Source organism: Saccopteryx leptura, chromosome 10 (genome assembly GCF_036850995.1).
Source record: "Saccopteryx leptura isolate mSacLep1 chromosome 10, mSacLep1_pri_phased_curated, whole genome shotgun sequence".
In the NCBI taxonomy this organism is placed as follows: Eukaryota; Metazoa; Chordata; class Mammalia; order Chiroptera; family Emballonuridae; genus Saccopteryx; species Saccopteryx leptura.
The window spans coordinates 37,772,529-37,915,812 of NC_089512.1; the positions used below are offsets into that span (position 1 = coordinate 37,772,529).

Sequence of the window (143,284 nt, forward strand, 5' to 3'; positions counted from 1 at the left end):
CCTTCAGATCAGGCTGGTCTCCATTGTGAGGCTACGGTGAGGATCACCCTAGAGGGCTTTGGGCCAAGGAATTTATGAAGATACGGCATTCACTTCTCACTGCATTTTCCCTCCTAGGCCGAGAATGTTCAAGGAAGGATGGGGTAAGAAGATTCCTATAGACCCTTCCTTTCCTGGCAAGTTCAGCCCTGAGGGACAGGGAGAGGAGTGGATTGAAGGGGTAGACTTTCTAGGACTGGCCAGGAAGAATGGCATAGGTGATGTGTGCACAGGGAGATGATTCTAACCCTGGGATCTGGCCTCTACAGGGTCTCCAGGCTCGGGGGAGAAGCAAGGGAGGGAGCCTCAGTCTGAAAAAGAACCAAAGACTGGCAACGGCAGGACCCACGGCCTACAGATGGCTCTGGGAGCCAGCTCCAAGACGGTTGATGCTGACTTTCCAGCCAGCCAGCAGGATGAGTGCTTGAAGTCAGACATAAATGATTTAAATAGCTAGCTGTGAGCCCTCCCTGGCCAGTTGGCTCAGTGATAGAGTGTCAGTCTGACGTGTGGATGTCCCAGGTTTGATTCCTGGCCAGGGCACACAGGACAAGCGCCCATCTGCTTCTCCTCCCCTTCTCCTCTTGCTTCTCTATCTCTCTTCTCCTCCCGCAGCCATGGCTTGACTGGAGCGAGTTGGCCCCAGGCACTGAAGACGGCTCCATAGCCTCCGCCTCAGGCGCTAAAAAAAAATGGCTCCAGTTGCAACAGAGCAAGGGCCCCAGATGGGCAGAGCATCGCTCCCTAGTGGGTTTGCCGAATGGATCCTGGTTGGGGCACATGCGGGAGTCTGTCTCTGCCTTTCCTCCTCTCACTAAATAAAAATAAAAATAAAAAATGGTGGTACATTATGAACTCCCAAACTTGGAGAGTGAGGATTTCACTCTCAGTACTGATAAGGAACGAAGATAAATGTGAGCTCTTGGACTGTTTTACAGGCCCGCTGGCTCCCGACTGCAGCCACCCGGAAGATCAGATTTGTAGATACCCCTTTACCTTGTCGTCCTTCACTCATATTTGAGCTCACCAAAGCCCTATCAGGTCTGTAAATTTCTCAGTGGCCGAAGCACAGGTGGGCCTCACCAAGGCTGTGCTGCACTGTTGACCCATCAGACAGAGTTTGACAACTACCCACATCAGCCTCACGAGGGTCCAGTTAAAAGTGCCACTCTTGGGTCCCCTTGAGAGCCCCAAAGACAGACTCTGAGGATGAGTGGAGGGGGTTGGGAATCTGCATTTCAACAATATCCTCTAGGAGAGTCTAACACCTGGGTTTTGTTTTGTTTTGTTTTGTTTTTGTACTTTTCTGAAGCTGGAAACAGGGAGAGACAGTCAGACAGACTCCCGCATGCGCCCGACCAGGATCCACCCGGCACGCCCACCAGGGGCGACGCTCTGCCCACCAGGGGGCGATGCTCTGCCCCTCCGGGGCGTCACTCTGCCGCGACCAGAGCCACTCTAGCACCTGGGGCAGAGGCCAAGGAGCCATCCCCAGCGCCCGGGCCATCTTTGCTCCAATGGAGCCCTGGCTGCAGGAGGGGAAGAGAGAGACAGAGAGGAAGGAGGGGGTGGGGGTGGAGAAGCAAATGGGCGCTTCTCCTATGTGCCCTGGCCGGGAATCGAACCCGGGTCCCCCACACGCCAGGCCGACGCTCTACCGCTGAGCCAACCGGCCAGGGCTCTAACACCTGGTCTTAAGCTTTGGTTAAGCTTTGTTGCAGAAGTGAAAATGAAGGTGACACCATTATACTCCCTGTGGCAGTTGGGAAGAAAGATTTGCTGTGGGAGTGATAGTGTCAGCTGCGACCAAGTGGTCAATGACAATTATTACATTAATCCAGTTTTGTTTTATGAACTTAGTTATTGGTGATGAACCCCAATTCTGGATATAAACTCAAGAACTGGGATCAGGCCTCCTGAGAGCCCAGCACTCTGGGCCTTTGACAGTTACCTGCAGAACTTCACCAGAGGAACAAGCAGCACCTGCTGTCTGCTTCCTTCCAGGCTGATGGGCTGAGAGTTGCATTATTTCTGATCCCCATGACCATGGGGCCTCGAGGGTTGCCCATGGGCACCTCCTCTGGCCAGAGGGTGCAGGTTCTGCCTGATCTTTGACAGAGACACATGACAGTACAGATTTATGACCAACTTACATCAATAGCGAAATTATATTAATAGCAATATCATAATAGAATTAAGGCTTGCAAGGGCAGTCAACTGTCCAGAATCTGAAGGCTGGCAATCACTGTTTGTGAGCTTAGCTGAAGGCAGTACCTTCAGAATTTGGTTAAACTGCAGCAAGAAAGATCAGGGTTAGTTGCAATGAATCATTTTCCAAGAAGGACCATTTTAAAGGCAGAAACTGGCCCCTGAGGTTGCATGGAGACTCCCTTCCTGAGTGAGGTCTTTGGAAATAAGGCTGGTGGCTTTGGAAATAAGGCTGCTGTAACAGTGCCTTTCACAGAGTTCAGTCTCATGGCAGTTTGGCTATTGACATAAATTTTTGGCCTTTCCAGAGGTGGCTTCTGAGGTCTCTAGTGGAGTCGTCCAAGAAGAGTGGCACTTAAGATCCACATGTGGCAATGACCAGTGCCCAGTTGCTCCAGGGTACACGGTACAGCCAGGCCTTTGTCTGGAAAAGGACCAGTTGCAGGGTCAGTCTGTGGGTGGGGCCTTGCACAAAATCCAATAAATATATTTGTTGAAGAAAGGCCTCCTTGGTTGATTCTAACTCCCAACCTCTACCACACAGTGGCCGAGTCTCTGAGCTCAGGCCCCTAGAGGGCGCCACCTCTGGAGGCTGTGAGGAGAGGCTGAGAAAATACTGATGAATGCAAGGTGTTTGAAACCCTGAAAATCAACCTTGCCAGCCTCCATCTGGTGGGCAGCAGCTCACCATCCAGCTTGGCAGCATTTGACCTTCCTTTGGCTTTGTCACTTGCTTTGCTGACATCCTGGGCTGTTTCTCTTTATTCTGTGGCATCTGAAGTCCAGACAGAGCAGCCCATGTGAAGCCTCTTCATCTGCTCCCAGGAAAACCTGGAGAGGGTCTTCCCAGCACTCGGAGATGAGTCTTGTCCCGCATTGTGGGGATGGGAGGTGGGCACCATGCTCACTTCACAGCCTTCCTCTGGTCTTCACCAGGGTGTGGCCTTCTTAATTTGAAATACACCCCCAGAAAGATGGAGACGAACATGCGCAGACCCATGTACAGAAAGGTCTAGAATGAATGTGAACAGTATTTGGACGACTCATCCTCGGAGAATCTCGGTCCCTGCTCCAGTGCCTAAGTGTGGGTAACTGGAGGGGGCCAGCTGGCAATATTTTCCAACATGGCAGCTTCCAAAATGGCCTCTTGTGGCAAGAAGCAAGGATCTGAGAGGAAGGGAGCCAGACCCCTTGGCTTCTGTGCTGATGCTGCAGCCCTTGGTCCACGCAGCCCACTCCCTTCTCTCTGGACAGACACCCTCTCTCTCTCCACTTAGGAACCTACCCACAGGACTGGTCAGGGCAGGGCCTGCCTCCAGGGCTTCCTCACCAGAGGCCCAGCACCAAGGAGAGCCTGGGCACGTGGGTCCCTCCCAAGGAGCCGGTGAGGCTCCAAGCCTGCAGCTCTGGGCCCACCCAGCGGAGCCCAGCGGCCTGAAGGAACTCTGAGGGGGGGCCTTTCAGTGGAGGCAGGGGAGACAAAGGGTGACTGGGGCTGTTTTCTTATTTTAAAAACAAAAAGAAAATGACATATTAACATTAGTAAATACAGGTAGGTGTGGAAGGGCAGGTCCACACTCTGGAGCCGGGAGGCGCCAGGCCACACCAGGGTCAGGGGTCAGATGAGGCCGGCAGCCTTTTCCTGCACATTGTACTCCTTGTTCTTCTTCACCCGCCAGCTGATGAAGACGAGCAGCAGCGTGCCCAGCACTTTGTAGCCCACCTGCAGGCCCAGGTACCTGTGGGCAGGAGGACACAGGACTGGTGAGGGGCTGGTGGCGGGGGGGGGGGGGGGGGGATGGTGTCTGTAGCCCACGTCCCGGGGCCACCAGGAAGAGCAGCGTCATTCTCACAGTGGTCTCGGGCAGTGGTCCCCAACCCCCGGGCCGCGGACTGGTACCGGTCCGCAGAGAAAGAATAAATAACTTACATTATTTCCGTTTTATTTATATTTAAGTCTGAACGATGTTTTATTTTTTAAAAATGACCAGATTCACTCTGTTATATCCATCTAAGACTCACTCTTGACGCTTGTCTCGGTCACGTGATACATTTATCTGTCCTACCCTAAAGGCTGGTCCGTGAAAATATTTTGACATTAAACCGGTCCGTGGCCCAAAAAAGGTTGGGGACCACTGGCCTAGGGATGTGTTGAAATCGGGTAAGGTAAGGATCTGCCAGCACCCAGGCAGGTACCATTTTCCTCATTCCTTTGACCCATAGGGTGCTAGCATACTGGGAGTAGGCAGAGACTAGGAACGGCAATACCAATCCAGGGGTCCTCATCTTCACACTGCCACCCCCTAGAGGGCCAAAGGCAGTACTGCAGCCGCAGCCAGCCCTGAGGATCCTGTCCCCCCAGCAAGCCAGAAGAAGAGGGACGCCTTCTCGCTGCCCCCCAGGCCCAGCCCTCTCCGGCCTTCTGTGCCACTTCGACACCATTCCCAGACCCACCCGTCCCCCTCAAGCCCACTCTCCCCACTGTGTGATGATGGCAGCAGGGGAGGTGGCTGGAAGGGGTGCAGACCTCGGTGGCGCCATAGCTGGGCTCAGTCCCATTGCCTCCTCTAGGAGCCGGGATGGGGCCCCTCCTCCTGAGCAGCTGGGAGGCTGACGTGGCACCATCATTCCGCAGCCACAGTCTCTTCCTTGGACTCCAACCATCCCTTTTGCCTTTGACACACTTCTTTCTGCTGCTGTTCCTCCCAAAGGGCTGTGGGGACCGCAGACTGGGGGCCGCCTCAGAGCAGCCCCTGGCTCTTGTTACTCGAATGGCTCTCTGCGAGCCCCGAGATGCCCTGCTCCCTGTCTATGGCATCACCCTTCTGGTCTCCCTCGGAAGCCTGACAACCTCCACAACCGCCACCAGAACAGGTGGTTGCCCTTTGCTGCGCCTGGAGCCTGGCCTCCTTGACACACGGTGTGCTGGCCCTCACCTGTTTCGGAGTGCATCGTTGTTGTAGTAGGCACAGGCCCCTCGCCGCCCCGAGCACTGCAGGTTCCACCGGATACAAGAGTAGTCGATGGTGAGGCCGTAGAGGGCTGGAGATGGCAGCCAGGCTGGCACCAGTGGGAAGAGAGTTCAGAGAGCTCAGGTCACATGAGCTGCAGGCAGAGGCACCCGGTAGGGTGGGGAGCCAGTCCCCCAACGCCCTTGAGTGTCACCGGTGTGAAAACAGCTCTGCCCCACCCCTGGGAATCACAGTGACTTTGGGAAGCAGAATAGCTTTCTGTGAAGCCTGAATTCCTCTTTCACTAGAGCTTAGAAGAGAAAAGGGACCTGAACCATCCTTTCAGGTCAGAGTAAGTCACAAGGTCACCCTCATTCAGCTCACAGACAAAATAGTTCCCACATTGGGATTGGTCCCAAGTGCAGATAAGCTGACCTCCACCATGTGGCAGGGGGCTCTGGAGGGCATTGGCTCCTCAGGTTCTCATAGCAGCTGGAGGTGGGTGGCTGCCCTCATTTTAACAGAGAGGGCAGTGGGCTTGGTGAGTTCACCATCACAGAGGTAAGAAGAGTCAGGCTGGACTTTGGGCTTTATTACGGAGGTTCTTCCGTTAAGCTTCGACAACGTGCCTAGAAGAACCCCACCACCCTGGCTACTCAGAGCCTCTGTCCCAGGCCCCCTGAACTTCCTCCCAGCTGAGTGGTGAGACCTGGCCCAGCAGGGGCTGTGCCTCTACTGTTAGGGACAGTTCTAGGCAGGCCCCAGACTGGGGAGGGTCCCGTCTGAGATCACACCCAGGCCAGGCCAGCCCACGCTCAGAACCCTTGTGCTGAGAACAGCCTCGCAGACTCTTCTGTTCAGGGCCCTGTGAAACGCTGCCGTCTGCTGCTTGTGGCTCCACCCATAAGTGGGAACCTTCCAGAATCAGCCTCTGCTCAGGAGAATGAGACTGAAACTGGCCACAAGGACTGACTGACTTCCAACATGGTCCCTAAACAGAAATGAAGTAAAAAAAAATTTCAACCAAGTCCCAGTGGGTAATTTTAAAAGCCATTTTTTTTAAATCTCAGAGTGGAATTGCATTCTTGGGTGATGCATGGAATCTCCCCAGCCCCGGGTTTTCTAACGTGGTCCCACAGTGGGTTGTCTGAGCTCAGGAGCAAACAAAGGCAGTGGGAGGGCGGTCTTTCCAGGGGCCGGAAGAGGCAGGGCAGGCTCTTCAAGCCCATCCCGCTGTTGGTTGCTGGGTGGAATGCAAGGTTTCCTTCCCAGTGGCGGTTTCCAAGGAAGTTGTAAATGAGTATAAATGAGAACAAGGAGCTGGATGACCAAGGCACCTCTGCCACCAGAACAGGGTACATCCCGCTGCCCTGTGCCCTCTGTGTTTGTCACACTGGGTCTGAAGGGGCTACCGGCACGAGAAGAGCAAGTGGCCCAAAGCCAAGGGATGTCACTGAAGCCAGTTCATTCCTCATCATCTGAACACCTCACCCAGCCTCAGATGGTGAGGGCCCCCTGCAAATGCTCCCACTCAGCAGGCCCAGGGGGTCACACCCCCAACAAACCCCAGGATGGTAACGGAAGACCCTGCAGGGCCAAGTGCAGACCTGGCTCCTGGACAGTAATGCACGGTGGGCTCTGTAGGAGGTCAGCGTTCAAGGTCAGAAAGTATGCCTCGATAGTAACAGAAGTCCCCCCACGGCTCTGTCACACCACCCACTACGTCCTTAAACATGTCTTCAGTTGAATCCAGTCCCTTGACTTTGTTTACTTGTCACTGCCTTGTGTTTGTCGAGTGCCAGGACATGTTAAGGGACAGTTCAGTGTTAGGAGTCTGGGACTGAGCCCTCAATGTGCCGGTACACACCACACACATCCCTACCCCCAGTCCATACACTGGGGAGGGCTGGTGTGCCCTGCTCTCTGAAGACAGCTGGCCCTCCCGTGGGCACTACTGCTCACGCATGCGCAGCTCCATTTCTCCGCAGGCTCTGTGCTGCTGGAGGGCAGGCGGGGTTTGCTGGCACAGGGCTCCCCGTGCACAGAGGCTCATTTGCTGAAGGGCAGCAGGTGGACTGAATTTTGTAAAAGGGGAGGGAAGCCAGGGCTGGGCCCGGGCCGCCTTTCTGGCTGGGGCAGAAATGCAAGGTTTTGCTTTGACGGCGAGTTCTCTCAGAGAGATTAGGAAACACCTGCCTTTGATCCTCTATTAAGTATTCTCAGTTGTGTCCACTTTTTACTTTCCTTACATAATTTGGTTTGGAATTAACGCCATAGATGAAGTCTTTATTAGCCACAAGTAATGAGGAAACTGCCCAGATGGGGTTCCAGCATTTGGGGTTGTGCTGATTATGCACAGCTGATCTCTACAAACAGAGACGACAGAGGACTTCTCCATCCCCACCTTGCACCCCATTGCCCTCGGATGCCCTGGGGCCCCTCCTCAGGAAGAGGCTCGCAGACACTTACCCAGCAGGCGCATTAGCAAGAACTGGACGCCAATGGCAAAGGACTTCTCCTCCTGGTTCACCACGCTGGAAAGGAGAACTGGAAATGAGTGCTGGGGGGACTCCGGGCTGTGCCCCCCTCAGGTGGGCCAGCCTCAGTCACAGCCTGCCTTCACGCAGCCTGGCCAGCCACCTAGCCGCAGGCTGGGCTCACTGGTTGTTTGTATCAGTAGTTCTCACAGCTTGATGGCTGGACCAGCAGCATCAGCATTCCCTAGGAACTTATTGGAAATGCAGATCCCCAGGCCCCACCCCAGACCTAAGAATCAGATACCCTGGAGGCGAGGCCCGGCCACCTGTGTTGTGAGAGGCCCTCCAGGAGACAGCGATACACACTCTGCACACTCAAGATTGAGAACCACTGGTCTCTGATTTTGGGGGCTACCCTGAGCCCCCTTTAAGAGGCGATGGGCAGAAGAGGCCAGAAGCAGAGGGGAGGCTGAGGATATTTTCACAGCAGCAGGTCTGGACAACATGCTTCATAGCACTGAAAGGCAGCCCTGCCGCAAAGTACAGTTAAAGCCCCAGGGCTGTTGGCTTCTGTGTGCGACTAAAACAATCCTTTACCTACGGACAGCTCCCTGGGTGTGTGGCCAGGGCAGCCCCGAAGGCCTGTGCTAGGGCTAATGCTCTGCTCTGGCTGTCTTGAAATTCTTATAGTTTTGGAACTGGGAGCCTCTCATTTTCATTTTGCACTGGGCTCTGCCAATGATGCAGCCAGTCCTGCCCCTACTCCTTCCTGCAAGAGGGGGAGGCGTCTGGCTGAGGAAGGAGATTCAGAGAGAGAGGAGGTGGTATCTGGAGGCGGTGTCTCCAGGCACTGCTACCCTAGAGGGCATGGGAGGCCTCCCAGCGCCCCAGGGATGGGTGATGGTGGGGCCTCCTGCTGGCCAGCTCCTGGCTCCCCAACCCAAACACGGGGGGGGGGGGGTGAGCACACACCCTCCTCGGTGGGGGCTTGTGGGGAAGAGCATTGGGGGCTGAGGGGACAGCAAGGAAGGGAACTGGAAGTAAATGAGAATGGGACCTTCTTTCAGCATCTGTGAAGGGTGGCCTGGTGAGGCCAACGCTCACCGGGCTGTAGCAGGGGGAAGAGCACCCACTGGGACCCCCCAGCCCCCATCAGCGGAAAGGGTCTTCCATCTCAATCTAACGTCTGCTCCCTTCGAGCCTACAGATGCCTGCAATGGCCCGATCCATCATGCACGCCTTGGGCCCTGTCCCCAGGCAGACTCCCTGAGATTCTCAACTAAATGGGACTTGGCCTCTGATGGGGGTCTTAAGCCTTTTCTAGTCTCTGCCCCCCTTCGACCCTGAATTATGCTGGCTTTCTGGCCACTCCCCCTCCTTCCACCTTTTCAGTGAAACTTCACTCCCACCTGTATCCCCACGCCCAGCTGGGGCGGCCTACACAGTCATCTTTAGGCCCCGCCTTCTTCACATGACAAAGCATCCACTCTTTCCACTTTCCCATGGGATTCAGCTTTAATCCACTTGGGGGCCCTGGTGCCTCTTCTCCAGTTTCACACCAGCCCCTGACCAGACTTGGAAGGGAGAGTTTCTTCTGGAAAAGCCCATCCTGTGGTTAAAACAATACCTTTCCTCCTTTACTTCCCCATCCCTGGGCTTTGATAAAAGTCCTCTGGGATGTGACCTGACAGGGTTTGTCTCCCGACTCCCATGACGCTTCCTTATCCTGTTCCTTCTCCTCATCATGGCTAGCCCAGATCTTTGTCAGGGCTAGAGTGTCTGCCATGGTCCACCTGACTTGGGGTGCAAGGAGAGAACACCCATCCAGGGCCCTAAGGGAAAGCCTTGGTCTTCAGAATGCACAGGATGTGGAGTAGCAAAGGGGTGATGGCGGCGTTGGGAGAGCACTAGCCATGGGCTCTGGCATCCCTGCGTGTTCCTGAGGAGCATGCTAGCAGTTCGGGGTCCTGGCTGTCCTTTTCCTGGACCAGTTCTCGGGGCTGTGGTTGCAACGAGCAACCTTGAAGCACGAGATAGAATCTTCCCCCAGACTAAGAGCAGGCTTGGTCTACAGAAGCGGTGGCTTTCCCAAGCTCTGTGTTCCTCAGCCAGGACCTAAACCCACTGCATTGAAACGGGCACCCAGGCACCTCCCTGTCACTCCCTAGGACTTGAGGGGCAAGGATAGATGGTGCAACATGAGGTCCACACTGCTTGTTGTGCTATGGGTAACAAAGTCCTGTGCCTTTGACCCGGGAGTCTCCTATCTTCTGACGGCATTCTTGAAACAGCAGCGGAAACAGGGGCTTGGTACTTTGCAAGCTAACTTGTAAAGAGGGTAAAATCCCAGACCCTTAGGATTGGCTGCTTCTGCTTCTGCTTCTTCCCGACCTCCTAGACTTCTGGGGAAAACAGATCATTGGCACCTAGCTGTTTACTATTATTATTATCATCATTATCATCATCACCATCATCATCATCATTATTGAGTTAATAGTTATAATTAACCGATATGTAGAGCATCTTATATTTACAAAGCTACCATATAATCCTGACATCAATCCTTTGAGGTCAATTTCATTAAACTCCTTTCATAAATGAGGAAACTGAGACTCAACGAGGTTGGCAACACCCAAGGACATTCAACCAGTGTATGGAAGAGCTGGGCCATTGACCCTGGAGCCTGGCATGCAAATCCTGTGTTTCCCCCTCTCTGCTTGGGAGGCAGGTGAGGACAGGAGGGAGGGAGGGAGGCAGGCAAGGGTGGGTTATATGAACTTGATTGAAATGTTTTCTCCCTGTCAAGGCCTCATGGACATTTAGGTGCCACTGTAGGGAGACACATCTGCCTCGGCCAGCCTCTCTCTTCTTCTTCTTCTTTTTTTTTTTTTGTGTGTGTGCCGTGACTCGGATCCGAACCACCAGCCTCTCTCTTCTGACCTGAGAATTGAGTCCCGGCCCCTAGCACATTAGACCTTTCTCATTTTCATCCTTTCCCGTAGCTCTCGTTCTGTCTCTGGAACTTTCCTGATTTTCCATCCCTGATTTCATGCATCCAACTGAATTCTCCCTTCTCTCAGTTCGTTTAGGATTTAAAAATAAGTGATTTTTAAATCTACAGGCATTGCCACAGTTAAGCCAGGCGGCCTGGATTTAGCACGTGGCTCAGTGTTCCCGGCTCTGCCCGCCTGAGCTAGTGGTCTCCCATGAGGCAGAGTAGGGGCGCTCACAGGGCGGCCATGGAAGGGGGCCATGCAGCGAGGAGCTCTGCACAGAGCCGGGCAGGGGTGGGGCCCAGGCACTGTTGCAAGAGTGTCATCTCCCCATTTCACCCAAAGAACATTGTACACTGAGTTCAAAGGACTCTGAGGACCAGGAAAGGGAGGAGAGGCGACAGGCGGGCAGCTGGGCACAAAGCAAAGGCACACGAGGGGAAGGAGAGGCGCACTCACCGCAGAACCATCATGTAGAGGGGGTTGTGGGAGATGCAGGCGATGAGGGCCACGAAGGAGATGAGGAAGATGGCCGGGAGCAGCAAGTGGGCACAGGGGACGGAGCACGACCCTGTCTTTGCTGAAGCAGATCCCTTGGTCACACAGCTGCAGTTCAAATAGATCTTGAAAAGGGGAGAGAGGAGAGAGGGGGAAGATGTGCCTTCATTACTTTGCCTGCACACGCATCAGACGCCTGCGCCAGCTCTAGCTAGAGGATCCCTCAGGTTTCGACCCCTCTGCCCTCTAGGTCCGCTGGAGAGCTGGGTGAGGCTGGATTCAGAGGCTGGAGAGGTCAGCTGAAGGTTCCTAGGTGCCTCATAGATCCCACTTCTGACCACTGTTCGGGCAGTAGGAACCACCTTCACCAAAACAGTTGTCCAGCACGGGCTGGACTCCTCCAGCCGTGACACCACATCAGTATATGCAGGATTCCACGGTCAGGCAGGGCCCACCCAGCTCGGGACCAGGGCACCCCATGCCCGGCCGCTGTGGTTTTGTGGGTTGTTGTTTTTGCTGTTTGCGTGTTTAGTGCAGGGAGGGTAAGGAAGGTATAAATAGGAGAATACAATGAAGAAAGCACAACAGAATCCACTCAGCTCTTCCTCTGTCAGGCCTCTGCCAGAGGAACTCTTCCTGCCTTTCAAGGCTTCTAGAAAGGGAGGTCCCGGCTCAAGTCTAGACACCCCCGAGGCTCAGCATTATTGTACATTCAGCCACTGCCTGTGTTAGGTGCTTTTCATCTCCACTGCGACCACTGAAGTGTCAAAGCAGTTATAAAGCCAGTCCCCAGGATTGGGACTGATGAGCTAGTCCTCTTTCCTCTGCCAGGCAGCAAGAACTATGCACCTTCTTTATTTCGGTTGCTAGGAAGCTCAGAAATAAGTTACATATGATATGGCTGCTACCTCCAGAGATTTTTTTTTAAATCTTATAATTGACTATTTTTTTCTCAATATTATGCAAATGGATGATGAGTTGTACTGTTGTTGGAAACTTGTCAGGATTATTTCTGAAAGTAGATGAGTCAGAGGTAAGTAAATATAGATAAGAAAACCACAGAGGCCACCACAGACTCTCCCGGCTAGATGACAACTGAGAGAACATCTCACCCCAGCCCCCTTGTCCTCCCTCTGCCTGAGGCTCACGTTCCTCTGCCCGCAGAGGTGGCCGTGGAAGCAGCCTTCCCTCACCCTTGGAGAGGCGGGTGGTAAGTAGGGGCTAGTCTGCTGATGACGTCCATATCGGCTTAAGAGAAAATAAGGTGCATTCTGCTCCTTAGGGGACTTGCACAGACTTCCCACTGCTCTCAGGAAAAAGAACACCCGTCTCCTAACCCTGGCCTGCCCGATGTTGGCCCCTGCCTACTCCCTGGCCCAGCTCTCAGCACCAGCCTTGGCCTTCTCTCTTTTCTTCTAAGCCCAGCTCATTTATTCTCGCAGGCGTCCCCAAACTATGGCCCGCGGGCCGCAATGCGGCCCCCTGAGGCCATTTATCCAGCCCCCACTGCACTTCTGGAAGGGGCACCTCTTTCATTGGTGGTCAGTGAGAGGACCACTGTATTTGGCAGCCCTCCAATGGTCTGAGGGACAGTGAACTGGCCCCCTGTGTAAAAAGTTCGGAGACCCCTGCAAGGCTTTGCACTTGCTGTTCCTTTAGTGGGAATGTTTCACTCCAGGTCTTCATAGGCTTTTCTTCTGGTGGCTCAGTTATTATGTCACCTCCTCAGGGAGGCCCCCAGGCATACACTGCCCATCAACTCTCTCCATGGCATGGGTTATTCCCTAAAATCATCTTGTGCACTTATTTGATAGAATGCAAACCCCATAAGAGCAGGAACCTTGTCTGATGTTTGGCTTCACTACTAAATCCTCAGCATGTGTGGCGGTGCTGGGTGTCCATTATTTGCTGAATGATTGAACAAATGACTCCAGTTCATTGGCTGCTGGTTGGTCCTAGGCCAGGTGCCAGAGGGCTGACAGGACCTCACCGAGTGAACTACTGAATGTGGGCTGCACGAGGGGAAGGCTGATGGCCAGGAGATACATGACCTGGCACAGCTGTGCCCCCAGACTGAGGCAGGACTCTAGACTCAGATCTGCCCCCTAAATAACTGCACGACTTCACGCCAGTCGTGTGGCCACACCTGGGAGCCGAGGGGGTGACCCTAATGCCCTTGCTCGCCACTTCCAGCTCTACCCTTCCAGCTCCACATCCCGGAGGACCCTCTGCCCTGGACTTATCTGGGTTTGTCCATGTGGCTTTTGAACACGGCCAGGATGCAGGACTCAAAGATACCAGTAGGACTCACTAGGATGAGACTAGAAGGCCCCGCTGAAGGAGTGCTTTGGCTGGTTTTTGCTCCAAGCCTCAGGAACGTGCATTTGTTGAATATCGGCCAATCTTTAATTGAAGTTGGGCTGTAGGCACCTGGTCATGACCTCAGGGAAAGGGAGGTAGAGAGAGGGTGGGTGTGGCCCCGAGGCCAGGAAGGGGGAAATGAAGATGGTGTGGGTTGAACCCTGTGCATCCTGGAACTAGAAGCGGTCTTTCAGGGCACACACTGAGCACAAGGACCCCGGGGGGCTCCTCCTGCCCTTACCCGTTGCTTGGAGGCTACCGAGCTGACGTTGAGGTGGCTGCAGCCTGCGTGGCACGGGGAGAGGTACTCTACCCCGTTTTCTCCACAGACCGGGTGGAAGATGGAATCCGGGCACGAGCAGTCCCTGCGGCAGGCAAGAGGCTGCAGATGTATAGAACTTGATGTGCTGCCAGAAAAACAGGAAACAGGGACTCAAACAAAGCAAGACCAGAGAAAAAATCTCTCCCCTCCAGCCCCGTGCGAGTTCCCGCCTGGTCGGTGTGCCTGTGCGTCGGCCCTGGGACCTGAACTATGTCTATGGGGCCGACAGTCAGTTGGCCGCTGGTTGGTGCCACTGTTTCTTCTGACACTAAGAGCCCAAACCCACCAGCTGCTAGTCGGAAAAGCTTGGCTGGCAAACCCTACACTGCAGAAGTCATCAAGACAAACAACCAACCAGGGCTCTGATGAGAGAGATGGTGACGCTAAACAAAAGTCCCAGGCGCTGTTTCCCTTCCCTTCCCCGCCACCCAGGCTCAGGCTGAGGAACAAGCTGGCGCCCCTTGAAGCAATCTGGGGTCTAGATGGTTCCTTTCCTCCAGGTTTCTGTAGACATCGCCAGGTCCCTCCATCCCCCTGAGCTTCAACCAAGGAGATTTCACTGGCTGATCTCACCCCCGCCCCCCATTCCTCATATCTGATATTCATGATTTTCTTCCGGGATGGTTCGGATAGGGCTGATGAGCCACAGACCAGAGCTCTTTGCTAACATAATTATGCTAATAATAGTTGCCATTAAGGGGCATCTCTCGTGTGCCAGGCACTGTGCCCAGGTGCTTTTTATGCACAGTCATCACAAGAACTCTATAATTATTATGCTCCTTTTATACGTAAGAACACTGAAGATTAGATAAGTTATGTAACTTTCCCCAACGCAGAAGGGCAGTGACAGAATTGGAACCCAGTCTGATGACAAAGTCCTAGTTTGTGCTCAACTCTGAGTGAAAGCCATCAAAAGGCCCAGGGCCTTCTCAGCTTCTTTCGGTCCATAGCCAGGCTACAGAAGACCAGTTCCAACCAGGGATTTCCCATCCTGAGCAGCCCTCCCTTCCCACACACCCCTTCCCTCCTTCCCACACCAAAGACAGAAGAGGCGATTTTAAAGAGAAAAACGAAGAAAACACCAAGGCTGAAAGGTACAGCATCTCCAAGTGTTGTCATCTCATTAGGCAAAATGTAAAAGGAGAGGTGGCTGAAAGGCAGCACCCAGAAAAACCATCCATGCTCCCTGCTCAGCACCCTCCTTTCAAAGGCCTCTGAAGCTCTTCCTGAACAGGAAGCCAGACTTAAACCCAGGACCGTGCTGCTTTATGCAAACCGACAGGTGTCCTTTGCCTGCCCTCTTCCTCCCCTGCTCTCATTTGTGAAGTCTGCCATCACTGTCATTGTTCTCTCCCAGATCTTTCATGTCCCCTTCTCTCATCTTTCTTCGGCGGCTCAATGAGACTTTGTAATTCTAGCTGGCACGGAGTTGATGCTAAACATAGCTTATTTCCTGGTTCCTGAGGCTCATAGCCCTACAGATTCATCCTGAAACCAAACTAATTAGTTTCTGGTGCTTTAAAAAAAAGGCTTTTTTTTCCCCATTGATTTTGAGAGAGAAAGAGAGAGAGAGAGAGAGAAGAAGAAGAGGAGGAGAAGGGAGAGAGAGAAGCATCAACTTGTTCCACTTAGTTGTTCCATCTAGTTGTGCACTCACTGACTGCTTCTTGTATATGCCCTGACTGGGCATTGAACCCATGACTTCAGTGCACCAGGACGATGCTTTATCCACTGAGTCAGGGCCTTTCGGGTGCTTTTTAAAAACAAAACAAAACACAGGACCTTAACCCTAATTGCAGGTGGCCCATTAGAGCCCTCTGATTCCTTATACTTCAGCATTTTATTCAAGACCTGATTTCCTCTGTATCCACATAGGAGATAAGATCAAAAAGTGAAAAGAGGAGAAGAGAGTTGAGGAAGCAGAAAGGAAGAGGTATGGCAAATCCAGGCTCTGGCCTGAGCCAAGGCTATCTTCTCACCCCTCATTCCCATTACCTAGGTGGATAGACCTCAGCCACGACCGGGGTGGCGCACCCCATGAAGAAGAGAGGGGCACACAGGATAATGGAGATGGTCATGATGATGGCAGCCACACGGGGAATGGTTTGCAGAGAGAAAACAAAACGCTTCATGAGGATTCCTCCAAACAGCATCCCCAAGGCTGCAGCAGGGAGGTTCACAGCCCCTGGGGAGAGAGAGAAGCTGGTCCGCGGGCACTGGCCTGGGTGTGTGTGGGCACAGACTCCAAGCAGGACCGCGAAGGGGGCACACCCCTTCCTGAAGGAACATCGGATGTGTTCCATTACCGTAGTAATACCTGACATTAATTGAGCGTTTACTGTTTGCCAGGAGCATCTACAGCAGCATCTTGACCTAGAGGATTACCCTGCCTGTGCAAAGAGGAGAGAAAGAAGCGGGCCTCTGCAGCCAGAGGGATGTGGGCTGAGTGTGCACTCGGTCAGCACCTTTCATGACCTGACCCCTCACTGAAGTGTCACTGTGAGCTAACGGGGTTAGCAAGGCTCTGGTGGTGCCTCCTGCCTGCAAGTCAGAGGCCCAAGGCTATAGAGATAAGGTCACAGCTGAGGGCCACACAGGAGGCTGGGGTTCACACTCTGCCCACCTTGCCCTGTGTGTATATGGTCAAGCTCACCTGTGGATTAGGGCCCAGTAATTCACTTGGATACTTGGTGGGATCACATCAGCGCTTCTCAATCTCATTGGTAAAACAAAAACAACAACAACAACAAAAAACAATACTGGGCCCCACCCAGAGACTCTGAGTTCACGGATGGAAGGCAGAGCCCGGGCATCTGTATTCTTTAAAGCTCTCCCGGGGAGCCTAGAGAGCTGAGAACCATTGGGTCACATACTCCCCACTGAAGCAAATGTATTCAAGTCCTTGAGAAGAAGGAACAAAACCAGGAGCATTTTACTCAAACCCCCAGATTGATGCCCTGTCTTTCTTCTTCTGCCCCTGAGGGTATCAGGGCCTTTGGGAGGCTGTCAGAACATTTGGGAGGCTTCCAACCCCTCAGATGGGGAAGGCGGCAGCCCCCAGCCTTGGCCCACTCTTGCTTGGAATGAGCAGGGTCCCAGAAATCTGTTAAAAGCATTCTAGATTGCCAACCACAAAAACTGTCCTTAAAATTCCTTCTCCCGGGGAAGCCTCCCTCTGGCTCCAGGCTGCATCCGGTCTGGCGGGACTCACCGATGAGGAAGTTGGCATAGGCCGCAGAGGCACCATACTGCTTCTCCAGGAACTTGTTGAGGAATGTGGAGAGGCCAGCGATGACGGAGGAGAAGGTGCACTGAGCCAGGACCACCAGCATGAACAGCGGGTTCATTAGGAGCCGCAGGAAGATGCGCGGAAACCCTGCAAACAGACTCACGTCAGGGGCCAGATCTCTGCAGGCTGCGGTGTGAGCCCGGCCATTGCCCTCCCTCCTCCTTCCAGACAGCACTCCTCTCTTCCTCAGGGCAGTGTCTGAGGTACCATGGAGTTGAGTGGCTCACCCAGGGGCACGCAGCCTCTCAGACCCCCACTCAACCTGCTCATGGGCTAAATAAAATGAGAATGAGTCTGAAAGAAAGCAGGTGGTGGGTGGATAGAAATAAGGCTAACAGTGGGGACGGTCACCTCCCGTAACTGTCACCGCCACGTGAAGGGAGGAGAGCAAAGAGCATGGGGTGCGGCGGGCTCTGCTTGAGTCTGTGTCGCCTGGCAGAACCCCTCCTGTGAGATGGGCCCCCGGATGCCCTCGCCCAGGCCAGCCCACCCAGGGCTTCGCTGGGTCAGTTACGTTTAATGAAATCCATCAGGGAGCCTCTTGGCTTGACCTCCTCCATCTTCCTCGCCTCGTCCGCCATGGCTGGAGACCTCTGAAGGCAGCAAAGCAGATGAGTGTTAATGGCCCAGGCTCCCTGCAGGCACCCTTCCTGGGCCCTTGACCCCTCTGGTCTCAGTGGCTCTGGGCAGGGCAGCAGTGAGCTGCACCAGGTGTGAGTGGGAGGGTGTCTAGAGAACGCTCTCTTGAAGGAAATGCCGCCTGCATGCCAGTGTGCCCAGGGTTTTGGCTGCTGACCAGAATGCATCCATGCCAACGCCTCCCAAGACACCTCTGGGCATATCCTTTTATATCTAACTTTCCCACGACTGATGCCAAATGTGTCTGACTGGATCCTCCCTGTCCTCAGATTCCAGGGGCTGTTGGCTTCTGAGACACTAGTCTAGAATGACCTGTTTCCAGCTCTCCTTTTCTATCTCCTCTACAGAGTCCCTTCTTCCCTTCCGGGCCCAAAGTTGAGTTCTGCTCAAAGGGGAAAGTCCTGCTCAAACTTTCTGTGCCTACTATCTCAGTGGACTCACTTACCTCTTCTGAGCTCGTCAGACATTGCTCTGCCCCACCGCGTGGATGCAAGGCCCCTGGACTCTGGCAGTTAGGACCCTCCCAGGGAAACTCATCACCAGGCACAGGTGCTGTCATTCAGTGAGTGCTTACTCCATGGGAGGCACTGTGCCCAGCGTTCTGCAGGCACTGTCTCACTCCTCACAGCCTCCTCCTGAGACATCTACTCTATCTCCAGTATTTTAAAGGAAGGAAAACTTAGCAACAAGGAAACTTTCTTAAGATCAGTCATCTAGTTTATAAATAGCAGAGCTGCATTCAAAGTCAGGCTTGCTTGACCTCCAAGCCACCGTGATGGGCTGCCAACCTCTGAAACTTTCCTCCTAGACAAGCCCAGGTCCTCTACCCCTGCCCCTCCTCCCAAGGCTGGGCCAACATCTCATCCACCTCATTGCCAGTCGACTCTGTGTCTGGCTTAAAACCTTAGCACTAACTGTGGCCCCTGTTTGCCTCCAGTCAGAGGCGGATCAAGGTCGGTTGAGGCCCCCGGCACAGAAGAAAATATTGAGCCCCTTACATTAGAAAAACGTGTAAAGTTGGGGTTTTGCAGAGCTCTTCAGAAGTCGGGGCTAAGGGCGAACACCTGGTGTGCCCACCATTAAATCCACTTCTGCTTCTGGTCTAGGTCACTGCTGAGTCCTTCTCAGCACCACCTCCAAGATCATCCATCCCTGCCCTGGCCTCAGGTGTCATGGCCCTCCCCTATATGCCCTCCACTGTCACAGCCCTCCTCTGCATATCTTCTGCTGCATGTGCTCTGCTGTCACAGCCCTCCGCTGCATGCGCTCTGCTGTCACAGCCCTCCTCTGCATATCTTCTGCTGCATGCCCTCAGTTGTCACAGCCCTCCGCTGCATGCCTTCCGCTGCATGCCCTCAGCTGTCACGACCCTCTGCTGCATGCCCTCAGCTGTCACGACCCTCCGCTGCATGCCCTCAGCTGTCACGACCCTCTGCTGCATGCCCTCAGCTGTCACGACCCTCCGCTGCATGCCTTCCGCTGCATGCCCTCAGCTGTCACGACCCTCTGCTGCATGCCCTCAGCTGTCACGACCCTCCGCTGCATGCCCTCAGCTGTCACGACCCTCTGCTGCATGCCCTCCGCTGCATGCCCTATTTTCATACAGACCTCTTCTGACTTCCAGTCTTCCTTCCTTCCTTCCTGACTCCCAACCTCAGCCTAGCTGCCATGTTGCCACCTGATTGGTAACCCCATCACTGCAGCACCCTAGGACTTCATGAGATCAGACCAGGTTTGAGACCTGTCAACCTAACATCAAAGTCCCCCCTCAGATTCCCATCCTTGTTTCCATTCACACCCTTCCCTGATGTCTCTCCCCAACAGACATAACTAAAAGCTGCGTGGAAGTTCAACCCGCTTACACTGCGCTCCCTCTCAGCTCACCCGCACACGCTTTGGCACGAGGGCTCCCTCCTTACTCAGTCCTTCAAGCTAGACAGGACGGGCCCTATGAAATGCAAAAGTGAGCTGCGCCAGATCACATATTCAGTGTTTATGGGCTCTTCACGCTTTACCCCCCTTTAGATGAGCTCAGTGTTTCCTGAACTACATCCCTGAGGCCACGCTACCATGGGAAGGGCACACTGATGAGATATCAACTTTTGGAAATTCACCGGCACTCTCACTTTTCAAAGCCTCTGAGAAGTCCTGCATCATGAGACTTATTTAGAGTTCACCTATTTAGAATTTACTTAATGTACTGCAGTTCTCAGCTCTGTTCATTTTGCACTTTCACCTCCCTTTCTTAAACTTGTATTGGTAGACTTACGGACTCTCCAAACCTTACCTGCACTCTTCTGGGCATTGTGCGAGGAAAGAAGAAGAAAGGGAAGGAGGTGAGAACCAAGAAGGCCGAGGAAATGAGCAGGCCCAGCCACCAGGCTCCGATCCAGCGAGGGTCTCCAGGGCTCAAGTTAACTAAGGCTGAAGAGGAAGCAAAGGACACAAGTGTCTGTTGGATGGATGCATGATCTCACCTCACTGGGAAGAGACCCTCTAGAACCTTGGTCAAGACGACATTCCTTATCCTGGCCATTCTAGTCTTCCCAGAAAACAGAGGCCACTGCACATGAAGCAGAGCATCAGAGAATCCCAGGTTGAAGGGATCAGAACCTTGGCCTCATCTTATTTTATTCCCAAATTCTTGGCAGTTCCGCAGCCCAGACGTGAGCCTACGTGTCTATGTCTATTCTCCTGCTGGGTTCTCCCAGCAAGTCTATGAGGTAGAAGTTATAGCCCAGGGGTCGGGAACCTATGGCTCGCGAGCCAGATGTGGCTCTTTTGATGGCTGTATCTGGCTCGCAGACAAATCTTTTTTTTTTCTTTTTCTTTTTTTTGTATTTTTCTGAAGTTGGAAACGGGGAAGCAGTCAGACAGACTCCCACATGTGCCCGACCGGGATCCACCCGGCATACCCACCAGGGGGCAATACTCTGCCCATCTAGGCCGTTGCTCTGTTGCAACCAGAGCCATTCTAGCGCCTGAGGCAGAGGCCACAGAGCCATCCTCAGCGCCCAGGCCAACTTTGCTCCAATGGAGCCTTGGCTGCAGGAGGGGAAGAGAGAGACAGAGAGGAAGGAGAGGGGGAGGGGTGGAGAAGCAGATGGGCGCTTCTCCTGTGTGCCCTGGCCGGGAGTCGAACCCTCCTGAACGCCAGGCTGACGCTGTACCACTGAGCCAACCGGCCAGGGCTGACAAATCTTTAATAAAAATAATAATAATAACGTTAAAAATATAAAACATTCTCATATATTACAATCCATTAATTTCCTACCGCTCATGTTTATGGTTGCTGGTGGCTGGAGCCAATCACAGCTGTCCTCCGGGACAACACCAAATTTTTATTGGATAATGCCTAACATACACGGGTCGTTGTATGGCTCTCACGGAATTCCATTTTAAAATATGTGGTGTTCATGGCTCTCTCAGCCAAAAAGGTTCCCGACCCCTGCTATAGCCACTCACTTTCCCAGCTCAGGAAAATGAGGCTCCGAGAGGTTAGCCTTGCCCTTGTCCACGGTCAACATTATTGATCAATTTCAAACCTATGTTTTCCTGGTGTCCAAACCAAGCTCTTAACCACTGAATGCTACTGCTGCCCAACTTTACTGATCCCTAAGAAAGGAAGCCTCAATAATCCTAAGGAACCCGAGGAAACAGCCATCCACAGAGTGGGCTGCCTGGACCCAGGAGATGCTTTCTTCTGGCAAGTCCCCTGTCCACATCTAGGGGTCTGTCATTGTGTTGTAAGGAAACCACCTAGACATGGAGGGGAGGAGAAGGGGCAGAATGGCCCTCGGCCAAACAATGACCGGCATCCCTGGGCACTGTCTCTGGGGGACCCGGAGCCTAGTAGAAAATCTTTTGGTCAACCAAGAGCCAGGAACGACTGCAGGGAGTGCCAGCAAAAGGGCAAAGATGGCTTGACTCTGAAGCAGGAAGTCCTGCCTATTTACGTTTTTGTTTGAAGTACAGGCAGAGGACACCACACAGATGATATCATGGTCTGACGGTCCCAGAGACAGGAGTCTGTGGGCTCTGGCAGCGTGGTCAGGTTGAACACCTGCCCATAGTCTTTGTGAGATGGGCAGGCTCTGCTCTGTGTGCCGGGCACAGGAAGGGGAGTTATTGCTGAGGGTCTGGCTCACACCTGCCTTCCAGCCATATCTCTGGCTGGTGGAAATAATCTTTTTTTTTTTTTAATTTTTATTTATTTATTTATTCATTTTAGAGAGGAGAGAGAGTGAGTGAGAGAGAGGGGGGGGGCAGGAAGCATCAACTCCCATATGTGCCTTGACCAGACAAGTGCAGGGTTTTGAACTGGTGACCTCAGCATTCCAGGTCGACACTTTATCCACTGCGCCACCACAGGTCAGGAGGAAATGATCTTTAATACCACCACCAAGACAGGTAATTGTGGTGGCATTGCCAAGGCAACGCCTAGGTCTCAAGGTTTCCCAGCAGTTAACCCAAGTTGCAAACTTCTTGGAGGGCAGAAAGTACTTTTTTTTTAACAGTGCACCCCCCTCCTTCCCAGCATCCAGTATAGGTGACAGTGAGGGGAGGCCCACACCATCTGCTCCTGGCTGTCTGAGGGACAGCAGGAGCGAGCGCGGGAGTGAACATTTGCAGTTGAAGCTTCATTCTCTGCCCTGACTGGCTGGGGGCTGCGGAGGGGGTAGGCTGGTTTGTGAAACTGGCAAGGGTATGGGCATCATCACACACACTCACCTGTGTCCACCCTGCCATAGTCCACAAAGATCTGCAGCATGACAGAGCCCAGCAGGTACCCAAAAGCCGGTCCAAATACGGATATGGCAAACAAGATGGCTGAAAAGGAGAGAGGGGAAAGAAGGCTGAGGGGGATTGAGAGGGCGGGGCAGCCCCAGGCTCCTTCCCTCACTGAAGGATTCCTGAGATGCCACCCCATCTGTTCCCTGCCCTGACAAGCCCACACCTATGCCATTCCTGCGGACAATGCCAGAACCACTCAAGAGCCTAAGACGTGCAGAGCCAACGCTGTTTCTCCTCTAGCTGCCAGAGAGATCCAACTGCCAAGAGGAAAACAGCCTCCCTGGCACTTAAAGATGCCAACCCAGGGCAGTGCTGGTGGGCAAAGCTTTCTGCCGGGGCAATGTTGGAGGCCTTGGCGGGAGCTTGTGAGGCCACAAAGCCATGGGGCGTGGTCTCTTTAGTCTGGGGTATAGGCCCTGAAGATGCGCAGTGTGGTTTGTGCTAAGGGGAGGGTTGGAGCAGTAGAGAGCTATCGACCTGTCCATCAGCCTGCCTTCCAGCCGTATCTCTGGCTCAGAAAAACGTGTGTGCCCAGCCTGGGCCTGGACGGACGCGCTGGGAAGCGCCAGTAGTTACTGCTGGTCAAGGAGCTTCCCTGTGCCCAGCACGGGGCTAAATGGTCACTTATATGACCTCATGCAATCCCACAGCTGCCTAGTGCACAGTCCTACTCGGCAGGTGAGGACCTGGGGCCCTGGGGCTCAGCTACTGGCCCAGACCCCACAGCTGGTAACAGAACTGCCGTTCATCCAGGTCTGTCTGACCCCCAAACCTCTGCACTCATTTGCTACGTTGTGGGGCAAGGAGGGTTAAGACCTCGATTCAGCCCCTTAGGGCCTAAGCAAGTGCCATATCAGGATCGACCCCTCCCCGCAGCCCTCTTCAAGCCTGCGACTCACAGATGTACAGGGGCGAGTTGGTGGGCTCCGAGAAGTCGTCTACGTAGGAGATCCCAAACGGCTGGATGGGCACCGTCCCAATGCCTGCCAGCAGCTGGGCGACCACCATGAGGCCCCACATGCTGCCGGTCTCCTTCCGGGTGTCCTGGGCAGCACTGTGGCACTTGCTGGGGGGCAGGTCCCGCCAGTGCTTCTGACAGAGCTCGGCTTGGAAGAGGCTGCTGTTCCCTGCAATGACAGTGCATGCCGGTCACCACCGCCCCGGTCTCCTGGTTCCACCGGCTGGCCCCAGAACCTGGCCTTTCCCCGAGGCCTTTTGGGAGGAACCCCAGAAATAAAGGTGAGAAAGTGGGCTCCCTGTTCCAGGCGCAGCCCTTCATGGGTGAAAGAGGACTCTCTCTCATGCGTATCCATTCTTTCTCCTCTGTGGGTCCAGGCAGGGAGCTGAGCATGGAGGAGCTCAATACATTGCTCCCTGGAGGAAAGGGCCACCCAGCTGGAAAAGGGGGATCCAAGATAAAACCCAGGCTAGTCAGGCTTCCTACCCGGTGCCCAGCCTCGGGCTCAGGACCACAGCGACGTGGTTCTCTAAGCACTGCTCTAAGCATTCTGTCCCCCAGACCGCAGTGTCAACTGGCCTGGGACGTGTCCTCACTCCTGGATGAACACTGCATCACACTGAGGAGTCACTGCCAAAGGCATTTAAGGTCCTTGAAACCTGGGCAGCTCCCAAGAATCACAGAACTTTTGAGACCCTTTGGTTCAAACCCTCCTACTGCCGATGGAGAACAGGCCGCACCTCTAGGGGCCAGGCTGCACCCTGAGAGCCTCTGTGAGGGTCCTGGAGGCCCGTGGGCACTGGGCAGCCTGCGGTGGTGGGGACACGGCCAGGCTGTTTTTAATTTGGCCCACACTGAAGAGTCAGCATTGTCAGCTCTCCAAGGTCTGGAAGATCCGTGAGGGCTCCGTTCCACAAGCTGCCTTTGCCTCCTGCCTTGTCCAGGCCAGTGGAAACCACTGGCCTTACTGATCTTACTCTGTGGGTGTTTCCATTCAGCACTAACGGGTTTCAGTTTAATTCTCATCTGTGGTGCTCCCAGAGAGGGCACAGCCCTGAGCTAGGTGGGCCTCAAAATCCCGCAGAGAGGAAAACTGAGGGCTGTGGCCTAGATCTACCCCTCCCCCTGGGCTCTGCCCCATGCTGTTGAGCTTGGTGCTGCCCTGGACCGTGGGACTGGGGATGGTCAGCCTTCCTCCTGGTCCTCTCCTCTCCCCCAGAGGCACATGCTTCATCCAGCCTGGCCCCACCATTGCCTGTCCTTTCTACTGGTGTTTGTCACCGGAAAAAATGCTGGCTTAGGGGGCTACCCCATCAACTAGAAAGGCCTGTCCCAGGAAAAGCAAAGGGGGACAAAACATCTCTCTAATCAGGGTCATCCACCTGACACCAGCTGTGTGCAGAGGACGGAGCACCGGGAGAGGGGCCACCCCTGGGCTTTGGTTAGTGGCCCTCGGTAGCTTCTTCTTCTCACCCCATGCCCACCATCCCACCTTTCAATGCAGAGTTCCGATAGAGAGTGGGCCCACCTCATGGGGAAATAGGAGGCGGCCTCTTAGAATTAGAGTAGAGATGTAGCTTTCTTAACATAAAAAGATACTATAGCATCCTTGTAGGCTCAAAAAATAACTAGTGGTTTGGAGAAGAGTATGATCCCTAATTTAGAAAACTTATGTGGACTAACTGAATATGCAAAGAAAAACTTGAGAAGACTGTGGCTGGCTTTGGATGATGGGACTGTGGTGGCCTCTGTGTGTGTGTGTGTGTGTGTGTGTGTGTGTGTGTGTGTGTATTTGCTTCTGTATTTCCTAAGTTTTCTATAATGAACACATGATCCTTTTAAAATAAAGCAGTAGAAGCTTTTAAATTAAACAAATTTTAATTAATAAATATAGCCAAAATTTAACAATATCTCTCCCATTTCTCATGTCTTTGTTCTGTAACCATTGCCCTTCTTTCTGGCCTAGGCCTTAGACCAGGGCTCTGCTCCCCCTGCCCCCACCTCCTCTCCCCTGTGGGGTGCTGAGCCTTCCCTCCACTTGCAGACTGTACTGTAGAGACCCAGCTCCAGCGCCAGGAGTTTTAAACATCTGTTTATTGCACAGGCCGACTCTGCCAAGGCGGTGATGTATACTGTCCACTGTCTCCTGCTGACAGTGGCTCCTGGTCTACCTAAGGGGCTGGTTTAAGGCAAAGCTGGCATTCGAACCCGCATGCGTCTGACTCAAACTCCACACTGAAGCCAAATCTGAAATGGTGGCTTTGAAAAGCCACCACCCACATTGTGCAGGGATGCAGGAGCTGCGCTGGGGAGATGTCCCTTTCTCTACCTCCCTCCAACACATGGGTTCTCTGACCTCCGAGGGCGGCTGGGACCTCACACTTACTTCCGCCCCAGTCGAGGTGTCCTGGAAAGGGGACTAGCTGCTGGGAGTTGGGATGAAATCTGACACGATGGGATGAAACAAATATACAGTTAAGAAATTGGTTTTGGTGAAATGAGCCAGACACAGAAAGACAAATACTGTGTGATCTCACTTCCATGTGATTCCAAAGTAGTTGAACTCATTAGAAGCAGAGAGTGGGATGGTGGCTGCCAGGGGCTGAGGGGAGGGAAAAGGGGAGGTGATGACCGAAGAGTATAGAGTTTGAGATTTGCAAGGTAAGTAAGTCCTGGAGATCTGCTCTCCTAGAGCATAGCACCGCATTGTATACTTAACATTTACTAAGCGGCAGGTATATGCTAAGTATTCTTTATCCTCCCCCCACCCTCCTACACACAATGTAAAAGGGTGTAGAAGGAAACTTTAGGAGTTGATAGATATGACTATGGCCTTGATGGTGGTGATGGTTTCAGGGTATATTCTTATTCCCAAACACACGGAATTGTATACATTAAACATATACAGCTTTTTCAATGCCAATCATACCCCAATAAAGTAGTTTAAAAAGAAAAAGAAAGGGCCCTGGCTGGTTGGCCCAGGGACAGAGCGTCGGACCAGCGTGTATAAGTTCTGGGTTCGATTCCTGGTCAGGGCACATAGGAGAAGTGACCATCTGCTTCTTCACCCCTCCCCCTATCTCTCTCTCTCTCTCTCTTTCTCCCCGCCCCCCCCCCCCCAGCCATGGCTTGAATGGTTTGAGCAAAATTTGCCCCAGGTGCTGAGGATGACTCCATGGCCTTGCCTCAGGAGCTAAAATAGCTTGATTGCTGAGCAACAGAGCAGCAGCCCTGACAGGCAGAGAGAGCACTGCCTGGTAGAGGGCTTGCCAGGTGGATCCTGGTCGAGGCACATGCAGGAGTCTGCTTTTCTGCCTCCCTGCTTCTCACTTAAATAAATAAACAAACAAACAAATGGAAAAGAAAGAAGTTAGTATTAACCCCAGGTAGCTGTGTGAACTTGAGTGAGTTGCTAAACAATTCCAGCCTCAGTTTCCCTTGAGGCAGAGACCTTAGGTGTCTGGACAGGGAAACTCCCTATGAGCCATTCAAGAGCTAGAAGTCTGTGGTGTCAGAAAGGTGTGGGGACATGAAACATTGGACCCCGCCACTCAGTCAGCAGGTCTGGTGGCTGTGCCTGCCCTCTTGAAGGAAGGCTGGTGTGGCTCAGGAACACTGCAAGGGTCTGGGCCTTAGAGCAGTGACTTTAGTCACTGTAAGATGTGCCCGATGAGAGCAAAACCATGTGGCCTATGTAGCCCACTCCTCACCATACTAAGGAATCCTTTCACCAACACCCAGAAACAGGGGTACGGTGCTGCAGATTCACACTGCGCCCCACAGGGAGGCCCAGGTGGCCATGGGCAGGCAAGGCCAGCAGATGTTGGAAGGGCTGGATTGGGACCTTAGGTCCTGGTTTCTACTCCTGAATTCATGACTCCCTATGCCAGTGACCTTAACTTTGAGAGACCTCATAGGAGCCTATGGAAGGGCAGGCACTGCAGAGAGTGGGAGGGTCTTGGAAGGCCCAGCAGGCAGAGTGTCAGGCTCACTGCTCACTCCCTGCCTTCAGTGTGGCAGCCACACAGGACACCTCAGGTGGATGAGCATTCACATGTCAAGGGCTGCACTAGCCTTTAGAAAAAGTGATGGTCAAGTACTGAGACCCTATGCCCTTCTCAAGACCAAACAGGCATGTTCAGGAATGAGTGCAGGGTAGGCTGGTGGGCCTGGCCCGACCGGGAAATACCCCTGACCCACAAGCACGAAACTGCCACCTGGCCAGACGCCGCTGTGCAGTCACTGAGACAAAGCGGCATACATACTTCTCTGCGCACGTCCCTGGGCCACTGTGTCTGAGCTGATGCATTTCTAAAGGGCCCACAAATATAAGGAATGCTGCCACGTCTTCAAATGGCATTGCTTTTCAGAAGACTCAAATTTTGAGTATATTTTATACAAGAAAGTGAGAAAAGTTTGAAGTTCCCTAAAACTGTGGGCACCTCCAAATGTGCTGGGCTGAGCCCCCCACCTCCTCTGTCTAGGTGTGTGACAGCACTTCCCTCCTGCGTGTTATCTTACAGGTTGTGAACTGGCAGGGCTGAGTCTACGACAGGTGCAAGAGTGGCTTAAAGATCGCCTGAAGGCGAATGACCATGCTGGGAAAGTGGTACAAAGAACGGCCCGCTCCCAGCTCAGCCACTGAAGGAGCACACCCAGCCCACCAGCAGCAGGGTGCATGCTGCCTGTTTCACAGGAGGGAAGCCTGGACGATGAGTTCTGAAAAGACACCTGGACCAAATTTCATTCATTTTTGGTTGTTCAGTTATTTGGCCTATATCAGGGGTCGGGAACCTTTTTCGCTGACAGAGCCATGAACGCCACATATTTTAAAATGTAATTCCATACTACTCAGCCATAAGAAATGATGACATTGGATCATTTACAGCAAAATGGTGGGATCTTGATAACATTATATGAAGTGAAATAAGTAAATCAGAAAAAACCAGGAACTGCATTATTCCATACGTAGATGGGACATAAAAGTGAGACTAAGAGACATTGATAAGAGTGTGGTGGTTACGGGGGGAGGGGGGAGAGGGAGAGGGAAAGGGGGAGGGGGAGGGGCACAAAGAAAACTAGATAGAAGGTGACAGAGGACAATCTGACTTTGGGTGATGGGTATGCAACATAATTAAACGACAAAATAACCTGGACATGTTATCTTTGAATATATGTATCCTGATTTATTGATGTCGCCCCATTAAAAAAAATATTAAAAAAAAAATGTAATTCCATGAGAGCCATACAACGATCCATGTACATTACACATTATCCAATAAAAATTTGGTGTTGTCCTGGAGGACAGCTGTGATTGGCTCCAGCCACCCGCAACCATGAACATGAGCGGTAGGAAATAAATGGATTGTAATACATGAGAATGTTTTATATTTTTAACATTATTTTTTTTATTAAAGATTTGTCTGTGAGCCAAATGCAGCCATCAAAAGAGCCACATCTGGCTTGCGAGCCATAGGTTCCCAACCCCTGGCCTATATATTTGACTGTGGGCAGGCACTCTGCTGGGGTAGAAGACACGGAGATGATTGAGACAGGCACAGGCGCTGACCTTACAAACCTTCAGTCTACTGTGGTACACAGGCCATAGAAGAAGCAACCACAGTATTGCCTGGTCCAGTCCAAACCACAATGAGATATCACTTCACACTCATCAGAATAGTTATCAAAAAATACAAAACAAGTATTGGGTAAGATCTAGAGAAATCAGAGCCCTTGTGCATTGCTGGTAGGAATGTAAAATGTTGCAGCCACTGTGGAAAACAGTAAGGCAGTTCCTCAAAAAGATATTAGAATTACCATATGATTCAACATTTACATCTCTGGGCACATGGCCAAAAGCAGGGACTTGAACAGATGTTTGTACTCACTCCAGTGTTCACAGCAGCATTATTCACAATAGCCAGAAGGTAGAAAAAACCCAAATGTCCATCAACGGATGAATGACTAAACAAAATGTGATATATATTGATACATATAGTGACATATTATTGAGCCTTAAAAACAAGGAAATTCTTACTCATGCTACACCCGCAGTAGATGAATCTTGGAGACACTACGCTACCTGAAATAAGCCAGATACGAAAAGTACAAACACTGCATGATTCCACTTATATGAGGAACCTAGAACAGCCAAATTCATAGAGACAGAAAGAATGGAGGTTGCCAGGGACTGGGCGGCAGGAGTGCAGAGTTAAGGTTTATTGGGTACAGTTTCAGTTGGAAAACATGAGGCCCTGGCTGGTTGGCTCAGCAGTAGAGTATCGGCCCAGCCTGTGGATGTCCCGGGTCCAATTCTCGGTCAGGGCACACAGGAGAAGCACCCATATCCTTCTCCACCCCTCCCCCTCCACTCTCTCTCTCTCACTCTCTCTCTTTCTTTTTTCCCCTCCCACAGCCATGGCTTGATTGGCTCTAGAGAGTTGACCCCAGGCACTGAGGGTGGCTCTATGGCCTCAGGCGCTAAAAGTGGCTCAGTTGCAAGCATGGCCCCAGATGGGCAGAGCATTGGCCCCAGAAGGGGGTTGCTGGATGGATCCCAGCTCGGCCACATGTGGGCATCTGTCTATCTCCCCTCCTCTCATTTGGCAAAAGAAGCAGATGGGGGGGATGAAAAACCCAGAAGGGTGGAGAGCATGGGGGTTGGGGCAGTGCAATGAACACACTGGAAAATGAAGGCCAGTTTTCAAGGCCTGTGAGTAAGGAGGGGAAATGACCCAGTCAAGAGACATTTCCACGGTGAAACAGGTGATGCTGTGCCTCGCATGAGGGGCAGGCAGTGCTGGCCGGTCCCGGCTGTGTGGATGGTGATGCACCGTCCACAGTAGGCCAGGCTTGTCCTGGGACAGAGTGCATGAGAGTCAAAGGAATGGAGAGTAAGCTTTGCTTTTAAGAATTCCCATTCTTGCTTTTGCTGGTTATTATTTTACTAAATTTATATGTATTAAAAACATTGCTGCTGGCTTAGGCTAAATTATTTTTTTTGTGGGACATTTAATGGTCATCAAAGGTTGTGAAAATGTTTACTGGCTTATTAAATCTCTCTCTCTCTCTCTCTTTTTTAGAGAGAGAAGTTTTATGAGTTTATTTGCACCAAACTAACAATATATGCCAGCAAGGAAGATCTCAAATGCTCCCTTACTATGTCTTTACATGGCATGTGGCACGGTCCACCAGTGCCACAAAAATCCTCACATAATTTCACTTTACAAAGTGTGCAGGTGGCCAACCCCTCTGGGGGTTAACGGTTATCATTAACTTTTAAAATATCAGATTCTATGTCCGAAACTGCTTTTATCAAAAATATGTATTTTAAAAATAATTAATTGCCCCAATCAAATCCAAGTCTACTGAGTTCCTCTTTGGTCATTCGGTGTTTCATTATTGACACAAGCCCAAGGAACTCTCTTTTCCTTATGCCGGCTGTGTATGGGCCAAATCCATCCCCGATCCCGGTGGGACACACGTGAGCGGGACAGGGCTTTAATCACCCTCCGAGGGCACGGCTTCTTTCCCCTGGGAGCACTGTCCTCTGGGAAGCAGCAGCTGGCTCTCCCCTCGCTGTCCTGGAGGCAGGGAGCCCAGCAGCCAGGAAGAGCAGGGCTCAGCAGTGGGTCGGACCTGCCGGCTTGATGTAAGGACAGGTACGGGCGCACCTCGGAGATATTGCGGGTTTGGCTCCAGACCACTGCAATAAAGTGGGTGTGGCAATCAAGCTAGCTGCGATCATCTGGCTGATGGAAGGTCTTGCTTTAATTTGCAAAAATGCAACCAGTGAAACTCAAGAAAATGAAGTGCAATAAAACGAGGTATGCCTGCATATGTGTCAGAGACAGACACAGTGTGGGCTTCCTGAGAACTCATGCCTGGGCCTCCTTGCAGCGGGTAGCCGAGGCCAGTCACTCTGGTGAGAGCAGAGTTCTCTAGACTTTAGACCACTAACTGGGCTCCTCTCTAAAACGTTAAGAGGACAGGGAGAAGTGAGTCCAAGGGCCAGAAAAAGGGGGAGAGAAAAAGACCGGAGTGAAGAGCCCTTTGCAGAATTGGGGGACTCGGCTTTCTTTGCCCCTCTCCTCCCCAGAGTGGATTGTTTAGCTTTTTCCAGGAGCTCGGGCCCATGTGAAGGAAGAAAGAGCAACCTCCCCCATTTTCAAGCATTCCAGGAAACACCCGGTACCCAGTTACTCTCCACTGACTTATGGAAGCACATCACCCTCTTCCTCAGAGCTTGTTCTGACCTTCCTACTGTGTAAATTGGAGAGAAATGCCTGTCTGTTCCACTCCAAAGGCCGCCTGCCTCCATCTTGGAGGGCCCTGGGAAAGAGAGGGAGGGGAGTCTATTCATTAGTTGGATGTCAGTCTGTTTCTCATGTTCCCCAAGGCAGACTTCTGGAAGGCTCAAATTCGTCAGAGCACATTCTTTTACCCGCAAGACACCAGAGGTCCGACTGTGCCAGTTTTCACAGGGCTATGAAACGCTAACTAGAAACAGGCTGGGACCTCTTCCCTCCTCCAGCTGCCCCAGCACCACCCCGGCTCTACAGAGTCAACCCTCTGACTCATCCCACAATTTAAATATGCAGAACTTCAGTTCTCGTTTCTGGACCCTTCAGCGAGTTTGGAAAGATGGGGGACTCCTTCCCTAGAATGGTCTACTTCCCTAGGATGAAGTCCACGGAGAGAGGCAGATCTAGCCAGGCCACGGTCTGGCCACTCCATTGTTCAAGGACACATGTTCCAGGCGTGGCCAGGCTGAGGCTGGCTGGAAGGCTGTCGGGGTATAGTGACAGGTCTCTGCACAATGTTCCAGAGGCCCTTCCTGGGGCCAAGAACCCTAGGAAGGTCAAGTAACATAGGAAGGCCATGGCGAGTGGGGCAGTCCTTCGACTAGTCATTCTCATCATTCTGGTGGAGAAAAGAGAGAATTCTGCCAGGAAATAAGAGGCAGCAGTAACTTCTTCAAGCCATGTTTCACCATTCTCCCCAGCCCCCCACTGAGAAGAGGGCATGGCTTGTGGGTGTAGGGTCAAATGAGACGGAGATTAGCAAAACCCACACCTCAGAAGCAATCTGTAAGAGAACAATAGGGAAAGGCAGGGGTACTTCCGGAGACTTTTCTGGAAGCATGGCCAAGGTGCCAAGCCCTCAGGCTATCAGCAAACTCCTGGAACCTCATTCAGAATGTTCCACTCTGAAGGACTTATTTCCTCATCCTCCTAAATTCGGCTACTCAACAGTTTTACCAGAACCCCTGGCAATTCCCACAAGCAGGCCTGGAACAGGCTGTCCTGAACTCACTCATGATTTGAGATCTCCAAGTTGTTTGTAAAGTGGGTTGTTTGCACTCAGAAGTGATTGAGTTCCCAGCGGAGTTTACCAAGCCTTACTAATCCATAATGCTCCTGTAATAATGTGTTGTATTACAATTAGACTAAGCTTCCACCTATAAAAATAAGTTCTATGGGCATATGCATTCTGAGTTTCATTTTAGGGAAGTAGAAGAACATGCTGTTCCGTACCAGCACAAACCAACAGTTAGGATTGGCAGCCTTGGTCACACCATGGGGCAAAGGAAGAAATTCACATTCTGAAGCCTGGCAATCAGGTTCAGAGCTTGCTTCTACTGCTCACTGTTTGGGGGTCTCTTAAAACCTCAGTGTCTATCATCTCCAAAACAGATATAATACCTTCCTTGCAACGTTCTTATCAGGATTAAAAATAATGGCTATTATAATTTCAGACACAGTGATCATACAATAAGATAAATTTTTATCCAGAGAGTCCCAAAGTTTTGAGAAATCTAAATGGGTAGTGGAGATGACAGGATCCTGGAGACAGGCACTTATTGCTCAGGTTTTAAAAAACCTGGGGACTGGGTCCGGAAACTGGAGACAAGTAAGATCAGTGTTGGTCACCAGTAATGGATAGACTGCAATAAGGAGGCGTGTGGGTTGCTTGGAAGACTTCATTCCCATCTGTGCAGAAAAGAGCAAGCTCGGGGCTGGTGGTGGAAAGAGAGAGTTCCTCTGCTCTTCTCTCAAGACCTGAGTTTCCAGGACTAGTCCTGAGGCTAAGGTTGGACACCCCTTCCCACACTGCTGCCCTGGCATTAAAGGGTCTGCCACCATGAAGGAAAGGGCCTATTTGTACTGAGGTGTCCATGTGACCAGTGAGCTGGGTGTGAGAAGGCCGGGTGTGCACCGGGCACAGTGCAACAAGGCTGGCTGTTACACTGCTGGCCAGGGGCTCTCCCCACCTCCTCCCTTGCCTCTGCACATGCGCCTGCGCTCTGAGGATCACCACTAGGCCAAAAAAGGAGGCGTTACCTGGCTCTCTCATCAACGAAACTGTTACTTAGTGGACAGGAGGGAAGAAAGAAATCCCTGAGCAAGCAGGACGCAGCTCAGAGCCATTTAATTTTAATATTCGATGTGTGTTTAATTTGCACCCCCTAATTGGGAGTAAAGCAGAACTTATTGTTCACAGATTTATTCAACTGGCTGATGTGGCATTCTTTGAAGAAAAAAAAAAAAACAATTAGCTGAGCCAACATGAGTTCATCAAGAGCCATTCATGCCAAACCAACCTCATTTCCTTTGTTAATGGGGCTCCCAGACCAGCAGGAAGCTGTAACACGGTGTTACTTGACTGGAGGAAGCCTTTTGACAAAGCTTGTTATGATATTCTGGTAGACAAGATGCAGACACGTGCCTGGAGAGTCCTCTGGGAGAACCGGCTCCAGGCATGCCCAGGGCAGGAGCTGAGGGGCCAGTGTGACCAAGGCACGCCCAGGGCAGGAGTTGATGGGCCAGTGTGACCTGGGAGATGGTGGCCAAACTGTGCGCTTTTCACCATTATCACTGCCTAAGGTGAAAGTGGGCCATAGCTGACAAATTTATGAATGACACCAATGACACAAAGCTAGGAGGAATGGCTAATACACAGTGCAAAAGCTGAAAGTTCAAAATTAAGACCCAAGACTACAAGAAGGGGTTCCAACCAAGGAGAAGGAATCTAATGAAGCCAGTTTGGGCTGTACCAAATTATCATAACGAATTATAATTTGCTGTACCAATTATCATACACAGTGTGGCTCATAAATAACAGAAACCTATTTCTCACAGTTCTGGAGGCTGGAAGTCAGAGAGATCAGGGTGCTAACATGGTTGGGTTCAGATGAGAGCCTCCTGTGGGTGGCAGACTGCCAACTTTTTTATGTATCTTCACATAGCCAAGAGGCTCTTTGGCCTCGTCTTATAAGGGCACTAATCCTATTCATGAGGGCTCCACCCTCATGACCTAATCACCTCCCAAAGGCCCCAATTCCAAATATCATCACTTTAGTCGTAATTTTTCTTTGCTGTTTTCCCCCCTTTTAGATCTCTGAGCCTCACATTCACTCTGACAGTGGCCAATTCAAATTCTCAATCCTGCAAAGTCTTTCTTTTCCTGAGAGAAAGAATCTGCTCTCACTGGTCTCCTGGTGGTAGAAAACTGCACCATATGTGTCTGGTGGTGGCCATTTCAAGCCTTTAATCCACAGGAGGTGCCTGGGCAGAGCCAGCATCCTTAACTCTACCAAGTGTGGCAAGAAGAGCAGACAGTTCCTGCTTGTGCTGTCTGGGGGTCCGCGGGGAGCCCAAGGCCTCTTGTGGAAGGGAAGGATCGATGGCTTCTTCAAAACCGCAGTCCTCAGAGAGTCAGGGGTATGTACCCTGTTTCTGTGCAGCTACCCCCACAGCAGAGACTCTCTAACAGTTTCCCCGGGGTGCCCAAAGCCACAGCAACAGTGACAGCCTTCCTTTTCCACCCTCCGTGCTGCCTCTCCCAAGGAGACCCTCCCCACTGCTGTAAGTGGGCCCGAGACACACAGCTGGCCAAGGGTCCCAGGGAAGTGGCTTTCCCCAGGGGAGCAGGGCTCAGGATGCAGTTTGCTGCCTCGGCCTCCCTTCCTCCACCAGACCCCAAGCGGGCCTGCAACCCAAGCCTCATTCCCGGGCAAAGGAAATGAGCAAACAGGCTTGGAGGGGCTGATGGAGAGGGGGAGCCACACTCATGGTTCTGCTCAGACCTGAACTGGAGACCCAGAACAAGGGGGCACGCTTCTGGGCTGGCCAAGGGGGGGATGGTGACGTGCTGACAAAACAGATGTTAAGAGAGCCTAACGGAAAGTCAAATACTCGCCTATCCTAAGTGCTGGGGCCTTTAGAGAGGGCACATGCCATCGCCATGGAGACGGCCAGTTCTGCAGAGCCTCAGCTCCTTCCCTGGCCTTTCCCGAATGTTCAGCACAGCAGCTTAACGTCTTCTATCATTTCTCCATGTTGGTTGCGATTCTTTCCTACACTGTGCATTAAAAAAAAATGTCCCACATCAAATCTCATTAGGGTTTGTTGTGCTCATCTGTTCAGGGCTATTTTTCTCTCAGTTGACTTAATAACACCCATATGTTGTGTAATTTTTTTTACCCCTCTTGTTATTTTCTCTTCCTTTTCCAGTTAAATAGATTCCAACTGGCCAGGGTGTGTAACTCTCCCCCCCCCCCCCATCATCTTCCACCCACTCACCTCCCGACACACACACACACACACACATACACACACTCTCTCTCTCTCTCTCTCTCTCTCTCTCCCCCCCTTCACCCCCACATACACCTCACCTCCACACACCACCTCCACCCCTGCCACACACGCTCTTCCTCTCACATACAGCCCCATCTCCAGCCACACACCTCCACACAGTCCCTCCCACTGAGACACACCCACTTTTCCTCTCTAATTCCTCCCCACCCCTACCCTCCTCTTCTCCACATTCACCACCTCCTCTCCACACCCATACACCTCACTACTCCACTTCCTACACTTAGAAACGCCCGTGATCTCTCTCTCTCCCTTCCTCTCTCTTACACACACACACACACACAATTATTCTACAAACACACACACTTCTCTGCGTACCTCACACTCTGGCTGGGTGCTCACCCCTGAGCAGCCCTGAGCTCACTGTCTGGGAGCAGTTCCCAGGGAAAGGACCCCGTGTAGCCCCCCGTGGTTCAGTGGAGAGGGCTCTGCCCTGAGGGTCAGGGAGCTCATTCCAGGTCCTGCATGTCCTCCACTGAGGAAGGGACACAGTCACTCAGGAGCCCAAGACCTCCCCTCCTTATGCACCCCCCACCACCCTCCCCTCCACGGACACCCAAGGGGTGCACCAGCATGGGTGAGGGGCTGACAACTCCATGAGTAAAGGACTAGAAAGCAACTCTTCCTTTTCTTTTTTTGGCAGTTCCAAAAATACATTCGACTCCCTCCCCTGCTTGTCGTACAGGAAGCTCCCTGCTGTGCAGAGCCATTGTCTGCAAGGGGCAGACTTCCCTTGGACTGGGCCGAGACGCTTCACGGGTTACACCTAGTCCTCCCAGACACTGGTTTCCAAAGAGCCTGCTCTTATCTCCTGGAGAACGGTCTGGGGTTGGCCTGTTTCCCATCTCCCGAAACCTCCCCTAGCCTCTCGGAAGCGGTCTCAGAGGCTTTGGCTAGAGAGCCGTCTTGTTTCTAAAGGCGCCAGGAGGACGCATTTCCGGACCCCACTGACATTTAGAAAACCTAAACATTCATAAATGTCTGCATGGCCTTTTGAAAATTGGCAATTAGTTGTTAAAGGTCTCCATGATTCCCACAATGTTCAGACCCTCTTTAATATTTTTTCCCCCTAAAACACATAGTTACTGTTCATTTCTAGAGTGCTTCTGCTCCAAGGGGAAGAAATCCTCAATCAACACATAATTGCCTGGCGATCATTTCTTATGAGTAACAGATTTCACGTGCCACCAGGGGCGGGCGGAGAGAGGTTTGCTGGGCAGCCGGCAGGGGCTGGGCACTTTACCTTAAACTGTTTTGTCTTGATTTCCCCCGCAGAACACCCTGACAGTGTAGGGATTATTGTCCCCATCCTACAGTGAGGACACTGAGGTTCAAAAAGGTGAAGCAGAGGCCTGACTAAGGAGACTGGGCAAAGATGTGGCTGAGCTGGGAGCAGAATGTCCAAGGCCATGCTCTCACTCTTCATACCAGGCCGTCCGCCTGAGGGTCTGGGACTAGAACAGAACAACAGCCTGAGCTTCCACAGGTCCTCGCACGGACTCACCTGTGAGGACACGGCAGTGACTGTGCCCAGGGACGGGCCCTGCTCTAGACCACAGCAGAGGAGCTGTGGTAATGGTCAGGGAGAAGCTGCCTTCAGATGTCCCCAGGACGCCCACCAGTCAGCCACGAGCTGTCAGACTGGCTCTCCACAGGAAGCAGGGGGCTTCCTCATTTGCGACCCTAGTTTACTCAGCACCATACAGGTTGTCCCTACTACCTCCAGTGACAAGAACCACCACTGAAGAGCTGCTGCACATGCCAGCCACGGGGCCATATTTTGAACTTGCATCCTCTCAACCCTCGCAGAACTCCGGGGGGGGGGGTTCCATCCAACATGGGGAAGAACTGGGACTCAGAGCTGCGAGTCTCAATGCCCAGGCTCAGACCAGGACCACCAGACTCCACAGGACCATTCAGCTTCATGACATCATTCAGGGTGCTGCTTTCAATGAAATGCATTTGTTCCTGACGACCTTGCATAATTCACACAGCAAGTTCCCAGAGGTAAACATTTGAAGTAGAAGTTGCGTTTCAAACATTTCCCCTGAAGTGAGACTGTATGAATATATATTTTTTTTTCTGAAGCTGGAAACGGGGAGAGACAGTCAGACAGACTCCGGCATGTGCCCGACCGGGATCCACCCGGCACGCCCACCAGGGGCGATGCTCTGCCCACCAGGGGGCGATGCTCTGCCCCTCCGGGGCGTCGCTCTGCCGTGACCAGAGCCACTCTAGCACCTGGGGCAGAGGCCAAGGAGCCATCCCTAGCGCCTGGGCCATCTTTGCTCCAATGGAGCCTTGGCTGCGGGAGGGGAAGAGAGAGACAGAGAGGAAGGAGAGGGGGGAGGTGGAGAAGCAAATGGGTGCTTCTCCTGTGTGCCCTGGCCGGGAATCAAACCCGGGTTCCCCGCACGCCAGGCCGACGCTCTACCGCTGATCCAACCGGCCAGGGACTGTATGAATATTTTTGTTTGCATATATTAGCAGAGCATACACCCATTTGGCCCTGGCACCCAGTGCACAGCCCCAACGAGATCCCACAGACCCGGCTCCCGGGCCCAAGTCCTCCTCTTCCCATCCCCTGACACCAGGAAGACGTCCTGAAGGTAGCTCAACCCCGAGTACTTCCACTGCTGCTCTGATCCCAGGGTGACAAGGACTGCTGTAGCCTATTGTTGCAAATAGAATTTACACAAAATGAGCAATAACAATAAAAATGTTTACTTTCCTGGTCAGTGATTCCTCCCTGCAGGCTCCAGCGGCAAACCAAGGCCACCCTCACAGTCCCCTCTGGTTCGTCTCTCAGTGGAGTTTGGCCCAGAGGACTGAGGTCAAGGCGGGAATGGCAGAGAGCAGGGAGGATCACGGTGGTGAGCTGAGCTGTGGAACCGTTCCTAGCAAGGAGCAGAATGACTGTTTTCAGAGGCCCTCCCGCCTCCAACCACCTTCTGTGATGGCCGCTCTGTGTGAAGCACATGCCATTGGGATGTGGCCCAGGCGACGGGGAGCTGACTCACCAGGGTAAGCAGGCCACCATGTGTGGCACCTGGCAGGATGCCCTCCCCCTGGCCTGGCCAAAGTGTCTTAGGCTGCCTTGCTGATTTCATTATGTTAGTCTCCATGCTGATGGAGAGAGGCAGGGAACTCAGGTCTGGAATGATAATAGCGCAGTGGGCCTGACCACGGTCTCTGAGAGGGTGGCCAGCAAATCCTGACTCTCCTTCCCCGCTGGCCTCCTGCCCTCTTTCTAGACCAAGGGGGAGAAAGCACGGCGGGACCCCTAGGCTCAGGTCTGTCTTCCTCCTGTGCCTACCTGGAGCAGGACTCAGCCCTTGAGCAGTCCCGCAGGAGCCAAGGTCAAGGTGCATTTATGAGAAATGACTAGCACACAGGTGATTTCCAGGGCGGTGGGGAGAAGAGTCCCATGACCGGAACTCAGCAGACTTCACCACTCGACATTCTTCTTCCTGCTGCATCTCTTTCCCTTCCAGCCTCCTCTCTCCCCACCGCAGACTGTACAACCTACGAAGGAACCCCTTCTAGCATACTAAGTGCTTCGTCTCTTGAGCCTCATCTGTGCGGATGACCTTTTTAGAAAGTCTGGTGTTTGCACACACAGGAATCACTTATTCCCTCAGCACATCCCTGGGTGGCTCATTTATCCTCAGCCACCTCCCACCCCAACACAGTGGACTAAGGAAGAGCACTTACAGACTGGGCCTCTCGCCGCAGCTCATGGCAAAACTGCTGCCACTTCCCGCCTCCTTTAAACCAAGTGCAAATTTATCCCAAGCCAATAAATTAGCATAAAATTAACTCCAAAGCAGTGATGCTCTTGGTGCGCTGCATACGTAAAAAGGCAAAACTGTTCAGTAGGGCTATTTCCCAAACCAGACCACACAAAATTTATACAGGGGAAAAAAATCCCTCTGCAAAGGAGCTCAGAGTCAAACATCCTAGAATATACAAGGAAACAGTCCACCATGAACGACAGCAAGCAGACACAAAGCATTAGGAGGTTTAGTATTCTCAAAACTTGAGCTAAAAAAAAAAATGGTAAAAGACTATAAAATAAGTATGTTTAAAATAACTGAGGAGACCAAAGGAAAAATAGAAATCATAAAGAAATCTCAAGAAATGATATAACTGAGGTAGATTTCAACTATTATAATAATTTTTAGAATTTAGGAAAATATATAGATATTAAATGTAAAGAGTGGCTTAGACATCAGATTAACATAGCTAGAGAGAGATCAAGGGAACAGAAAGACACATTGTATTTTCCCCATGCATAAGACACTCCCATGTATAAGACATACCTTAATTTTGGGGCCCGAAATTTGAAAAAATGTATTACATAAAGTTATTAAACTCAAGTATTATTCATCATAAAATTCATACAACTCCTCATCACTGTCAAAACTCCCATCCATTAGCTTGTCTTCATCTGTGCCTGATAACGAATCACTGTCTTCAACAATGAGTGCAAAAACAAGTGCAAAAAAGAGGGAAATGCAAGTAAAAAAACTACAACCCCTGTATAAGACGCACTCAATTTTTAGACCCCAAATTTTTTGAAAAACAGTGTGTCTTATACATGGGGAAATACGGCAGGACACGACACTGGAAAAAGTTTACAGATAACTGACAAGCTCAGGCATACCAACTACAGGAGAGCAGCTGCCTCTGAGGAAGAAGTGAAGAGCCAGAAGAGAGGTAATATCTTATATCTTTTTTTTTTTTCTTTTTTTTTGTATTTTTCCAAAATTAGAAGCGGGGAGGCATTCAGACATACTCTCGCATGTGCCCAACTGGGATCCACCTGGCATGCCCACCAGGGGGCGATGCTTTGCCCATCTGGGGCATTGCTCTGTTGCAGCCCGGAGCCATTCTAGCACCTGAGGCAGAGGCCATGGAGCCATCCTCAGTACCTGGGCCAACTTTGCTCCAGTGGACCCTTGGCTGCAGGAGGGGAAGAGAGAGACAGAGAGGAAGGAGAGGGGGAGGGGTGGAGAAGCAGATGGGTGCTTCTCCTGTGTGCCCTGGCCGGGAATCGAACCCGGGACTTCCACATGCCAGGCCGACGCTTTACCACTGAGCCAACTGGCCAGGGCTTTATTTCCTTTTTAAAAAGAGGTTCTGACAACCCAAATGTCCATCAACAGGTAAGTGGATAAATGCAATGTAGTATATATCCAACAATGGCATATTATTCAACTATAAAGAAATGAAGTTCTGACACAAGCTACAACATGGATTAACTTTGAAAGTGTGATGTTAAGTGAAACAAGCCAGATACAACAGGATATGTATTGTATGACTCCACTTTCACGAAATATCTAGAATGGGTGAATTTACAGAGACAGCAAGTAAATTAGAGGTTACCTGGGGCAGGGAAGGGAGAATGGGAAGTTACTGTTTAATGAGTATGAAGTGGTTGTTCAATGGTTAGAGTTTCTGTTTGGGGTTGATGGAAAAAATTTGGAAATGGTGATAGTTGCCTATCATAGTGAACGTAATTGATGGCAGTGAGTTGTATACTTAAATTAGTTAAAATGGCAAGTTTCATGTTATATATATTCAACCACAATGAAAAATTAATACAATATACCAAAACCATTGAATTGTACACTTTAAATGCATGAACTGTATGGTATGTGAATTCTGTCTCAAGAAAGTTGTTAAAAAGAAAAAGAGTTATCTAAAGAAAAACTGATAAATCTTTTTTTTTTTTTTTTTTCTTTTTCTGAAGCTGGAAACGGGGAGAGACAGTCAGACAGACTCCCTCATGCGCCCGACCGGGATCCACCTGGCACGCCCACCAGGGGCGACGCTCTGCCCACCAGGGGGCGATGCTCTGCCCCTCCGGGGCGTTGCTCTGCCACGACCAGAGCCACTCCAGCACCTGGGGCAGAGGCCAAGGAGCCATCCCCAGCGCCCGGGCCATCTTTGCTCCAATGGAGCCTTGGCTGCCGGAGGGGAAGAGAGAGACAGAGAGGAAGGAGGGGGTGGGGGTGGAGAAGCAAATGGGCGCTTCTCCTATGTGCCCTGGCCGGGAATCAAACCCGGGTCCCCCGCACGCCAGGCCGACGCTCTACCTCTGAGCCAACTGGCCAGGGCCAACTGATAAATCTTAATGGACAGTATATGTGTCTGTTTTTCTTTGCTCTATTTAAAATTTTTCATATTAAAAAATAAAATAACTTCTAAAGAAAAGGAGAATTATTACTGAATAATTCAGTGTTATTTAATTTCATGTTTTTGAATTATATAAAATCCTTACACATCTCACTCTGCCAGAGGGCATATCACTAAGACCCGGAGGCCACTTGTCTAAGAATCAGGAGGCTTGAGTATGTCTCTCTCTAACTGGCTGGTGGCCTTGTGAAAACTCCTAGACATCTTTTGAGTGCCATGTTCTTATCTTCGATCTCTTCTCTCCCCTTCACAGGTGTCCAGGGGAATCAAGTGAGATCATAGTGTAAGTGTATTATAAACCTAAAGAATTATGGGCGAATGTACCAATGTCAGGAAGGGTTATTAGATACGTAATGAAACATGGAGAAATTTCACAGACCTCATCATGGTCAGTGCTTTGACCCTCACCCTGCCAAGCCCATCACAGGCAGGCACCGCTCACAAGTGACTCTCTACTTGTGTGCAGTGGGTCATTCCTGGCATAAAGCACAGGGACTCACAGAGAGTCACAGGGAGTGAGCCGCCCGCTGCGTGCTCCGTCCTCAGCAAGCCAGAGCTGGGGTAGCTGTTTCAGAGCTACACCGAATTCTCCACATTCTGACCTTCAGCTGTGCTTTGGGGAGAAGTTAAATGATAAAATCCAAGGAAAGTTTCTGGTGGGAGAGGACAGCATGGCTCAGCGTGGCACCCGTTGCCTGGAAGCACCACCGCCAGCTTTGTGAGATGCTCTCTCATTCCCTTGGCGCAGGGGCTGCAGGCCACTTACCCAGGCTGGTGAAGGTGTACTGGTAGGGCTCCGAGAGGAAGTGTGGGAGGGTGAGGACGAAGGCGCCCGAAGCAAGGAGAAGACCCCCAATGCCAATCAGCCGCGGACGGTGCACCCGGCTGCCAAAGTAGCTGACAAAGATGATGAGGATGGCATTGCTGATCTGTAGAGAGAGCAGAGGGCCGAGTGAGAGCAGAGACTCCATCCTCACCCACCCACAGTGGAGACCTGTCTATACCTTGTCCAGGAAAAGCAGAGAGGCAAGAGGCTGCTCAGCGTCAGGGGGGTCCAGGCAGAGTTCAAGGGTCAGCCTTGCCCCGAGAGCCTCACAGTGGGCCAGGCACACATGGTTTCAGCTTTCCCCTGTTGTCAGAAACCCTTCCCACCTCAGCCTTCAAGACTAAACCAAAGGAGGTATCCAGAGATAATGAAAATATCACGGCCTTCATTTCAACCATTTTAGGACCAAACCCTTTGGGGCAAAATCCCAGGATGCCTCCAGTTGTGGCTGGCTCCTGAAAATAGCACGTGTTCTCTAACTAAACCCCCTAAGGACTTGGGCTTGGGAGTCAGAATAACCTCCCAGCATGTCATGCCATTTCATTCATTCCATCATGCAACAGCTCTCACTTTACAGACAGCAGAATAGGAGCTCGGAATATGACGTAGCTCGTCCAGGTCCATGAAGTTAGGAGGTAGTTTGAACAGATTTGTCTAAGTTTTGACTAAACTAGTTGACTGCCTCTTGGAGAAGTGGGTTTCCGTCCGAGCAGCTCTATTACTAACATGCCTCTGGCCCTCCCCGGGTCGGCTTCCACTTCTGTCAATGAGGGACAAGGACTAAAGCACCCTTAAGTCCCTTCCCAATTGGACACACCAGCAACTTCATGTTTCTGGTGCTGCTTGGAAGGTGCGCTCTCTAAGCCCCACCCAGAGCCAGGGAAGGGAACCGAAGGCCCCAGCTTGGGGAGTGGGGCCATAAATGGTGAAGGGAGTGCTGGCTGGACTTCTGATTACAGCTGCATCCAAAGACACGACCCTCTGCCCCAGAACGTTCACCCGGACTCCAGGAGCCCTGAATGTTAGCACCCCTAGCCCCTGCCCCATCCACGCCACAGTCTCCTTCTGGCTGGAAAAGCAGGTGCCCCTGTCCCAGGAAACAGGAACCAGAGTCTTAGTACATGGCTTTTGCCAAGAACACCAACAACCTCCTCATTGCCAAACTCACTGGTCAGGCCTCAGTTCTCTTACTTGATCTCTCAGTACCATTTGACTTAGTTGACAATCTTGTTCTTCCTGCAACACTTCTTTCACTGGGTTTCCATGACACCACCTTCTCCTAGTTTCCTGGATGCTCCTTCTTAGTCTCCTTGGCTGACTTCTCCTGGCCTCTCTGAGCTCTCGACTCCCAGTGCTCAGTCCCTGTACCTCTGCCGTCATTTCGGTGAGCTTTTACATGTTCCGTATGTGCTTCTAATTCTCACAAGCTTAGCACACTCCAAATCTCACTCCTCCTCTTGCCCCAGAAAACTGGTCCCCCCTCCTCAGACCTCCTCATCTCGGTCAATGGCACCTCCATTCTACCAGTGGCTCAAGCAAAACACCCGAGCATCATCCCTGACTGCTCTTCCCCACCCACATCCAACCCTCAGCGAGCCCCGCTGGCTGGACCCTCAGGAGCAGACCGCTTCTCCCCACCTCCCCATCGCCACCACCTCAGCCACATCATGTCCCGTCTGAATTACTGCAGTTGCTTCCTAAGCAGGCTCCCTGCCTCTACTCTTGCCTCCCTGCAGTCTGTTCTCCACCCAGCAGCCAGAGTGGTCCCGCTGAAAAGCCAGACAGACTATGTTCCCTCTGCTCCAACCTGCAATACTAAAAAACAGCCAAGTCTGTCCTAGAACCCGCAGAGCCCTGCGGAGCCCGGCCCCCTTCCTTCCCGGCCACCAACCGCTCTCCTGCCTCTCCCCCGCCCCCTCCTCCACCCTGGCCACCCCGCCTCCAGCTGTCCTTTGAACACAGCACAGGTATGCCTTCCTCGGGCCTTTGTACCGGCTGCTCCCCTGACTGCCTGCTCATCTGACCCACTTTAGATCTCTGCTCAGAATGAATCTTCTGCAACAGAAAGGGGTTGGGGTGGATGAAATGAGGGAAGAGGGTCAAAAGGCCCAAACTTCCAGTTCTAAAGTAAGTCCGGGAGATGGAATGTACGGAACGGTGACTGTAGTTAATGATGCTGTATTGACTATTTTAAAGTTGCTAAGAGAGTAGATCTTAAAGTTCTCAGCACAAGGAAAAAAAATATGTACGTAACTATGTGATGTGCTGGATGTTAACTAGACCTATTGTGGTGATCATTTTGCAAGATCTACAAATATAGAATCAACCTGTTGTACACCTGAAATATAATATAATATAATATAATATAATATAATATAATATAATATAATATAATATAATATAATATAATATAATATAATAATGTCAAATGTCAAGAATATCTCAATGAAAAAGGAGTTACTGAACTATATCTTATATTTATAATAATTAATAGTAATAATTAATTAAGTTATACTATTCTAAATTAAGAGAAGCTGCTGCTTCACAGAGCAAGATGTCCAATGGTGTTCTCCTGTCAGCCCAGCTCCTCCTCCTGCCACTGGCCCTTTACACCCAGACCTCACACCCCTTCACCTCACCCACTGCCCCGCCTTCCCACTCAGCCTTGAGATGAACTGCAGCCTGAAGACTCACGCCCCCTAGAGGCTGGTCCGACGCTCCAGGGGCCCAGATGGCCTGACTTCCCCTCCACCAGGCCTGGTTCTCGCCTCACACCCCTCCAGCTTCTCTCAGCCTCTTCGTCGTCTGCAATGTCTTCAATCCTGAACTCAAGCAGCTACCAAATCCTGTCTTTTCTTCTTTTGGGGTATTGCTGGGGTCCTCTTCTCCCCCAGTCACTCCTAGCCTCCCGGCCAGCAGACTTCTGGATGCCCAGTCCTCCACCTCTAGTGTCTCCCAGCCTCCTCTTCTACAGGGTTCACCGTCATGAGATTGTTCGTCCTGCCCCCGCTCTGCTCAGGAAGCTGTGGCAGTTCCTTATCACCTGCCACAAAAGCCGGGAGCCTTGCCCTGGCCGGTTGGCTCAGCGGTAGAGCATCAGCCTGGCGTGCGGGGGACCCAGGTTCGATTCCCGGCCAGGGCACATAGGAGAAGCGCCCATTTGCTTCTCCACCCCCCCCCCCCTTCCTCTCTGTCTCTCTCTTCCCCTCCCGCAGCCGAGGCTCCATTGGAGCAAAGATGGCCCGGGCGCTGGGGATGGCTCCTTGGCCTCTGCCCCAGGTGCTAGAGTGGCTCTGGTCACAGCAGAGCGACGCCCCGGAGGGGCAGAGCATCGCCCCCTGGTGGGCATGCCGGGTGGATCCCGGTCGGGCGCATGCGGGAGTCTGTCTGTCTCTCCCCGTTTCCAGCTTCTATTAAAAAAAAAAAAAAAAGCCGAGAGCCTTGAGCTTGACCATGAAGTTCCCCCGCTTTAGCTGCTTTCTCCTTTCCTGGTTAGAGCCCTACTTTACTACCTGGTCAGTTTCTAAATGCCTGGGGCGGAACCAAAAGGAAAGTAGAAAGCCCGTTGGCTAAACTCCTGTCCTGCCTTCTCTGCAGTGCACCAGACACACACAGACGCACACAGACACAGACAGACACACACAACATATATACAGACACAGATCACAGATGTACACACACACATAGTCACACACTCAGGATCGCCAGGTCCAGGGATTAAACTTTCTTATGGTAATTGTCTCAAACTGCCCCCACAGGCATGATTTAAAACCAGACTGTGGCCTGACCTCTGGTGGTGCAGTGGATAAAGCGTTGACCTGGAAATGCTGAGGTCACCGGTTCGAAACCCTGGGCCTGCCTGGTCAAGGCACATATGGGAGTTGGTGCTTCCAGCTCCTCCCCCCTTCTCTCTCTCTGTCTCTCTCTCCTCTGTCTCTCTCCTCTCTAAAAATAAAAAAATAAAATAAAAAAAAATAAAAAAAAATAAAAATAATAAAATAAAATAAAACCAGACTGTGGGAAAGTTTATCAGAGTTTGGAAAAGACAAGCTGTCACAGGTGAGGCATTTTCATTTTTTTATTGAACTATATAGCCTGGGGAAACATCCCTTATTTGCCTAATGAACCTCCTGTCATAGACTCTGCCACATGTCCGAGCTGGCTAATCCCTGCCCTTTGAAATATCCAATTGTTCCTGGGTCTATGTCTCTGTTACCAGCCAGAAAAAATATAAATGAAAATTGAAGCCTGGAAGATCTAAATTTGTCTATCATCTAAGCTGATACTACAGCTCTGACACTGATCAGCAGAGGTGCTTAGACCGCTGCGCTGAGAAGGATCCAGAGTATGGACTCAGCAGGAAGAGAACTGGGGAGATGAGATATCTTCCAGAGACAGATATAAGACTGCTGTGGCACAAATGTCAGAGACCTGTTTTCCCTGAGTCCCTGGTGAGTGAGGACACGTGCCGGGGGCATCATCAAAGTCATAGGCCATCATTTAGGAAGCTGCATTCTGTGTGAGGGGTGCCAGGTCCCTGTCTTATAGGAGAGCACAACCTACATGAAGAAGTAGACCCAGTCAGTGGGCACCGCCAGGAAGCTGTAGGCACACACTCAGAGTGAGACACGTGTGCGCTCTCTCTCTCTCTCTCTCTTTCTCTCTCTCTCTCTCTCTCACACACACACACACACACACAGCAGTGAAGGCATATACGTGGGAGTTCAGCGGAGAGGGGCTGAGGCCCATTGGGCCAGCAGCATGGGCCACAGGGTGTAGGTGTGCAGGTGCACGTATGTCACAGGCGTGGAGGAGAGTGCGTGCAGAGAGGCACCAGCAGAGACTCCAGCGATGCGTTTGGAAGGCCGGATTTGGGGGGGGGGATAGAAGAGGTAGGCTGGGGACCCAGCGGAGGCCTTGGCAAGGCAGCCATCAGACAGACCTGAGCCCAGACCCTGGCTGCACTGTATCAAAGCATGTGGCCATCCTGGGGGGGGGGGCGCTTAGGCTTCCTGGAAAATGTGACGTGAAGAGACCCCCTCTTCCTAGGACTGCAGAGGGATCTGGCACGGGGGTTCCCAAGGGGCCCTGCTGTGCAGCATCGAGGGTGGAGGAGGAGTGAAGGGCGAAGGGGCGATACCAGCTGGGGCTGGCGGGGCTCGGGGAGACTGGAAGGTGGTGGTTGGAGCGGCCTTTAGGAGACAGCCCGCCTTTTTGTTTTTAGCTCATCTTAGAAGCTATCTTGGGGGAGCCCCAGTTTCTAAATTACTACATTGACTTGATTTTCACTAAGTCAAGAGAAGATCTAAGTACATTCCAGAGGAACACCTGGACCCCGGACAGGTAGGCTGCTGCCTCCATCCCAGAGCAGTAGGCCTCATGGGAAGAGAAGCCAGACTCCGGGCCTGGGAGCCCCACCTCCTTGCCTGGGGCCTCCAGAGGCTCTCCGCTCAGTGCCTGGGGCCCGGCAGCCTCAGGAAAGGTCGCTGCCTTCACCATGCCCTCGCCCCTGGCTCTCTCCTTTCCCCACGTGTCCATCCCAGCTCTCCATGCCACTGCTCCTCCTGGAGCCCCCTCCCCAGCCCTGATCAGGGTGCACAAGTGGAGTCTGATGGACCAGAACCTCCCGCTTACCTCATTCAAGCTGGAAATGAGACCCGAGGAAGAACTGGAGAGGCCGAAGCGCTTCTCGATGGTGGTGAGGCTGCTCTTGAAGTAGGCGCTGTACAGGAGCTGGCAGAGCTGCAGGAGGCCATGGCAGAGCACGAACACCTGGGGGGACAGCTTGGTCGTGAGGCCCGGACAGTGAGCCCTGCCTGCCTACCGGGCCATTCCATTCTGTTTCTCCGATTTCCTCACCTGTTACTCAAGAACACTGATTTTATCAGGTGGTCCCGAGGGTAAAATGCCATCATGGTTACCCAGGTGTCCCCTGGAAATCAGTGCGTATCAGCCATCCATTTCCACCATTCCTGCCATTCCTACGACTGTTGCATAAATGGCCCAGTAAACCACGGGGCTGGAGAAGCCCCCAGCCTTGCCCGGAAAAGCCCTAACTAATCAGCCTCATCCCTGGCCGTGCATTCTGGCAGCACCACCATGCCCTGTGGGCGGCTGCTCTGTCCTCCCCCTGTCCTGTGAGGGCTGAGAGTGGCTCTCCAGCCAATGCAGGTCACTCCCAGGACACCCCGCGCCCCACACCACATTGCTCCACTCATCTTGGTCTATGCTCCATCCCCCCTGCCTCTAGCAATAGCTTTGCACCAAGGCCCACTTCTAGTGGTCCAACAACTCACCACGATAGGTTCCCAAACACCTAGCTTTAATGACTGTCCCCAAGCTTGTCATCGTCTCTTAGCTGTGATAGTGCCGGCTCCTTCCCTGGGTGGGTGATAAAGGCCTGGGAAGGCCCAGGACATTGTCTCTGCATCCCCTTCTGCCACATACCCTGTCATGGGGGCATGAGTAAATGTGGATTCTGTGGTTGATGGGGACAGACACACAGCAGAGGAGTGGGGGTGGACTGGAGTTTGTAGCATCTGGAATCAGCTCCAGGCTGACTCTGAGCACCCCGGGGTCCTTGGCTGTTGGGGGGCCACAGCAGGTTCAGAGCCAGGAGCTGAACATCCCCGAGTCCCCTGGAAGGTGCCCCGGCTGGAGATGGCACTTTTCCTCTGGGGAAGGGTGGGGTGCCGTCACATTTCATAGTCTGCCAAAGCTCTTCTCTTAATGGAACGGCTGGCATCTCGGGAGAGCAACGGGGGCTCCACCTTCATTTCTGCTTCCTTGCAAAGCTAACCCTGCTCCCCCCGCTCCTTGCAGGGGCCCTGCTCCAGGCTACAGGATCAGAGCTGACATTCCCTCTCCTACCTGCCAGGGCAGAGCCTTGGTGAGGCAGCCTGGGCTCCCGGCAGAGAGCGAGGGGGCGCGTGACGGTTTGTCCAGGTCAGCTGGTTTTCCACAGACACAGTGCATCTGCATGCTCAAGGCCGACTCCCTGGTTCAGGCCAAATCCACGGAAGAGGCAATTGAATCTTAGATGCCTTGCCACCTCCTCTTCTTCTGACCATCCCTTAAAGGCTAACGCCCCCAAAATTCTGTCTGATGGATGTGTCCACATGGACATTCTCAGACCCCTTAGACTAATCACTTCCCAAATAGGGCTCATCATCCTCCCCGCCTCAAACTTCTTGTTTTTCCTTCACTCCTTATCACCTTCACTCAGTTCTCCAAGCCAGAAGCCAGGAATCCCTCTAGATGCCCCTATTACTCACCCCTAGCATTTGGTGCCATTGCTAAGCCCTGTGATTTCTTCTTCGTGTCTCTTCATCTTGACCGGCCCTTCATCGCCATGGCATGTCCTGCCTCAGGTCCTCTCCTCTCCTCCCTGCTTTGTTGCCACAGCCGAGTGCTCACGGGTCTCCTGTCTGCCCCATCAAGTCTTCCCTCCCTCACCCCAGAAAGAGCTTCCTCAAACACAAACATGAGCAGGTGACAACCAATTAATACCTATCACTGGCTCCCTACTTCCTACAAGATAAAAACTAATGCCCTTGGCATGGTACCCAAGGCGCTATAGCTCCTAGACTTCACCTGACTCTGGCTCCATACTCTCTTACGGCTGACTGCATTTGACAAAGATGGCTACACCATTATCTCCTGTCCTATGTACACCTCTTATGATGTGGCAATGGCATTCCTTCATCAAAAGATGGGTTCTCTGTTCCCTCTGCTTGAACATGGCCAGTCTAGCTGTTTGACTTAAACGAAGAAAACGAAGCAGAAACAATGAGGTGTGACCTCTGAGGCTATGTCCTGAAGTCAATAGAAAATCCACCTGGCTCCTTCTCTCTTGGGACCCTTAGGACACAGACATCACATTGTAAGGAAGCCCAGTCTTTCCTAATCATGGAGAGGCCGCAGGCTGGTGTTTCAACTGACAACTTCAGCTAGTTCCAGCCTGAGGCTGGCATCATGCTACTGAGCCAGCCTTTGAAGGATTTTAGCTTCAGCCTTTAATTTAATACCAAGTGGAGTAGGCAAGAGCTATGCCCACCAAGCCCTAGAGAGATGGAAGATTAGTGAGCAAACTAACTGCTCTCATTGTTTTAAGCACTAAGTTTGGGGACGCTTTGTCACACAGCACTAGATAGCTGCAACACCTGCTGGCACATCTTGCCCTTCAAACTTCTTCAAGGTCATACTACTGAAGTTCCCCACAGCACACACTCATTGTCTGTGTATTTACTCACACTCTGAACAGAATAATTTCTCCTACTTGTCTAGATAATTCTTCCTTGCCCTTCAGGGGACCCCCTGCCCAGCATGGGGCTCAGTTATGTGTCTAGTTTAAGGGTGCTTCTAAGAGTCCCAGCACCCTGTTGCTGACTTCTGCACAGAGGCATCTTGATGGCTTGGCACATGACTGGCATTAAAGGCAGCATTCAGCGAGGAAAGAGGGCTATCCTAACAGTCTGGGGAGATACCATGTGGGTTGGACCAAAGGCTAAAGGCTGGAGAAGTGGGGATTTGGGGAGGGAGCTGCGCAGGGGCTTCTGCAGAGGTTGAGTTGACCAGGCTGTCCCTGATTCGAGGTGGAAGACAAGGGTCAGTGTCCCAGCCTGGAGGCCGGGAAGGGTGCCAGACCGTGTATGGAGACAGCGGACCTAGGAAGAGAAGTATATACGGAGAGGGAGGACAGTTTGGGAACACCCGAGTTTCTGAGCATAGAGCTCAAAAAAGACCACTCTCCTTCTAACCAAATTAGTGGTGAATTAACAGGAGTGACTAATCCCTACCAAATTCCGCAGCAGTCTCATGAGAGGAAGGTGAGGACAGTGGAAGGAAAATAATCTGCCTCAGATCTTTTCCTGAAAGATATGCCTTTGCTCTTTCCAGTAAATACAGAAATTCCCCAATTTCTCCCCCCGAGTACTAGGTGCCAGCTGGCGCCTTTCCATTCCCCCTCCCACCCCCTGAGACACACAGAGCCAACCTCGCGGCCAGCTTGTGGCCACTGCAGCCTGGCCAGGTCTGAGTGCCCTTCGGGTGCGCCGGCAGAGTGCTGGCTTCTACCTGGGCCCTCAGGTCCCAGTGGTTCTGCAGCTGGAAGGAAATGAGAGACGGCTACAAGGGAGGGAAGGGCAGGGAGAAAATGCCAGGGAAAGAGGAAGAAGTGAATGGATAGTTGCCACAGAGCTTTCTGGACAGAGCACTCAGGGTCATCCCAACCATCCAACCCATCTGCTTACTGCGCTTCTGTGCACTGGACCCTGGGACCAGGACCCAGGCTGCTGGAACTGCTCCAATCCATGACCAGTATGAGACGTTGTGACAAACACTTGACACAACACAGAACTAGAAATCACCCCTGGAGAACATGGAGTTTAAGACTACAGGTAGATGGACTGGTGGGAGAAGGAAAAGGTTTGCTGGTTGGATGGCAAGCCACCCTACGCCATCATTTGGACAATGTAGTGTTATGGGTTTTGATATTTTGAGTTTTGGTCGCAAACAAACCTCAGTTCAAATCCTGACTTTCAGCTATCTGACCTCTCTGACAATGCTTCCCCATAGTGAATGGGAGCTGTAATCATACCTGTTCACACTGCTGGTGTGGGGCTTGCACAAGATAATGTGTCTCAAGCAGCTGGCACTGTGCCTGCTCCACACACTGGGGAGATATTTATTAAGCTGAGGTTTCTGCCACTGCCTCCTCTTGGCCAAGTAACTGGACCTCTCTGGTGCTTTCAAGTCTCCTGCGGCATGAGAACCTTAGGACAGAAGTTCCCACAGTGTGTACACAGAACACCACTTGCTTGAGATGCTCCAAGTTGAAAGGATTCTCAGGAGAAATAAGTTTGGAAAGCTTTGCATATTATAATTTTCCCTCATGTATATTTAGAACTTGTATTAGCATATTAGAGACAGAAAACTGTCAGTAAAGACCTGCTTAACATTTACCCAAATTTGTACATACTTTTTTTTTTTTTTATTATTATTGATTTTAGCGAGAGAGGAAGAGGGAGAGAGAGAGAGAGACAGACAGGAACATTGAGCTGTTCCTGTATAGGCCCTGACTGGGAATCGAACCGGCAACCACGGCTGCTTTGGGACGATGCTCTAATCAACTGAGCCATCAGGCCAGGGCTGTACATACTTTTTAACCATTAAACCCCCTCAACACATACACATGTTAAAATAGTGTGTGTGTGTATATATATATATATATATATATATATATATATATATATATATATATATATCAATATATTGACCTCTATCCACTGTGCCACCACTGGTCAGGTTGTTACATATATATTGGGTCCCAGGTTCAAACCCAGAGGTCGCTGGCTTGAGTACAGGCTCATCCAGCTTGAGTACAGGCTCGTCAGCTTGAGCACAGGGTTGCCAGCTTGAGTGTAGGATCATCAACATGATTCCATGGTTGCCGGCTTGAGCCCAAAGGTCACTGGCTTGAAGCCCAAGGTTGCTGGCTTGAGCAAGGAGTCACTGCCTTGGCTTGAGTCCCTTGGTCATATCACATATAAGAAGCAATCAATGAAAAACTAAGGTGATGCACCCATGAGTTGATGCTTCTCCTCTTTCTTTCCACCCTCTCTCTCTTCCTTCCTGTCTCTCTGCCCCTTTCTGTCTCACACACATACTCACACACATACACACACTCTGTCTATCTATCTATCTATCTATCTATCTATCTATCTATCTATCTTACTTTAGGGAAAGATACCATGCCCCTTTTAGAAAGCAGTTTACAGTAGAATCTGAGTCTTATGATGTCTTCAAAGAAAGGAAAAGAAAATGGAAGGCATATTACATGAACTGTATTATCTTTTTAAAAATAACACACCATCATTTCCTGTCTCTTCATTGAACTTGTTTTTTAAAAGCATTATTGTTTACTACAGTGACATCATGCACTGATTTCTCACTATCTGACATCTCTCCCACCAGAATGCAGACTTCAAGAAGGAAAATAATGTGTTTTTTAGGATGCCACATCCTCGTTTGCCTGGTCCATGACTGGGCTCAGTCATGGTCAAGTGAACGAATGTGTCTTTAAATATTCTAATTGATGGACCCTTGCTCCAGAATATGCAGCCATCAGAGTAGCTGTTTGTTACAGCGATCTATCCTCAATCATTTATGAATTCCCCCTTCAGCATTGCCTTCAGTTAGTCTACTTACTTACAAGGCACAAAATAGCTTTGGTCAGCCTAGCTGCTCCACTTACTTGCTTGGCTCAACTCTAACTTATTTTTGGATATTTCTAAACCCAAACTAAAAAGTTCAAGATTTGTATTTATGTATGAAGAGACTTTCTGGGGTGGTAGAAATATTTTATATTTTGATTGTGGTGGTATTTACACAAATGTATATACATTGTCAAAGCTCATCAATCATTCAAAATCTGTGCACCTTATTATATGGAAACTAAAGTCTACCTAAGGAAAAATTAACTTTAATAGGATCTGCAACCATGAATGTATTCCAAATAATGTTCTGAGGCTTTGAAGATCCAACAAAATAAATATTACGAGCATTGGCAATGGTATTGGAATAAATTTATTTATTCAAAGGGCCCACTTTGAAAGGGTCAAAACCCATGTCAACACCTAAGCTTGTGTGTGTGTGTGCTAATGTAAACATCTAGGTGTGTGTGCATGTGTGTGTGTTAGAACTACATGTCTTTAGGCACATGTTGTAGAGGGAAGTTGGAAGAGAGAGCTACCGCCTGCGAACAGCCTTCTTGCATGGCATGGCGAGCAGGAAGCTCTAAGACTCCAAAAGCCCGGGCTCACAGCTCGTCTTTCTCCAGACCTAAGGAACATGAAGAGGAAGCTTGGAGAGGAAGGAAGCAGGGATGTTGGAGTGGTCATAAAAATCTTCTAGGCCCTGGCCGGTTGGCTCAGCGGTAGAGCGTCGGCCTGGCATGCGGGGAACCCGAGTTCGATTCCCGGCCAGGGCACATAGGAGAAGCTCCCATTTGCTTCTCCACCCCACCCCCTCCTTCTTCTCTGTCTCTCTCTTCCCCTTCCGCAGCCAAGGCTCCATTGGAGCAAGGATGGCCCGGGCGCTGGGGATGGCTCCTTGGCCTCTGCCCCAGGCGCTGGAGTGGCTCTGGTCATGGCAGAGCGGCGCCCCGGAGGGGCAGAGCGTCGCCCCTGGTGGGCGTACCGGGTGGATCCCGATCGGGCGCATGCGGGAGTCTGTCTGACTATCTCTCCCCATTTCCAGCTTCAGAAAAAAAAAAAAAATCTTCTATAAGTTTTATTTGTCCCCCCCCCCCCATTTTTTAGCTCTATCCCTCTGCCTCCCTCACTGAACCCGCCCCTCTTAACAGCTGTCAGCTCACTTTCTATCTACGAGTCTGTCTCTATTGTGCTTAAGAGTTCGCTTTGTTCATTAGATTCCTCATATGAAGGAAATCATACGGCACTTGTCTGTCTCTGACTGGCCTGTGCAGTTGGGAACCTGAAACTGTAGGATTATGTTAACTAGCGTCACCCCACCTGTACCAACAGCTAAGAAAGGCTGAAAAGAGGCTGGAATGTCAATGGATGTTCCAAGTGGCGCCCCAGGGCCCCATCCAAGCTTCAGAGATGTGAGACCATGAAGGGGAAACCGTAGGACAAGGAGGAAAACCGTCACAGCTCAGCGGGAATGAAAAGGGTCCAAGTGCAGCCTAGACCTGGTTTCCTTTGCTCTGCACATTTATGGTCCACTTTTCCAAACTAAACATTGGGACAAAAACCTGATCTAATTCTGGTGATAGGGACTGAGCAGACAGAAGTTCTGAAATGTGATCGGCACAGGGTTATTACCTGTTTAACCACTGATTCTGCTGTCAGTCAACTCAGATTTTGTCCACATACATCCTGAGGAAAGCAAAACTCTAGAAAACACACCTGATGCCTTATGTCTGCTAGAATGTGATGTCTGAGATAACTGAAGATATCGAGAGAGCCCAAGAGTGAGGAGAAAACTATTCACAAGCAGGAGATGGGGCTGGACTGTGACACAGGCTGTGAATTCTTCTCTGAGACAATTGCTTCTAAGTCCATAAATGACATCTGTCAGCAATCTAAATGGAACTATTCTTCAGAAAGAAGAAAGGAAGGAAGGGAGGGAGGGAGGGAGGGAGGGAGGGAGGGAGGGAGGAAGGAAGGGAGGAAGGAAGGAAGGAAGGAAGGAAGGAAGGAAGGAAGGAAGGAAGGAAGGAAGGAAGGAAAGGATGGATGTAGGGAGGGAGGGAGAGAGAGAGAAGAAAGAGAAAAGAAAAGCACAGTGAAACCTCACTGCCACCCTCCGCAGCAATGCCAGGGGAGTTCAGTGTGTGGTGCGAGCCGAGGGCCCCTGAGGTTTGCTGAGTGAGGGAGGAGACTCTGAGGCGCCTCTTGCTTTAGGTTCTCCAATCTCCGGAGTCAATATGGTCCCAGAGTCCATTCTGTTCCTTCTCTCTCGAGGCGGGGGCTGAGTGCCCCCCAGACAGGCAGGAACATCTCCAAGGCTCGCGGATCTCTGGGGAAACCCCGGAGCAGCACAGTCACACCGACGACTCAAGCCGAGCAGCACCTGGCGCTCCGAAACTCCTCTCCCAGCCGGCCGGTGTCATCACTCCTGCATAGTCATAAATCCAGCTACGTTTCTTTTCAGTTTCATTTTCCCCCATCAATGTACGACACACATATGCATTAAAAACCAAGGAACATAGAAGGGCTTAGAAGGATGAGTCTCAGCCCTCTACTCGGCTCAAGCCCACCAAAGGCACTGCAGTTCAGGGACAACCGGCTTTGTTTTTAGTTCTTCTGTTGATTACATGCACATATCTCAAAACACTGTGCTTGCTGTGCGCTGTCTTGATGTGTCAGTGTAGACTGAAGCCATTGTGGAAGAGGTTCTTGCCTCCCTCGCCCTTCTGCCTACTCCTCCCATCTTCTAATCTTTCTATCAGTAACTGTATCATGATTGAATCACTTCACTTGGTGGCAAATCAGCTGGGAGCCAGGAGGTGCAGGGCTTCTCTCCTGGATGCACACATCCTCACTAGCTGACTTTCCATCGACTCATAACCTCTCTCCCGTCTTTTCTTCTGCTGTTGGTTCTCACCATTATTTTTACTCAATACTTTTTTATTGTAATGAAGGTGGTTGGAGATGAGGGAAGACACACACATGCAAAGTCTGTCACCTTGAATTAAAAAGCCAATCTATTTCCTGATGCTACATCTAGCAAACACATGAATAATTCTGTCCCCACTTTTTCAATGGGGGAAAAAAGTAGCACACATTTGTCAGCGGACTGAGTAGTCAAACCAAAGTCCTTCTGCATAGCCCTCCTTCCCACCCCACCCCACCCCACTACATGCATGCATCCTGACAACTCATTGATTTGACTGAGATCTTTGAAAGTGCTTGGTGTGTCTCAAGAGCGGGCACCTGGCCAGAGTGGAGCTGGCTCGGGGCATCTGCCCAGCTCCGCTTACATTTCTACTTTCAGTATCTCTCCCCTCAGAGCCCATCGCAGGCCTGGGTGGCAGTTCACCAAATGGGTAAGACCTGGGAGGTGAGGTTTGGGGCTCAAAGGCTCTAATGCAATGGAGACAAAAAAGGGAACTCAGAAAGGGTGACTTCTTGGCCCTGACCAGGTGGCTGAGTGGATAAAATATCACCCCACTGCACCAGAGGTCACAAGTTTGACCCCTGTCAGGGCACATTTGAGAAGGAAGCAATGAGTACACAACTAAGAGTAAAGACTACAGGAAACAACGAATTGATGCTTCTCTCTCTCCCTTCCTCTCCCTCTTTTTTTCTCAAATCAATGGAAAAATAAAAAAGAAAGAAGGAAATAAAGAAAGGGTGATTTCCCACTGACCTCAGAGGTCAGGCATCTGAAAGGGGAGGAGGGCACCTGGAGATGTTCCTTCGAGCCCCACCTGAGAAGCCCGCAGAGCCGGAGGGAAGAGGAGCCCTTTCCCCGCCGGGCCGGCCCCATCAAAAGAAGGGACAGAGCAAAGGCTCCCGTGTGTCCTGGAGGGAAGGCCTCCTTCAGCCCTTCTGCCGCTCACCCTCCCGCACCTTCTGCAGGCTGTGACTTTGGATTGAAATCATAGCCAGGAGGCCCCAAAGGAGAATGTCTCTTTTAAGAACTAATTCAGGAAATCAAATACATTCCCATGCAGGAAGAATGCCTGAACAAGATAAAGTCCAGAGATTCAAAATAGCCAGCCTAGGGTCAAAGTTGGTGGTATTCATAGCACCGAGAATAAAAGGCATCTTTAGTATTATTAGCATTATTATAAATGAGAAAAAGCCTCCAGTAAGACAGGATCCTGGGGGAAGGGGGTGCTTGAAAATATAAAAATTAGAACACTCTAAATAGAAAAAACAACATCGATTTCCATCACAGCTTCGTTTTTCCTTAAGAGGGAAGCGCAGAGTTGGAATTGGGTGGGGAGGCCAGTTGAGCCAGACCCCTGACAGTTTTCACTGCCCAGTATATCTTTCCTCTCCAGTCTCTACTATCTACAGAGTGACCGTGCCATCTGTCCAGGTTCTTCTCATGTGACCAAGAAAGGCCACTCGCTGAGGCCTGTGGCAGCTGCTTCAAGGAGGGCTGGAGCCCTATAGGAAACTACCACAGGCACCAAGGGGCCCCTGCTGGCCCTGGCCAAGTAGTTCAGTTAGTGGGACTGTTGCCCCAGTGTGCCCTAGTTGCAGGTTTGATCCCCTGTCAGGGCACATACAAATATCAACCAATGATGCATAAATAAGTGGAACAACAAGTTACTGTTTCTTTCCCTCTCTCTCCTGTCGTCTCTCTTTGAAAACAACAACAACAACAACAATACAATGCAGCACCCTGCTGACACTCTCCTACCTCTGACACTGCCCAGGGGGTCCTGGCCAAAGCATGTCTTTGGAGCCAGGTCCCAAATTAACTAGACTGGACCAGAATCTTTCAGCCATATCCACTCAGCACAGATAAACTATCAACCTGAAGCCTCTATGTAACATGGCATTAAAATGGACACTAGAAGTCCCAATCTCCACCATTTCATAGTTCCTATTGTTATTTAGTGCATATGTACTTTGTATTGTTATGAGTTACAGGAGGCCCCTGGAAGTATATATAAACATGAGAACCACCTGTAAAGAAGCACGAGGGATTTTCACTACAGCGTCCTTGTTTGAAGGGACACGGGACACAGAAAAGTAGAGGAGCTTTCCAGCTCTTAGTACCAGTAATCCTCAAATACTTTTGGCCACGTTTGTTTTTTGTTGTTTTTCTCCTAGTGGTGCCCATCTGAAGCTCAGCCTTAGAGATGGCGAAGGCAGATGTGGACTGACCTAGTGGCATCTGTGTGGGTGGAAGAGTACAGGGTGACAGATTGCCCGAGGGGACCAGGACCTGTGATCTGTACCGTAGAAATCACAGATTAAGAAAAAAAAAATTCTGGAAGAGATGAAAGATGAGCACATGAGATTAGACAAATTTATCTGATTAGCTGGAAAGAAGCATGGAGCGCAAGGCTTCCCAGAAAAATAAAGACCCCAGAACAGACTTATCATTGACATTTTTGTAGGTTATTTGTCCATATTCTTTCTCAGAAATTCCCAAAGTCATTTCTTTTTTTTGGAATCAGAAAAGCTTTCCTTCCTGGAGGACAAGTGCCACGTGTCTTTTTTGGAAGTTGTCACAAGAGTAATTTGTGAGGTTTAATAGGCACCATTAGGGAAGCTGCTTTGATCCGTTTATGGCAGGAAAAGAACATTCAGACTGTATTAATATTGAAACTTCCCCTAGTTTATATTCTTCCAATTCTATGCAGTAACAAGATAGGATGTTAATATTTTCCCTCAACTCCCTGAAGGGTTTGAAGATTATGCCCTTTCTTTCCTGCCCTCAAGGAAGGGGAAGCTAGTTTTTTAGAGAGACAGAAAATTCTATCAGAAGAGCCCAGGACATCAGGCCCCACCTGGCCACCATCCCAAGCTCCTACCTCTTCCCTAATTCCACTCCTTCCTCCTTCCAATCTATTCTTTTTTTTTTTTTAAGTCAGTGAGAGGAAAGGAGGCAGAGACAGACTCCTGCGTGCGCCCAGAGTCATCTTTTAAGAAACTTTAAGGGTAACGTTCACATAAAAACTGACAAGTCATACAGGTGCAGCTTGATAAAATTTCACGAAATGGGGGCACCTGAGGGACCAGTACTCAGATCAAGAAACAGGACATTCCCAGCTTCCCGGAAGTCCCCTAGTGCCCTTCTCACTCGCAGAGTAGCAAGTCTCCTGAATTCTAGCCACACAGGTTAGTCTGCCCGTTTGCTACTTTAGAGAAATACAATCGTAGAGCATGGTAAGTGTGATCTCCTGAAAATGGAGACCGGAGCCTGTCATGACCCTGCAGAATAGCCTCCAGTGAATTCCTGCCACCTCGGATGACAGTCAAGCGGAGCCCCCAGCCTCCAGGCCCCTCCTGCGCTGGCCCCATCCACGCTGGCTCTCACTGAGCTCCCTACCACAATGGCCTCCTCTTAGGAACTCCGCCACCTACATCCATCTGTGGTAAGAAGCAGCTGGAGTCTGTAGCTGAGTGGAACCTTCCTGGCCGTGTGAGATGGTGTGTGGCCTCAGAGCCACCCGAGGCCCTTCACTCCTGCCCCCTCCATTGGTTAGCTTCCACTCACCTCTCTCTTGGGGCAGAGAAAGTCCCCCCCTGTGACACATCTTCTATTGTTCCTTCAGGGCATCGAGCCCAGACTGCACCACAGCCCGCCTAGTGAGGCAATCTGGACACCCAGCGTACACCTGTCTGGCCAGCGAGTGGGTGGGGGAGGGAAATGACCACAGAAATATGGCTCCTGCTTTATGAGGAAGAGGCAGTCCCCTGGGAAAATATTTGATGATGAGAAAAATCAGTGGGAAAGAATAAATGTCAGTGAATGACACCACCCGTTACCGGGGCACCCAGAAGTAAGCAGATATAAAAGGATCAAAAGGGACTGTAAAGTCCTGGTAGAAATAGGTCATTGTTCCCCTTCTGTGTCCATTCATTGCCCCCCCACCCCCAAGTTCTGTGGGCTACAAATTACTTAGTGAACCTGTGCAAAGTCTTTTCACTTTCATCAGCAGGCCCAGGGCCGGCTCCATATCAGAGCTCCAAAATACCTCTATTTGGAGAAATGAAACCCTGGACGCATTTTGGTTCATGGCCTTGCCTAGTTCTTTAGCAGAGAAGGGACTGGAGGCTCACGCTGAGCAGCGGAGGGAGGGTGTGTGGGGATTCGCCTGGGGCCGCAGGTGAGGAGACTGAGGAGGGAACTAGTGGGTGTCTGGCAGGGCAGGGCAGGGCCGGGCAGGGCGCGGAAGCAGTCCTCACGGGGGAAAGCCCTGGCCCAGCAGCCTGACGACCCACCCAATGTCAGCTTGGCCTCAGCAGTGGTAGACCATCCCACAGTCCCCCTTACAGGCTGCTAATAAACCACAGCACACTCAGCCTGATCAAAACCACACTGCTGCAGAGAACAAAGCTGCAAGAACCTACGAGAGAGTCAAAAGCAGCAGATGATGCTTCAGGAGGGTGAGCAGGCTGCTCAACATGAGGCCGAGGCCCTGTATGCAAGCCTGTCAACCCCAACCCTGCCAGGAGGCGGGGCCTGCTCACTGCTGGCACCTTCCGGTCTCACGCCGGCACCTTCCGGTCCCAGCGCTCTGATGTCAGAGCTCCTCCTGAGGCTGCTGCATTCTGGAATTGCACATCCATCAACAGACAGCCACGCTCAGCCCGCAGACCCTTCCCGGACCCTGAGCGCACACAGAAGGCAGGGACTCCCCTCTAACACGCCTTTTCCTGCATGGGAACATCCTCATCCCCTGCCCTAGTCACCTTCACATTCCCCTCCCTGCCGAAGGATCCAGGCTCCTAACAATAGACTATTCACATGGGTGCCCGCTCCCTTCCAAGGCCTTGTCCCTCCAAAAGCAGTGGCAGTCTCCTGAAGACTCAGTCCCATGTAGAGAAAACCCTTGGCAGCCAGGATAAGATGTTTGGAGGTGGGGAACCCAGCTTGCAACGGGGCAGCTTGCTACATAGGGGCACATTTCTGTGGTCATTCCCTCTCAGTTTTCCTGACGGTAGGTGCAAGGATGTCACAAGGAAATGGCTCATTTTCCTACGTTCAAATCTCTCTCTCATCAGATACCTTAAGAGAATAAAATGTTCTCTTTAGCCTCTACCCATGAGCACAATTCCAGATTCCAAGACTTGACCTTCTGCAGATTGTAGGAAGGGCATGTATCCTGATTGTCTCTGTTGCCCCACTGACCAATGACAGTCCAAATCCCCAGGATGATAGACCCAAAGATTGCACTACCTTCAAATGACTCTGAAAAGGGAAGCCAAGATATCTGTCCCCACCAGGCCCTGTGGACCTCTGCTTCACCTCCCACAGACCCTCTCCCCTCCAACCTTGCAGGTGGTCCCCCAGAACTCTGTTAGGGTCCTCTTGACTGACCTCACGTCTCTTTCCATCCTGCTCCATGTGGTCTAGAATGCAGAGCAAAAGGCTGAGAATGTTCTCTGCCACCTACACTGTCCCCACCCTTCTTGTTGGACATCATGGGTTCAAATGTGTTTCTCCAAAAAAAGAAGTTGAAGCCCTAACCCCTGGAACCTGTGAATGTGACCTTGTTTGGAAACAGTCTCTGCAGATGTAATCAAGCTAAGGTGAGGTCACACTGGAACAGGGTGGGCTCGTCCAGGGCTGGTGTCTTTATAAGAAGAGGAAGTTTGGATGCAGAGAAACACAGGACAATGGCAGCAGAGAATGGAGTGAGGTGTCGACAAGCCGAGAAACACCAAGGATTTCTGGCAATCACTAGAAGCACAGGGGACTTGCTCTGTGATCTGTGGAGTCCCCATCCCCTCAGTTCAGTGACATAATCCTGTCCCTCTGGCGCAGATGTCCTCAGCTGATCCTACCAGATACCTGTCTCACCTTTCTGGGGTCACCACATTTCTCCCTCCAGCTCCAGGGAGAGCCCAGGTGCCTGGGGAAGCAGGTTGTTTTATTTTTCATTGTTCAAGTCTCCAAAGGCCCCCAGCTATTTCCTTCATTCCTCTATTACTCATTTATTGTTCACTATGGACAAACACCATGACAGCCAAGGCCTTCGTGCTGGTCACTTTTTTCCTCTTCCCGTGCCAGTGTGTCTTGCCTCTGGGCTCCACTCCCCTTCTGTGTCTCCTTTTTCTCATTCCCAAGCTCTCTGCCTTCTATCCTCAGCCGGAGGGCCCCGACTGCTCATGTTCCACAAGAATTCTCCCCAAACACAGACCTCTCCTCTGTGTGAGCCAAATAGTTCCAGGAAGACCATATGAAATGGAGGGGGGTCTTCCTTCTCTCCATAAGCTGAAACTGTTTCCCCTCCCAATTTTTTTTTTTAGCAAGAGAGTGAGAGAGAGACAGGGACAGACAGACAGGAAGGGAAAGAGATGAGAAGCGTTAACTCATAGTTGCGGCACCTTAGTTGTTCATTGATTGCTTTCTCATATGTGCCTTGATGGGGGGGGGAGGGCCTACAGCAGAGCAAGTGACCACTCGCTCAAGCCAGCGACCTTGGGCTCAAGCCAGCGACCCTGAGCTTCAAGCCAGCAACCTTGGGCTCAAGTCAGCGACCATGGGGTCATGTCTATGATCCCATGCTCAAGCCAGTGACCCCACACTCAAGCTGGTGAGCCCTCACTCAAGCCAGCGACCTTGGGGTTTCGAACCTGGGTCCTCAGCATCCCAGGCCAATTATCTATCCACTGTATCACAACCTGGTCAAGCTCCCCTCCTTACTTTTAAAGCTATTGGGCAGAATTCTCTGCCTTCTTGGCTTATGGTAAATTCTCACCAGTATCAAAGAGTCTGTCTGCAGGTATTTCTCCACAGGCCAGAGCCTGTCTACTCACAATTTTTCTAGACTTTATAAAGGACAAGGCTCTAGACTGATTTGCTTTTCTAGACTTTTCCAGGTTCAGTCTAAACCTGTGCCCGCCAGCATACATACCTGTGAGAGGCCTACTTACTTTGCAAGGCGGCAGCAGCCCAGTCACACTGAACTTGGCTCTGTTCCTTGAACGCGTCCCTCTTCATCCTGGCTCTGACTTCCTGCGCACGCTGCCTTCCGCCTAGCATGCTCTCCGGCCCCCTCCCTTGGCTCCCCGCCGGCCTAACTCTGACCCCTCTTGTCAAGCTCTGTTTGAACATCACTTCTCCAAGATAGCGTCCCGGTCCCTTAACCAGGCCACTCCCTTGCCGACACACTCCCACAGGAACCTGTGGGCCTTTCTCTCTAATATCACCACACTGGGATTCAAGGGCTGTCGTGGTTATAAGAGGATCCACTCTCAAAGCCCTCACTTAGTTCAAAACGTACACAACTCAAGACTTCTCCTTCCCCGGAGGCCGTGTCTCCCTGTGATGGCTGAAATGACAGCCCTGTCAAAGGTCAGGGCTTATAATTCCCTTGGCAGGCCAACTTTGACAGAACTTACTAGGGGCCATGTGTGTGTGTGTGTGTGTGTGTGTGTGTGTGTGTGTGTGTGTGTGGTGGGAAGGGTGAGTTATTGTTAATTTTGTCCAAAGGAAACATTTGAAATAATGTGATAAGCAAATATTTATTAAATATCATTTATGGGCCAAGCACATCCTAGGGAAGGCCAAGGGCCAAACAGGGCTAGACCCCTCTGGGAGCAGTGTGATGACAGATGGGGTATGTGCACACAATAGTAGCAACTACTCTCAAGGCAACATGGCAGACGCCAGAGGCGCAGTCCCAGTGATGTGCAGGAGGCACTAAGATAATGGAAGGGTGAGGAAGAGGGCCCTGGAGAAAGTGAGGCCGGAGCTAGGTCTTTGAGGACGAGGAGTCTGCCAGGGAGTATAGAGGGAAGAAGGGGTCATCCCAGGCCCGGGAAACAAGGTGAAGAGTGGAAAAACACAAGCATGATCAGGGCTCAAAAACTGGTCTGGGTCACCCGAGTGAGTTCTGACTAAGTGAGAGGAGGAAACGGCATCGGGAAAGAGACTTGGTGCCCAGGAGGAGTCACGGAACATTCTATCTACTCATCACTGAAGATCTCTGAGCAGTGATAATGCACATCAAACATTTTCTTAAAAAGCTTCATCTGTAACAGGGTGAGAGACGGAGGAGAGAAAAGACAGATTAGAGGCAGGGAGGTTCACGAAAGTTCTTGGAACAAGGTAGAAGGAGCCCCCGGCCAGGGGTGGCAGTGAACCAGAGAACATCGGCTGGAGAGGAAGGAGCTCTGGAGAAGGCGATGTGATGGCAAAGGCGTGGTGGGGACGGGGAGCAAGCATCTGAAGCCCAAGGGAGGGGGAAGCAAGGATCTTAACACTCAGTGGGGGGCAAGGGTAAGCTGGTGGGAGGCAGAGTTAGACCACGGTCTGGGGAAGACCCCAGTGAGCACCCAGGGAGCCACCTCTGGGTTTCAGACTAACCAGCAGGTGCCTCTAGGAAAAGAGAGCCTTGTTTCTGACAGCTGCTCAACCCCTTGGCTAGAAGAAAGGATGGCACGGAATCCAAGGACCAATCCTCCGATTAAAATAGTGACTCAGAAGCTGTGTTTAGGGCCTGGAAATAAATCCCCTTTGGGTTTCATGCAATGCTGACTCCCACAGGAGTCAAGACCTTGAGCAAGACCGCATCTCTGGGACATCTTGTCACTTTACCTCTGTTCCCTTCTGCTCCTGCTCCCTGAGGCCTGAGCCTCCCGCTATCTTAGACTTCGTGCAAGTCACCCTGTTGGACGTGTGCCTGAAACGTGCCCCAGGAACACTCAAACGGAATCTCACTTGCTAAATCTGCAGAAGAACCAGGAGGATAAACTGTACTTTGACAAGGCTCTCCGAGTCCCACGCTGACTTGAAAGATGAAGGATCTGGAGGCTGTTTGATTTCTATCAACATACATGATTTAGTCCATGTGGAGCCTTCTGTCTAGTCTTCAGATGGCTGTGAGCTTGCCTGTGGACCCCACCCCACCCTCACCCCAGGGTGGGCATCAGTGAAGGTTGCATTAGGATGCAGGTGGTCAGGCCATAATGCTTCCGCATCCCAGTCTGACGCTCTATCCACTGCGCCACCGCCTGGTCAGGCCCAGGCCATAATGCTTGATCTTCTCTGGTCATCCCCCACCAGCCTCTATTCCAGCTCTACTCTCTCCATCATTTCAGCTTATATCTGGACTTTCTCAGACAAAGAGCTGTGCCTTCTGTAGCCTCATGACTTTGATTTTCCTATGTGTCTCCTAAGGTGGTCCCTCTCCCCTCCCCTCTGCCTGCCTTCCTCTCCCCTCCCCTCCTCAGATGGGCAAGGAGGCGGTAAGGGGCTGCATTTGCAGGGCCTGGACGGGGAAAGGTAAAGAAGCCCAGCGGGCTCCAGTCTTCAGGCAGAGAAGAGGGAGAGGGCTTCAGCAGGGAATACCCACAGAAAATACCCAAAGCCATTCTTGGAAACAGTTCCTCAAGTCCCAGACAGGCGTGACAGAGGAAAGGGAACTGAGGGGTCAAGGCAGGAGGTCAAGCAAGGCATGCTAGCCTCTTTCCCATCAGAAAGCCGTGTTTAGATAAAAGCAGCTGGGACATCCTTCCCTGGTACCCACACCCTCTGGCACTCCCTACAGCGGGGGACCCCAGGGAGCGACAAGGGGACTCGGCCACAGTGATTTCCACCAGTGCTGGGAGGGGTCACTCAGGGTGTCCAGGTCTTCTCTGCACCACGGAACGTCCAGTCCAGACAAAGGAGACGAGGGCAAGAGTGGGAACAGGGGGCGGTGAGAGCAAGACATTCTCAGATGCCTGTTTACCCACAGTGTCGAACCCTCAGCTGTAAGTAACAGTAGTAAGAACACCCCTGACCTCAACCTCTGAGCACATTTGCCATCACCAAACTACCTGAGGGAAAAAGCGACTGACACAGAACTCAGCCTAGCCCAGCAAGCCCGTGTGCCCAGAGAAGCCCCAGGGATTCCCCGAATTCTGACATGTGGCCCTCCAAGCTCCTCCTGGCCCAGAAGGTTCTGCCCCTGTATCTTCTCCATCCTCCGTCCTCCTGGCCCAGAAGGTTCTGCCCCTGTATCCTCTCCATCCTCTGTCCTCCTGGCCCAGAGCCCAGTCTCAGCACCTGAGGTTCACAGCCCTGGGCTTGGCCCCAAGCCAGACGAAGCAGGAAGCTCTGGAAGACCTTCACTGGCCAATCTAGGAGGCTCCCCAAAGTTCCTCCATCAGTCACAGCTCCACATGGGTGACTCCCATTCCCTGGGAACCATTTCCGTTTAATATGATTCCTTTCCAACTTTAACGAATGTCTTGGGGATGAGGCTATCAGCCGCCTCAATGGCCTCTGTTATGTGAATCTGCACCCCAATATATGCCTTGCATCAGAGGAGAGGTTCTCAAATTTCAGGGTGCATCAGAATTACCTAGAGGGTGTGTTGCAACAGCATGCTGGGCCCTGCCTACAGTTTGGGATTGTGATGGTGCCCGAGAACCTGCATTTCTAACCAGCTCTCTTAGGAGGCCGTGCTGCTGGCACAGGGAGCACACTTTGGGAACCACACCTTAGAAGGGTCTCCCAAACTCTAGCCTGATCCTTCCCTCCAGACATCTCTTTCCTGGAGACAAGGCCCAACCTTGACCCCAAAGGAATGGGGTAAAACTGAGACCATCAATGCTCTCCCCCCACCGTTCTGGGCACAGGGTCTCCTTCCTCAGTGAGGGGCTGGCTGCACTGTTGAGGTCGCCTGAGAGCCCCCCACTACTAGCCCAGGCTGAGCACTTCCTTCCACCTCCCCCCTCCTTTGAACCCTCCTTGCTGCCTCACCGAGAGCAGGTGAAGGCAAGGGCGAGGGAATGTGGTTTCATCATTCGCTGCCTGGTTGGTTTTGGCTGGGGTTTCTACCTGCAGGGTTCAGGACTCCTGAATGAAATCATCAAGTATTAGCTAAACAAATACTTATCGCCTACCCGCTGCAGCCCTAAGAGTGGCAGACATGAGCTCACTAATCTCTCCAGCACCATTGTCAATGCATGTCTGCAGCCCAGGTCACAGAACAAACACTGGAGAGCACCCCGAGCCCGGGCACCTGGACACTGGTGCTGCGCTGGGCGTCTGAGCCATGTCAAGGGGGGAAGGAGACCCTGCTCGGGGGATTTTCAAGCTCTGGAAAGGATTGGATGGAATGTCCCGCTTCAGGCCTCCTCTAAACACAGCTTCCTCCCATCGGTGACTTCAGCGAAGCCCCTCTCATCCCTGCACCCCTTCTTTGGGGGTCACCTATTACCCAGTGGTGCTCACCTTTCTTGGAGCTCTCCAACCGCTGCTGCCCCACTGTGTCCCACACTTGTCCTGAATGTCACTGCCCTTTGACCCTGGGACAGTGCTTTTGATGTATAATAAGTAAAGGATTTCAAATTGGGAAATTCTCTTACCTGTTATTTAACCATACATTGCATCTTATTTGCAATTTAACCATTTATTGAGTTTGTATTTTCTATATCAACATGTTCTCATTTCTAGCATTCCCAGGTGTTTCTTCAAATCCGCCTATTCCTTTTTCACAGTATTTGTTCTTTCCTGGTGTTTTTTGTTTCTTCGTGTACCTCTTTGAACATTTTAATGTATTTTTATAGTCTCTTTCAGAATGTCCCATTATCTCAAAATAATGCGGTGCTAATCTTTCTCACTGAGGTATCTGCTGCCTGCTGCTTACGGTGGAGCATTACCTTGTGTCACTTTGTTATAAGCTCCCCTTCCACGGGCACTGTCGTCCCATGGGGATTCCCGTTAGTCTGGATTGTGGAAGTATCCCTTCAGAGTGGTTTTACTCTTGTGTTTACCAGATGGCAAAGGGTTATCACCAACCTGGAAGCAATGTTTTATGCTCATTTATTTTCTTAAGAGATTCCCATACCATGCACACATAGTACAAATTCCGTTTGCAATGCCATATGGCACAAACTTGGGGTTTGGATTTCTCAAAGGAATTCTTTCTTTCTACTAGAGAGATAATGTAGAAAGGCTATCTTTGGAAGCCTCTTTGCTGTCCCTAAGGTGGTGGCAGAATTTTATTAGTTCTCTTCTCACCAAGGGGCCCAGATTTATGCATGAGTCTGAGTATCAACTCCCCATGTCATCTCTGGTACCTGTGTGACTACTAACACCCAATCTCCATTATGAGTTTCTTTAGGGCTTCCTTACTGGTCCATTCACACCACACACATTTCCCCCTTCAACCCCTGCTGCAGGGTTGGCTGGTACACTCCTTGTCTTGGTGTTAAACTCATTCTTCATTTCTTGCATCCAAATATTTCACTTCCTTTCTCTCAAGCTCAGTCTGTATTTAAATATTTGTCGGTGTTCTAGTTTATGCAGCATCCCTAGGTATTTGTGCTAAGAGGGTCCTATATTATGTGAACCTGTCACATTGATGGAAATCATAATTCACTATAGTTTTCTATGAGTTATTTTATCCCAACTAACCAGTCCCTTTGGAAGATAGAGACCTAGTCTGATTCATGATGTGTTTTCCATGCACAGGTTGTATATCAAAAGCATGAAGGTGACTTGATCGAATTCAGAGGTGATGGCCCTGTATGTATTAAGCAGAATCCAATTCAGTCTCTACCCTCTTCTCCCTCATAAAACCCAGTTCTTTCCCCTCTTATTTGACACCTTTGTAATTTCATTTTTTTAAATTTTTTTTATTTATTTATTCATTTTAGAGAGGAGAGGGAGAGAGAGAGAGTGGAGAGAGAGAGAGAGAGAGAGAGAAGGGGGGAGGAGCTGGAATCATCAACTCCCATGTGCCTTGACCAGGCAAGCCCAGGGTTTCAAACCGGCGACCTCAGCATTTCCAGGTCGACGCTTTATCCACTGCGCCAGCACAGGTCAGGCTGTAATTTCATATTTATTTGTGCATCTACCCACCATTTATATCTCTCAGGAGGACAGAACCGAGTCTGTTTTATTCATTATTGTACCTCCAATGGTTGATGGTAGGTGATCAATAATTACACAAATAAATGAATGAATGTGTCTCATACAGACATTCTGACACCATTCCTGGCTTCAGAGATCTGACACCTCCGCTGTTTACAACACTGGTAGAGTACTGCCTTGCAAACAGAGGGGGTCAATCAAGGCTCACCGAATGACTGGGCGAAAGCCCACTCAGGGATGTCCCCACATCCTCCCAGGTGCAAAACTCCAGGCTCAGGACCAGACCCCAGGTAGCACTTAGCAGATCTTGTCCCAGCCCCTGTCCTCACTGCCTCCCCATCAGGCCCACTCTTCTTACAAGGCACAAAGCCAATCAAATCACTCACTTTCCTGAGATGTTTGGCCAGCCCTTTGGTCTGGATTCCCAAGCTCTGAGCCAGCCCCTGGGAGTGGACACTAGAAAAGCAGAGAGGGCTTCCTGGACACAAACACTTCTCACTCTTCCCAGAAAAGAAAATGTTCCATAGTGTTACCTCTCTTTAAGAGTTAGAGTCTTGTTATCTGACTTTCCCTCCATCACTAGGGAACCATAAGACTCAAATGTGACTGTATATATAAATGCAATGGGAACTATGATGCGCACTGCAGAAATGGTCCTTCCAGACAACCCCATCCCCTGGCTGCCGCCCTGGCCACACCCCTGGCCCATCCTCAGGGACCTGGAGACCAGCCGCCTCCCATGGGACAATGCGCACCTCATAAGCACCACCAGAGATAAAATTCAGTCAGATAGCATTTCCACAAGGACCTAATCTTGTCAACTTATTATTTCACTAAATTTGGCACATAATGTGCGTCCCCCATGCATTTGCACTCATAACTACATATCCATATGCCTCCATATATATTTTACCATACACGTGTCCTAATAAAATGTATCCATCTTTGTGATGATAGCTCAGAAGATCCTAACTGCGGCTGAACGTGTACTGGTATGGAGGTTGGGAATTCTGAAGATATGTAAATTTAGGGCAATCAAAACAGGCTTGATTAATGCCTGTTTCCACCCCTTGTTAATTTACACATGAATCTGTTAAATTTCCAGGTTGCTTCAGCAGGTACAGGCTTTCCCGGGACACTGACTATGAAGGAGGCTCGCCCAGCTGCCCAGCGAGGCCGGGAGGACCGCCTCCTGACAGCAAGGGCAATCGCTAGTGAGCTAGGCAATGACAAGGCCCCACAGGCTTGTTTCACAAGTCAGTGACAAGGGCCAGGGCTGAAGGTGGCCCAATAGACAAGCCTGGGCCAGATAGCTAGGTTGGTTAGAGTGTTGTCCCAATGCGCAACGGTTGAGCACAAACAGGAACAGATCAATGTTTCTCTCTCTCTCTCCCCCCCCCCCCCCTTCTCTCACTAAGATCAACAAATAAATTTTTTTAAAGAAACTAGTTCTATATGGATTTGGCCCCGCCGGTCTGGGGTGGGTGGGTGCAGCGCTGGGGTCCAGAGGTACATTCTCTCTAGCTTTAGGCCAGATGCCCTCTGTAAGGGTCTCTGTTGTTGGGTCTTCAGGTGATAAAGTCAGGGCATGTGGTTCCCAGTGAGCCCCTTTACTTTCTCCAGAGAGACATCATCTAGCTGGAAGGTGGACTCAATGACCTAGGGCTCTTCCAGGCTTGGCACAGACACTCAATGAAAGCTCCCAAAGTCAGGGAAAAGCAAGAGCTGGGGGGTGTGAACGGAGAAAGATAAGTGAGGGGGAAGAGTGTGCGAGACAGGTAGGAGCCGTCCTTGGAATTTGCAGGGCTTGATGGGTAGGGGTCCCCATCATGGGAAGGTCTCTCTCTGCTGGTTCTAGGAAGCCCTGAGCCCACCGACCCCACAAAAGTCTGAGGTCACCTCGCAGTGACAAGAACCAGCAAAGAAAGCTTGGTGCTTTGGGGAAACAGGAGTCCAGGGCCGTGCGTGCCCCTCAGCAATGCCCACCTTCGGAGTCTGGTTCGGCTTCCAGCGGAGGGTGGCTTTTCTTTTCAACCCTGCTGAGCAGCCCCTCAGTTAGAGGGGTTTGGGGAAGAGGGGGACTGCTTTCTACTAGAAAGAGTGAGAAGAATGGCCTGGGGCATTTCCATGGAAGAGCAGGGGTGGGTTTCAGCTCAGCACAGGAAAGCCTTGCTAAAAGCCTGGGGTGCCACCAGTTGCTGGGCCTGCCTTGGGATGTGGCGAGCTCCCCATCACAGGGGCTATGCAAGCAGAGGTGAGGACATCATCCAAAGGGGTATCCTGCCTCTTCGAGCAGATGACCTTTCTAGTCACTTTCAACTCTGAAATTCAATAATTCTATAAGCCAGGAAGCACCATCTTTCTATAGCTCGGTTTTATCATCATTTGCATAGATGCTATTTAATGAACAGTTTAAAATGCCATAAAAATCATGACGAGCAATGAAGGCAGAGCTGGGCGGGAGGACCTGCCCGCACGAATGGGAGGGAGAGGGGGCCATGACGTTCTGCTTGCTCTCTTCTCTCTGGAGGCCGCCCGTTCCTTCCTGCCACGGACCCTGGAGGTTTACTCTGCTCGCTCTCTTCTCTCTGGAGGCCGCCCGTTCCTTCCTGCCACGGATCCTGGAGGTTTACTCCCACTCCTGGGCACCATCCTGCCCTCCATCGTGCCTCCTCTGCCTCACAGTCAGAGGGTGGAAGTCCATTCTTATAAAATGTCACAGTAAAGGAGGCCGTGGGGCGACCAACTCGTCCCAAACTGCCCAGAACTTTCCCAGTTTTTTTTTTTTTAATTTTAATTTTATTTTATTTATTCATTTTAGAGATGACAGAGAGAGGGAGAGAGAGAGACAGAGAAAGAGAGGAGAGAGAGACAGAGGGGAGGAGCTGGAAGCATCAACTCCCATATGTGCCTTGACCAGGCAAGCCCAGGGTTTTGAACCGGCGACCTCAGCATTTCCAGGTCGACACTTTATCCACCTTTCCCAGTTTTAAAACGATATATAAGTCCCGTGCCCCAGGCACTGCTCCATCATGGGCAGATGGAGGCAGCTGGTCACCCGGGAAAGCAGGGGACTTAGAAGCAATTGTTTCCTGGGAGCCTGGGAGCCTCTCGGGGAGCCAGTGGCCACAGTGACACCTGGTGAGCAGCCTCACACAGAAAGCGCCCCATAGAGGCTCAGGCGTGAGGCGCAGGTCCACACCAGGCTCAGCTCCCGGCCACTTCTCTCCCGGGCTCTGTGACTCAGAGGCAAAGCACAGAGATTTCAAAAGGGCCTGAGGCACCAGGCAGGACTTACTGGTAAAACGGATTGAGAAAGTGGTCAGTTGAATCCTGTCTCGCAATCACTTTGGCAGGACACATGGGACTCTAGAAGCCTGCCTTCTTCCCTCCTGCTCCCTCCCGCCACTGTCCCCTTCCCCCAAGCCCGCAAGGCACTGTGCACTCTAGAGCGACCCTGTCCCAGGGTGTCCCCCACAGGGCTCAGCCCAGGAAGGGTCTGACATCCACACCCCGCATCTGTCCCACTTAAACTTCTCGGTACCCGTTCCCTCTGCGCCTCACGCTGGCTGGGAGAACTAACCGGATAAACTAGTTCCGACTTGAGGTACACCTGTGCTGTTTCCCAGACTTGGGGTACCCCACTTGGGGAGTCACAGCTGGGAGACACGAGCTATACGTGCAGAGCCTTCTGTTACTCCAAGATTTGAGGGCAAAGATAACATACTACACGGAAGTACATAGATATTGTGGGGAAAAAAAACCCATAATATTCACTTGGTTTTAAGACAAAACATAAAATACCACAGAAATGTAACACTCATGGTTAGTCAAGCCGCATCCCCAGACACCTCCCTTCGTCCCCTTGGCCTACCCCTATGTGGAAAGTGGCTCACTCCTTTCTCGGAGTCAGGGCATCGTGTGGGGCCCTCTGACAGCACTGGCTTACTATAGCCCTCCCTGAGGACATCTGCGCTTCCACCACGGCTGTGTGCTCCAGGCCACACCTCCCAAGGGTGTGGCACGGAGTGCTGTTCAGAACATAAACAGGTATTACTGATGCTTGGGTAATCAAAATGAGACTTGTCATCAGAACTCTGGGTTCCTGCAGGACTCAGGTGCACATTAAATCTCTAAGCAAGGGTTAGTTTGCCCACATTTCTTGAGGCAGGGACTAACTACCCTGTGGGGCTCAGTGCCAATGCTGAATGTCCCAAAGGTCACAAGTCTTGGAGCTGGTGCCCCCTCTGCTGTGTCAGAGCCTCCAGCGTTTCCCCCCTGGGAACCCTTAACATTTCCATTCAATAGGGTGAAGACAGCTCAGCTTAGAAAGAGGACTGCCCACTAGATAGTATCGACCCATCCTTCAACCCTGCGGTCCCCCGCAGTGGAGTCTGATATGCCCTGCCTTGGTTTCATTCCCCACCCCTGATCAAATTTAATCCATCCCAAACAGTAAGACACACCCAGGGAACCGAGGTCCTCAAACCGAGAGCGAGAGCTGGGGCTTGATCAAAGACCACAGGCCAGCCAGCACCTTCCCCTGGTGCCAGGTTTCAGAGCAGGCAGGGCTCCAGCGAAGCCCAAACCCAACTGGCCCTGCCCCTAGTCTCATCTCAATCAGTAGTGGAACAGCAAAGAGATGAGAATCTGAGACCTTAAAAAGGACGTCAGAAGTCATTGAGCTCAGTCCCGAGTGTTCATGGATGAGAGATTACAGAGCTGAGAGGCATTCTGTGGCCACGGGAAGAAGAGATCCGGGAGTGAGAAGACCCCAGGTGGGAACTCCTGTTTTACCATCGGCGGGGTATGTGGTGTTGGATGAGTGTCGACTTCCTCAGGTGGGAAACAGAGATGTTGATACCTCCCTCACAAGGCTGTCGTATAGAACAGAAGTTTAGGAACATAGACTTAAAAATCAAGTTCAAGGGAAAAGACAATCATTCAGCAAAGGTCAGGAAAAAAGCTGGAGCACATATATATGTAAAATCCTATCCAATTACTAACAACAAGCTTTCAATCTGTCTTTAAATCCTTTCCCTAAAAGGCAAAGTAGGAGGGAAACTAGATGGGTTATAAAATTTGGCATCCATAAGATAAACACATACCATTGCAGAATAAAAATCAAGCTTTTTACCTAATTTCAAGACTTGCTGAATAGTTACAGTAATCAAGACAGTGTGGTATTGGCAGCAATGCACACGTACCTCAGTGAAACAATATAAAACCCAGAACAGACCCACAAGTAAGGCCAACTGATTTTCAACAAAGTTGCAAAGACAATTCCCTAGAGAATGGTTAATCTTTGTGTGGACAATGATGCATTCCACAAGCAGAGCAGAGGGGAGGGGAAGCCACACTTCCATCCCAACATCTGGGTCTCCCAGAATGGAGAGAAAAATAATCATTGTCACAGACAAAAGAGAACTGATCAGAAAGAAGAAATGAGCTACCTATGTTAGGAGACCTAAATTGTTTTTCCATTTTGTTCTGTAAGAGTATAGGTCACAAATTCGTCACCAGGAGAGTCAATGTAAGCTAAGAAAGGCTGAGTGACCTGTGACCCCTGCCCCACCCATTCCCATTGTTCTCTCTGCCCGCCCACCCCCTCCAATGGGGTGGGGGTGGGACATACTGCAGGAAACAGAATAAATGCTGTCCTCAGTGTTTGAGAAACACCACCCCTGAGGAGCAGAGGGTATGTCTAAATCCATGGGGTCAGGGTAAGGAATTCTTTGGCCCTGGGGCATTTTATTGAGACTGTTTTCCTGAGCACAAATGACAGGTTGTTGGGATAGAGCACTTTCCTCTGGAAACTGAGAGGTTAAGCACATGATTGGGCCTCAGGGACCTCAGGAAGGCATGGACACAGGCCTGGCCAAGTACCTCTTCCTCATTTTTGAGCCTCCCACCCAGGTCAGAGGTCACCAGGGCCACTCGAGCCAGATTTGTCTATCCCTTTCCTCCCACTGCTATTCCCCAGCCCTCTACCCCCAACGGACAGGGTGTTCCCTGTGCACTGGATATACATTGATTCACTACACTGGGGCTCTGGGTGTGTCAGTGCCTGAAATTTGGGCAGCGGTCACCAATCAGCCACTCCTTTTATAAGATAACCTCAGTTTGGCCGCAGAGGTTTCATTTCAAGGAGAAACAGATCTCTGTGAGGGTGCCAGGATAAGTTAGCCACAAAGACTCCCTCCTGCCTCCCCTATCCCCGCCCCACAATCGTTGAATGAACCTGTTTTTAATTTAGAGCTGCCGAGTTCTAGAGGCTGAACTGCTCCCTCTGACAACAACTGGTGAGCAGGTCCTCTACTCCCTAAGTATCCTATAAGCCAGAGACAATAGAAGCTGTCTCTAGACTAAGTGCCATTGTATTTACTCCTGCAGAAGGAGCTAGGAAAAACTCACTGCTAGAGTGAGAGCTGTCGGCCCTTTGAGAGTTACTGAAGAATGACAGGGAAGGAGCCTGTTAGCAGTGGGGACCCGCCATGCTGCAGCCACCACAGAGCCCCCTGGTCACAGCTAGGATGTGTGGGTCACAGGGCCTGGAGAAAGGCCTGGCCACTGGGAACAAGTACACCCATGGTATCCCCACGTGCTAACCCACAGCTGAGCAGCACTGTGTGATGGTGAGGCCAGGATGCACAGCCCTTAGGGTCTCCGCCTTTGGAGTCTCCTACTCTGCACCCCCCTTTTCTGTCTGTCTCCTCACACAACAGACCAGACTCACTACACCTAGTTTTCTTCATCATTAACGGGGACCATAATACTGTCCACTTGAGAGTGTTGTAATGAGGATTAAATATGGGTAAAATATTTCCATAGTCCTTTGTACATTCAGACAGCTCTATTACCATTAGCTACTATTACTATTATTTTAGACATTATTATTAACTACAGTGTCTCTTAACTATTAATTATAACTGGTGGAACACCAGACCCTAGATAATGTTTGAATGTGCAATTTCAGGAACTAGCCTCAAACTGATGCCAATCCCAGAGAGCCCATCAGAGTTCACAGAGCCTTTTCCTATGCCTCCTCCCACAGCATCCTGACGGAGCCTCGTGAGGTAAGAACTGTTCATATTACCCAGTGTTTTCACGTCAGGACTCTGAGGCCCAGGAAAGGTGAGAAAGCTTCCCTGTCTCACCTAGTCAGTAAAAGACTAGACTGGGACTTGGATCTGAGTCCCCTGGTTTCATCCCCTTACCCGGTTTTCAACCTTTTTCATCTCATGGCACAAATAAACTAATTACTAAAATTCTATGCACACCAAAAAATGTTATATTTTTAGCCTATTTGATAAAAAAAAAATAGGCATAATTTTGACTCATTCATACTGAACAGTTGTTATTTTTTTAATTTGACCATCTAAGGGAAAAGAGGTCAGTGCCCCCTCATAAATAGTCAGGTATTGCATGTTTTAAAAAATTCTTACGGCATAACCAGATGGAAATCATTGCTCTAAACCTTAATGGTATGTAGGGCTTTGCAGGAATGTCATAAATTCAATTGGATCATCTGTCCCAGCAACAAGGAACCTAGAAAAAGGATGGGCTCTTGGGTTGGGTGTTCCCTGTCCCCCCCTCACACATCTCATAAGACACGTGCAGTCCACACTATACAGGGAGGATCCGGGGCAGCCATTCAACCTCTCCCAGGGAGAAGGAAATCTCCCATCAAATAGAAAAGCCCCCACATGGACAGTAAGTAACATCCCCTGGAAGAAAAGGCTTAAGTAAGTTTAACTAAAAAATTCCAGACTCCATATTTGCCTGGAGCTATCCAAACTTGTACTTGGTCTCAAGCTGATACATGAAGCCAAGTGGAAGTCTCGCCAAACTCTGTTCTTAGAATTACTATGGATCAATGGAGGCAGTAATTTAGAAAACCTGGTTTTTAGAATGAAGAAAAACTCTCAACTGGTGGTATGAGACTTTAAGAGGCCAATTGGTCTGGGCCCAGGTCTCAGGCACGTGTGGCTAAATCATCAGCATGTGATAAATTGTCTTATTTTTACAGATCTTCAAAGAAACAGCTGCCAAACATGCATTTATTTTAGGGACTCTGGGAGGGTCTAAGTGGATCAATTTCATTTGGGGTTGCCTTTGGTGTCAGGAATCTGTTCTGGAACAAGTCGTCCTTCCTGCCCTTCTTGGTGAAAATAGAGGAAGTTGCCCCCACCCTGGCTTCCTCCTGGGACCCTCTTTTTTCAGACCACCCAACCATTTCCTCCTAACTCCTAAATTATAAACACCAAAATTTCCACCGTTCTCCGTTGAACCTTCTCTAAGACTCTTTTAAATGGTGGGACCAAAACCACACATAGTGTTCTCCTTCAGGTCTGGTCAAAGGAAAAGAGATCTGAGGATTAGATTATCTTAAATTATCTCAAAATGTTTGTGTCTTATTTATATCCAAGCATGGCATCAATTCAGCCTTTATGTATTGTGGTGTGGCGAGAAAGCAGAAGCAGGATTGAGGATTCAGGTCTACTGTCAACAATTTGAGTAAGTATACAGGTGAGGTCTACTATGACCTCTGGGTCCTTTTTTATTGTACACCTTCATCTGGGTTCCCCTTAGTTGCACCTCTGGAGGCTTTACTTGCCTTATCTGATTAGACAGTTGTCCAAAACAACTGCTCTGCACCATAATCTCCAATCTGACCCCAAGGAACCCTGATGTGAGCTCTCCAACCCCCTAGATTCTCACCAGCATTGCTCCCTCAGGAGTGCATTCTCAGTTTCCTTGGCAGGACAAAATGGGCAGAAAAAGCCTGAACGTGATTCAACTATTCCCGGGCCTCCTAGACATGTGAGGGAGTAGAAAGCATTCTTGACCCCCTGGAGAAGAAAGTGTCCTCACCATGCAGCTGCCTCCACCCTACCTTCTCTTCACCCACACTCCAGAACTTGTCTAGCTGACTTGTCTGTTACTGAACAGGCTGTGAGAACCACTGCTTTCCTGAGGCCATTTCTAGACCTGGACAGCTGGCCCAAGTGCACAGGGCTGAGAGCCATCCTAGGGGAGTTCTAACATTGCAGGCAGGGAGGTAGCAGAGCCTCTATGCTGCTGCTCTTGGGGAAGAGGAAAGCCTGGGGAACGAGAACATCCTTTCTGCCACCCACCGCAGATGAGCTGGGCTCTCATCTCCATCTCACAGCATTCCCCCACAGGGCAGCAGGGCGCCAGACCCGGGCACCTCCAAGCACACCCCCTTAAAGTAACTGCCTGCCAGAGATCGAAAAAGTGACCCGCGAGGTATTCTTTTTCCACAAAGAACAGAACAACTTCCAGTGTTAGTGCCTGCACTATCTGAATAGAGTTGTCCCGATAAGCAGGTACTTGCATTGTCCTATTTCTGACACCGGTGTGGGCGTGGGAGCGCGCGGGCGCGTACACACACGCGCGCGGGCGCGCACACCGCACGCCCAGCATGCACGCGCCTGTCCAGCGTCCCCTCGCCCGCAGTGCCTGGTCCCCGGGATGCTCCCCGAGCGAGGCACCGAGGGTGGAGCAGGGAGCCCCGCGCATCCAGCGCCTCCTGGGCTACGCGGGAGGTGCACCAGGCGCAGCCCGGACCCGGGCGGTCCCGGGCTCTCCGCTCACCTTAATGTTGCTGAAGACAGAGCGGGGACAGCGGCCAGCTGGACCCGAGGAGGCGTCGCTGACCTGTCGCGTGCCGGGCTTGGGCAGAAGCCCCATAGTGGCAGGCAACGGCAAGGCCGGCGCGGGGCCGGGCGACAGCAGCGGCGCGGGGCGGCGTCCCCTCGAGCCGGGTCAGGGCGGCGGCAGGGCCCGGGGCGGAAGGCCGGTGGAGCAAGGGCTGGGCGTCGGGCTGGTGTGGCCCGGCGGGTAGGTGGCTTGCGCGGCGGTGGTGACCGGAGGAGGCGCGCAGCGCTGGGACTGAGCGAGAGAGTGCGCGCCCAGAAGTTTTATAAGTGGCCGCCGCCGATGATGAAACGCGTCCTCCCTCCTCCCTTTTCTCTTCTCTCGTCAAAGGCGCCGCGAGCCCCCGCCCCACCCCCGCCGCTGCAGCCCCCTCGGACAGGTGTGACGCGGCTGCTCGCTGCGCTTGACCTCGTTCCCGGCGCGGCGTTGTGTCTCTGCTCCGCGAGCACGGCTTGGACCTGCGAGGCTTGGCCGCCTCCGGAGAAGATCCCGCCTGCCGGGAGGGGGTTGGGGGTGTGGCGGGCCCAGGGGAGAGGAGGTAGTGGCTGGAAGGGGCTGGAGGCCGCAGGGGGGTGGGGTCGCGGGGCGGGGCGGTGGGGGGTGGGCGCAGCGGGAACCTGCCGGCGGGAGACGGAGGGGACCCGAGAAAGGGTCCGCAGGACTTACGGGGGCAGGAGAAGGCTGGAGAAGGACTGAGGGGTTCTGGAGAGGCCAACAGGAGCCAGGGGTGTTGGAGAGGGGCCAGGGTTTCTGGAAGAGAGGGGAGCCCCTGCACCCCTCCCGACGCACTCGGGAAGATTTCCTGAGCCGGCCTCTGCTTGTTTGCACTCGCTGAAAGAAAACCTGGGTTCTCAGTTCCGGTGATGGCTCTGAGACTCGCTGAAGTTCTGTTTGTGTCGAGGACTGATTTATATTTAAACTGTTCTTTGCACTGGAGAGGGGGCCAGTAACAAGGTGGAGAGGTGGGGGCCCCGCGGGCTGGGCCGAACTCTGGATCTGAGCCAAGGTAAACTGCAGTCGCTGTCAAGCGTCAGCTCCTCCGGGCCTGGCCTGGAGCACCGTGGGGAAGATGGGGAGGAGGGTGGCTGGACAAACGGACGCACCCCACTGACCTCCTTCTCAGGGCTGGAATAAAAGAACGGCTTGATTTTTTTTCCCCGAGAATTTTTTCCACTAGGATTCCCAGTACAGCAGAGAGAAAGGTGAGGCTTTTCAAGAAAATAAAGTTCTATTAACAGCAGCTCAGTAAATAATCCAGTTCCGAAGGTATTTTTCTAGCTCCCTAATTCTGACAGTGCCCTGCAGAACCAATTTCTGCAAGCCCACCCTACTCTCAGGAAAAGCATGAGGCCACCCTCAATACCCAGGTAGCTTTGGCTACCCAGGATGGATGGACCCATAGGTTTTTTATTTCTATCCAAGGCCTGATGCCTTTCTAGGTGCTCCTGGTCTGTGCCGTCCTGTGTTCTGTAGCTTCTCCTATCTCCTATCCACCATGCTGTTGTGTCCTGTGGTCCAAGGACCCTGACTGACAACAGCAGCATGCAGTGCTGAAGGAAAAGCCATTGGTCAGTGGATGGGCGCTGGCCACTTCACCCACCCCCAGAGTGCAGGGTTTCCAGAGAGGCTTTCCTGAGCCCTACACCAGCCCCAGAGCCAGAGCAGGCATGAAACTCCAGGTCACTGATCTGCCCTCTTAGAGAACTTGGAACACAAGGACGACTACTACCACAGAGCACTCAAAGGGTGCTGGGCACTGGGCTGTGACATCCATGGTGGATTGTGCCAGACTTTCTGCTGGGCGCCTACATGTGTGACTCCTCAGAACCCCAGCGTTAGCCCAAAAGTTACAAGTACCATTGCAATCTGGATATCACAGGCAACTGTGCTGGAACCGGCAACGAAAACCAGAGACTGAAAGACACACAGCTGTTAAATGATGGGGCTGGAACCTGAACCCAGCTTTGTCTGACTCCAAAGCCCGGACTTGAGCATTATGCCCTTTGAAAAATTGGAAGGAAGAAAAGAAAGAAGGAAGGGAGGGAGGGAGGAGGGAGGAAGGAAGGAAAGAAAAAAGTTATCTATCCCAGTAACTTGATTTCACAAGAAGGAAAAGAAAAGGAAGGGAAGGGAAGGGAATAGGTATGGGAAAGGAGAGAAGGGCAGGGGAGGGGAGGGGAGGGGAGGGGAGGAGAGGAAAAAGTTTTCTATCCCAGGAGCCTGGTTTCACAAATGAAACCAAGCAGAGAACAGAGAAGGCCAAGGTCACAGGCACATTAGGGCTGCCACGGCTGGAGCCTCTTCCTCAAGCCCTGAAGCCTTGCCTGATCTGCGGTGGCGCAGTGAATGAAGTGTCATCCTGGCATGCTGAGGTCCTTAGTTCAAGGTCCCAGGCTTGCCCGGTCAAAGCACATCCGGGAGGCAACTACAAGTTAATGCTTCCCGCTCCTCCCTACTTCCCCGCCCGCCCCTCCCACTCCCACTGTCTTCCTCTAAAATTAATAAATACAATCTTAAAAAACAAAACAAAAACACCCTGAAGCCTTGCCAGGGTCCTCTGAATGAATCCCAGGCAGGGGCAGCTTCTCCACCCTCAGCTTGTCCTGCTCCATTCATTCACCTTGCCCGCTTCCAGCTGCTGGGACCAGCATTATCTTCAAAGGAAGGGCCAATTCAGAAATGCTCATACATGGTTATCTGCCTTCATCTCCCTTTCTTTTACTAGGTGGAGGTCAGCTAACTGTAAGGGGGACCTAACCAAAGTGGCTTTAAGGAGATTTATTTATCTCTCATAATAAAAAGCCGGCTAGCAGCTAGTCTAGGGCAGTCACCACCAAGGCCCCTGCAGGATTCCTTACTGTGTGGCTCATCCCCATGGCTTCTTCACAAGATGGCTCCACTGCCTGCAGCCTCCCCTCCTAACTCCAGAAAGGAGGTTCTAGATAGGAAATAGGGAAAGGCTGTGCTCACATTAGGGCAGCCACTCTCTGGCGAACATGCTTAATTAATTTTCATTAAGTCTCATCATGGCTCCCCTCTATGAAGGAGGCTAAGAAATGTCATTAACATCGCGGCCCCCAACAAAACTGGGGCTCTATTAGGGATACGGGGAGAAAGTATATTGTGTTTTCAACTTTTAATGTCTGCACCACGAGTAACCCATTTCCCTAAAAGCACCGCAGGGCCTGCTTCCAAAACTTTTCCCAGATTCTTTGATTTCAGCAAATATTTCTTAGCACTATTGAAAAATAAACCAGAAGAACAATCCCTGACTTCAAAGACTCCATGGTGTCAGGTGGGGAGTGAGAAGACAAAGCATCAGTGTGATGTAGGAAGAGCTGTTGTGCACAGCTGCTATGGTAACAAATAAGAGGGGCCCTGATTCATCCTGGGGCAGCAGGAAGGCTTCCTGGAAGAGGTGACTCTCAAGCTGAGTCCTAAGGACTGGAAGGATTGGGAGGGATAGGGTGAAGGAAGGTAAATCTGCTCCATGGTTACAGTCTGGCCAGGGACAGTGGGAATGTGTGCCATGAAGAGGCTGGAGTACTGAGTGTCATGCCTTATCCCTGACACAATGGGGAGTCACTAAAGGCTTCTGAAGAAGGGGTGGCCTGGGCTGATTTGCATTTCAGAGAGACCCTCTGACATTTGGGTAAGAAACAGAGGGGCAGTCTGCAGAAGGAAACCCAGGAGCTAAGATGAATGCCTGTTCTGCAGTCGGGAAGGAGTAAAAGGTGCCGAGAAGTTGAAAGGAAAGGACATCCGGGTGTTAGCAAGGGAAATATTAAGGATGAGTCCCAGGATCTGACTTGGGCAACTTGCACTGGTGATGCCCGCCCCTGGCAGAAGGAGCCCAGCAGGAGCAGGAGCTATCAGGAGAATGCACTGAGTCTTCCTGGGCTCACTTTGAGTTCAGACTGCCTGGAGTACATGAAGGCCCAGATGCCCAGCAGGCAGGTGTGTATATGGGTCTCGGGCTCAGGTGGACACTGGGCTAGAGATAGGAACTCAGACATCCCACACACAGGCAGTGGGTAAGCCTCGAGAACGAACAAATTTCCCAAAGAGAATGTGTTGATGAGAAGTAGGTCCTGGACCAACCACAAGCAACATCCAGGGGTGGCACAGGGGCTGGAGCCAGCCAAGGGGACAGAGGGGAGAGGTCACTGTGGAGGGAAGCACAACAGCCCAGGGGCGGTGCTTCAAAAAAAAGGAAGTCAGGTTGCCGAAGAGGGAAGATAAGGCCTGTGGATGACCTGACCGCTGGGCCAGCAATAGGCTGGCAGTGAAAACCTGGGCCAGAATGTTCCCAGTGGGTGAGGTGCGCAGAGGCCAGGTTGTGGGGGAGGAAGAGAAACAGAGCAGGGGAAAGTGCCCACGGAAGCCATCAGCACCTTTCCCGGGGTGCAGAGGAGAGCGGAAGGGGAGGGGCTGGGCAGCTGCTGCTCTCTTCGGGGCCAGATCTCTCCAGCTTTCCCAGGTCTCATGCTGGGGCAATGACACAGTCACACCCCCGGGGCTCCTGCTCATGCTGTTCCCTCTCCTGCGTGGCCTGCCTCACAGTGCTTGGCTTGTGCTCTGCAAGAGCAGCTCCTGTTACCACTTGCTTTGGGCCCCTTAACAAGAGCAGAAACATGTCTTGCAGTGGTACAGACCTGTGACACACATTATCCCTTGTCACGCGGGGAACTGGAATCACTCTCCCCATTCTACAGGCTCAGGGCTCTTTCCTAGCACATGCTTCCTGCCTTGATTATCACAGGTCACCGTGGAGACAATATGTGTGGTGGCTGCTGAGTGCACAGACCTTAAAATCAGACATACATGCTGACGACCCTTCATTAAAGCTGTGTGACCTTAGATAGCTGTTTAACCTCTCGGATGCTCAGTGCCTTCACTTTAAGGCGATGATATTAACCTTCGCCTCCTAGGGCTCTAGTGAGTTCCTAGTGCTGGCGGCCGCTGCTGCTGTGGAGTCATTGACTAGTGAGTATCCTTTCACTCCCCTTCCACTCAGCTGTGAGTGCCTTGGGACCGAGGTTCTGTGTCAGTTCTCCTTGTGCCTGTCGTTTGGCCCAGCATATCCTGTTGCTTAAAAATGTTTATTAAATGTAAATGAGCTGAAATGAATTCCAGAAAGACTCAGTGACTGGGGAAGGCTTTATTGTCCTGAGGCCCCCAGGCCGTAGCTGTCTCTATCAAGCCCCTCACTGCCTGTGTTCCGGGGTCCATCCCTTCTGACCCCCACCCCCTGCCTCTCTTCATTAGCCTTGTCCTTGCTGGCGGCTGGCCATGGGCCCCTGGGTGTGTTTATCAGTCCATAGGCCACAGTCTCCACTCCTGCAAGCAGTGGATGAAGGTCTGCTGGCAATTTGGATACTTGAACATCATCAAATTATAGATTAACTCTGGCTACCTGGCTGCTTGTGCACCAACACGAATGGGGACAGGAGGTTCCCTCAGTGATTGTTACTGCTGCCAGGTGGAGAGACCTCTGCAGGCCAGTGCTCCTCTGCTTTGTCACTGTTGCTGGTGGGACAGCCTGGTCTCCTTATGGGCTGCCCTGGTGACTAGTTTATATTTATATGTCGCGAACACACAGTGTTGACAGTCTGGGCCTGGGACTGGTGCAACGTCGATTCATTCAATCCTCAAAGCAACCCAGTGAAAGGGGTTACTTCTGTTAGTGTCATTTTCTGTTTGGAGAAACAGAGGCACGCAGAGGTAAAAAAAACTTGCTCAAGGCCACATAGGTTGTCAGTGCCAGAGCCAGGACTCAAACCCCCTGCAGCAAGGTGCAGAGTCTCAGCATCTGGGGCTCTTGCTTCACAGAGACTGAGCCACAGCCTGCAGGCAGGCCAAGTCCAACCCCTACCCGCAGGATGACCCTTCAAGGGTCTGAAGCCCACCTTGGTGCCCATCCCTGCCCCCTGGGAGCCTCTCTCTGCTGCCAGCACCACCCAGCCTGGAGAGCTCCCCCTCTAAGTGAGGGTCTGAGCACGGGCCGCTGGGGCCCTCCTGGATCCAGCTCCACAGCCACTCTCCGTCCGGCTCCTTGTGCTGTGCACATTCCGTGCCTGCAGCTCCGCGCATGCCTTTCTCTCTGCCACTGTGACCCAGGCTCCACCCGCACCCCAGCACCCCACGCTTCCCGGGACCGAGACAATGCAGTGGGGGAGGGAGGGGCGCTGCAGCACCAGGGCGTCCTGCCTCCTGGGACCCCTTTGCCTATTACCTGACGTCCCCCAACACGCGGCACACAGTGATGAGCTTCCATTTTCCTCCAGGAAAAACTAGTCAGGGCCTGGCTGTGCTGTCCCAGCTCTGGGTCTCACTCAGTGGAGGTCACTCACGGCTTTGGCAGGAGGTGAGCAGGGGCAGAAAAAGCAGGAGCACAAACAGGCCTGGCCCTGCACCTCTCCCACATCTGCTCCCACAGCAGCCTCCCCTCTGTGGGTGAGGAGCCCCAGGCTGGCCCTGTCTTCGGCACTCTACCCGCCTGGCTCAGGTCGCCCTGAGGGGTGCTTATCACAGTCTGTCCCACGCTGGCTTGTCACCTATCCTACCCAATGACCAGCCACTCAGAGAGCTCAGACTTCACCTCCGCCTCCAGATCCTGCTGGGGTCATGAGACACACAAGGAGGGAGCACCTAGGGTGTTGTCCTGGGCCACATGCGGGCCTGGGACCCACTGTATCCTGTCCTCTGGATGTTGCCAAGTAAACAGAAAATCAGTGCTTTGTCTCCTTGCCATGGTGCTTGTTTTTCCACTTTGTTAATCTTTATATTATACTCTTTCAAAAATAATTGAGCTGTGTTTTAACTCCCCTGGGAGAGATAAAATAGTCTTCTCTCATTACTCCATACCACTATTTAAATGCGCTGAACTTTCTGGTTTGTTGTTTGTTTGTTTTTTCTAAATCTTCCCCATAAGCCCGTCTATACTTGGAAAAACTATAGTATACCACTTGTCTCCTACATTTTTACAATAAGCATTGTTCCATGTTGAGAGGCTAAGTGGGCAACTAGGAGCTATTTAAACCTCTGCTCATATTGAATGTTGACAATGTCTCTAACTTCTATATTTAACAAATAGTGACCTGATAGTTAACTTTATGTTTACAAAAAGTTCTTTGCCTTGGTCAGGTAGCTTAGTTGGTTAGAGTGTTGTCCCGACATGCTGAGGTTGCGAGTTCGATTCCCTGTCAGGGCACATACAAAAACCAACCAGGGATGGCATGGGTAAGTGGAACAACAAATCGACATTTCTCTCTCTCTCTCTCTCAGTAACAGTCACCATTATTACTGTTGTTTTCTCCTAATTCCACAGTGCTTCCTCACAGTCCCCTGTTCCCTCCTCGGCTGTTCTGTTTTTCCTAGGAGGCCCTGCTTTCTCCATAAGATTGACTCTCCGAATGCTTCTGCTTAGTGGAGTTTGGGAGACACTTAATCCAAGCTCCCTCAGTGAAAGCTGAATCAGGGCCAGCGGGACTGTCACCTGTCACCCAGGCCAGACGTCATGGAAGGCATAACAGGGGCAGTGGAGTGGCAGAAGGCAGGGACCATGTCTGCACCCATCGCCCAGTGAGCTTGGCTGGCGCCCCATCCTCCCTAATGTTGGGGATGGAGCTGGGAGCCAGAAGGGCAACGGCAGGCTCCGGCCCCCCAGCCCTGCTCTCCTTTCTCCCGCCCTCTGTGCGCACAGCCCTGCAATTCCAACGCTTTTCCCGGGGAGCCCAAGTCCATGGCCGCAGAACGGACACACACACCCTCACAGACAGGCTTCCTTAAAGCCCTCCTGGCATTTCCTCCTCAGAGGCGCCCCTCCCTCCTTCCCCTCCCCCTTCTCTTGTCTGTAGCAGGGGCCGCTCAGGGAAGCCCCACCAAGGGAGGTGCGTGACATCTCTTCCATTCGCAAAGCTCCCCTGCGGCCTGTCTTGCTCTGACAATCTTGCTGGGGCACCCGTGTCCTGCCCTCGGCCCTCTTCCTGATCCTGAATCCAGTCTGGGCTCCTCCCGCTTCTGGATGGAATCTCCTCCTTCCTCAGTCTTGCGTCTCACCTCCTTCTACCCTCCTTTAGGCGTCCTGCTCTGCGGCCTCCCAACTTACCCAAACGGCTTCCAGCTCTCTGTTCTCTCCCCCTGCACCCCCAGCACCCACTCCTCGGCTCCCAAGGGTGTTCTGAGGCCTGTTTCTCTCTCACTCGGGGAAAGGGAACCGGTGTCCTGCCCTGCTGTGCACACACCCTCCCTACGCTGTTTGGACTGACCCCATATCAGGTGGAATGTGAGGCTTCAGGGCAGGGACCAAGGACAAACACAGGTGCAGATAGCAGGATGCCACCTGCAAGAGACAGGGCAGAGGCCCAGCTGTCAGAGCTGCCTCTCCCTGTGTCAGGTCTGAGGGACTGGTGGGACTGTGCTTATGACATTCCGATTTATTTCCCGATTGAACAAAGTTTGGGAGAAGGATGCTGAGACCTCCCCAGCTCCCAGACCAGCAGCCAATGATGACTCTGATGATGACTTATCCTGCAGCTCTGTCCTTTGTGTCTGCCCCCAGCTGGCTCACCGAGGCAGCTGCATCAGCACTGCTTTCTGGGCTATAAACCCTGGGGCTTCTAAAGCTGGGGGGGGGGGGCTGGGCCTGGATCCCTAATCCTGGGTCCCTAACACACCCTAGGCCGTGTCAGCTGTGCACTGAGTCACCTGATGAGGTCACTAGGAGTCAGACCTCCTCCCCGTTCATGGGTCACAGGGAGGGAGCACTTGGGGGTGTGGCCCCACTGCTGCGGATCCCGGCAGAGAATGTTCCGGGCGTCCCTGCACAGCCAGCAAGAGAGCAGGCTGAGGAGGGTGACTAGAAGAATTCCGACCTGAGGCTGGGGAGACCAAGGCTCTCTCAACCGCCATGCAGAGAGTAGGCTTCTCAGGGGCTCCTGGTCTCAGCTGCTCGGAGAACCAGCCTCCAGCCCCAGTATTAGGAACGGTGGTCCGTGAAGTAGACATCTGCTGTTGGCCACTCCCTGAATTGGTCCCATTTCTGTGAAAGCACATGACATTGCTCTGGGATACCTACCTTGTCTCCACTCTCAGGTGCTAAGGCTCGATGGGCTGGTGTCACTGGGATGGGAGGGCATGGGGACAGGCCTGGCCACTCAGGCCCTTTGCTGCGACAGGTGGGACAGGTGCTCTCTCCCAAGACAACTAACAGGGTGGGCACCACCTTCAGTGTGGGGTCCAGAGCATCCAAGGGAGAATCTGCCCCAGGGTGTGCCCACTGAAGGAGCAGGTATGTGGGATAGAGACCCTGTCCTTCAGGCTCTGGGGCCCCTCTGGATTTTGCAATTCTATGAGCCAAGAGACTCTCTTTCTTGTTTAAATTTTGTTGAGTAAGATTTATTCCTATTTCTGGCATCTAAAAAGTTCCAATGACTCCAATAGACCAAGGTTTGGTCAACACCAGGCGATCCACAGATGGGCCTCAGAGCCAGGATATCACTGAACCTTGCAGCTGCCATTTGAGATGGGTCTGGTTCTTATTACCCCTGTTCCAGAACAGAGCACAGAGGCTGGGAGGTCAGGGGCTCACCATCCAGTGAGAGGCCGGTGTGGCCTGGCACCCAGGTCTTCGGAACACAGACCTCACCCCTCTGCTGGGCCTCATGTATGGGGAGCCACTCCTGCCCTCGGCCAGGGTCAGACCTTGAGGACACAGCGCAGAGGCAGGACTGCCCAGCACCCTGCAGAGATGGCCAAGGCACGGGGCTCTGAAAACACACGGAGAAACAGCTCCATGGTGCACACGGCCACCAAAAATTCTACCCATGAAGAATTTGTAATAATGAGGAAAACACTTATGTCATGAAGTCAAATATAAAAATTGGACAGATTTATAGATTACACAGACACACATAAAATACTTGTAATTGTGTTTTTCAAAAAGTAGGTACATAGAATTTTTTTTAAGACTAAAAGAAAATATGCCAAAATGTTAACGAAGATGATCTTTCCACGATGGGAATATGAGGGCTTTATTACATCTCATTTTTCAACATCTTTCTAATTTTTATGATAAATACTGTTTTATAATGAAGCAAATGTTATAAACTTGGTGGGGGGGGGGAAGAAGCAAGGAATCACTTGGTTACGTAGCAATTTTCTATAAGTACCATTTTCAGAATTGAAACCCAATCGATCCCTTGTGTGGATGAGGGTCAGGGGAGCTCCTCCTGGTCCGGCTGCCTGATGCTTTGCCCAGACTCGCATCGACCCTGTTCCTTCATATCAGGGCTCCGCTCCTTGGAGCACTCACGAGGACTGCCCGCCGTGCCGCTGCTCCGTGGAGGGCCCCTTCCTGAGAACACAGTCCTGGGGCTGTGTGCTCCACCCTCACAACAAACAGCTGGTGGGAGCTCCAGTCACTGTGCCCCTTTCCCTGGGGGAAAACCTGAGGGTCAAGAAGCCTTGGAACTTGCCCTCTTTCTCAGGGCTAGTGAGGGGGAGAGCCAGAACTGGGACTACACCCCATCTGAGTCCACAGACCCGGCCATTGGCCATGCCGGGACACTGCCTCTATTCCCAAGCATTCCTAGGTGACTTGTTTGTTTATCCCTTTCACAAATATTTACTGAGCACCTGCTGTGCACATGACTCACCAAGGAGACACGGAGGAAATCTGAGACACCAGCATATCCCAGCAGCTCATAACACAGCTCAGCAGTCTCCAAGGGGCGCAGGACCATCCCGAGGGCGGTAGGCAGGATACGTGGCCACTTCTATTTATAGCTATTTTCTGTTTCACTATTTTTAACTCCTATCTTTATATATTTATAATATGCACAGTCTGTTGATATAGAAGCATCCACATAAAATGTATGTGATAAATCTTTGATTGGTATATAATCAGAGAAGGCTCACAAATTTTATTTGAGCCTGCGTAACAGGATGATTAGGAACCACTGGTAGAGAGGGTGGGGTCTGCATTAAGATGGGCAGGACTTATCCAGGCAAGAGGGAAAAGAGAGCTGGGGGCAAGAAGAGAAATGGCCAACCAAGGCTTCATTTGGGGATGTGCCCAGCATAACTCAGCGAATGGGATGGGGCCCCCCTGCCCTCGCCACCTTCCCAGCTGCGGAACCAGCAGCTAGCCCTGCCAAGCCTCGGGCCCTGTGGTCCCAGCCTGTGCCCACCCAGTCCAGCAGTCAGGACCCCACCCTGGGCTGCGATATGGGTCAAGCTCAAGGCCTGTATACAGATCCCTTGGCCCCTCCACCCCAGGCCACTCTGTGCTTGCACCGAGACCCATGGCTCCCACTGCCCTGTGCCTTCTAGCCCCTTCCAGCCTGGCCTCGAGAACCTGGGTCTTGTCCCCATCCCCCTCCTCCTCAGCCTCTGTCCCCTCTGCTCCTTCTACCTGCACCTCTGCTGGCATTAGCAGCACTCAAGGGCCCACTCCCTGTGCTCTCCAGAGCAGAGCTGCTCCTTCCCAGGGCAAACATGCTGAGCCAGGCAGTGGTGGGGTACCTGGCTAGAGAATGTCTCCTGGGTTCCTGAAGACACTTCCATGCCTCTGCTCCTTGAGCCCTGCCTTTTGTGAGGCTCAGCATCCAGCTCAGCACCCCTCACCCCCAGCCTTTCCCTCACTTCGTCACCCATCCCTCTCCGGGCCCCCTTCCTCATTCTTCGAGGCTGCTGCTCTGACCCAGAGCTTTTCCTCCCGGCCTCCACCCACAGCACATGATCACCCTCCCATCCCCACACCCTCAGTCCTTGACCTCCTCCACTGTGGAGGCCTTTACTTCCCGGCCGCATGGGTCACCTGTGTCCACACTGGCCGCCTCCTCCCAGAGCCGCCCGTCCTCTGGAACGCCCACTCGCTCCTCTGGCCTCACTCCAGCTGTGCACTTCGCAGGGACACACAGTGCTCAAGGCCTTTAACTCTCTCCCCTGTCTGTCTGCCTCATCTGCTTCCTCTTTCTTCCCGCCTAGGACCCCTAGGAATTCTGGGGAAGGGCGGTCCCTCTTCTTGTCTGAGAGTGACCCACCCCTTGGGCTGTGCCCTGGGTCTGTCCCCATTCACTTTGGGGAGAGTAATTGGCTCCTTCAGATTTCCTCCCTGGCCCCGGTGTCCTCAACTCTTTTTCTTTCTGTTTCGAACCTCTTCCTTCTGCAAATGTGCTTACGTTTCCATGTTTCCCCATAGTAATAACAGAGCAACACTTCGCCCCTTGGCTTCCTCCAGCCACTGTTCTGTTTTTTGTCCTCTTTTATGATCAAACTTCCTGAGATGGTCTCTGTTTTTCTCACCTACCAATCACGGCTCAAACTACTGCACACTGACTGGCTTAGAGACTTCAACATCGCAGTGGACTTGCCCTTGACAAGCTCACCAAGGGCCTCATTAGTATATTCCCTGGTCTGGCCTGTGGTGGTGCAGTGGAGAGAGCGTCGAATTGAAATGCTAAGGTCACCGGTTCGAAACTCTGGGCTTGCCAGTTAAGGCACATATGACAAGCAATCAATGAACAACTAAAGTGAAGCAATTATGAACCGATGCTTCTCGCCACCCCAGGCCCCGCCAGCCTCACTCGTTCCTCGTAGGAGCTATCTCCCATTTAGTCTACATACCGCCCTCCAGTTTCTCCTGCCCCCACTCTGCGTGCCCTGCCTCCTTCTGCCCCCCCCCCCCCCCCGGTGCTGAGTTTCTGATGCACACTCAAGTGTGAGAACCAGTCCAGCACCCGGTGGCTACACACGCCCTCAGACACTGTGTTCTGGTGCTCTGATCCTCTTCGTCCCACTCAGCGTCTCACTCAGCAGCCTTAGCTGCCACCTGCTGTGCTAGGGACTCACACCCAGTATCTCTAACCCAGACCCTCTCTGACCTCCAAGCTCTACACCCAGGGGCCTCCTGACCTCTCACCGGACAGGCCACAGATGTCTAGAATTGAGCTGAGTGCATCTCTCCTTCTCCCCAAACCTTCCCATTCTTCCGTTCCCCTGTTTCCAACCAGCAACTCCAAGGCTGAAATCTCTGAGCCTTGCTTGATGTCTCTCACTCCCCACAGCCAAGCAGTCACAATAGTAACAAGTGGTAGTGATAACGATCATGGCACTGTGCATCCCAGGCTAAGCTAATCCATCCTCTGGGATAAGGAAGGCATGTCAAGAGTGGGCATCTCACTGCCCGGACTGCAATGTCCCTACTGTGGGCATTACGTGAGCACATGGTCCCCTCTCTGGACCTCATTCTATCCTCAATCACTGCCCTCCACTTCTGTCTTTTTAAAATTTCTTCTGTCCCCCTCATGTTCCCATTTCCCTCAGAAGTTATCAAGTATATGCCCTTGCAGACTTCCAAAGACTGTGGAGTGTGAGCTTTAGCCATTCTAGGTACAAAAGCTTCACTATGGTAGGGGGCTGGGGGGAGGGGCATTTAGACCCCACTGATGGAAGAGGGTGGAAAGCCGTCAGGCCCTCCTCTACTCCAGCTGTGTCTCCCCACTCTGGTGTGGCTGAAGACCTCAACTAATCCCATGCAGCTCATGTGCCAATTATGCGAGATTCAGATGCCTAGCAAGCTCAACTGACCTCACTGTGCAAATAGGCACGGCTCAGAATTTGCGTTTCTAACAAGTTCCCAGGTGATGCTGCCACTGGCCTAGTGACCAGATTTCGAGAGCCACTGATTTAGAAGGAAGTCCCTCAGCAGGCTCATACAAACAAAGGCCACTCCCCCTGAGTTGGAGGGATGGTTTTGGCCCTCCACTGTGGCTCAGTGACAACGTCAAATCCCTCCACATTGGTTTGTTCATGTGCCTGGACTCTCAATCTTGTCTCACTTTCCAACTTACTCTCGGTCATTGTTTCTATGCCCAGAAAGCAGAAAATAGGTATGGATGGTCCTCAATGGCGTGCGAGGTGTAGGTAGGTGGCTGTGCTGCCGTCAGAGGGCGCTCCACCTGCTCCCGGGTGAGACTCAGACCTTCCTTTCTGACTGCTGCGTTTTTCTCTGCCCCATCCATGTGTGTGTGTGTATGTGTGTTTTTAATTTTTTATTTATTTATTTATTTATTTATTTATTTATTTACAGAGACAGAGAGTGAGTCAGAGAGAGGGATAGACAGGAACAGAGAGAGATGAGAAGCATCAATCATTAGTTTTTCATTGCGCGTTGCAACACCTTAGTTGTTCATTGATTGCTTTCTCATACTTGCCTTGACCGCGGGCTTTCAGCAGACCGAGTAACCCCTTGCTGGAGCCAGCGACCTTGGGTTCAAGCTGGTGGGCTTTTCCTCAAACCAGATGAGCCCTCACTCAAGCTGGTGATCTCGGGGTCTTGAACCCGAGTCCTCTGCATCCCAGTCCAATGCTCTATCCACTGTGCCACCGCCTGGTCAGGCCCATGTGTGTTTTGAAAGGACACAAAGCCATGCGTCCACAAAGGCCTAAAACTGTAATTAATTCCATTCGCAGTACTTTCTCAGTTTCCTCCAGCACCCCTGAGCTCCCTCTCCAGCATTCGGGGTTCAGAGTCAAAGTGACTGTCTACACGGGGCGGATGCCAGCTCCGGAGAGGAAATGGAGGGAAGGCATTTGCTGAGGGGGAGCGTGAGGCCAGCACCGCTCCCAGGGGGGCAGAGCCCCACAGCCGCCCTGGTTCCTTCCTCTCTGCCCTCTGCGTGCTCAGGGGACTAAATAATCGGCCTTTACCTTGAGCCCTCGGCCAAATGTCTGCCCTGTTTACCACAGCCCACAAGGGCTGATCGTATCTGCACAGGAAGAGGGGGCTTGTTCTCAGAGGGCTGACGCGTTTGTGTTCATGAACGTCTGAAGCTGTGGGGCAGGGGTTGAATTTCTCTGGATGGAGACTAAAAATATTTGATATTTCCTTTGGTAAATACTGCAATAAAATGGTACTCACTTCCTTACTGAGACCCAGATGTGATCCAATCATTCAAAACAGCCACTCTTTCCTAAAGCCCCTGGGGCAGTTCTGGATCCTTGCTTGGCACTGCAAAGATTCTCAGTAAATATTTGTTGAATAAATGAATGCATTTATTCCAGGATAATCTGTGCATTCCAGAAGATCTGATGCGACCCTGGCTACTCTTTATCTAAACTGAGTTTTTCCTGTTTCTCTTCATCCTTCCCCTTTTTAAGTTCTCAGACGAGGAAAAAAGCAAATCTTCCATCCTGCAGCTGGTGGCTCAGGGACAATGGAGCGTTCCCTCAGCGACGTACAAATGATGTTCCCTGGCCAGGAGGCTCTCTGTCCCCTCAGCCGACCCAGCCCTCCCCTCCACGAGCCCCACCCCACTCTCTGATGGCACCCCAACTGGATGTAACGGCTGGAGATTTAAAGCTGCAGGAACCACAAGGGCAGGTGTCCTGATTGCTGTGAGGAAGTCGCTTCCCTTGTAGATGTCCCGTTGAGTGGTTCCTCAGTTCCCAGGCCTCAGGAGATCTAGGGCCTCAAAGGAGGGCTAAAGAAGAAGGAAGGGCAGTGGGGAAGGGACAGGGTTCAATAAGAGGCAGATGGAAGATTAAAAAAAAAAAAGGAGAACCAACTTCATAACAATAGGTAAAACAAACTTGCCTTGTGCAGCCACGAGTTGGGAAGATTCGCTCACAGCCCTGCTTCTTTTCAGGCCTGGCTCACCGCATGGCCAGATCCATACCGAGGTGGCGTAGGCCCCTCCCTTAAGAAAGTTACAGGCTCTCACTTAAAATGGCTAACCAACGTGGCGATGTGGTGGAAGTCAAAGACATCACTCTACAGCAGGGGTCGGGAACCTTTTTGGCTGAGAGAGCCACGAACGCCACATATTTTAAATTGTAATTTCATGAGAGCCATACAACGACCCATGTATGTTAGGCATTATCCAATAAAAATTTGGTGTTGTCCCAGAGGACAGCTGTGATTGGCTCCAGCCACCCGCAAGCATGAACATGAGAGGTAGGAAATGAATGGATTGTAATATATGAGAATGTTTTATATTTTTAACGTTATTATATTTTTTATTAAAGATCTGTCTGCGAGCCAGATGCAGCCATCAAAAGAGCCACATCTGGCTTGCGAGCCATAGGTTCCCGACCCCTGCTCTACAGAATACTGTGGTATAAGAAATGATTATGGTTGAATTCGGTGTTATATTTTTCTAGTTTTGAAAAAATTTGAAAAAAATCATAACCGTTTACAAAAATGCTGAAGTTAGCCTGACCTGTGGTGGCGCAGTGGATAAAGCGTCAACCTGGGATGCTGAGGTCACTGGTTCAAGACCCTGGGCTTGCCAGGTCAAGGCACATATGGGAGTTGGTGCTTCTTGCTCCTCCCCCTTCTCTCTCTCTCTCTCTCTCTCTCTCTCTCTCTCCTCTCTGAAATGAGTACATAAAATAAAAAATTTATAAACCATGATTCTCTCACCACAACCTTAAAAAAAATGCTGAAGTTCTAAAATCATGACAAGTACCCCTCCTTTCTTTGGGCAGCGTTGTCCCAGGTCCCTGGGCATAGAAGGGTCCCCATGTGTTGTTCCAGCAGATAGATGACTGTTGTCCCCCCAGTCCAGGCAGGCAGAGCACAGCTCATGCTAGATGGGGTTGGGCAGGGCCACGTGGCCCAAAGTCAAGCCCCAGGTTTCCTTCTCTGGGCTCAGACGCCAAAGTGACTTCTTGGAGCAGAGCTCCTGAGAACAGAGCCAGCAGGAAGTCCATTTATCCAGTCTCCCGAGGCCAGGGTCTGCCTGCTGCCCACCCTGTATGGGCCCTTTGTCTGCACAAATAAAAGGCAGTGCGTCTCCTCTCTTTCCCACTAGTGTTTGCGATGTCTGATCCAGCTCGTGACCTGGCATCTTTAGGGAAACCATGATGAGAAGAAGCATGAGGTGCTAGCAGGTTTGTGAGCCAGCTGCCAGTGATTTTGGCCAAGGCTGATATCGAGGGAAATGTGGCTGCCAACTAGCTCAGAGCTGGGGAGCAGGCAGAAATCTAATCCATGACCCCCCACCCAGGGCAGACCCAGGGCAGACACATCCCTGACACTGTGCAGGGAAGCAGAGCAGAGCAGAGACATCATACTTGGAACAGTCATCCCAGAGCATTTCACAACCCGATGAGTAAACAAATCAGCCTAAAATGTGACACTTTACAGTACAAATGAACAAGAGTAATCTGAGTTTTCACATGTTGAATATTTTGCAATAAACATTTATTTTGTTTGCATATCTCCAATCCACAAATTATGAACAGGGCTTCAAAGTGCTACTGAAGACAAATAAAGAAACCTTATTTATTATTTAATTTACAGATATGTCTGAGGGTGTCATTCACCTGGATATTGTCACACTAAAGTCCAGCTCTGGCCTGACCTGTGGTGGCGCAGTGGATAAAGTGTCAACCTGGAAATGCTGAGGTCGCCGGTTTGAAACCCTGGGCTTGCCTGGTCAAGGCACATATGGGAGTTGATGCTTCCTGTTCCTCCCCCCTTCTCTCTCTCTCTCTCTCTCCTCTCTCTCTCTCTCTCTCTCTCTCTCTCTCTCTCGTTTCTAAAATGAATAAATAAAATTAAAATTTAAAAAAAAAGAAATGTGGTTTTTTTTTTGTATTTTTCTGAAGCTGGAAACGGGGAGAGACAGTCAGACAGACTCCCGCATGCACCCGACCGGTATCCACCCGGCACGCCCACCAGGGGCGACGCTCTGCCCACCAGTGGGCGATGCTCTGCCCATCCGGGGCGTCGCTATGTTGCGACCAGAGCCACTCTAGCGCCTGAGGCAGAGACCACAGAGCCATCCCCAGCACCCGGGCCATCTTTGCTCCAATGGAACCTTGGCTGTAGGAGGGGAAGAGAGAGACAGAGAGGAAGGAGAGGGGGAGGGGTGCAGAAGCAGATGGGCGCTTCTCCTGTGTGCCCTGGCCGGGAATCGAACCCGGGACTTCTGCACGCCAGGCCGACGCTCTACCACTGAGCCAACCGGCCAGGGCAAGAAATGGTTTTAAAGTCCAACTCTGCTCTTATGTGGGAGTCACGCACACAGATGTTCATGGCACCATCCTCGCCTAAGTTCAATGTCAGGTGGGTGCTCTTGGCAAACTGTCTTCTTCAGTCTTCCCTTTTCCTTTCCAAAAATGTGTTCGTGAGTGTCTTAGTCCATTTGGGATGCTATCACAAGATGCCATAGACTGGGTGGCTTATAAACAACAGAGATGTATTTCCTGGAGGCTGAAAATCTAAGATCAAGGCACCAGCAGATTTAATGCCTGGTGAGAACCCGCTTCCTGGTTCACAGATCTGCTTGTTGTGTCCTCATTGGTGGAAGGGGTGAGAGAGCTCTCTGGGGTCCCTTTTAAAAGGGCACTGATCCAATTCACAAGGGCTCCACCCTCATGACTACTTCCAAATACCATCCCTTTGGGAGTTAGGTTTCAACATATGAATTTTGGGGGAAACAACATTCAGTCCATAGCGATAAACAAAGAAGAGAAAGAAAAGCAAAAAAGATGGTGGAAGAATAAAGCCTGGAGCACTATGCAGATGGCGACTGCCACATAAGCTGAAGTGACTCCAGGACACTGACGGTCTGGGCATCAGTAAGACTGGCTAGGCACTGTGTGCACTCTCTAGACCAGTGGTCCCCAACCCCCGGGCCGCGGACCAGTACCAGTCCGTGGGCCATTTGGTACTGGTCCGCAGAGAAAGAATAAATAACTTACATTATTTCCGTTTTATTTGTATTTAAGTCTGAACGATGTTTTATTTTTAAAAAATGACCAGATTCCCTCTGTCACATCCATCTAAGACTCACTCTTGACGCTTGTCTCGGTTACGTGATACATTTATCCGTCCCACCCTAAAGGCCGGTCCGTGAAAATATTTTCTGATATTAAACCGGTCCATGGCCCAAAAAAGGTTGGGAACCACTGCTCTAGACCCCGAGAGAGAGGGGCATTATTCCAAGAGTGGCCCAAGTCTGTCCTCACATGTAGATCATTGACAAACCTCAGTTTTTTCCTATTAGTTGCAAATTCCTTGCAGAGCCTTTGACACTGGACAACACACACCAGTGGATGTAAGCTCCAGGTTAGGGATTCCAGATAAAATACTGGATGCCCACCCTGTTCTATGTGAATTTCCAATAAACCACAAAGATCTTTCAGTAATAAGTATATCCCAAACATCGCCTAGGGAGACCAAGGTGTTGGGGCCATGCTGTCCGGCACAGACTGTTAGCTCCTGCCGTTACCTGCTGTCGGCCGGTCAGCCAGTCAGCCAGATGTCTTTCACCAACCCCAGGCCTGACAGCTGTTCTGGTTCCAGCTCCAGTACCAGTCTCGCTGTTACTTTGGACAGATGTCTCCTCCGGGTGCTGTTTTCTCAGCAGCACAGGGAGGAGGCCCAGAGAACCAGTTCTGCGCGTCCCTGGAAGTCACAGCCTCCCCCGTGGGGATGGCTGGGCTGGCTCCCCACAGCACCAAGGCCAGCTCCTGAGCTCGCCGTCTCCACGCACAGTGGCCCCTGGCCAAGGCCCTCACTGAGCCCGAGCTGGGACACATCAGGCCACTGCTGCCTCGCCTTTCTCGGTGTTTAATCAAGGGAATTTGAAAGTAAAAACAATTGGAAGAAAGTGAAAGAGGCCTCTCCCCTTTCCCTGGGGGAAGGGACAAAAACACAGCAGCAAGAGCAAGGGACAGAGGCAAAGGTCACCGTGTGTTCTTTGACATGAGCACACACAGAAACCTTTAGGACTTCCTTATTCCTTGTTTTCTGTCCACAGTTCCTGGGTGGTTCTGGGTTCTGGGTCCTGGGACCAAGAGGTCCCATAACAGCTCTCATTACCGCCCTGTCGGTCAGGTGACCAGGTAGTCTGCCACCCCATTCAGGCCCAGGCCAGCGAACCCCGAAGACAAACTGCCATTTCCTCATACACCTGCCACACACAGTCACACACGTGCGTGGGCACACGGACCACACTCCCGCCTGTGCAATCACCCATCCTCAGGTACACACCTCGGGATACCCCACCACAGCGCCCCGGTGCACGGCCGCGTGCACACACCTTCACTTGTGCAGCCCTGCTCTCACACGCACCCATCCTGGCACAAGCACACATGTCCATCCCTGTCCACGCTCATGCCCACTTCACTCACACACACACACACACACACACACACACACACACACACACACGGCCTCACTGCTGATGGACGTCAGGCCCCTAGGGTGCCACAGTTCCTCCTCCGGACAGGCTGGGACACTGGCTCCTTCCCTCCACTTCAGTCTTGAAATAGCCTCCACCACCTCTCGCCCCACCAGCTGGGCAGGGCCTCTAACTGCGTTTCATTGTTTGCAACGACCCAATGAGCACTGAGACCCAACCTCTCAAAGGCCAAGCCGCCCCCTGTCAGCTGCCTCTCCCACAGGTGTGACACAGAGTGCTGGAGCAACCAGGCATCATGGCCACCTAGGCTCTGACAAATCCATACAAATTTCCTCCTCTCAAGCAATGTGTATTCTTATCCACTTATTTAAAGTTGACAATGTTTCCAGCGAAGGTGAACACAGCCGTCCAGGAAAAACTCGGACTCTTCCGTGAGCCCGGGAAGGTGTTGCCTGGGGGCAGCTCATCCTCATTGGACCCTGGCGGCTTCGAGTGGCAGTGACAGGTTAGCGGCCAGGCTCTCTGCCTCCCCTGACATCTGTCTTCCTCTTGGGGATCTCGTGTCAACTTCCCAACCCTCTGGCCGGGGACCTGACAATTGTGTACCTGACACACGTAGGCCTGACTAACCTCAGATTCTGGCCAGAACAAAGGGGACCTGGCCCAGCTCACTATTCAAGGAAGTTAACCTCGACCTCACATCTCTTCTGTAACCTGACATTTCTAATTAACCAGCAAACCCTGAGAGGAAAGCCATATGAGGGATTCCTACTGAGTAACGAGCTACTGCCAGGCAGCTGCTGGGGGGGTCATGGATTGATACAATTCTTTGCATTTACATGTTAAAGAGGCTCTTCTAAGCTTCCGGAAACACAGACACACTCAAGTTAGAGAAGTGATGGCTGTTTATTGGAAAGGAAGAAAAGAAGGACAGACAGACAGAGATGCATGGGCAGGACCGCAGCAGTGCCTGCAGTCAGGACTCAGGTTTAGGTTTAATATCAAGGCAGCCTTAATAATGATGAGAATGAGCGTTCATGAGCACTGGCCCCGCCTGGTCCCAGGCTGGTGCCACGTGCTCTGTGCCCGTTGTCACGAGATGCTCAACAGCCTGATGGAACAGGTTCTCGTCACTGTCCACCTGGGGAGGAGGATGTTGAGGCTTAGAGAGGTTCGTGACTTGCCCTGAGTCCTACAGCTAGTAGTGCAGGGCTGGGATGTCATCCCATGCTGTCAGGAGCCCATTAGTGGAAGAGTGGTCCAGGGGAACTGCTCTACCAAGGTGAACCCCATGCTGTTGCTCCTGGAAGCAGGCATCTGGGCTCCTACCCTGGCTCTGCCTTCTCTCATGATGACTTCCCCACCTCTCTCTCTCTCTCTCTTTCTCTCTCTCTCTCTCTCTGTCTCTCTCTTTCTCTCTGTCTCTCTCTCCCTCCATCCCTCTCTCTCTCTCTCTCTCTCTCCCTCTCTGTCTCTCTCTCTATGTCTCTCTCTCTTTCTCTCTCCCTCTCTGTCTCCCTCTCTGTCTCCCTCTCTGTCTCTCTCTCTTTCTCTCTCTCTCTCTGTCTCTCTCTCTTTCTCTCTCTCTCTCTGTCTCTCTCCCTCTCTGTCTCTCTCTCTCTCCCTCTCTGTCTCTCTCCCTCTCTGTCTCTCTCTCTTTCTCTCTCTCTCTCTGTCTCTCTCCCTCTCTGTCTCTCTCTCTCTCTCTCTCTCTCTCTCCCTCTCTGTCTCTCTCTCTCTCTTCCAGCCATGGGGGATCCACAGAAAGCTCAGCGCTGGCCAGGCTGCGCCCACGCATGCTCCTGCCTTTCCCCAGCTGCCTTGGGTGGGACAGAGTGGCAGTCGGGGCAGCGGCCACAGTCGGTCAGTATAGGATCTCCCGCGGGTGTGGCAGACACTTCACTGACCACAGATTGTCCCGTGTGGTTTCAAATGCTGTTATTGGAAATCTTTACTACACATATTTTTCCTTCTTTTCCTGACTTCGTAAGATTCATCTAGTAAGCGTACTTGAAGTTTTAAAAAAATTACTCAAGATTTTATGATTCCTGGGACATCATTCTGAATTCCAACTGGATCGGGCAGCAAAAGCAGGAGGCGTGGAGAACTGATGTGTGGTATCAAACGAGGAAACTCCCTAAACTGCTATTTGGGATGCATTCCTGATTGGTTATTTGCCTTCACTTGAGCTGAAGGAGAAGGAAATGAGAAGGAAATTCCCTGGCAGTGGGTTCCTGTGAACTCCGGTATCCTCATGGGATTAAGCTGCAAATGCCGGCAGACCTGGGGCACACGTGTCTTCCTTCTCCCGGGACCTCCCAGCTCGAGCTGCCAAAGGCTGTCTGCATCGAGGGGCCTCTGGGGACTTCTCAGACATTTGGGGACCTGGACCAGCTCCTTCCCAGAAGCCTTTCCTGCAGCCAGAAGAATAGAAGATGAGGTCTCAAGGTCACTTGGCCCCGTAACACCCACAAGCACAGGCTGCTAATCCACTCCTGGAACTGTCAGGAAAAGCCCATTGAATTTGATCCTTTGCACAAATAGATTAGAGATCACAGACCTTGACATCTGCGTGCTGTCCAGCTTCTGTTAGAAAACAGTCTCATTTATGGAGAAGCATGAAGGAAGGAGCAGAAGCCCAAGACCCTTCATGCAAAGTGCTTGATCAGGACCGAGTGCTCACACCCACAGCTGCAGGGTGCATTCTGCATGCTGGTCCAATGCCAAACAGCTTCCCTGTGGATCTGGAATGCTGAATGCCAGCAGCTACCTTGGAGCCAGTGCTTTGACACTCAGTTCCTTTGGGGCTTGTCCTCCGAGCTGCCCAAAGGCAGATGACCGTTAGTTTCCCTCAGTGCAGGAGGCTGTGGGGCTGGAATTCAGATCCCTCCACTCATGGTCCCCAGGCGCACTGGCCTGGGGCTGTGCCATGTCTGGGGGAATGCTGGCCTGGACCTCAAAGTCCCCTTTCCTAAGTCAGGAGCTAGTTAAATGAGGATCCTGCCACCGAACACTCCTGCAGGGTGACACTTACATGCCAGTAGCCCAACTTTCACAGCTACACCAAGCAGACCCAGATTTTGAAAGGGAGGGTATGTGGGTGGCCTTGTTTTGCTGAGGAAAATCTTGTTTTGTCTATTTTCTCCCCCATACTCTGCAGAAAAAAATAACATTTTCTACCAAGGTTTCACAGGAATTCTACCACAGCACATGACTTGGAAGTTCTTTCAAGAGGGTCAACAGTCACAATGCTGAGACGTGGGTCTCATTTCCCTGACGGTGGCCTGAAACAGGGACAGGGATTGGTGACTCTAGGGGAGGTGAGCAGACCCCAGTGCGTCTCATGGCTAAGTAGACCCAGTGCAAGAAAGGAAGATCTGGGAATGAGAGGCCCCAGCAGACCTGCCCCCTGAGAGGAGGCGCGAGGACATCTCTGGCAGCCCAGAGCCCTGAACTCCCACAGGGATGATCTGAGATGCTATGGCCCGAAGGCCACCACTGGACACAAATGAATCTCCCGGCCATCAGCCTCGTGTGCCCAGACAGGACCTCCAGAACCTGTGGGAGGAAGAGCAGGTTTGGACACAGAGCCCTGGGCGTTTGTCCAGCCTTTTCCAGAGAATACAGACTTCTGTCCTCTTATTGCCAAAGGAAAAAAAGACCAGAAAGATGGCACTTCCCATCTCATTCAGTGTGACCAAGACCTTCCAGAAACGCCCTCCTCATGGGACCTCAATAGAGTGTGTTCTCAAGGGCCTTGTCCAGAGATGGTCCCCAAGGGGCCATTAGAAGACCTCTTGAGCTGCTTTGACGCTGAAAGACCTAACCAAACGTCGCCGAGACTCAGGGAGGCAGAGGGTGAATGCTGGGTACGCCAGTGGGGGGAAGGGGCTGATTTCTGGGGCCAGTGTGTATATGTGCGTGTGCACGCATGTGGGTGGGGGGGAGTTCTGAGTGGGAGAGGAGCAGAGCAGCTCGGTTCTTTGGGCTTGCTGATGTTCACTGGGTCCCATCCAGACATACTTACTGCCTTAGTTTCCAGGGGTTGCTGTGACAAAGTGCCACAGACTAGGTGGCTTAAACGATGGAAATGTATTTTCTCACAATTCTGGAGGCTGGAAGTCTGAGATCAAGGGGTTAGCAGGGTTGGTTTCTTCTGAGGCCTGTCTCCTTGACTTGTCATCTTCCCTGTATGTGTGTCTATGTCCCAAATTCCTGGTTCTGTAAAGCCCCGGCCATATGAGATCAAAGGCAACCCTCATGACATCATTTTGACATATTTATCTCCTTAAAGACACTGTCTGCAAGTATGATCACATTCTGTGGTGAACTTGGGAGTGTAAACTTCAGGGAACACAGTTCAGCACAGAACAGCTGCCCGATGAGCAAGCTCCTACCTGGGACGGGCAGGTCTGCAGCCCTGTGGCCAGCGGGAACCACCCACCCAGCTAGGCCGCTGCACGTTGCCCGCAAAGCATGTTCACATGTGCCTTCAATCCTTCTCACCCCCTTGAAGTCTACAGAGGGAGTATTCTGGTCTCATTTCATTGATGAGAAACTGGAGGTCTGAGAGGTAAAGGGGGTGGTCCCTAGTCCCCCTGCCAGGGGGCGAGCGAGCTGGGCTGAGGCCAGTTCCCCTCTTTCCTCTGCACTGTCCTTTCAAACCCACTGCGTTTGGGATCAGGCGTTTCCCTCCAAGGAGGGAAGGAAATACTTCCTCTGTCAGTTGCACGCCCAAATCAAGCTTATGGGCGCTCACTCTACTTGTCCTTTTATTCGCTGGAGTTGCATCTCTTAAACCGCACACAAAGTGTACAATCTGATGGAGTTTTGACATCTCCCATTAAACCACCTCCGCAGCTGAGAAACTTAACATTGCTATCCCGTCCAGCAGTGTCCTGGTGGCCCTCTGTCCTCTCTCTCTCACCCCACACTTTAGGCAACCACCGGTCTACTTTCTGTCTCGGCATATATTTAAAGTAGAGCTGACTAGACCTGGCTGACTGATTGGGTGTGGGTTGTGAGAGAAAGAGAGGATGACTCCAAGATTTTGGCCTGATAACTGAGGCTGGAATTACCATCATTTGAGATAAGGATGGAGCAAAGCGAGGGAGAGATTTGGACATGTGTATGAGCTGCCAAGCAGTCCCCATGTGGGAAAGGACGGGTGGCAGCTAGCTGTAGGAGTCTGGGGTTTCAGAGTCAGGGCTACAGACCAGCAGGGAGGGACTGGCCAGACCACCGAGGAGCAAGCGGATGTGATGACCGGGCCCTGGCCTCCCTCACTAACAGGTCATCAGGGTCAGCTGTCTAGAAAATGCACCCCCACTCCCGAGCCTGCCTCCCTGGGCCCTGGAGAGTGAGCACGCTGACGGCACAGCTGAATTGTTCTGTCTACCTGTGTTCGCCCGGTGCCTGGTCCCTGGTGAAGGCTTGGGGCATGTTTGTGAGCAGCAAGGCTGGGAAGCACAAGAAAAACTCTCCCCACCTCTGCAAAGTTCGCCGGAGCCTGCTCCGCTTTCTTCCCAGAACCGTGAGTCATGGGAGCAGGGGCTGCAAGCTCTTACCATCAGGTGGAGGGTGATGACCCAGACCGTATAACGAATGCTCTCCGCAGATCAGAGGGCCCTCACCTCTGCCTTGCAATTCTACAGAGACATAAAAAAGCAAAATGCCATTTGATTCACTTTTCAAGAGCATTTCCTCAGCTGACGTCCCATTAACCCCATCCGGTAGATCTTGTGGTCCCCATTTTACAGAAAGTGGATCTCTAGAGAGAAGGTGGGGATGAAGAATTGAACCCATCACCTCTGAATCCACTGCCATCTCCTCGCAAGGAGGAGGTTCTGTTGGAAGGAGGAGACACTGCGCAAAGGCTTGGATCTGCCTTTGGCTGCCCCGCCCCCGCCCCGCCCAGCCCAGGCACTGTCCCCTCCACAGGTCTCTTTTCTCCCAGCAAACCCATCATCAGACATTCGTCCCAATGGGACTAGCCACCCCTCTGAGCTCCTCGCCCAGCTCCCCCCTGGACACCTCACTCCGGCCTTTCGATGTGAGCTGTATATCGCCTCGGGCCCTGACCTGTCCCACACAACCTTCTCTGTGACATGCGTGTACCACCATCCCCCATGCTGGGTGTGGGCAGGGCCTCACTGCAGTACCTTCTGGAAACCCCAGTCCTGCTGGAGCACTCAACACAGTTGGGAGCTCCTGCCGTGTCTGGCCGAGCCCCCAGCAGCGGGCGCTGTCCTAGCCCTCCTGTGGTGGGAGAGGAGCAGTCAGTGGATCGGCCTCAGGTCATTAACCAGGACCATGAGGAACAGTCTGGAGGGAGAAAAAGCAAGGCATGTGACAGAGGGAGCAGCCATCCTGGGTCCACGAAGGCGCCCCAGGGGAGTGAGGAGAGAGCTGGGGCTGAAGGATGAGCAGGAATGGGCAAGAGGAAGACACAAGAAGAGAGTTGGGCAGAGGCTATGAGGGACAGAGCAGGCCTGTGTGCCCCGGGGGGAGACCAGGCAGGGTGACTTGGGATGTCCAGAGAGGGAGGCAGGGCCATGACCTGTGTGTCTTGTCCATTAGCAGAGAAACAGGCCCTTCCACCAGCCAGTTCAAAGGCTAGGGTCTAGGCACCGGGAGCCAGCAGTGGTCTGGGGCCGTTACATCCTTGAGGAGGGAGGCGCCCACGCCTGTTCCCGCTCAGCATAGGCCAAGCAGCCCCAAGAACTTTGCAGAGAGAGAAGCCGCTGGTCCCCACACCCTTCCACTGCCAGGTCCCGGCACAGCTCGGGGGGAGACCCAGGCCTGCCTTCCGTCTGCTTTGAGGCGGAAAGGCTGAGCCCTGGAATGTGCTGACCTTCGCCTCCTGCAAGACCCAGGAGTTCAGATGCGTTCTTTCCAGTGCCAAAGCCCCGCTGAAGGCAAAGGTGGCTGCAGCCCAGCCCTGCGCAGGCCACACGGGAGTGTCCACTCCTCTCAAGAGGGTTCCCAGAAGGGCGTGGCTCTCCCCAGAGCCTCTTCCATCCTCCCCAGCAGCCCCCCTGCCCCCGCTCCTATTGAGGAGAGGAAGACCCCCGAGGCCGGGGTCAGCACGCAGGTCTTTGCTGGGGAAGGGCTGGTTCGGCGTTTCCTGGGCAGGGCCCCGCCGGGGCCCTTGAAGTCGGGCGCCCTGAGAGCCTTTCAGGAAACTTCACGTTTGGTTTTGGAAACCACTCCCATCACAAAGGAGAAGAGCACCGTGGCTGCCTTCCCTTTGGTGGGGGCTGTAAGGAATCACAAACCTCACAGGGAGCCCACACCCTGAGCACCACGCTGGCCCTGTCCAAGCCTCAGTGGCCTGGTCTGGGCCCCGGAAACCAGGGCTGCTGAGCCAGCCCCCAGGGACAGGACCCAGGTGGGAAGCTGGAAGGTGCTTTCCGAATGTGAGGCGAGACTCTTGTCAGCCTCCGTCATCAGGGGGCGGGAGAGACGCTGAGGTAGGCTGGGGGCAGCCTTCAGTGTGAAGCGGAGAAGTTGCTCAGTTCGGTTCTTCCGCCCTAAGGCACAGCGGGACCCACAGAATGAGTCAGGCGAGGTCTGAAGACCTTCTGTGCACCCTTGATTGTGAAATACAGGGCGCTGAGGTTCCTTCTCCGTATAGACTGAGCTCTGAACTCCCCGGTCGGACCGAGACTTGGGCTTGTACAGAGGCTGGAGGTTCTTAAGGACTCCTCTGAGGAACTTTCGTGGGGCACTCCCGGGGGTAGGGGGTGCACCAGGATCCGCTTCAGGACCCCTGGGGGTGGGCATGTGGGAGTTAGGATTAGGCTGGGATTTAGAACAGGCAGGGCCCCTCCCAGCAGTTACCACCGCCTCTGCACGTCTGCACATTTCACGTCTGCCTGAGGTCAGAGAGTTGTCCAGGGCGTGGGCCATACTTCATTCCTCTTAGACCCCACCGTGGCCAGAGAGCAGGGCTTCCACACGTCTGCTGGGGAAATGAACAGAAGCAGCTCTTGGTAAACCCTCAATTCTCCTCCACCTTTGTCTAGCACCTAGCACGGCACCTGCACAAGTCGGTGCTCAGTCAATGGCTGGCAGCTGACTGAACAGCCCCCAGATAAACCCTGCCCCACAGTCAGTGCAGACTGTTCGGCCTTTGTCAAACCGGCCTCTTTTCCAACCTCCCAGCCCTCGTTCTTCCTGCGAGGCATCGTCGCCCCGGGCCCCTGGGAAGACTGGGAGGCATCCCTAGCTGGCATTCTGAGCATCCTTTGTGCACCTCCTTTCCTGGGGCACCTCTGACCGGCCTGACCCCAACAGCACCACCCCAGTCTCAGACCACCCAGGACTTTCCTGGGTCCCACACAAGACGGCTTGACTCTCAGCCTCACCCATACACCCTGACCCCCACCCCTTTTTCCAGCCTGGACCCTCATCCTATCACGTCCCATAGTGTCATTCCTGACATTTTTTTTTTTTCTTTCATTTTTCTGAAGCTGGAAACAGGGAGAGACAGTCAGACAGACTCCCGCATGCGCCCGACTGGGATCCACCCGGCACGCCCACCAGGGGCGATGCTCTGCCCACCAGGGGGCGATGCTCTGCCCATCCTGGGCGTCGCCATGTTGCGACCAGAGCCACTCTAGCGCCTGAGGCAGAGGCCACAGAGCTATCCCCAGCGCCCGGGCCATCTTTGCTCCGATGGAGCTTCAGCTGCGGGAGGGGAAGAGAGAGACAGAGAGGAAAGCGTGGCGGAGGGGTGGAGAAGCAAATGGGCGCTTCTCCTGTGTGCCCTGGCCGGGAATCGAACCCGGGTCCTCCGCACGCTAGGCCAACGCTCTACCGCTGAGCCAACCGGCCAGGGCCATTCCTGACATTTAGTCAGCAGTTTACAAGGACGTGGAGGCACCATATTCCCCCTCTCAGTCACGCCAGGGCACACACACTTACATGTGTGCATCCATGGACACACACGCGCACTCACGCCTTTGCTGTGTCTCAGGAGACAGCAGAGTGGATGCTAAAGCAGAGACGTCCTGGACAAGTCACCTGCCTCCACTGGAAAACAGGGGGTGGTTTTAGAGAGCACCAAGCTGGTGATCAGGACACCTGGGCAGTGACCATGGGAAAGCCGCCTGCTGAGCCTCAGAGTCTCCATCTGTAAAGTGAGGGTTCGGACCACATTATCACTGAGGTCTCTCTCGGCACCAAAATCTGGCATATGGAAAGTGGTCAGCTGAGTCACAAGAATGAGATTCCTCAAAGCGACTATAGTGAAGGAGGAGAGAAAGGTGTGCAGGGCACCCTGTGAACCATGTCCCTGCACTCCAGGGGCGTGTCCCAGTGCCCTCCAGAAGCATCCCAGCAGCTGAGGCCCTGGCCAGGGGGTAGTCGTCGGTGCCTCGGTCAGGTCCCCGCCATGCGTTGCTGTGTCCACCACCTTTCCCCACGGGTGCGGTGAGTGCTGGCCTGTGGTCAGCTGTCCCACTGTGCTGGAGGCTGACTTCCCAGGAGCAAGCGCTGGAATTGGCTCCAGGTTTCGGAGGAAGGAGAACAAATTGATTCCAGTGAAGAACTACTTTTTTCAGGAACATTAGAGCCAGCTGTTGCTTCTGCAGCCTGCGGGTCCCAGCCCCAAGGCAGCTGGTGCCTCCCACCCTGGGGAACAGGGGAAGACGCCTTCCTCTGTCCCTTCATCCACCACCACCACCCTCTCCATTCCAAACCAGATGCACTTTCACTGGGCTTCTCCACCTTGGACTTGCTCCCGGGAATTTCTGGAAGCATCAGATAGTGCAAACGGATTGTTTTCATTATGATTAGTCTGGGTTTAACCTCCTGGCCCTGCGTCACCGAGATTACGGGGGTCTTAGAACTGCATGGGGCGAGCGGCCTTTTTCCTCCTGCTCGCCCTACTCCGGGCTTAGATTTCTTCTGGTACTGGATCCTGTCTGAGAGGTCTCTGGTCCTCGGCACACCCTCCCTGCCTCCTCTGGGCTTAGTCTATGGAAACTTAGAGTCTCTGGGGTAGAAGAAGGTGGGGTCACCCTACCCTCTCGCCCAGCCGCAGTGTCATCAACTCCTGGCCTCTCTAGGACCGCTTCCTAACACAAAGCCAGTATCTCTGGTTTTGTAACACGTTTATGTCACATACAAACCTAGTATACAGACAACTACCAACACGTTAACTTGGGCCAGTTGCAGTGACTTGTTTTTTGTCCAGACCTTAGAGTGAAATTTCTATTTAATTGAAGGTGGTCCCAGGAGTGTCAAGAGAGCTGATTGTTTAAAAAAAAAATTAAACGAACCACTCCTGCCAATTGCAAGACCTTCTGCAATCAAAGCAGTTGCATTGGTTCTCAACTAGGGTGGTTTTGTCCCTCAAGGGGACACCTGGCAATGTCTGGAGACATTTTTAGTTTTCACTACTGTGGGGAATGTTACTACTTGTATTTAGTACGTAGAGACCAGGGATGCTGCTAAACGTCCTACAAGGCATGGGACAGGCCTCCATGACAATGCAGCGCCCAGCCCCAATGTTAAAGTGCGGACGCTGAGAAACCCAGTGTATGTGTGGGAAGGCATTGGACTAGGTCAGCATAAGACTAATTGATTTCCCTGACTCTGGATTTCAAGATCGGGCAAACAGATTGTTTTTCCATCATACCATTTGCCTTATTGGTCTCACCATTTGGCTTAATAAGTAAATACCACAAATAGAAAGGTATCAAATAAAGTTATGTTTAATAAAATGCTGTTTACATGGTTTCCAGGTAAGATTCTTTAAAAACAAAAAATCTGTAGCTAAGAATGTCTGTGACCAGCTGGTCTGGTTGCGGCTCACAGTCCTCATCGGAGCTGTCTCTCCAGTCCCTGTCTGTCTCCCTCAGCCACCCCCCTGGCGTTGGGAGAGACACAGCCCCTCTCAGTGAGCCTTCCCCGTGTAAGGGAAGAGATTTATCATGCCCTGGAGTGTGGGCTCCATGGGAACAGGGTTTGGTCTGCTTTGTGCCTGGCACCAAGTAGGTGCTCATTAAATATTCATGGAAAAGGCCCTGGCCGGTTGGCTCAGCGGTAGAGCGTCGGCCTGGTGTGCAGGAGTCCCGGGCTCGATTCCCGGCCAGGGCACACAGGAGAGGCGCCCATCTGCTTCTCCACCCCTCCCCCTCTCCTTCCTCTCTGTCTCTCTCTTCCCCTCCCGCAGCGAGGCTCCATTGGAGCAAAGATGGCCCGGGCGCTGGGGATGGCTCTGTGGCCTCTGCCTCAGGCGCTAGAATGGCTCTGGACGCAACAGAGCGACACCCCAGATGGGCAGAGCATCGCCCCCTGGTGGGCATGCCGGGTGGATCCTGGTCGGGCACATGCGGGAGTCTGTCTGACTGCCTCCCCGTTTCCAGCTTCGGAAAAAAGAAAAAAAAATTCATGGAATGAAAGCGAGACCTATTCCCAATGTCTTCTAGGGCCCGAGACTCTCCCTGACCCCTTCAGAGGGCAGGAAGGTGGGTTGGGCTGTCCTGGGAGCCCCTCTCTCTGCTGCCCTGCTGCTCCTGGCCCAGGTGGGCACACCACACCTGAGAAAGTCCTGAGCACCTGTTCACAGGAGACTGGCTGCTTTGAAAGAGCCTCTAGACATCACAGGCAAGCCTCCGTTCTCGAAAACCTCTGGCTGGTCGGGACGGTGCCTGGAGTGGGCCTCCGGTCTCTCATCCCTCTCCCCAGCCGCCTGGAGCGGGCCTCCGGTCTCCTCATCCCTCTGCCGCAGCCTCCTGGAGCGGGCCTCCGGTCTCTCATCCCTCTGCCCAGCCTCCTGGAGCGGGCCTCCGGTCTCCTCATCCCTCTGCCCAGCCTCCTGGAGTGGGCCTCCGGTCTCTCATCCCTCTCCCCAGCCGCCTGGAGCGGGCCTCCGGTCTCCTCATCCCTCTGCCGCAGCCTCCTGGAGCGGGCCTCCGGTCTCCTCATCCCTCTCCCCAGCCGCCTGGAGCGGGCCTCCGGTCTCCTCATCCCTCTGCCGCAGCCTCCTGGAGCGGGCCTCCGGTCTCCTCATCCCTCTCCCCAGCCGCCTGTGCACTCCTCAAACAGCCTTGTCGGGTGGGCCTGGGCTGGTGCTCAGAGGCACATTCACCCACGGCTTCCAATACTGAGGATTATTTCCAAAGTCCCATCCCTTCCCGGGGCACAAGGCAGGCCCCAGGTGAGTCATCAGCAGAACCCACCTGTGCGTTCTGCAGCCTCACCTAGGTGACCCAAGTGCAGGGTTGCCTTGTTGATGATACACTCAAGTTCACAGCGACCCATTATAAGGAGGAGTGTTCTAATGTCTAAGCCCCAACATGTCGGTAACTCAGCCCAGTAATCTTAGCATACGAGTGCAAGTCACTCTTCACTCCTGCCCATGGAGGGAACATTATGGAATAAGACTGAGCCAGGGGCACTGGCCAGGATGGTGGGCTTAGCACATGGTCTTTGCTCTGCTAGGCCCTGAGCTCCCTGAGTGCAGGACTGTCTCATCCAGACTGGAGCCCCAGAACTGGCTGGTGTGTGCTTGCAAGGTCCTAGGCTGCAGTGCCGGGAGGGCCGCCACCCCTCTCACTGTTCCCGGGACTCCTCGGCCCTGGCCTGAGGCAGCCATCACTCAGAGGGCTCTCCTGTTGGGCCTCACAGGCTTCCGCCCTGGCCCCACCACGCCCGGACTGTGTGACCTCGGGCACAGTGTGTGACCTCGGGCACAGTGTGTGACCTCGGGCACAGTGCCTAACTCCTCACCTGTAAGATGGCAACAAGAACATCACCCACCTCACTGGCAAATGTGAGAATGAAATGATATAATCCATGCCAAGTGATTAGAACAGTGCCAGGCGCTCAGTGAGCCTTCAATAAATGATCGCCACCACCATCATTATATTCCTGCAGATCAGAACTGGCACAGGAGGACACCTGGTTGCCTCCAGATTACTGCGTCCTTGTCTTCCTTCACAGCCCAGAGCCCCGGGCCTTCTTCGAGGAGGAGGACGGAAGCCCTGCACCATTCAGCGGTCAGCCTCCTGGGAGGCACGGCTCAGTGGCCAGAACAAAGCCTCAAGCAACAATGTCCAGAGACTCAGAGACTTGAGGATCTTCCTGGTTCCCAAACTTACAGAAAGACCCGCAAAGGCTGTCTCACTTCCTCGCTGAAAAGCCCGGGCCCTGCCTGAGAGCGGGCAGAGCTCTGGGCTCAGCCCTGACCTCTGATCCAGGGGAGAAGCCACCCTTCGCAGGAGCTGTTCAGCTTGCAGAGACCTTGCGGGAGCGGTGAGGGGATGTCCCGGCCAGGACACCGCAGGGGAAAGGGTGCTGTTTACATTTCAGCGGGCTCTATTGTTTCAGAGGACACAGCGTGGATATTTCCCACGACAATGGCGGGATGTCAGAATTCCTCACGTCTTGCAGTTGAGGACGGCCCGCCAGACTGTTTATTTATACAGTGATCCCTTATCAAAGCAGCCATCTATCAGAGTCTAAAAACTACCTTCCAATATCAAACTGGAGAATTGTGGTCTAACTATGACAACTAAATTGACTTACTATGGATGCTGCTCCCACCAGATGGAGCAGGCTGTGTCAGGCCGTTGGAGTGACAAGAGCATCCCTGCAGGTGCCCCACGCTATCAGAGCCCCGCGTGGCCGCTGCGCTGCACTGTGGGCCTGGACCGGAGCAAGACTGTGCCTCTTCCTCAAGCGCCGCTCTCTATCCTCCACCAGGCATGGTGCTGACCGAGGGCCTGCCCTGGACACCTCAGCACCCGCCGCCGTCACAGCCTGCCCGCCTCCACCTGCTGGGTGCCAAACACAGAAACCTTGGGGTTCCACCGGTGCCTCTCTCCCTCTCGTGTGCCAAACACAGAAACCTTGGGGTTCCACCGGTGCCTCTCTCCCTCTCGTGTGCCAAACACAGAAACCTTGGGGTTCTACCGGTGCCTCGCTCCCTCTCGTGTGCCAAACACAGAAACCTTGGGGTTCCACCGGTGCCTCTCTCCCTCTCGTGTGCCAAACACAGAAACCTTGGGGTTCTACCGGTGCCTCGCTCCCTCCCGTGCCCCACACGTCACCCAGCAACCCCTCCTGCTGCTCTCCCTTCAGTATCCACTCAGAACCCGACAGCCTCCAGCACCTCCCCGTCTGCCCCTCTGGCCCAAGCGTCCCCTTCTCCTACCTGGGTCACTGCGTGGCCTCCTCACTGGTCTCCCAGCTTCTGCTTTTGCCCCATCTGCAATCTGTTTGCTACACGGCTGCAGAACAAGCATTTAAAAATGTAAGTCTAATGTTGTTCCTCTTCCAGAATGTTCCAGAGTCCAAAGGACCCTTCCCAGCACACGCAGAGTAAAATCCAAGGTTCTTTTTGGGGCCTGTACAATGTGCTGCCCACTCTACCCCAACCCGGGCACCCTTTCCTTGGACCTCATCTCTCACTGCTGTCCCCTCTCACCCCTCCCAAGCACCCGGACCCTTCTCTCCCTTGAAGACCCCCCAGCGCAGCACAGCTGTCCCCCCGCCCCCAGACTCCCCTCCCAAACAGGCCTTCTCACTTCCTCAGTCCCTTCTCAGGGATCCCTTCATCAGAGGCCTTCCCTGACCAGCATCCATCTCACTGCGCACCGTCTCCCGTCTGCTTCGCAGCACTGCGGACACCTTAGCCATGTGCTCATTGTTTGTTTATTGTTGACCTCTCAGAACATCAGCTCCTCAGGCCTGACACGGTGGTGGGCACAGCTCTATTCCCAGTACTCAGCAGCCCATGGAAGAAGCTTCGTTAATAAAGTTGAATAAGCGATGATTAAATGAGTGGACGCTAAGAGGCAGCTCCAGACAGCCACGATTCCCCTCGGCTCACAGCTGGCAGGGTCGGGCCAGCACCTGTGCACGGTGGGGAGCAGCAAGAGCCCACGTGGGCGTGGCGAGGACTGGGGGGCCAGGCTCATGTCTGCCTCCAGCTCTCCTTCTCAGGAGTTTAGAGAGAAGATTCACCAGGAGATAGCAAGAAAAAGAAATGACCCGCTGAGAGCTGTCAGCTCAGAGAGAGGGGCTCATCACGGAAAGACCCCAGAGCGAGGGGTGAGGCTCCAGGCCCATGCCAGACCTCAGGCCCGTCCCAGACCTCAGGCCCGTCCCAGACCTCCGGCTCCAGGTGCCGCCGGGAGTCATCCTGACCGGGTGGGGCACTGTCCCACACATGTAACAATGTGTCTCTGGCGTCAGTGTCAGAAGTGGGATCAGGGTCAGGGCCGGGTCACCGGGCAGTCCTGTATAAGACAGAGGAAGGCCTTCAGTGGCCTTTGGCTAGTCTGCTGGGCAGGGAATGCATTCCAGAGGAGGGCCAGGAAAAAGGCTCATGGCTTCAACAGGAGATGATGAACTTGGGAGGACATTTCTGGTAGAAGCAATGAAATCCAACAAGAAACAACAAATTTGTTTCCTGAGAAACTGCTGACAGTCTAGAAAGGAAGGACGGGCGCAAGTGTAAGACTCATGGCAGGGGCCAGGAAGAGATGGACAGCTGCCCGTGAGTATCGATCGTCCGTCTGCTGGGCCCTGTGCTCAGTCTACAAGACGGACGAGGCCTGATTTCCCCCGATCACACCGTGCACCGGGCATGAAACACATGTGCAGCTAGCATCACACACACACGTGCTTTCCCACTTACACACATGCACTGTGTAAGTGTGTCTAACTCACAGAGGAGACACACTTGAATGAAATTTAGCTCACCGGCCTCTGAAACTGTTCCTCCCAACAGAAGGCAGGCAGCGGTGCTAGAAGATCCGCTGGGCAACTCACAGGCAGCACCAGCCCCTGTCCTGAGGGCCCCTGGAGGTCAGCCTCCCACCTGAAATAAGTCCCTCTGAGTGGGTTCTTGTTCCCTCCAACAAAACACCCAGCTACTTCCTCTCATCAGGAACGCTGAGACGCTAAGGTATGTCGTTAGGGGGAAGAGCGTGTAAGTAGGTGGGTTCCATTTGTGATGTTCAAAGTCTCCATAATAACCTGACCAGGCAGGGACGCAGTGGATAGTGTCGGACTGGGACACAGAGGACCCAGGTTCAAAACCCTGAGGTCGCCGGCTTGAGTGTGGGCTCATAAGGCTAGAGCGTGGGCTCACCAGCTTGAGCGTGGGGTCGCTGGCTTGAGTGTGGGATCATAGACATGACCCCATGGTCACTGGCTTGAGCCCAAAAAGGTCGCTGGCTTGAAGCCCAAGGTCGCTAGCTTGAGCCCAAGGTCACAGGCTTGAGCAAGGAGTCGCTGGCTCAGCTGGAGGCCCTTGGTGAAGGTACATATGAAAAAGCAATCAATGAATGACTAAGGTGCCACAATGAAGAATTGATGCTTTTCATCTCTCTCCTTCCTGTCTGTCTGTCCCTATCTATCTCTTTCTCTCTCTCTCTCTCTAAAAAAAAAAAAAAAAGTCCCCATAATATTGGAGGTGTTAGTTCCCTCTGGAAGGAAACAAAGGTGGTGGTGGCAAAAGGTGGGGGACAGAAGAGGGATAGAAACCGTTTTTACTGTGTTTTATTACACAATTAGAATTTTGTATCAGGTTTATATATTACTTAATGAAAATATGAAATTAATTTGTTTTCTAATTCCTAGGCTCAGAGGAGCCAGAATACTTCATGAACAAGCATGATGGCCCACAGTCCTTCCTGAGCATTGAGACACCCAAGTGCTGCGGCCCCAGGCACCCCATGGGCTCTGGCTGGAAGGCGGGTGGGAGCCTGGGAGGCTGGGGGCCTGGAGATCCAGTTCACCTCTCAGCTCCTCCCCAGCTGCGGCCCCAGGCACCCCGTGGGCTCTGGCTGGAAGGCGGGTGGGAGCCAGTTCACATCTCAGCTACTCCCCAGCTGCGGCCCCAGGCACCTCGTGGGCTCTGGCTGGAAGGCAGGTGGGAGCCAGTTCACCTCTCAGCTCCTCCCCAGCTGCGGCCCCAGGCACCCCGTGGGCTCTGGCTGGAAGGCAGGTGGGAGCCAGTTCACCTCTCAGCTCCTCCCCAGCTGCGGCCCCAGGCACACCGTGGGCTCTGGCTGGAAGGCGGGTGGGAGCCTGGGAGGCTGGGGGCCCGGAGAGCCAGTTCACCTCTCAGCTCCTCCCCAGCTGCAGCCAGGGTGGGCTGAAGTCCAAACGTTTGCTCACTCTCTGAATGGCTCTGGTGAAATCAAGGTCCCAGGAGAGGAGTACCCTTGACAGGACTGGTGCCCGCGTCAGGGTGGTAGTGGGAAGACCCTGGGTTGGGAGGAGGCATGCTGCCCAGGTGCGGGTCATCCCTACCAGAGCTGCTCACAGCGGGAATGTTTCTCCCACTGTACTGAGTGCTGTTAGGTGCCAAGTCACCACACCTGGTCAAACATCCCCCACAGAGATGACGGGACACCATGCACTTGAAACTCAGGATCAGGATGGGGGTAAGGTGGAAGAATAATGGTGGTCAGATCAAAGCAAGCAGGGGAGTAATGGGCAATGGAGTGCCCCTGAAGACTAGCCTTAGACTATTCTGAATATGAAATCACAATTTCAGAGGCAAGTTACACGATTTGGCTGTACGACTCAGGTTATAAACCCACCAGGGCTAGAACCTCTGAGTGCCTGGCGTGCCACCCCCTGAGACTGCTCCTTGACCCCTGGCAGGATGAGAGCTGAAGGCAGGCCATGCTCCTGGGGAAGCTTAGCAGCCCGGGGACACTGGAGGCGGGTCAGCGGATCCCAGGGCATTCCCAAACCTCCCGGCTGAGTAGCCTAAATCTTGGAGTAGCCCACAATATGGAAGGACATATTTCTTTCATGAAAATGTCAAAATAACTGGAGCCGAAATGACATGAATCTGGCAGGAAAATTCCTGCTGTGAGTCCTGAGTCGCAGGCTGCCAAACACCAGTGTCCTCTCTTGCTTGGTCGATGTCAAACAATGGCTTACTCCAGTGAATAGGGACGACTAAATACATTTCCTGGGATTGTTTTTTATTACATTTAAATCCATCTTTTGAAACAGCGTGTAGGCCAACTATACACTTCCTTATTGTTGCCAAAGAAATATTAGCTTCAACCATTCTGGGACAGGCAAGGGGGGTTTAGTCATGGTTGATACCCAAAGGCCGTGAAAACCTACTCACGGCCACATACGAGGAGAAAGGAGCCAGGCATTCAAGTCCCCCTGGCGGTTCAGCCTGTCAAGGCAAGGGCCTTATTTTCACTTCAAAACATTTCTGGTCCCCACTGTGACTATAGTTGTTTTGTCCTGCCAAGGGACCTTCTGAGAACAGCAGGGTGGGGCTGTCTCCAACCTCTGGCAGAGGTCCCTGTGGTCCTCAACATAGGCCTGTCCTCCCAAGAGGGTGACCAACTGTCCCAGTTTGCCTGGGACTTTCAGAGCTAAAACCAGAAAGCTTCAGGGCAAACCAGGACAAGTTGCTCAACCTCCTCCCTGATCATTCAGTCCTGTTATAGCTGCGTCTGCCACTCAGAGCCATGAGGACAAGGAGGGGCAGTGTGGTCCTGGCAACACCAAGTCAGTAATGACTTCTCCCACGTGGCGGCCCACCTGCTCCAGACTCTGTGCCAGGGGCTTTTCGTGCATTACCTCATCTCTCACTCTCTGCAAAAGCCTTCCCCATGAGGCCCAGACATGTCAAATGACTTACCCAAGGTCACTTAGCCAGTAGCTAGAGAGGCAGGGGACACAGGTCTACCTGACATCAAAGCCTCACCTTTCACCTAGGAACAACATCAATATAAACCAATTACTCTATACTCTTAATACCACTTGTATTAATATTTTGCTCAAGAAACCTTTAAATGTTTTTGAAAAGCTTTCTACATCTCCATATTAAACTCTAAATTATTTTCTCATATGTCTAAATTGCTTTAAATAGACACAACCTGATATTAAATAAAATGATCACATCGCTCATGATAACAGCATAGCCAATGATAACAGCACAAAATGGTCAGAAGGAGATTTGGTCATATCTAGCAAAATTACACAGTGTTTATGCCTTTACTCAGCAATCTTACTTCTAGGAATCTATCCCCAAGATAGTGACCAAAATTACAAAGTGACATATTGTCAGACCACTTACTGAAGCACTGTTAATAATGGCAAAAGACTGGAAATCCACCGTCTCAGTGATCAGAGACTGAATTAATAAACCACAGTGCATCAGTATAATGCAACAAGGAGAGTTTCTATTATAGTCTTAATATAATCGACAGAATATACAGTGTTAAATGTGTATAGTATACTATCTTTTATATAAGGATTTGGGAAACATACATATATATATACATATGTTTGCATTTTAAAACAAAACCAGGATGAGTTGAAGAGGAAATGCAAGTGGTTTCCAGATGGAGAGGGAGTGTAAAGGATTTAGGGGAAGAGAATGGAAGCTGAATTTCTCTGAATCCACCGGGCTTTAGAGCTTTGACTTTGAATCATGCAGATGTTTTATAGAATAATTACACAAAATTAAGTCAGGAAAAAATACACACAGAAAACACACACACACACACACAAAACAAACAAACAAATAAGCCTAACTGGAAATTAAGTTGGTGGCTTAACCATACAGAGAATTATTAAAGTAACTTTAAAATATAGTAATCTGGCTGAATATCCCAAATAAGACATATGCTAACTAAACTGCACAGAACTTTTTAATTGATTACCTTAGTAATCATATTGTAGTGATGATATTAGCAGTATTATTTTGAAACTACATCTATTAGAATAGAATAATTCTGGCAGTGTTAGTAAGAATCAGCATAAGAGAAAAGAGATACAAAATTCAAAAAGTTAAGTCAAATTCTGTAATCTTAAAGTTTAATCTGTTATATTAATGTTGACTTCTAATTTATTAATTTTCATTTCTAACTGATTGATTTTAGAGAGAGAAGAAGGGGGGGAGAGAAACATCGATTTGTTGTTCCACTTATTCATTCATTGGTCACTCCCTGACTGAAGAGTGAATCCACAACCTTGGTGTCCTGGGATGTTGCGCTAACCCAGGGGTCGGGAACCTTTTTGGCTGAGAGAGCCATAAATGCCACATATTTAAAAATGTAATTCCATGAGAGCCATACAACGACCCGTGTACGTTAAGCATTATCCAATAAAAATTTGGTGTTGTCCTGGAGGACAGCTGTGATTGGCTCCAGCCACCCACAACCATGAACATGAGCAGTAGGAAATGAATGGATTGTAATACATGAGAATGTTTTATATTTTTAACGTTTTTTTTTAATTAAAGATTTGTCTGCGAGCCAGATGCAGCCATCAAAAGAGCCACATCTAGCTCGCGAGCCATAGGTTCCCAACCCCTGCTCTAACCAATTGAACTACCTGGCAAGGGAGACTTCTAATTTATTTTTAAATTTTAAAACAAATGCCTATCCTAATTCTGTCCTCTGAAAAGATCTTTAATCAATGACCCACCCAGCAGCACCAAGCATCTCTAGCACCCAGATTTTGTTTCCTAAATATCATCTTCCAATAAAGAGCTTTTTGGAGAAATGTCAGCAGGTCTAAAATAGGAAATGTACAAGGTGAGCCTGTGAGATACCTTGTTGAGCTAGAAAGCTAGGGCACCACCCAAGATTACTGGGGTCATAGCAAAATATCACAGGAGTCAAGCCCCAGTGGCCAGAGATGGGACAATTTGAGCATCAAAAAGAGTAATCACGCCTGACCAGGCGGTGGCCCAGCGGATAGAGTATTGGACTGGGGTGCGGAGGACCCAGGTTCGAAACCCCGAGGTCGCCAGCTTAAGCATGGGCTCATCTGGTTTGAGCAAAGCTCACCAGCTTGAGCCCAAGGTCACTGGCTTGAGCAATGGGTCACTCATTCTGCTGTGGCCCCACAGTCAAGGCACATGTGAGAAAGCCGTCAGTGAACAACTAAGGTGCCGCAATGAAGAATTGATGCTTCCCATCTCTCTCCCTTTCCATCTATCCCTGTCTGTCCCTCTCTCTGTCTCTGTCATACACACACAAAAAAAGTAATCACTACAACACTTCAATGGAATAAAATATATCAAATATATTTAAAAAATAACTGAGTCTGTACATATTACCTAAACAAAGCACACTAGAGTTCAGGCCATGGCCCAGAGTCCCCGTCCATGTTCTTGCTGGGTATGCAAAGAATGCAAGGCCTTGACCTCTCTTTACCCAAGCCTTTATTAGCAGTGAGTTAGCAGAGAGCACCCTTGCCCCCAAGGCTGAGTAATGTCTCCCTCCAGGACAAAGCTGACTCCTCATCCTCAGAGTTCAGCATTTCTCAGCTGTGATGCAACCCCACCGCAGGTACAGCGCGCACCCAGGGGACTCGGGAGACAAAGGGAACTGACTCGAACACGAAGCTCACGCCACTTGCTGAGTCAAGGTCCTTTGTGTCTCACCTAGGAGGTGCATGTCTTCCACTGGCATCCATGTAAGTGTGGCAGGCTAAGTTGGTGGCTCTTAGAAAGCAAGGTCCCAGACACACCATCTCACTAGTCACCTTGGGCAGTTCCTAGGATACCAGCTCATTATTTTGAAAATTGGTGAAAAGCAAACAACCCCCCCTCCTCACACATACAGCATTTATTGCAATTTGTGTACACACCATATTTCAGGGTAACCCAATAGTTGATGTAGGAAAGTTCTTTAGGGAAGAATCTGAATAAACTGAGAAGGAATGGGCAGAATTTGAAAAAAAAAATCATCATTTTGCGTACTTTAATGTAATAATGAGTCTGGACGATGTTTGCTAATGACTGCCTTTAAAAACCACTACCTAAAATGTTGATGGAAAATTCTATACTGCATCACTCTTTAAGGAATGTTTTACAAAAGCAGAGACAAGCCCTGGCCAGTTGGCTCAGCGGTGGAGCGTCGGCCTGGCGTGCGGGGGACCCGGGTTCGATTACCGGCCGGGGCACATGGGAGAGGCGCCCATTTGCTTCTCCGCCCCCCCCCCCCTTTCTCTCTGTCTCTCTCTTCCCCTCCCGCAGCCGGGGATGGCTCCTTGGCCTCTGCCCCAGGTGCTGGAGTGGCTCTGGTCGCAGCGGAGCGATGCCCCGGAGGGGCAGGGCATCACCCCCTGGTGGGCAGAGCATCGCCCCTGGTGGGCGTGCCGGGTGGATCCCGGTCGGGCGCATGCGGGAGTCTGTCTGACTGTCTCTCCCCGTTTCCAGCTTCAGAAAAATACAAAAAAAAAAAAATTCTACTTAAAAATATTAAAAAAAAAAAAAGCAGAGACAAAAGACATGTGACTCCTGCTGTGACAAAATAAGGATTCAATTATACCACCTATGAAATGTTCTTAAAGAAAATTGCCCACGAAAATGATTACACCTCTAAGATCTAACCACCATTCACAGGAAAGACAGGGAACAGAGAAATATGTTAATGAAACCAAGAGGGCACAAGCAACCAAGTCCAAAATACGAGAAACTCTACAGGTCAGATGACTCGGTTTCTTCAATAAATAAATGACTAGAAAAAAAAGGGGGGGAGGGAGGGGAGGCAGAACTGCTAGATATGACAGGAGACATTGGAGGGATGTCAACCAGATGCAATCCGTGTGTGAACTTTGTTTTGGATCCTGATTCGAACAAACCATCTGTAAAAGCCATTAATGAGACAATGGGGGAATTTAAACATGATAGGATATTTGCCGATATTAAGGAATAACTGTCAACATTTAGGTGTTGTAATGGCATGCGGTTATGTTTTTGAAGAAAAGGACTAAAGTAGTCACAGATGAAGCGATATGAATCAGGGGAAGGAGTGGGAGTGGAGGCTGGAGACGAAACAAGATCTGTCACATGTTAGTAATTACTAACACTGGTCATGGGCACATGGGGATTGTTTTTACTATTTGCTTCACTTCTGTGATTGAAATTTTCCATAGTAAAAAAGTATGTGTTAAGCAACGTGGTACTATTCCTGGGCTTCTTAAATATGCAACTAAGGAAATCCAAATACATAATAATTCTGTATTTGACAGAATTATAACAATGCATCAAATGTGAGAAGAAGGCCCTGGCCGGTTGGCTCAGTGGTAGAGCGTCGGCCTGGCGTGCAGAAGTCCCGGGTTCGATTCCCGGCCAGGGCACACAGGAGAAGCGCCCATCTGCTTCTCCACCCCTCCCCCTCTCCTTCCTCTCTGTCTCTCTCTTCCCCTCCCTCAGCGAGGCTCCATTGGAGCAAAGATGGCCCGGGCGCTGGGGATGGCTCCTTGGCCTCTGCCCCAGGCGCTAGAGTGGCTCTGGTCGCGACAGAGCGACGCCCCGGAGGGGCAGAGCATCGCCCCCTGGTGGGCAGAGCGTCGCCCCCTGGTGGGCGTGCCAGGTGGATCCCGGTTGGGTGCATGCGGGAGTCTATCTGACTGTCTCTCCCCGTTTCCAGCTTCAGAAAAATACAAAAAAAAAAAAAAATGTGAGAAGAAGGAATTAATCCTACTGCAATGAAGGTTGACGTCCTAAAGGTTGTGGGAATTTCCTCCTAAACATCGTCTGGAAACATTTGGTCCCATGCCCACACATGAATAGAGAGCCTGCTCTTAATTTACTTTCTGGAAATTATTAGCATAAAGAGAAGGTAATAAATACTATCAATCATGTGAGAGACATCAGATTTTTGAACATCAAAAGGGAGTCAATGTAGGCCCTGGCCGGTTGGCTCAGTGGTAGAGCATCGGCCTGGCATGTGGAAGTCCCGGGTTCGATTCCCGGCCAGGGCACACAGGAGAGGCGCCCATCTGCTTCTCCACCCCTCCTCCTCTCCTTCCTCTCTGTCTCTCTCTTCCCCTCCCGCAGCCAAGGCTCCATTGGCGCATGCGGGAGTCTGTCTGACTGCCTCCCCGTTTCCAGCTTCAGAAAAATACAAAAAAAAAAAAAAAAAAAGGAGTCAACGTACTTGAGAAGACTGGAACCTGGTGGCTGGGAGTAAGCAGGAGTGCCTTCTCAGATGGTGTCCAGCCTCCTCTGCCCCAGCCTCCCACCCGTCTCTGAATCCACCCGGCACCCTCACTGTGCCTCTCAGCCTGCAGCGTAGCCCTGCCATTGGGCCCTCCCGGGCCCAGCTTACGCATGATGGTCCTTCCCTCTTCTCTCTTGGTTTGCCCACCTCTCTTCAGCTCCTGTGTCCAGGCCTGTAGACACTGATAAGTGACACAGTGTAGGAACGGGTCAGACACCTGCTATAAATTGCCCACAAGTAAGGGACTCCAGTCCTCGCAGACCATGGGGAAGGGCCATGATCTCTGACCCCTCACTTTTCCTACTTTGGGGATCCAGATGGGTCTTCCTTCATCACCCCTACTTGGAAAGGCAGCCTCCTTGGGTTCCCGAGGGCCCAGCGGCAAACCCACTTCAGTTCCTACAATATGCTGGCCTCCCGGGCAAGCTGGCCGGGCTGGAGCTCCCTGAGGATGCGCCCCCCGCCCCCGCCCCATCCTTTGCCGGCTGCTGCCCTTGATGGAAGAAGAATGAGGAGGTGCACGTGGAATGGGAGGGGACAGAGTAGAGGGGAAGCACAGCATGTGGCAGAAGGAAAAGGATCGGCCTCGATGTCCCCCAAGAAGGCACAGTCTACAAGAGCTCAGAGAAGTGAAAGGTGAATCCAGAAGACGGTCAGCAGGCACTCAGCGACTGTCAGTGCGACAGGGCAAGGGACACAGGGAGGGAGCCAGGCAGTTACTGATTCATCCATTCCGAAAACAGGTGCTGGGAGAGACCTTGGCTGACCCGCAGTGCCTGAGACAAAGTCCTACCTGGACATCCTACCCTTCTGTTTAAATGTTACAGGACTTGACGCCTGAGGGAACACCGCTGGAGCACAGGCCTGGACTCCCCCTTCAGGGCTCAGAGCCCAGGGGACCTTCACCAGGGCTCAGGGCTCCTCAGGGCTGGCCCATCGGCTGCGTGACTTGCAAGAAGCTACCTGTCAGCCTCCCAGCATTTCCAAATCTTCTCGATCACAGGACCACACACCTCTTTCCCAGCACTCACGCTCCCGTCCAGGAAAGGCTGGCTGGCAGTTGGGTGAGATCAGGCCGGGTGAGAACAAACAGAGGGCACCCCGGACTCTCGCCTGTCCGAGCAGCAGGGCCAGCATGCCCCTGCAGAGGAAGAGCACCACACAGCACCCCCCACACCCTGTGAGTGAAAATGTTGGCAGAACTCTGCCCTGGAGAAGCTCTGATGACCGTCAGCCCTCCCCACTGCCCCGCCCCCCACTCTGGATGCGGTAGCACAGGCAGGGAAGGTGAGGTCTGGGGGATCACCAGGTCCCCGAGAAAGAGCCCCTGTGAGTCCAACAACCCCAATGCCTCTCGCTCAGAGGCACGCAGAAGCCCCACACAGACCCAGCCTTTCTCTGACACTCCCCCCTTCTGGTTTCTCTAGGGCAGCAAGGGAATGCAGGCCGACAACCAGGTCCGGGCATGGGCCAGCCAGAAGCAGGGGCGTTTGGTCAGCCTGGCCCGTGCACACTTGTGTTGCACACTGGCCCTGCCGGGGCTGCCCTTTTCCCACCGGCCCACAGCGTCCTGCACACTCTGTCACCGCCACTCAGCTCTCTGTCATCATGAGGGTGTGTCAGCAGCAGCGGAGGGCCAGCTACAGAGGCCTGGGTGACAGAAGACAAATGAATAGAAGGAGACAGGAACGGATGGTGCCTGTCACCTAGGGAGCCCTTGGGCAGTGCCCTGCTCCTTCGGTGCTTGGTTCCCTGGCTGCAAAAGGAGATGCCACTCAGCCAAACACAGAGCTGCAAAGCCAGGCTTCCAAGGACAAAAGTGCAAAGCACCAAAATCCCTCCGTCCTAGTGGGAGAGGCTAGCCAGCGACCAGAGTCAGCTTTCCCGGGACATGCTCAGCTCCTGTCCTGTCACGTGAAGAGCCTGGGCCTCAGGTGCCTCATCTGTCCAGATGGCCCAGCTGGCCAGAGTGGACATTGGGAGTCCACCTGTGTCATACTGGATTGCAATTCAGAGCCCTCTGCTTGGGTGGGTGAGCCTGAGCCAGAGGGTGGGTGTCAACAGGAAGTTGCACCATGCAACCCAGGTCTCCTGACCCTGCGCTGCAAAATCAAAGTTTTTTAAAGTAGTAATATCCATGCCCCACCTGAGACCAATTGAATCAGAACCCCTGGGGTGGGACCCAGGTCGGGGGATTACACTGCACAGCCAGGGCAGAGAACCCCTGGCCCCCCCAACTTCTCTTGAGGGGAAACGTGAAAAGGTGGTGTGAAGGCGGGGCTGGGAGGTGAGCCTCTACGTCTCCCCTCCTGGACTGCGCAGAGCACTGTCCTGCTAGCAGTTCTTGGCCTGGCACAGGGAGAGTGCCCACTGCCCAGAGGACAAGCCTGAGTGGGCAGTGTTTGTTCTGGCGTACCTGGGTCCCCCGCGCCTGATGCTGCCTGACAAAGGGAGAGGGCAGGCAGGAGGACCAGGCTGCCGGGTGAGAGCAAGGACTCGGCGTCAGTTTCTTTTAAATCAGACACTGCCTCCTTGAAAAATTAACCTCTCTGAGCCTCCTTTTGTTCAATAAAGATGGAAGTTGTGACTGCCTCAGAGATTTGAGTTAAGGGATCTAATAAAGAGCCCTGCCTTTGCCTGGCACCCAGGATGGGCTCCAGACAGGGAAACCATCATTAGCATTAACCTGAGCCTTAGTGTATTACTGGTGGCGAGGGGAGCCACTCTGGGAGAGGGCTTCAGGTCAGCCTGGCTGTCTCCCCCGTGACTGGCCGACAAGAGTGCAAGTTCCTGCCAGGCAGGCAGTGAGGGGTCGAGGGCTCACCCTAGAGTTTTGTTTGTCATAGGAATTGCCCCGCCTGACTTCCCTTGAGGCTGAGTAAGAAGTTTGCCTAAGTGAACTCTCTGAGTCACAGTCCTGGCTTCTGGGACACTTCAATGCCTGGAGGCTGTGAGGGAGACAGCAAATGTCACTGTTCCTGTGCCTGAGTGTGTCAGAAGACATGGGAGTGTCAGAGGACATGACAAGGGGTCCTGAGTTCTGCAGAAAGGGCTCACACTAGAGGCTGACAGGTCCTTGTGCAAATGCAGGCTTGGCCTCTTCTTAAGTGTATGGCCTTGGACAAAACACCCCCCCCCAAGCCTCAGTTTGCTTATCTCTAAAGTGGAAGTGATTATACTGACCAAGTATATCCACCGACAGAGCGCTGCTGCAGACAAGCGATGACACACATGGGCCCACACAGCATGGGGCCCACACAGCATGGGGCCCCACACAGCATGGGCCCACACAGCATGGGGCCCACAGCAGGGGCCCCACACAGCATGGAGCCCACATAGCATGGGCCCCACACAGCATGGGGCCCACACAGCATGGGCCCCACACAGCATGGGGTCCACACAGCATGGGCCCCACACAGCATGGGGTCCACACAGCAGGGGCCCCACACAGCAGGGGCCCCACACAGCATGGGGCCCACACAGCATGGGGCCCACACAGCATGGGGCCCACACAGCATGGGCCCCACACAGCATGGGGTCCACACAGCATGGGCCCCACACAGCATGGGGTCCACACAGCAGGGGCCCCACACAGCAGGGGCCCCACACAGCATGGGGCCCACACAGCATGGAGCCCACATAGCATGGGCCCCACACAGCATGGGGCCCACACAGCATGGGCCCCACACAGCATGGGCCCCACACAGCATGGGGCCCACACAGCATGGGGCCCACACAGCATGGGCCCCACACAGCATGGGGCCCACACAGGATGGGCCCCACACAGCATGGGGCCCACACAGCATGGGGCCCACAGCAGGGGCCCACACAGCATGGGGCCCACAGCAGGGGCTCGAGTCCAGCAGGACCCCTTCCCCTTCTGCTGCGCTGGTGGTGAGAGAGCCACACTCTGGGCCAGTCTTCCAGCCTACCATGCTGACTCATACAGGATGGCCAGGTGACATCTGTGTAGGTGTGGTAAGGAGTGGGTGACAGTGTTCGGCTTATCAGAACTGTTGGAAAGGAAATCCTCTGAGTCTCCATCTCTAAAAAAAACCCAGTAGAGACTGGTGCAACTTTTATTCCTAGGAAATTGGGTTGTGGTCTTCCCCTGATTGGCTGCCATACCCGGGTAGGGGGTGGGGCTTCCTCCAAGTCTTGCTGCTCCAATCTTGCCCACTAGCCATTTGCACATGTCTCCCCACTAAATGCAATGCTGTGAGGGTGGGGCTATGTCTTGTTCATCAGCATATGGAGAGGGAACATTCAAACACCAGGCTAGACCCTGCCCTACACATGGCACAGACACCTCTCTCCCTCCAACGCAAAGGCAGCTGCAGCTGGACTACTCTGACCCCAGGGCCCTCCAGACATGGCACTCTCACCAAGAAGCCAGCCAGCTCGGCTCCAGACAGGCTGACCTCTCTGGGATCCTCTCACTGGTTGGCCTGGCCTTTGAAAATGGGCTTTGCACCCGTACCCCTTTGAGACCGGCTCTGTGCAGTGGTGAGACCCTGTTGTCTCAAGGTGGGAGCGGGAGTTTGGGCTGCACAAAAACGCACTTCCTGGAGGGCAGGGCAACTCCGCCACGCCACGGAGGGGCCAGCTGCCCTCAAACCCTGCCACAACTTTCTGCTGAGCTACATGTCCTGTCGTCTACTCCCTGCAGTGGGAGCATCTGAACAGCAAGCTGGGGGCGTCCACAGAGCCTCCTCAGCCTGGGTTTACAGCTATGGTAAGGTCTTTGACTTACACTCGGGATGAAATAGGAACGCTGGGGGGTGGGCGGGGTTTGAACTGGGGAGTGTTATGCTCTGACTGACCTCACAGGATCCATCTGGCTGTGGGGCTGAGAACAGACTGAAGGGCTGAGAGTGGGAGACCACTCAGGGGCTACCTGACATAGATATTCAATGTGCATTTCCAGGAGCCAAGGCTTAATCCTCACCGAGACAAACAAACAATGGAGTAGCTATGATTATAATCATGCTCTTTTTATAAATCAGGAAATTGAGTCAAGGAGGTTAGTTAACAGTCCAAGTATACACTGCCAGTAACCGGTAGTCAAGACTGGAACCCAGGCTTCCTGGCTCTAGCAGACACATTTCACCAGCTCACTAAGTCGAGTGGGTAAGAGGTCATCTGATTCCTGATGTATTTCTAAGGAAGAATAAATGTGACCTAATAACTGTATGGTGTGGGAAAGCAAGAAAGAATAATTATTCCAAGATGTATTTCCGACCACTTCTAGCCAACATAATCCTGGAAGTACTATCCTAGGCAACAAGGCAAGAAAAAGAAGTAAAAGGATAAAGATGAGAAAGGAAAAAGTAAAACTGCCTTTATTCACAGACACCATGCTCATATATTTTGAAAATGCTAAAGAATCTACTAAAAACAGTTACTAGAAGCAATAAGAAAATTTTAGAGAGGTTACAGGATATAAGGTCAATACATAAACTTCCATTTTATTTCTATATACCAGAAATGAATAATTGGAAATAAAAATTTTTCAGCTTTTTTTTTTTTTTTTTTTTTTTTTTTACAGGGACAGACAGAGAGTCAGAGAGAGGGATAGATAGGGACAGACAGACAGGAAGGGAGAGAGATGAGAAGCATCAATCATCAGTTTTTCATTGCGACACCTTAGTTGTTCATTGATTGCTTTCTCATATGTGCCTTGACTGCAGGCCTTCAGCACACCGAGTAACCCCTTGCTCTAGCCAACAACCTTGGGTCCAAGCTGGTGAGCTTTGCTCAAGCCAGATGAGCCTGCGCTCAAGCTGGCGAACTTGGGGTCTCGAACCTGGGTCCTCTGCATCCCAGTCCGACGCTCTATCCACTGTGCCACCGCCTGGTCAGGATGGAAATAAAAATTTTTTAAATAGCAATTATAATAGTATTAAAAATATGAAATGTTTAGAGGTAAAGTTAAGAAAGTATGTACAAGTTCTGTTTACTAAAAATTACAAAAATATTATTGAGAAACTAAAGAAAACTTAAAGAAACAATGAGATGCACCAGGTTTATGTGTTGGAAGACTGATAAAATGTCAATTCTCCCCTGTTTGAACTACAGATTCAATACCATCCCAATCGAAATTCCAGCTGGCTTTTCTTATAGGACAGGGTTCGGGAATCTATGGCTCGAGAGCCAGATGTGGCTCTTTTGATGGCTGCATCTGGCTCGCAGACAAATCTTTAATAAAAGAAATAATAACGTTAAAAATATAAAACATTCTCATGTATTACAATCCATTCATTTCCTACCGCTCATGTTCATGGTTGCGGGTGGCTGGAGCCAATCACAGCTGTCCTCCGGGACAACACCATTTTTATTGGAAAATGCGTAAGGTACACGGGTCCTTGTATGGCTCTCACGGAATTCCATTTTAAAATATGGGGCGTTCATGGCTCTCTCAGCCAAAAAGGTTCCCGACCCCTGTTATAGGAGTTGATGGCGGGAAGAGAGAGCTCTCAGATACACTCGCTTAGGAAAGCAAAGTAGCAGGAAGGCTACTCTGACAGTCCTTGTTGGAGTCCCTCTGCCACTCGCAGTTCTCCTCACTTCTCAAACCAATCTCTTTATGACAGAAGGAGTGTTGATAGGGCTGCACAAGAACACACTTTGAGGGTTGAGTGAGGCCCAGGTGAGATCCTTCATGAGGCCCGAGCACATCCCAGGCCTCAACTGATACTAGGTGTGATTATACTGGCAGCAAGAAAGCCCTGCAGAGCTCTGCTGGCCCTCTTCGCTCGGGGTGCAACCTAAGGAGTGTGCACACGGCCCTGGCTCCTGCCTCCTGCCCTGCTCCTGATGTCATCTCAGCTGCTATACTCAAGGATGTCTCAGATTCTTCAGATGAGACTGGATATACTGTTTGTCCCCAACATCAGAGGCCCCTCTGGACGCAAGAGCCCCAGACTTCTGTCCCTTATATTGCAAAACCATATCCATAAGGGTGGTTTGTTGGTCCACGGCAAACAGCGGAGCAATGAAGAGTGCCGGTGGGGTGTGCTCCCCACCTGGGCCGCATTCCCAGGGGGCAAGAGAAGGCAGGAGTCATGCAAACACCCCACTGGGAGATGCCAAAGGAGCAGGCCTGGCACTTTACAAGTGTGGTGTGTGGGATCACTGCAAGTCATGTAGGATCCACACCTGTTATTCTAAACATATGTTTTGATTTTTACAGACACTATTTGTCAGGTTTTCCATTTATCATAGGCATATATGAAGCTTCCTCTTAAAATAATTGCCTATAAGCTTTCTTTTTAATAGGTCTTTAGAGAAGACTATTAAGCAAATATAATTCTTAGAGGCAAACCCAGAGGCACCCTGGAGCCCTGATCCACAGAGGCAGTAAGCAAAGAGGTCAGAGGAGCCAGGGCTGAGCTGACCGGGGTTGCAGGGGGGCCCAGACCCAGCTGGACACTGCCATGTCGGGGCTCCCTCCAAGAGCCCAGAGCATTTCCTAGGGTTGCGATACCTGGCACTCGCTCCCTCCCATTATTTTCTAGTAAGCATGCTTCAGCCACAAAAGAAAAAGGCCCTCAACCCTCCTGCTTCGTCTCTCTTTAGACCCCAACCCTGACTGCTGAGCCGACCCCCAGGCTGGCGGGAGCACGGGAAGGAATGCCCTGTGTTGTATGCCGGCCTGCTCCTCACCTGGCATCAGTTGTGTTAGTGTGCCAACACCAGTTGGAGAGCACTTGTGTCCCCAGCTCCAGGCCCCAATAGACACTTGCTCATGGAGTCCTGACGCACCTTTGAGGGAGACCTGTGGCTGCCCCCTTCAGAAGTGTGAAAACTGTCTCAGAAGTTTTCAAAACTTGTACAAAGTGCAGGTACAGCCAGTAGTATATAGATACAAAGGAAATGAGAACAAGATCTCTGAGAGATACAACCTAAGTGTCTCTCAACAATGAATGGCTAAGACGTGTGTGTGTGTGTGTGTGTGTGTGTGTGTGTGTGTGTAAGCACAATGGCATATTAGTCAGCCATTGAGAAAGAAGGAAATCTGGCCATTTGCAGCAACATGGATGGACTCTGAAGGCATATGCTAAGTGAAATAAGTCACTCAGAGAAAGAAAAATACTGTATGATCTTGCTTACATGTGTAATCTAAACAATCCAAACTCATAGAAACAGAGAGTAGAATGGTGGTTACCAGAAGCTGGGGGTTGGGAGAAGATGGGATGAGATGTTGGTATAAACTTTCAGTTTTCAGATGAATAAATTCTGGGGATCTAATGTGCAACATGTGATTATTGTTAATAATACTGTATTCTATACTTGAAACTTGCTAAGAGAGTAGACTTAACCACAAAAGAAGGTAGTTATGTGATGTGATAACTATGGTGGTAATCATTTTGCAATACATGTGTAGAACAAGTCAACACATTGTACACCCTAAACTTACACAAAGTTATGTCAACTAAATCTCAATAAAGGTGAAGAAAAGTTTTCCAGCTCCTCCCTCTTCTCTCCTTCAGGGACTCAATTTACATGTATATTAAGATGCTGGAAGTTGTCCCATAGCCCACTGATGCTTTGGTTATAGTATTTCTACTCCGGATAGTTTCTATTGCTCTGTCATCAAATTCACTAATGTTTTCTTCCACAATAACCTAATCTGCCTTTGGTAATATCCAGTGTTATTTTTTAAATTGTATACAGTATTAAGCTGCTTATTATACATAATCCGAGTGCTGCTAGAAAAACCCTCACAAGGAGATGAATGGTCTCACATCTTCTGGGTGAACAGAAGTCTACCTTTATGGGGACTGCAGGTTTTAGTGGCCTTGATTCTGTTTGAAACAATACTCCTCGGTTATCTCAGTTATAAGGGAAACATCTGGGGACAGATTTTACGAATACCCTTCATCTTGGAAATAATTAATGCGGTTCCCTTCGTTATCTCAATATTCTGGTCTTCCTTAAGGAATCTGTTTGTTCCAGTCTTTCTAAACTGTTGGCTTGCCAAATATGCCTTGGAAAATATGATCAATGATCTCCATAGAGCCATTCAGCGTACATAGTCTGCGATGTTTAATCAAGTTTTTATTTTAATATCTACATTTCTATGCCTTATCTTTACCTGGTAAGATTGTACACACCAGCCTTTTTTTAAAATTTTATTTTACCGTAATTTCTAATAAACCATTATCAAAAGTCCTTTTTAAAAAAATTGTATACAGTGTAGTTTTCATGTCTATGAATTCAATTTGAACATTCTTCATATTTTCTATGTCTCTACTTGTTAATCTTTCATCTATCTTCCTGAACATATGGATCATAGTTCTAATAACTGTTACAGTCCCAAACTACCGAATTCTATCATCTATGTATGTAATTTCTGGGTCAGTGCCTATGGATTGATTTCTCTTTAGCATGGATCATGTCTCTCTGCTTCTTTGCATGTCTGGCAATCTTTGAGTGTATGCAAGACGTTTTGAATATATATATATATATGTATATATATATATAAATTTTTATTAAAGTTTTTTTAAATTTTATTTTAGGGGCAGAAACACTGATTTGTTGTTCCACTTATTTATGCATTCATTGGTTGATTCTTGTATGTGCCCTGACCGGGGATTAAACCTGCAATCTTGGCGTATCAAAACAATGTTCTAGCCAAATGAGCTACCCTGCCAGGGCCTAATAGCCAGTGTTTTAATGACATTGTTTCTTGTATTTGTCCAGCTTTTTAGTTATTTTGGGTGGAAGTAAATCTGACCCGTTAATCCACCTTCATCAGAATCAGAAGTCACCAATGTTTACCTTTTGGTAGTATATGTTTAAAATATCTATTAGTGATCCAAGTAGAGCTATAGATCCCGTGATTTCATGAATCCAAGTCTTGTGAGAACCCAATATGTTCAGTAAGTTGTGTGTTTCCTTGAAACTTGCTGCCAACACCTTGGCTGCTGGCAGACAGAACATCCCAGGGTGTTCTGTGCGTGGAGGAATGTGGGGTTCAGGCTTGCCCTCCTACACCACCAGTGCCACGCTGATACCTCTTTTAAGTCTTGAACAGTCAAAGCTGTTCCTTGTCTGGACTTGTGGTAGCCTACAAAATTTAATCCCTCCACTTACGGGGCTGCTAATCCATTTGCTTTCAGTACCATGTATTAATCATAACTGAGGTTCATTCCTGGTCATAGGACTCCGATCTCAAAGTGCTTTCTCACCCTATCCCTTGCCTCTCTCTCAGTGTAAAGGCAGCTAACTTAAGCCTATCCAGCTTGAACAAACAGGTCAAAATTAAATGTTTGCCCTGAGTATTTTATTAAACTGATACATTCCATTGAGCCTTTGTTGCTCAAAGCTTTTTTAAAATCCTCTCTTCCACTTTGGGGCTTTAAAACATCAGCCTTTCCCTTCCTTCAAGGTGCCAAATTTCTAGAGTCTCTCAATTTCCTTTCATTTCTACTTTTACACTGGTGGGTGGAGTCTTTTCTGAATGCATATGACCATCGCAATGCTTTGTCATCACAGCAATAACACCCACACCTATTGAGACACTTCTCCCCATCCTTATCCTGGGTACTGAGAACACAGTGTTCTTCTTCTCACATTTCAGAAGCAGTCATTCCATCAAATGGTTTTTCTCTAACAACATGGATCTCTATTTCTCCAGCCCCCATATGGCTTCCTCACTGCTTACCACCTCCTACTAAGCCAATGCCACATATTGTAGGATTTCATTTCAGTAAGACTCTACTTCCTTTACCAATTCCTGCATCAGTCAGGATGGACCAACAGCTACAAGAAACCTCAGTCTCAGTGGCTTTAATACAACAAAGACTCCTCCCACTAAATCTTCCACAGAAGCAAAGTGGATGTTCCTGGTTGGGTGGTCCCGTTCCACCAACTTGTGGCTCCTCCACCCCCTTGACACCCACCCACCTACCGGCTTTCTCGCCTCCCTACAACTATCTACTCACCTGCAGAGTGCTGGCCACCCCTGAGGGTAGGATGGAGTGGTGCCCAGCCACCCCAGTGCTCGGTGATATGTGTGGCTGTCCCTGGCCTGGAAGCCTCTCTCTTCCAAGTCCCTGCTCTTTCTGCCATCTCTCTTCTATCATCTGCACCATACTGCCCTGCCCTCTGCTCTTGGTTTCTGTGCACATGCCTTTTCCCCCACCTTACAGAGGGAAAATGGGTCTCAGGCAGGATGTGTTTAGCTAGAGCAGAACCAGCCTCTCAGCCCCAGTTCTCCCTCTCAGTACCAGAACCATCCTGCTGCCAGGCCAGAGCACAGGGTTAAGCAGAGCAGGGTGAAGCATAGGGTGAACCACCATCCCCTCCTCCTGGCATCACCCGCCCTCTGCATTAGCACTGATCATTCCTATGGACCTCTGGTGGTCTGCCTCCTTCACAATGTCTGGCTCCTCCAGAAAGCCAGCATGTTCTATTTGTAAGGCTTGGCGCATAGCCAGGCACATGGCAGGCAGGCATAATGAATGGACAAGGCATGCAACCAATCACAATAATTCTCAATCAATAAAATGGATACATTGATGTTTTTCCTAACTACCTCACAGAGATGTTTCAATAAGCGAAAGAGTATCTGTGAGTGAACTATGTAGATGAAAGGCATTTTTTTTTAGTGATGATTGAAATATGGATAGGAAAGCTTAATAAAATCTTCCACACTGGTTTCAGGTTCAAGGTCTCAGTCTCATCTCCCCCAAGTCTCCACCCTTTTCTTTCCAGCCTAACTCTCTGATTATCTACCATGCAAATGTTGTTCCAAAAACTACAGATGGAAGTGTTGGTTCTGTGACACCTGAGGTCTAGAGCTGTAGAAGGAAGTGGAAATAGGAAAGAGGGTACAACTTGTTTTGTTTTGATCCTAATTACACAAATCAATCAAATCCAAGCAAAAATAGTATGATTAAGCCCATATTGTTACATGGTCATCGACTATCAGGATGGGGGATGGCTCTGATTGTGACCACTCTTTACTTCCATATAAGGAAAACTCTTCAAATAGCTTTCTCAGTCCATCTACTACCCATAATTCCTCCTCCCCTGTCCCCAACCCAGGCCCAGAGAGCAGGCATTGCTATGGCTGGTAAATCCAGCTGAACTAAATGTGGGAGAATTAGTGTGTGTGTGTGTTTTGTGTGTGACAGGGTGACACATAGAGACAGAAACAGAGAGTTACGGGGGTAAAGACAAAGAAATTGAATCACAGACTTAAGGTAGCTAGGTAGCAAGACACATTTGGAAAGACAGCATGTAGTTAGGACAGAGACAGAAACAGAGATGAGAGAAGCATACACACATACACATGGCACTTTACTATGTTGATGTCAAAGATCACAAGGAACACACTTGTAGTTAAACAAAGTTATTGGACTTTGTTGCAACAAGGGAGACCATATACCAGGAGGAACTTTGGCACATTGACCTCGTTGCAATAAGTATCAATAAACTCAACTTTGTTTGACTACAGATGTGTTTCTGGCAGTCTTTGGCTCATAGTAATTAATGAATGTGATGAGCTATCAATAATCACAATAAATGTAACTAGGATAAATTCACCTATATTAAAAAGTTTGCCAGATTATATTTTTAAAAATAAAAATTATGCTCTGTAAGAAAACACAGCACACTAAAACAATACAGGAAGTAGAATATGGGTAAAGATATATTATGCAAATGTTAATGAAAAGAATGTAAGCATATAGTATTAGCATCAGTCAAAACAGAATTCAAAGTAAAAATCAGAAACTGGGACAAATAGGGATATTTGATAAGAATTATGATGAGATGATTATATCTCATTAAAAAGAAACACAGCAGTCATGAACTAGTATGTCCTAACTATGCTATGCAATATTAAATAAAAACATAGCTATAAAAGGCCCAGAAATATTCATCAAATTTTCTCAAATTTCTCTTAGAAATTGGTAAATAGCATGTGGTTTAAAATAAAAAGCAATAATGTACAGAATTTACAAAGAAAAGAAAAGGTAAGGCACTGGATCCAAAAGATAAAATTAGGACTTTGTAGTAAAAGTAAAAACAAACAAACAAAAAACAGAATACACATAAAAGTTCTACAAAAACTTATAATGTAACAGCCGCAAAGAGCAACTCCAAGAGTTCCCAGAATAAGAAACACATAAACCATATTCACTAACCATAATTCAGTGTAATTAGAAATTAGAAATGAAAGAACAGCAACACACACACCTGGAAAAAATGTCCAACTCTCTAAATTATTTGGGGAAGGTCAACCAAAAAACTCTAATAAAATCACACCTTAAAACTATTTAGAAATGAGAGGTGTCATGTAAACAAGATGGTAATCTAGGAAGCTCTAAGCCCTCCTCCCTTTTATTTTTATTTTTTTATTTTGTATTTTTCTGAAGCTGGAAACGGGGAGAGACAGTCAGACAGACTCCCGCATGCGCCCGACCGGGATCCACCCAGCACGCCCACCAGGGGCAACGCTCTGCCCACCAGGGGGTGATGCTCTGCCCCTCCGGGGTGTTGCTCTGCCGAGACCAGAGCCACTCTAGCGCCTGGGGCAGAGGCCAAGGAGCCATCCCCAGCGCCTGGGCCATCTTTGCTCCAATGGAGCCCTGGCTACGGGAGGGGAAGAGAGAGACAGAGAGGAAGGAGGGGGTGTGGAGAAGCAAATGGGCGCTTCTCCTATGTGCCCTGGCCGGGAATCGAACCCGGGTCCCCCGCATGCCAGGCCGACGCTCTACCGCTGAGCCAACCGGCCAGGGCCCTCCTCCCTTTTATAGAGACACTGAGTTATAAACAACATATGGACCAGAATACCTATGTGAGAACTCAGGAGATCATCTGAGAATGTACAGCACCCAGACTATTGTAAAACCAAGAGAGCATTCCAGTGAAAGGGATAGGGAAATCTGTGACATTTGAAAGGGGCATTCATACAGCATAGTCTGGAACAACCAGGAGAAAATTCCCCATACTGGGGCTCCTCCCTTGGAACAGAAACAGAATATTGGGTTGTGTGTCCAAACATACTGGCTTGTCTGAGAGCTGCCTGAGGGACTGGTTTCTCTCTTGCCTGACGTGGAGCACAGACAGACTGGCACCAGAGTTTGGTTGCCGCTGGAAAGAGAGGCAAGCAGCACATTAGAGCCACACTGCCATAGCAGCACCAGCTAGAGCAAGAGATCAGAACATGTTTAGAGGTCTCAGAACTTCTGGCTGAACTGATCACTAAAGGTCTCTCCCTCATGAAGCCAGTATGCAAAGACTGGAAGCAGTGGTTGTTTTCTCAAATGCTCAAATTTCAGCTTAAAATTTTAAGGGATACGAATAGGAAAACATGACTCAATCAATGGAACAAAACAAAACTCCAGAAACCAACCCTAAAGAAATGCATGTCTACAAGCTGCCTCACAAAGAACTTAAAATAATTGTCACAAAGATGCATGATGAACAAAAGGAAATATAGAGAGAGAATGCATGAACAAAATGAAAATATCAACAAAGAGATAGAAACTATACAAAAATAGAAATTCTAGTATGAAAAACTAAGGGGTTCAGCAGCAGATTTGATCAGACAGAAAAAAGCATTAGTAAGCTTAAAGAAAGGTCATTTAAAATAATCAAGTCAGAGGAGCAAAGAGAGAAAAAGAATGATGAAAAAATGAGAACTTAAAGGATGTATAGGATAGTCACAAGCACAACAACGTAAATATCATGGGAGTCCCAGAAGGAAAACTGAAAAGGGCAAAGAATTTGAGGAAATCATGGCAAAAACTTTCCAATTTTGAAGAAAGGAATGGACATACATATTCAAGAAGATTAAAGAACAACTTGGATAAATCCAAAGTGAATTACACTGAGATACATTATAATCCAAGTGTCTAATGTCAAAGACAAAGACAGAATCTTTAAAGCAGTAAGAGAAGAGTGATTCATTACATACAAGGGAGCTTCCATAAGATGACCAGTGGAATTCTCAAAAAACACTTTGTAGGCTAAAAGAAAGTGGGATGTTGTATTCAAAGTGCTGAAAGAAAAAATAAACTGTCCCTTAAAAATGAAGGAGAAATTAAGACTTGATTACCAGTAGACCTGCTTTATAAGAAATGCTAAAGAGAGTTCTTCAAGTTGAAAAAGTTGGAAAAGGATGGTAAACAGCAGCACAAAGCTGTTTGAAAATACAGTCATATCCAGGAAAAGTAAATAATGGATAGACAGAACATGTACCACTGTAGTCCTGATGCATAAAATTTATAATCATGTGCGATTGAGACAAATCTAGGCCCTGGCTAGTTGGCTCAGTGCCTGGTATGTGGAAGTCCCAGGTTCAATTCCCGGCCAGGCCACACAGAGAAGCCCCTATCTGCTTCTCCACCATTCTCCCTCTCCTTTCTCTCTAACTCTCTCTTTACCTCCTACAGCCAAGGCTCCATTGTAGCAAAGTTGGCCCAGGTACTGAGGATGGCTCCCTGGCCTCTGCCTCCGGCGCTAGAATGGCTCCAGTTACAACAGAGCAACAGCCCAGATTGACCCCGAGTGGGCTTGCTGGGTGGATCTCAGTTGGGTGCATGCAGGAGTCTGTCTCTCTGTCTCCCTGCTTCTCACTTCAGAAAAATACAAAACCAAAAAACGAAAAACAAAAACCTACAAATTTATGTTATGGGTTTACAATATATAGAGATGTGATCTGTGGCATCCATAACATAAAGTTGTGGAGGGTAGAGCTGTAAAAGAGTAGAGGTTTTGTATGCAACTGAAGTGATGTTGTTGCCAGTTTAAAAAGAGCCTGACCAGGTGGTGGCGCAGTGGATAGAGCGTCGGACTGGGATGCAGAAGGACCCAGGTTCGAGACCCCGAGGTCGCCAGCTTGAGCGCAGGCTCATCTGGCTTGAGCAAAAAGCTCACCAGCTTGAACCCAAGGTCGCTGGCTCCAGCAAGGGGTTACTCGGTCTGCTGAAGGCCCGCGGTCAAGGCACATATGAGAAAGCAATCAATGAACAACTAAGAAGTCGCAACGCACAATGAAAAACTAATGATTGATGCTTCTCATCTCTCTCCGTTCCTGTCTGTCTGTCCCTGTCTATCTCTGCCTGTGTAAAAAAAAAAAAGAAATGCTTGTGGAACATACACAAAAGGAAAATAAAGGAAAACAAAACACATTACTAGAAAAGAAAATGAAACACAAAGGAAGGTAATAAGGAAGGAAAAGGGAGCCAAAAAAACCACAATACATATAGAAAATAATTAACAAAAAGACAATATTAAGTCCTCCCCTATCAGTAATTACTATAAATGTACACAGATAAACTGCCCAAATCAAAAGACGTGGCTTGGCTGAATGGATTAAAAAACAGGATCCAGCTCTATGCTATCTACAAGTGATTTACGTTGGGTCTAAGGACATACAGAGGCTGCAAGTGAAAGGATGGAAAGATAATCTCTGCAAATGGTAACCAAGAGAGAGAGGTGGCTATACTATTAGACAATGCAGATTTTAAATCAAAAACTTTCTAAGACATAAAGAAGTACATGATAAAGATAGAAGGGTAATTTGCCAAGAATATAAAACAATATAAACATTTTGCATCAAACTTGAGCTTCTAAATATCTGAAGCTAACTTTGACAGAATTGAAGGACTAACTAGACAGTAACACAATAACAGTAGGATGCCTGACCAGGCGGTGGCGCAGTGGATAGATAGAGCATCAGACTGGGATGTGGAGGACCCAGGTTCAAGTCCCCTGAGGTCTCCAGCTTGAGCATGGGCTCATCTGGCTTGAGCAAGGCTCACTAGCTTGGACCTAAGGTTGCTGGCTTGAGCAAGGGGTCACTCGGTCTGCTGAAGGCCCGTGGTCAAGGCACATATGAGAAAGCAATCAATGAACAACTAAGGTGTTGTGACAAAAAACTAATGATTGATGCTTCTCATTTCTCTCCCTATCCCTCTCTCTGACTCTCTCTCTTTAAAAAAAATAAAATTAAAAAAAAAAAATAACGGTAGGATATTTCAATAACCCCCTTTCAATAATGAATAGAAAAACTGGACAGAAGGTCAATAATAAAATAGAGAACTTGGATAGAGCGTTGGACTGGGACACGGAGGACCCAGTTTCGAAATCCCCGAGGTCACTGGCTTGAGTGCAGGCTCACCAGCTTGAGCGTGGGGTCACTGGCTTGAGTGTGGGATCATAGACATGACCCCATGGTCACTGGCTTGGGCCCAAAGGTTGCTGGCTTGGGCCCAAAGGTCACTGGCTTGAAGCCCAAGGTCGCTGGCTTGAGCAAGGGTCACTCGCTCTGCTGCAGCCCCATCCACCATCAAGGCACATATGAGAAAGCAATCAATGAACAACTAAGGAGATTAAGGAGCCATCTGTCCCTATCTGTCCTCTCTCTCTGTCTCTGTCACAGAAACACACAAAAAAAGAGTAAACTTAAAAAAAATTTCAAGATTGAATTATACAAAGTATCTTTTCCAATCACAAATGGAAGGAAACTGGAAATCAAGAGCACAAAGGAAACAGAAAATTCATAAATATGTGGAAATTAACACACTCAAATTATTGATGGGTCAAAGAAGCCACAAGGAAATTTAAAAATAGCTTGAGTTACTTGAAAATGAAAACACAACATACCAAAACTTATGGGATACAATGAAAACAGTGCTAGAGGGGAGTTTATAGCTGTAAATATGTACATTAAAAAAGATCTAAAAAAAAAATCTCAATTCAACAACTTAAGTACCTTAAAAAAAAAACTAGAAAAAAAATTAAACCCAAAGCTAGCAGACACAAAAAAATAAATATTTCAGAAGAGATAAATAAAATAGAGACTGGAAAAACAGTTTTGAAAATTAATGAAATTGAGTTGGTTTATTCAAAGGTTAACAAAATTGACAAATTGCAGCTAGATTAAGAAAAAATAAATAAGACTCAATTAACTAAAATAAAAAATGGGGGATACATTACAAACAATGCCACAGAAATAAAAAAAATTATAAAAGAATTCTGTGTATACCAATGAACTAAATAACTTAGAAGAAATGAATTAACTCCTAGAAACACACAACATACCAAGTCTGAATCAAAAAGAAATAGAAAATCTGAGCAGACTAAATAATAAGTCAGGAGATTGAACCAGTGATCAAAAACTTTCCCCACAAAAGAACTCCAGGACCAGATGGCTCAGTGGAGAGTCCTAACAAATATTTACTGATTCAGGTACAAACAAGTAAATAATTAAACTGAATAGAGAATACAGAATGAAACGTAGGCATGTACAGGAGTTGAGCATTGCAAAAAAGTTCTTCAGCTGATGGAATATTCAGCCAATGATTTGGGAAACAATTAATTATAAAATGTGGAAGAGGAAATCAGAATAAAGCTACATTATCCCTTCACAAATATAAACTCATCTATAGAAGTACTAGGAGAAAATTTAGACTGATATGCTTATAATTAGCAGATAAGAAGCTCTTAAGACAGAAAATGCAAAAACTACAAAAGGAAAACAAGAAACCTAATGAATTTGACCATAACAAAAGAAACATGAACAAACTAGTGATAGACTGGGAGAAAATATTTGCATAGTACTTACCCGGAATCAGACAGTAAATATTGATAATATCTAGAATATATAATGAACTATAATAAAAAGAATAGACAGCCCTGGCTGGATGGCTCGGTTGGTTAGAGCATCATCCCGAAACACAGAGGTTGCTGGTTCAATCTCCAGGCAGGGCACATACAGGAACAGATCAATGTTCCTATCTCTCTCCCTTCCTTTCTCTCTAAAAATCAATGAAATAAACATTTAAAAAAAAAGAATAGACAAATAATAATAATAATAATAAGCTATCCCATGGAAAATTGGGCAAAAACTACCGACAGGCAATTCCTAGGAAAGGATATACGGATGGGCATAACACTTAGAGGGAGAGGAACCTTCCTCTTTTATCCGAGTGTCTGAAGTCCCAAGAGTATCCCCAGAAGGTGACTCAAGCCCAATTATTGATAATTTTCATTCTCTGTCCTTCTGCCAGTTGGCCCAAGATATGAGTGTAAGTATGAGTATGGGAACTGGGTTAACTAAAGCCCAGGTTTATTTTCCTAGACAGAGGACCAAATGGGGAGCCACAGAAAAAACAGAGAGTATAGGGAAGACTGCAGAAAAACAGGTGCTTGGGAAAACAACTCATGAATTTTATGAAGTCCTGGGTTCACCTCTGAACTGTGCATGCATGG

At 51.0% G+C, this 143,284-nt stretch overlaps 1 protein-coding gene across 1 annotated transcript; it reads right to left on the reverse strand.

The window, feature by feature from the left end:
- Window positions 1–3,733: 3,733 nt before the first annotated feature.
- On the reverse strand, window positions 3,734–80,398 carry SLCO2A1 (solute carrier organic anion transporter family member 2A1). Its single transcript, XM_066351895.1, has 14 exons — window positions 79,861–80,398; window positions 48,847–48,984; window positions 43,153–43,315; window positions 23,471–23,698; window positions 22,509–22,607; window positions 20,065–20,201; window positions 17,653–17,731; window positions 17,061–17,225; window positions 15,845–16,034; window positions 13,769–13,934; window positions 11,128–11,291; window positions 7,668–7,732; window positions 5,184–5,307; window positions 3,734–3,986 (listed from the first exon to the last, which is right to left on the reverse strand). Exons 1-14 carry the CDS (start codon window positions 79,954–79,956, stop codon window positions 3,866–3,868), a joined length of 1,935 nt encoding a protein of 644 aa, XP_066207992.1. The 5' UTR covers window positions 79,957–80,398; the 3' UTR covers window positions 3,734–3,865.
- Between the last annotated feature and the right edge of the window lie 62,886 nt (window positions 80,399–143,284).

What these genes read in the sequence shown, in the direction of transcription:
- SLCO2A1 (XM_066351895.1), bottom strand. Translation starts at nt 79,956, where the DNA reads ATGGGGCTTCTGCCCAAGCCCGGCACGCGACAGGTCAGCGACGCCTCC. An exon ending in TCATTTCCAGCTTGAATGAG is followed by an intron (nt 43,316 to 48,846) that starts GTAAGCGGGAGG and finishes CTCTCTCTACAG; the next exon opens with ATCAGCAATGCCATCCTCAT. An exon ending in CTCTACATGATGGTTCTGCG is followed by an intron (nt 7,733 to 11,127) that starts GTGAGTGCGCCT and finishes TCTCCTTTCCAG; the next exon opens with CGTGGTGAACCAGGAGGAGA.